The sequence below is a fragment of the Limanda limanda genome, chromosome 7 (genome assembly GCF_963576545.1).
Source record: "Limanda limanda chromosome 7, fLimLim1.1, whole genome shotgun sequence".
NCBI classification, from domain to species: Eukaryota; Metazoa; Chordata; class Actinopteri; order Pleuronectiformes; family Pleuronectidae; genus Limanda; species Limanda limanda.
This window is the reverse complement of record NC_083642.1, coordinates 15,567,663-15,696,053: the sequence shown is the minus strand read 5'-3', so window position 1 is coordinate 15,696,053 and position 128,391 is coordinate 15,567,663. Positions and strand designations below refer to the sequence as shown.

The window sequence follows — 128,391 nt, the reverse complement described above, 5'->3', positions numbered from 1 at the left end:
AGTATTTAACTAGTTAAATTATCCTACTTCTCCTTCAATAGTCGACCTAAATCACCCAGAAAGAAGCTAATTCAGAACCTTCGCAAACTTGGCCATAAAACGGCCGAGGCAGACGGAGGCTGTGTCCAGAGAAACGTATTCTCCCACCTCCAGGAAATACACTTTATTGACCATCTCTAATCTAATGTTAGCTTGTTTGAGCCTGCGCTGCTAAAGAGGATGAGAAGCAGCTAGCTCACGTTTGAGCACGATGTCTAGGGTTACCAAAATAAAACTCCGTGAGATAGAGCATTGTGGTTTCCATGGGCTTACGTGGCTCTAAATGAGAACTATAAAAGTTAAACGTGACCTTTAAATAAATGACAAATCTGTTTTAATGGCTGCTTTTTTATGTGTGTGTTGTCCACGTCATACTCATGCGTCGCCGCCCAACAGGTCCGCTCCAAAACACATTAGGGATCATTTATTTTTAGCACTGGCGTGTGTCCTCTGTACCGAGGCCTGGACCGATTGCTAAGGTGTGTGTGTGCGTGTGTGTAGATCGTGCGCACGGAGCAGCGGTAAAAAGGGTGAAGCAGCAGCGGTCTGTCCTTCATTAAAGCGGAGCAGAGGCATTCATCACCACGAAGGACCGAGCCTTCATAACCCGGACACACGCGCACACACGCACGCAAACACACGCAAACACACACACACACACATACACACACACACACACACACACACACACACACACACACACACACTCCTTCCACCATGTTGCTATACCAATCAGGTAGGCTAACATAAAGCCTTTTGTAGTTTTTGACATCTTCTAAATTAAATTTATTTTGAAAAAAGATCCAACCAAAGGGAAAAGGAGTAAGATAATTGTCACTCGTCCTATGAAGTCTTTCAACCACTTTCTACGGTGGCCGAGAGAGAGAGAGAGAGAGAGAGAGAGAGAGAGAGAGAGAGAAAGAGAGAGGGCACTGCAAATTAAGCAAACACAATAGAAAAAACATGTGCAAATTCAGAAAACATCTTCATAAATTTCATGACACATGCAAATACAGAAATGTTTCCAGGTGACCCAAAAAAGTGATGAACCTGCCTGTAGTTCATCGCTGGTTCCATCACCACCGACGAGTAGGAGACTTCAATAACCTGACTAGGGGTTAGGGGGTTTCTTTATATGCATGTGTATTCTTGATTTGCAAAATAAGGCAGCTCGTATCATGGCTTTATGAAAAAGTAAAGTGTGGTTTCAGTAATTGGTAATACATTTTTCACTAGTGCTTATTGACATATTAGCTGGGCAATAAAAATAAGACCAATAATTATAGCCATTTAATATTTATATTCTATAGCAATATAACAAGGATTCAATATATATATCAATGTGTATGTATTGTGCAAATACATGGAGGAGGTTTCTACCTCACATTTGTGAAATGTTTTGCTGTTTATGAAATTGTCTGTCTACAACAAAGAGTTTAAAACCGGAACCTTCACTCGGGAGCAGAAATCAGTCTTTAAACTGAAAAGAAATAATCATGTGACATTTATCGTGATAAATTATGATATTGACTGATATTGAAAATTACTATCTTGAAAACCTAACAGCCCTATCAGTAATTTCCCATTAATAACATTCATTATTGGATTGCCTTTTTGTGAAAACATCTTCAAATTCACCAAGGATGAACTCACCCAGCCATCAAGTCTGCACTTGAAATCCAAGTATGCAATTTATTAATGTTAGTCAATAATAAGGATTAAAGAGTTTCTCAATTTAATCCATCTGCAAAAGTTAGTCACTCACCTGTAAATAATTAAATTATTACAAGGAGATAATGATAATACCACAAATCTCCAGTTATAGACTTTGATAATCTCAAACTGGATTTTTGTCCACATTCCGTTCTGCCCTGTTCCAGAAGGTGACTGGTCAAATAGTCCAGTGAAAGAGTCTCCCTCATGTAATATAAAAAGAAAAAAGGGTAACGCTTCAAGAGGATTTTCCCCAGACCTCACAAATCATTGTTCTTATTAAAGGCTTAAATCCAATCTATAAAGAATTAGTAAATAACGTTGGCTATTAACCAGTAATTGAGTCATTTATTACAGCATATCAAAGGTGTATCGTCAGCAAGTGGTGTTTTTACTTCTGTCTTGGATTTAAACTAAGTGCTCCCAATTTCCGAAACTGCAGCAAGAGAGCAACACGCAACATGTGTTGCTGCAGCAAATCTTTTAGGATGAATCAAGCATAGAACATTTCCAATTTTTGATTAACAAAAGCTGCAGTGCTTGTCTTTGTTAGTTTGTCTTCATTGTCGAACATGAAGGTCTTTTGGTTTGAAGTTCACCGGGGGGTTAACTGAGTAGTTTAATATGTCACGATCTTTCCTGCGGGGAAAAATATTGCAATAGCTTTGACTTTGCAATGTTTTATGATCTTGCAGAGCTGTGTAGAAAAACAAAATCACACAGTAAAGTTCTAACCAAAACAATACCACTAACCATCTCTTTTTTCCCTAACGTGGGCCAGTGTAAGTCTTTGTCCCTTGTCTTCTGACAGATATGTACCCAGCTCATCTCATGTGTGTTGTGGCTGTGGATCCTGACTTGCTGCTCTCACTCACTGGGCTTCAGTGTGCTCCATGACGCCTGATGCGAGGTCAGACGGAGGACAGCAACACCACTTCCCACTTCCCTTCGAAACCTCAACCCCCTTTGCAACAGCAGAGCGACTTAGGCTTCCCAGAATGCACCTCTCCAGCCGGCCAACCCCAGGGTCAGCAGCTGCCAATCAAGTCCTCAGCTGGCTGTGCAGCTTCTGGACACGAACTGGAGGATGTGAGGGAGGCCTCAGAGAGGAGCCCTGGCTCTGCATATGGGATCATCTCTGTGCATTCATGGCGGCTAATTAAATTAGCCATCCTTCTCCTATTCTAATGCAAACCTCAGGTTGAATCGCTACCCTGTACGTGAGAGGAAAGACCTCAGGCCATGATAGTCAGACAAAGACAGGCAGCTTGTGTGACGTACAGAACACCAGTTCATTCTTGCGGACTCTGTCTATGTTGGTGTACATCTGGCAGGTCAATCTTAATAATGTCTTCTTCTACACACTGTTTTGGGATCACACTGGAAAAGGTCAGATCTTTGTTTACTCGCTCTACCCGCATGCCAGACGTTATTCACCAATAAAAACAAATCACCGAATCACCACAGTAACTTTTAATGTTCTAAAAGTTTACCTCATGAAGGCAGTTGTGTACACATGCAACCCTGGGTTTTAAGGGACGTTAAGTTGTGTGTGTAAGGACGTAAGGTGTATAACAGGGTGTGACAACGCCCTGCAGACTGACAGGCAGAGAGGATGTAGTGGAGGGGGGAGTGGAAGCAGCTCTTTAGCCCAAGGGCCGCAGGGTGCGTGGTGAGAGTGCAGGGTCACCTTTATCCACGCTGTCTGTGCCCAGAGCCAGGAGGCGGCGGGGGGAGACCTGGGACTCCCAACAGGCTGAACTGATTTCCTGTGCGGGGTCATGCCCAGGACAGGCTGGGAGGACAAGGGTTTAGGACCGCAGGGAGCATAGAGTGGAGCTGGTCATAGTATGGACAGCAAGTTGATATTTTCTGCCATTTTACTGCTTTTAAGTGCCGCTGCTTTCACAGCAAGCAGACAGAGATCGAATGCACACGTCTCTCGCTGAGGGAGGATTTAGCCGTAGTTCTCACATTATTTTTTAAAAGACAAATGCTTTGTTTTGCTTGATGTTGCAGATACTTGAATGTGTATATTTTATCCTGAAGGTTGGTGCATAAAGTCCCCCCCCCCAACCTCTACCACTACCCCATTTACCAGTGTAATGAAGCAAACCACAGCACACATGTCAACACAGACTCATTGGAGACTGTGACTCCTGAGCAAATAACATACCCGTAATGCTCTGCATCGTATGCTCTCTTCATGCAATATGCATATAAACACTTTTACCTGCAGCGGCTCCGAGATCATAGAACAGACGTTCTTCCTCTTGCCCACATTTCTGGAATGCATTTACTCAGCTGGGGTTTGTGAATTCAAGAGTGCTCGGCTGCCTCGGGCTACAGAGGACATGCTTGACACGAGATTTGAGGGACGTATCCGCACCCCCCCTCCCCCCCGTGTGTACATTCTAAAACATATACTCTCCCACTAACCGAATTATGAGGTTTTTAATGGTGATCAGCCAGACAGTGTGATAGATGCTGGCAACTACTCCCCAGGTTGAAGTTTACGGGGGACGGAGACGCTCAAGAGTGTGAGAAGGTAAAGAGTGGCACTGTGGTTGTGATTAACATGACAGCGTGATCTTTTCCAGCGACTGAGCTCTGCAGACCCAAACATGTTAATCTAAGTCATGTTACACATAAATGTCATTAGGCCTCATATCTGAGGTCACTAATCACTTTAAACCCAAAGCAGCTCTTCCTCTCCACATGAGCAGCCGTGTCATTACAATTGGTGACCAGATGGAGACTGGAATTTTCCTTTGGTCCATGACCACATTATGAGTGTCAGACAGCAGTGTTGTTATTGTTTATTAGAGTTTTATCTGCACATTGGTGTGTGATGCAGGTTGTCATTAGAATTCAATCTTGTTTCTTGTTGGTTTATTTACTTTTATTGTTCAGGAAGTTCTCGAAAAAAACTGAGTCGAGTATTCAGTTTAGCTGACTGGAGCCATCAATCACATGTCATGTAAGCTCAATATTTCTTGGTGCAGCCTTTTTTTCCCCTGGATGTATAACACTGAAGGGACACTTTGATATTTCAGAGCTGAAAATGGAATCAAATGAGGCTTATGAGGCCTCTCAGCCCAAATGCAGCCCATGTTTACAGACTTGTCCATCAGCTGAGCAGCGCGTGGCCTCAGGTATCCACGGAGATGGTGAGATGTCCCCAGAAGCATTGGTGCCGCCTCTGATTCTGGTAAGTGCACTGTGTTTAGATGAAGTTTGTCTAGATTGGAGATAAAGTATCAAAAGCCTCTTATATCTTACCAGTGAAACAAACTCTTTCTGAGCATATTCAGTTTGGAGCTATGTTGGAAAAAAATTAAGAACACACACAGTTTCAGTCAAAGCATACTTTTTTCCGCTTTCTTTTAAGGTTTTGCTATTTTTATATATCTGGAAGACTTTTACTAAAACAAATGTCAAGTGATTCAAGTATAGACCCATACAAATTTAATATAGCATTAATTAAAACTGTATTTTACTGCAAGCAGAGAAATATTATGTTTTTCTGAAGTATTGTTTTGCCCTTTCCATCATTTCTGGGAGACATTGAGTATTAAACAACACAACCACAGGAAATCAGCACCAAGGTTTAGAGCTGAAGGGAAGTGCAGCTGCTGCACGAGTCCAGCAGACACATCGATAATGTACGGAAACAAATTGATGCTTATCCATTTGATCTCTGTATTTGTGATAAACTACATGTTACCTATATTCTGATGATGAACCGACATGATCGAATACGTATTTGTATAAATTAATTAAGTAGTAAAAAAAAAAAATATATATATATATAATATATAAAATATATTGTTTATTTTTCTTAGATAATATCAATTATCTCAATTTTGATCTCTATATATTATTAAGATATAGTGAGAATTTGAACTATATCTTATTTAACATAAAGAGATCGAAATTGTCACCAGTGACTTTAGTATTTCAGTGAAATGCCGTCGCGTTCAAAATCCAAAGCGATCGAAAAAAACACTACCTCGAGTGGACAGTTAAATAAATGATATAGATTAATTTCCATATATTGTTCTTATGTTTTGTTAATGAGTTGTTAATATCTGATGATGGTGTTTGCGTGTCAATTTGTCTAAACCCTTATCCAGATTGTTGGACCTGTCAGGAAATGGTTTTCACCCGCGTTCTAATTAAATTACTCTCCTATATGTTTTTAATGAGACATTTTTAAAGAGCAATTTGTGTCGAACAACAGTAAACTGGTCGTTTTATAATGTGACATCTGGGCAAATAAAAATCTTCCCTTTTCGGGTTTTAGCTGTAAACGACCACTTAGTAAGCACGTATTTATCCGCAGTAGAAGAATGCATCGGTGATATAAGTCAAACACTTACTGTTTAAGAATAAGCGGGAAGAAAGTATCAGTTTCACAACGTATTAAAAGCGCATCAAAGAAAATATTGTTTTAAATGAAATAAACTAAATTCAGTGAATATTTACATAAAAAAGGAAAAATAAACAAATAACAAACTCTATCACCAGTGGCCTTCAGGAAAAAAAAATTTAGTCGGACATTGTGTGTTGTGTGTGTGTGTGTGTGTGTGTGTGTGTGTGTGTGTGTGTGTGTGTGTGTGTGTGTGTGTGTGTGTGTGTGTGTGTGTGTGTGCGTGTGTGAGAGTGTGCTTCTCCTGTCCTGCTTGATTTGCTGATTAGACCCATAATAACATATGAAATAGGAATTAAATGGTTAATTGGAGGAACATAAACCACACGTGATTGAATTTTTGGCGGATTATATCAGACTGCTGGATGCTGCAAACGGACACACACACGTACACACACACACACGTACACACACACATACACACACACACACACACACACACACACACACACACACACACACACACACACACACACACACACACACACACACACACACACACACACACACACGCACGCACGCACACACACACACACACACAGCCCCGGTTTCACGGGTCTTTGTTTCTGATCTGTTAAATCCCACCCACTTGACATGAACACAGACGAAGAAAAAAAAAAAGAAAAAACTCTTTCACTCCGGCGCCCACACTATCAGCTCCCAGTCTCTGTTGTCTATCCTGCCTGCTGGAGCTGGAAGATGGACACGGAGAGTTGTTTGCCTTTCTCTCCGCAGACCAGCAGGAGGACGCCCGAGCACTCCCCGGGACTGGAGCACGGCCGCGGCTCCGGCTCCTTCCTGCCCTGCGACGAGCTGCAGAAGCCCCCGCATCTGTCTCCTCACCCCCTGCCTCCTCACCGCCTCAGCCTGCGTGGGGACCTGTACGCCGCCGCCATGGGCCGGTTCGGGGATGGCGCGGCGGACTTTACGCACGGCGCGGCGCCCGGGAACCCGCCCGGCTCTCCGTCCAAACACAATAAGTTCATGGACAGTATAAACCAGGAGCAGAAGGGGACGGGGATCGGCGGCAAGTCGACGTTTTATGAAAATAACTCGGAAGGTAAGTTAGAGGTCCTTTACATTGTATTCCTCTAAATAGGAGAAGAAGCAAAGAGCAACTGGGCAATACAGAAGAGTAGTGGCAACAAGATCGAGATCGTTAAAAACTCAGGCCGACACAATAATGAACTTTGCTTTGTTTTTATAATTGTAAAAACTATTTGTCTTTGCTAGTAACACGCACAATTTATTGAGAACACACGGGAAATCAAAAGTATCAGGCTAATATTATTATTGTTATTATTATTAAAGAAGAATACAAGTTGGTTATCTTACGCCCAAATTTCTTTAGTGCTGCAGACCTTGACATTTTCAAAATAAAATAGTTTCACTATACTCAGCAAAAGCGGACGAATTTAATCACAAAATATGAGAATAAACATTTTTCTTTTTAAATGTCTGATTTAAATTGTAAGAAACTAACTTAAACACATCCCATGGATCATATTTAAAATTGTTATCAGTCGGCAATTTCTATCTTTTTTTTTTAATTAGGCGCTCTCTAACTAATAATTACACAAAAGTGTGACTTGAGTTTTACTGGATGCAAAGTTGCTTGTGATTAAAATGTCAACAAGTTTTCTTTAACTTGACAGTCCTTGATGTAAAGGGAGAGAGGTCAAAGGTCAGCCTGGCAGCAAGTTGGGTGTGTCATTAGGCTACTAGTTAGCTGTCAGCTTCTCTGGCTCAACATTTTGTGTATTTTCTCATCTCCTTCTCATTCAGTTGCTTCTCATTCACTTCATAAGCAAGATATTTGCTGTATGATGTCAAACAACAGGAAGGGAATTTGAGTTATAGCAGGCAGGCGTCCGCTCGAACTCTTTCGACGTACCAATGTCCATCTTGGGAAGTTAACTAACTGTTTCGGTTGTGTAGTAACTGTTGTGTATGTTGGTCTGAGGCCTGAAGAAATGATGAGGTCTTTCACTTTATTTATTGGTGTTGATGATTCGGCAAAGCAAAGCACATGAGCGCTGATAAGCAATGGTTGATTCATGTTCCTGCCAAAGACAGCCGGGAGACTTTCTCACAATTAGTTATGATAACAATGTCAACTGTTCTCTTTCAAAGTGGACTTTTATTATTTTTAATAAGAGAAGCATGTATGGTTTCAGCTTTCCTCTCTCTAGTCTGTGCACATGCACACACACGTACACACACACACACACACTTGAAAGGTCATTTTAATCTATTTTGCAATATAACTGCAAGTGATAGGGCTTTATATGTGCACGATGAAAGAATGTTTGTGTGCGTTTGTGCGTGTACGTGCATGTGTGTGTGTGTGTGTGTATCTTGAGTTGAGTTTGGGCTCTTTCACCTTCAAAAGTAAACGCGTCTTCCTGTTTTGTCTACGGTGGGAGGAAAGTTCAGTGATGGTGGGACAGGTCAACACATGAAAAACCCTTTGACCATTTTCACACCTTGAAGTTTTGCTTTGGTTTGCGTCTTTGTTTTTCACACACATTCTTGCAAATGTATAACAAAACTACACAATTCTAATAAATGTCTGAAACTTCATGAGGAATTAGTTTATTTTAATAATGCATACATATACTCTTGAAAGTACTCTTTTAACCAACAAGAAAATATTGATCCCGCTTTTTATCAATATAAGGGACCCATTAAGAATAATGCCTCAGCTGTGCTAGTACAAATGTCAGCGGGTTTGACATTCGAATGTCTATAATTTAATTCACAATATATTTACTAAATTACCACGTACGTTTTTTCCTGTGTTTTAATGTTCCCAAAAAACTATTTTCTTTTTGTCTTTTAATGTAGATAGCCACTGCGATATATCCCAGCCAATATGTATCCAATTCAACAATCTTCCTACGGCATTCATATTTTCTGATATAGATTAATGCTTTAAACACAAATAAATACAATTTCTCAATAAGAATAAAACACAATTTGCTTCACGATAACAATTTAAAGCGTTTTTTTCACCTCAGCAGCGTAAAAAAGGTTAAAAACCCATTAATCGACAGCAAGAGTCGGATATTGCTTCATTTTTTTATTATCTAGTTCATCTCATTTATTTGAATTTAAAATCAATGGACTTTTTGTAAACCGCAGGCGGAAGGGGAAGTGGTGTATTGCACAATTTTAAAACGGTAATGTAGAGAGCAAGAGGCCTAGAAGAGAAGCAGCTTAAATTTCTACCACGACTCCACGTAGGCAGAGCAGATGTGGCTGCTTGACAGGGTAAAAGCCACACAAGGTACTGCGGCTCCAGTTCGCAATTTTGATGGAGAATATTTCCAGCATGAACTGTGGTGTGAGGTTGGGTCTAATGGACATGAGGAAATTAATGTTGCAATGAAAAGTGCTCTCTGTTTGGGGCCCATATTGAAGGAGGAGAGTTGCAGAGTGGTGTCTTGGCTGCCCCTGGTGAGTGAGTGCCTGCAGATGGATAGAGAGTGATTTTGTTTGGGAGCTCAGGGTTAAACTTAATGAACATGGACAATAACATCCAAACAAAGGGGGGAGCAGCTCTTTCCATGCGGCGTTAACAGGAAGGAAAATAAGACTTTCACATTTCCTTTTACTGCTAAAAGTGAAGGTCAGAACGTATTTATGATGAAATCAAATCCTAATGCGCTTCATCATATAAATTTGTCATATTTTGTATATGCTGTATCCTAGCTGCCTTATTCTAATGTGAATGTTTGGACATGAAGATTGCGATAAGTTTCCCATAGATAAATTGACATGACTGTATGGAAATGAAATCAAACCTTGTTTTTGTACTTGTGTTGTGGGCTTAATTCCAGCCAACTCGCTGAGAGTTCAGTGTCTAAGTATGGCTCGTCTGGACTAATCCAATTAAAACACTGCTTGGCTGAATTAGGGCTGCCTGCGCTGATTGATGTTTGATGTGTGTTGATTTTCTCAGGCGTCTCACAGCTCAGCCTCCTTTGGCTGGATTTTGTTTGGGAATTAAATTTCGAAGGCATAAAGAAAACACATTAATGGGATTCAGCAATATACCTAAGGAATAGAATCTTCGATGTGAACATGTGTTTTATTTGATTTTGAAACGATGTGCAAAGTTACAATTTATGGGTCCTGAACCATATCTAGGAGAAAGTGCCCTGTTTAAGAATTAATATGAGAAAAAGGCAATAAAGCGATTTAATTTGACTCCAAGCACTGCCTTATACTGCAGAATGTTGTACGTCTCTTGTCATCGTATCCGTGAAGGTATCTTCTGGATGCTCTTATATCCTCATTTTTGATTTTATTTAAGTTGCCTCTAGGTATGAATATTATTCAGTGTTACCATGCGAAAGGCTGCTGATTTGTCTTTGGCGTTTCTCGTGGTCCTGTTAGGTCTCTGAGACCCTAAAATGATATATGAAAAAAACAAAAAACACATATTTTATTGAACCCTTTTTTCAACCAGTAAAGCCTCATCATCAACATATATGACATCAATATTTTTTTAAACAGATTGAACAAAGTATTTCACAGAGGATCAGATTGTTGTTGATGAATGCAAAATCATATGTAAAATCAGCACCCTAAAAATAATCAAAAGTTGCACCTAACAGCACATCAAACAATAAATTGACGTTGATTAAGTTACATTGAAAAAATTCTTGCATATGAATTCATATTTATTTTTGAAACATACCTAACTGTTTACCTTTTTGTGTGTCCGTTATGCCGCAGTCAGAGAGAAAGGAACTCCAAAAACCATGGGCTATCCTGGGATCGGCACAGACTGCTGCGGCAAGCTGAAGGAGCCGGGGGTCGGTTTACAGCAGGAGTCCATCGCTGACTCCATCGACTTATCAGGCAAGAACAAGAAGCGACGCAATCGCACCACGTTCAGCACTTTTCAGCTGGAAGAGCTGGAGAAAGTGTTTCAGAAGACACACTACCCGGACGTTTATGCCCGCGAACAGCTGGCCCTGAGGACCGAGCTCACTGAGGCTCGGGTTCAGGTATGTGCTATAATGCAACTACTTCATACTATGCAACTTTTCCTTTTATACCTACGAGCAGGATAGAGTTTGTGGCCTGAACGAGACATGTCATCTGAAAATTTCCTGTTATACAATTTCTTTGTATTTTAAAGGTTTGGTTCCAGAATCGTCGGGCTAAGTGGAGGAAACGGGAACGTTACGGGAAGATTCAAGAAGTCCGCAACCACTTTGCTGCTACATATGATATCTCTCTTCTCCCTCGCCATGATACATACCAGGTAGAGCTCACGTTACATGCATGTTGTAATGGTGGAAGCACATTACTGATCCTGCTATAAGAATGAGAGCAGTGCAAAATTGAGCAGTCTCAATCTGACTTCTCCTGATATTATACCTTGATAAGTTGTCATAGCAAAGTTTGAAGCATTGACACAATTATTTAATCAAATTACAAATCGGTTTTGTCCCTAATCTCTTCCCGTCCAGATGCAGGGCAACCTGTGGCCAGGGCCAGCTTCAGGAGGAGGCGGTGGTTCCGGTGCTGGTTGTGTCCTCGGACCTGACTCCATCCCCTCGTCCTGCATGAGTCCATACCCTCATCCCCACGGCAACCTGCAGGGCTTCATGGGTATGCCCACATCCCCCAGCCACCCACACCACCCCCACCACCACCACCACCACCACCACCCGTCTCACCATCCCGGCATCAATGGCCTCTACTCGCTCCACGGATTTCCTGGAGGCCTGGGGTCCCCCTCCATCGAAGGGCCTGAGACCGAATACAAGCCAACGGGCCTGGTGGCACTGCGGATGAAAGCCAAAGAGCCGGGTAGCATCCTCTCCTGGCCTACATGACCACAACTGTGCCAGCCCCCCATTATGCACTGACTGAGCCAAAGCATATTACATTCCTGACCCATGCACAGTCCCAGATGTACACACCCACTTCACCATATGACTTAAATATCTCCCCGTAACATTTATGTAAGCCAACATGGAGACTTTTCCCGATTCTGAATCTCCTGACAGAGGAATTTCATGAACACTGAGAGCATCTTGAGCCTCCTGCACGAAACTCAATGTATTAATATGAACTTGTTTCCAGGTTTAGTTAGAAATAATAATGCTGAGACCAAAGAGGAAAAAGTTATTTAAGCATGTAAAAAAATGTAATTACCCTATCAATCTATGTTTTTATGTCTGTTGTACTTCATAGTGTGCCCAGTAATAAAGTTCCCCATCTTTAAATCAACTGTCTTATTCAGTAGGAAAAAGTATTTTTTATTTAATGAAAACAATCAAAGTCTAAATTGTTTGGCCTTCACGTGAATCTTTTCGAAAACTTTAATCGTGAGAGCTTACCAAAAGTCTGTGTCACATTTTTTTTTAACAGGGAATGTGGTTGTGAGGCAAAAATGCTTTGCAGGCTGTGGTTGCCGTAAACACGTTTTCTGCTGTGCGGTGAGCCTCTTTGTGTTCAGGACGTGCACAGGGGCGACTCTACATGTGCAGCCTACTTGGCTTCACTTCAAGAGGCCTTCAGGTCTCACCTCATGTATCAGGAGCAAGTGGCAGGTTCGTTAATGAAAAGCTAACTGAGCGACCACACTTCAGTATCGATGATGAAGTGGAGAGCCTCCCACAGACGGCCGGCTTCATGTTGGGGCAGGCACGTCTCATTCACATCTGGTATCTGTGGTAAAACCCGACCAACTGAATAATGAGCTACACATCAATAGAAGGAGTTGGGGTTTCCATGGCTCAGAGCGTATTTTGTTCAGTAATATTAGTTGTCAGGTCATCCGCCTCCTTCTTTTATTTGTAAATATTTACGTATTAATGACTTGTTTCTAAAGAAGAAAATTACATAAATGTGTTTCTGGGGCACAATCTTTCCCGAAAGCATTCCTAATAATTGTTTTGAGACCATCTCCTTGTCGTGCTTTACCCCAAACAATTTACTTTATTGTCACGGAAAGTCTGAATTGTATGGTACCATCCCATCTGTTGTAAATTACTAAATACCAACATGTTCATGGCAGATGTAAAAACATTTCAATCAGTTTGAGATTGAAAATTAAACTTGAATTGAGAGGGGAAAAAAAGTGTTCCAGTGTTGGACAAAGCCCTCCCAAGCTCCACTTACTGCCCAGGAGTGTAGACGGCTTACAGGGGAATACACTGGCTCTCCTTCCCCTGTGCTTGCTTCACCATGACAGCCACGCTGGGGCGGATTAGCTGCCATTCCCGTACTCTGTGTCAGGATTTTGTGGGAGCCACTGACATGTGGTTCCAATAGAAGAATGCACAAACCCATCAGAAACACTTTCCACACCCACAGCTTCGAATTCCAGCCAGACCCTGGGAGACAGCAGCCCTCACTGCCTTTACATAGTCCCCCTGATTAAATCCCAGATTAAGTGGAGGAGATAAGAAGACCTGTCAGTAGGGATAAGGGATTGAGGAGATGGCCATCTTTAGGAAAGCTAAAGAAATAGCAGATGGTGGATCAGTGCTGTGTTATATATTTATTTTTTAGAGAAGGAGAAGGTTAATCAAATTGATCTGTCCATAAACACGAGGAAACGGCATCTTAGGAAATTTTAGACATTAACTTGTGAATACTGTCAGGACGGTTGTAATAGAGTAGCTCACAATACAATAATTGCAGTGTGGTTTATTCAACTGAGCAAAGACTCAAAGGGATAGTTCACCGAAAAGTTTTTATTCTCACCATTATGCCGATGGAGGGTTGGGTGAAGCGTTTTCAGGGGAAAACAGCATCACAGCCAAATCCAATACAATTGAAGTAACTGGTGACTCCTTCTTTAAGTTTAAACGTAACGAAAAACAACAGAAAGAAAACATAAAATGCCTCCATATGTTACTGAGGCATCATCCAAGCACCGACATTCAAATTTGATACTAACATCGTCATTTACACTGTGTTTTTAGCCTAAATGTCCCCTGTTATCTTCGTGCCCGGAGTCACGTTCACGTTCGTACACACACACACCGCACAAGCTCTCGCCTCTATGCTCTCGCCCAAGAGGCACGTGATGAAATCAGTGAGAACTCATGATAGCTGCAGTTAATACAGAGGTGTGGCGTTAGTTTTCTTAATCTGCACTGACTCAAAGACAGAATGTTATCTGTTAGAAACAAAAATAACAATAATAAATAAGCCACAACATTTAAACAGGTAACTAATGTTGCTGCAGTGTATATCTGTGGCTTGTTGGAAATAATTCATTCTGAATCATCAGTAAATGTAATCTATGTGAATTGTGGGTTTTTTAAGGTAAAGCTAGACCTGCACAGCAAAGGGCTAAAGTTGCATTGAAAAAAATTGCATTATTCTTGGAGCTGCATATGAATAACGCAAAGGTTGCTCAAATTTAACCAAACGAAATTGCGAGTTTAAGTGATGCTCTCTGCCCCTTGTCATGTCCAGTGGAGAAAACTTTATTTAACCTAAAAATACCTAATCCACAACATTCAAACAGGTAACTAGTGTTGTAACTGATGAGGGTGTATCTGTGGCCTGTTTGTAAAGACTTCATTCTGAACTGTCAGTACTATGAATTAAAACTTTTGTAGTTTTAATTATTCCCTCTATGCCTATGTGGCCAGACAACGTAAAAAAAAAGGCATCTATCAGCCACAGCATTAAAACCAGTTACCTGTTTTAATGCTGTGGCTGATTGGAGTAAATGAAAAAGTTGACTGTACGATGCCGGAGGCAGTCACTAACAAAGCATCACTGAATGTGTCAGGGTCAGAAGGTGAAGGCTCTCACTAGAGTCTGGAAGTTACTGTAGTCGCAGCCTCATTAATGGACTAAATAAAATATGATCTACTGCTCATTAAAAGCTATAAAGGTGTCTCCTGAATGGCCACTGCTCTGAGCTTTGAACTCAACAAGATTTATTGTAGACTCATATTGCAATTATTGTGACCGAGCAGTTCCTTGCATTTGAAGTGGCCAAACAGCATTACAAGGCTGTCTGCCACAGCAGCTCCATTCGGCAGTCCATCATCTCAGAAAAAGTGATGATTTGCATTAAACAGTAAAGTGTGCACAAAATATTTTTAAGGAATATCAATATGTGTCTTTCTGAGTCTCATTTTTTATACCATTTAGGCTGCAATATCATACCTTCTTTAACTATTGGTATTTTTGATATACTCTCGGCTCAGAGTGATTCCATCTACTCCACTTGCTTACAGAAGGTCATTGCATTCTCCTCGTTATTAGCTAGGTGTTAAATCTTGCTTAAAACAGCTCATATAGAAAAATAAAAATAAAAATCCTGGGACCCACGGATAAAATATGTTAATAGTCGCCATGCAGGAACAACGACATCACACCTCCGCATCATGTCTTATCTTACCTTAAATACACTGCAATGCACCAGGGTTTCTGTTTATTTCTGTATCTAGTGTACATGATCTGGCTGTAAACTTTTTGTTCAATCAATTGAAAGCTGGGCCTTGACCTGGAAAACAGAAGGGAAATTACTCCAGCAAAGACTAAACAGCCTATCAGGTAATTTATCAGTAAATCGTTATCAGGTAATTTTGTATTCCCACTCCAAAAAGGTCACGGCAATAAGAAATATTGTAGTTGAAAACATGTCCAATTAACCTTAATTGCTTGTCTAAGCTGAATTAGGTTTCTATTTAAAGACTGTTTATTACTGTTTAGACATTTATGATGGTTTGGCCTAGGACACAGATTACAGCAGGTTCATTAGCAGCCTGCTTTGTCCAGATGTCTATAGAGAGAAATTCCTTGTAACCATCTAAAGGCATTCTCAAGGATTACTTATAGCTTTATAAGCTACTGTACCTAAACTACTGTTCAGACACTGCCATCTTGTGGTATAAGATCACTTTGTGTTACTGAGATAGAAATGTTTCTCTGTCCCTCCCCATCATTGTTTTTTTAATGAGTTTAAGATTATGGTTAACCAAAGACATAGACAGAAAGGGAAAGGGAGGACAAAGAGACAAGATGGGAGGATTCGGAGATAGAGAGGAAAGTAATGGAACGAGAGGCAGCCACTTTAGAGTCTGCAGGGACAAAAGCGAGTACAGAATGTCATGTTTGCTATGGTTACCAAATCCAACAGATTCATGTTCAGAAAAACAATATCAAGTCTTCAACCAATTCCCAAATTCAGTTGGGCCCTGTTGTTACTAAGGCCCATGGGTCCACATGATGCTCATAACAACAACTTAACTCCTGCAACATTAAAACTTACATCAGCTACAATGAAGAACAGGCACATGTGGACATACAAAGGAGTTGAGCCCCGAAGCTTTTTTGTCCAGAAGTAAGGGCCCTTTTTCTTGGGTAAGTAGTTGTGTGTGTTATATGATTGTATTGACTGTATGTTTCAGTAATTTTATGTTAATTTACATTTTTTATTTTTCCTTTATCAATTCAATATTTTTCAGTAATTGGGAAGATTTTTCAAGACACTATTAGTTATTTCCTGATATATTTCTGGTAATTTTTCAGTACTTTTGACATTGACTCTGACACTCTTTGAGTTTTTTTTGGGAACTTGACTGATTCAAATATTTGATCTTTTCCAGTATTAAATGATTTTGGAATATTACTAAACAAACTTCCAGGCACAGAGTAAAGACGAACAAAATAAGAAAAAGATTAAAGCAAAAACTACGTTTTGTATAATACTTCGTCCTCCTCGTCACCTTGGTGATAAAATGAGAAAAGTAAACATTTATCTAAAGGTTCCATCCCCATCGGATGATTGACAGGCGCTTTAGAAGTTGTCCACCCACTTTTTAGCCAATCAGGGGCAAGGGGCGGGCCTTGACGCTAATCTTTACAAAATGGCGGCTGTTGTTGTTTTGCCGCAGGGTCAGTGAATAAATCCGCTTTTCTTTTCTTGAATTTTCTGCACTAAATTGCAGAAACAGCTCTAAAAACAACCCGGCGCCCGAGGGACCGGCTCCGCGACGACCGACATGAAAGGCAAAGAGCGGTCGCCCATTAAGAAGCGCTCCCGGGCCTTGGACGAGATCCGAGACCGGGGAGGAGGATGCCACCCGACCAGCAAGAAAATGGGGGCTCTCTCCGTTTCCAGTGGGAGTAATAATGGGAACAGCTCGACCAAAGGTGACGGCGGCGGCTCCGCGAGAAGGAGCCTGCTCGGCGAGAAGAGGGACCGGGACTTCGACAGCCACAGCCGGACTGGGAACAACCACAGCTGCCAGTCCGCGGCCGCCAGCTCCGTGGGTAAGAACCACAGCCTGAGCCTGCCGCTGGATTTAGCCCCGCCGAGGAGCACGTCGCGGGGGGAGCAGCGGGTCCAGCCGCCGGCCGTCGAGAGTGAGTACAAGACCCTGAAAATCAGCGACCTCGGCACCCAGCTGAGCGACGAGGACATCGAGGACGGGCTCTTCCACGAGTTCAAGAAATTCGGGGACGTGAGCGTGAAGATCAGCCGCAGCAACGACGAGCGGATCGCCTTCGTGAACTTCCGGAAGCCGGAGGACGCCCGGGCCGCGAAGCACGCCCGCGGCCGGCTGGTGCTGTACGACCGGCCGCTGAAGATCGAGGCGGTGTACATCAACCGGAGGAGGAGCCGCTCCCCGGTGGAGAGGGACCTGTACGGGGCGGCCCAGAGCCACAGGCACCTGCAGAGAGCCCTCTCGCCCACGGGGCTCGGGTACCGGGACTACCGGCTGCAGCAGCTGGCCCTGGGCCGGCTCCCCCCGCCGCCGCCGCCCCCTCTGCCCAGAGACCTGGAGCGGGACCGGGAGTTCGCCCTGTTCGAGGCCCGGGCGCGTCCGGCTTTCATCGCGGAGCGAGCAGCTTTCCGCGAGGAGGATTTTATCTCCCCCGAGGACGACCAAAGAGCCAACAGGACGTTGTTTTTAGGCAACCTGGACATCACGGTGACAGAGGCCGACCTGAGGAGAGCCTTCGACCGGTTCGGGGTGATCACAGAGGTGGACATTAAAAGACCCACACGGGGACAAACCAGCACGTATGGATTTCTGAAATTTGAGAACCTGGACATGGCTCACCGTGCTAAGCTCAGCATGTCTGGGAAAATAGTGGGCCGCAACCCCATCAAGATAGGCTATGGGAAAGCAACTCCCACCACCCGCCTGTGGGTGGGTGGGCTTGGACCCTGGGTTCCCCTGGCTGCTCTGGCGAGGGAGTTTGATCGCTTTGGCACTATAAGGACCATTGACTACAGGAAGGGGGACACCTGGGCCTACATTCAGTATGAAAGTTTGGACGCTGCACAGGCGGCATGCACACACATGAGGGGCTTCCCGTTGGGGGGTCCCGAGAGAAGACTGAGAGTGGACTTTGCTGACACTGAACATCGTTACCAGCAGCAGTTCCTGCAGCCGCTCCCTATCCCACCTTTTGACATGGTGGCGGAGTCATTTGTCCACCGTGCCACACCTGAACCGCTGAGGGTCAGGGAACGGACTCCACCGCCGCTTCACTTTAGGGAGAGAGAACTCTTTCCAGGAGCTGAGTGGCCCAACCCAACTATTCGTGAGCGAGTACGCGCCTCACCCTTCGAGCCTCTGGATCACCTGGAGCGTGAGCGCCGGGCACGGGAGCCCTGGTCTCTGGAGCGAGAGCTGCAGGGACGGGAACCTGTTCGCAAACGGCGTGTAATGGAGGACGGCCGTCACGTAGACCACTCCCCTGACAGCACTGATAGGACAGTAAGGCGAAGGCGTGCTTCTCCAGATGGCAGTCCTGGAGGTAGCAGCAGAGATGGAGGCCGCTTCAGTGACTCCGAGCGCCCTGTGCGGGGAGAAAGACCCTCCCCAGTACGAGAACGCCACACCAGCCTGGAGAGAGGTGGTGCTGAACGGAGACTAAAAAACCAGAGTCTCTCTGACAAGGCACCGTTAAGCAGCAGTGTTTCAGCAGTTGGAGAGCGAAAGCGCAAAGCAGGTGACGGTGGCAAAGGGCCGGCTAAGAGAGAACGTTCTGACACCAGCTCCAAGGGAGGCCAGCTGTCCAAGTCGGACGGCACCAGACTCAGTTTGGCCTGGCAGGGCATGCTGCTGCTGAAGAACAGCAACTTTCCAGCCAACATGCACCTGCTGGAGGGCGACCACAACGTAGCCAGTGACCTGCTCGCCGACACCACAGTGGGGAGGCAGGTGAGCGAGCTAAAGATCACCCAGCGTCTCCGCCTGGACCAGCCCAAGCTGGACGAGGTGTCCCGACGCATCAAGGTGGCCGGCCCCGACGGCTACGCCATTCTACTGGCAGTTCCCGGCACCACAGAGGATCCATCTTCGTCCGACCCCGCGGTCTCAACCCAGCGGCCGCTTCGGAACCTGGTTTCCTACCTCAACCAAAAACAAGCAGCAGGAGTCATCAGCCTGCCCGTGGGGGGGAGCAGAGATAAAGACAACACAGGGGTTCTTCATGCTTTCCCTCCCTGTGAATTCTCTCAGCAGTTCCTGGATTCCTCTGCTAAAGCTCTGGCTAAAAGTGAAGAGGACTATCTGGTCATGATTGTGGTGCGTGGAGCATCTTAAAAAAATCTGAACACACTAAGTTCAAGTCATGTAAAAAAAAAAAAAAAGATCTGCTGTATGTCAGTAACTATTGCATGCTGTGTGTTCTGCATTATGGGGTGCACTAGTATGGTTCTTGAGTGTTTGTATGTAGCCATGTAATCCACTAAAGGGGAGAAACTGTGCCCTACAAAACTAAGAGGTTGTTTGGTTTTGAAATTATTTTTAAAAGGGTGTATGAGAGAACTGCTCACTAAGTCAGAAACCATTCAGTCAGAATACTGTAAAACACAAGGAGCATTTGAGGAGTCAATTTCGATGAAATTTAACAAGACTCAGATTATATAGAAAACTTGGTTAATTTGCAGGTTTAATATCTCAGCTATCCAGATATATCCTGAGAAAATGTTTGATAAATTAGAAATAGGAGTGGACACAAAAACACCTCTACGACAGTTAAACCACAAATGATGAATTGAGTGGAATCCAGTGTAAACAAAAGCTACCAATGACAAGCTTAACAAAGTTCTTGGACTAATATAAGTATATAAAGACAAATATTGTCTTTACCGGTGTTGCTCTGTCTACCTCCTAAACAGGTACTTACACAAGGAGTAATTCGAAGATATTATTTTAAAGCTATTTCTACTACATTCATGTTTTGATTGATGGATACAAAGGTGAGCATGACAATTTTGAAATCAGGGTTTTCAGTGAAGGTTTAATGAATTATTTTGTACTGAAGCTACAAAGAAACGGCCCTGTTAACATTTTGTTGGTTTAAACATGTTGCACAGCTCTTCTTCAGTGCACCACGCTCCACAGACCAAAGGTTTCTGGCTGTCATGCCTTCATCAGTTAACCATCGTGATGAAGGCATGACAGCTTGAAAATATGGTAAAAGGAGAGTGGTGTGCAGAAGAAGTGCTTTTTGGTTAAATTTCAATGGGCTTGAATTGAAGCTCACTCGGTCCCTGTGTTTTCAAAGAAAAAAAAATATTCTGAAGCTCACCAGATGCATTTCAGTTACCTACATTGTTATCTGTGTTTGAAAAAAAATTGTCAAGGTTCATTGGTTTGGATCCGAGTGTATTTTATTGTGTTCCTCAGTACTGGAACACTAAATTGCAAGATAGACAATGAACTCGGTGTGTGTCCCGTCCACGGGTAAAACCAAATCATCCTGTCAACTCTGTGGAATGCTGACTACTAACAGATGTGAGTTTTGCCCAGGGAACAGCCCGTAATTCAATACGCATAGCATAGTAAAGCAAATACTAACATTTTTCTCATATTTTCTACTTAATATTTTATTTCGTGCATCCCTACCTTAGGAATGGTTGTGTAATGTTATCTATGGAAAAAAAACTACAGTAGTAATGGATAAAAAGCTTAGAGAAGTTTGTGTTGATATTTGACAGTCTGTTTCACTTTTTGCTCTGAACCCAGTAAGTTCTCCAAGAATAATAATAATCAATATAATGAAATTGTTGGTAACAAGTAACAAATGCCTGCCATTTTGTCAGTAAGATGGTTTGTGTCATTTTTAAGTTTTTGCAGTAACTTGACAGTTAACATTGGAATTTTAATTTTAGAGGTCTAAATTTATATATTTTACTCATGACTGCTAACATGTTCCAAAGGCATACTTCCCGTATTATCTTTTGCCATTGTATGTTTAGCCTGCAATAGTTATCCACTCTGATTTATAATTTGCTGAGTTTGGTTTAACATGTATTGAAAACATTGATGTGTGGGAAAGTTGTTGTGTGTCAACGTCACACCCACTGCGACGCTGGACTCCAGAGGAGACGAGTGCAGAGCTGAAAGCCTCTGCGGAGAAGGCCACATTGTGTTTGTGAGTCCTCGCTGACGAGGCAGCTTTTAAGTTGTGTAGCCCATCTGCACCTGTGATGACTTCTGTTAAAAATGGAAAAATTGAGCAATGTACACTTTGATGTCATGGGAAAGGAAAATCCATAGAGCCCACGCGAAGCTGTTCACATACCTGAAAAGTGCGGTTGGGCACTCAATGTGACCGATTATCAATAAATTGTTCATTTGAAGGGAAACATGTTTCTTCGATGGAAGTCAATTGAAGAAACACACCATGCCTTATTGTGTTTCGAAGGAGTTGTCACTTGCAATTGTGTTTCTGCACACGCGAAGGGAGACAATTTGCAATTTGTTTAGCAACACCGACGAGAGACCCCTGTTTCGTGTGAGGATCGCTGTTTGCTTACATGCCAGTTCTCAGCTGCTAAGGTGCCTGACATAAATTACTCCCCCATGACCACGTATTATACCCTCAACTGTTCCTGTTGGCACGTCAACACCTGATCAGGATGGAGGAGCATCCCTTGTTTACAGCCAGAGTCAAGTCTGCAGCGTGAAGCAGAGGCAGACAGCGGTGCAGCTCGGGAGGAGAGGGCCGGAGTCAACAGCAGCACGTGCCAGCATCCTGTTCCTCCCTGCTCTTTACTCTAAAGGTTCCATGTGCATTGTTCCTGGTGGTGCATAGGAGCTGAGGAAGAAATCTCATCACCTGCCGTCACACGCTCCACTTGGGAGACTGGGTGACACCGCTCTGAAATGTGCATAGCGTCTCCGGTTCAAGCTGTGTCACCGCAGAGGCCGAGCTGAACCGAACCGCTGGGCTGACCTGTCTTTCGTTATGTTTTTCTTTTCCCAGTTATGATTTGATTCGACTTATTGTTTGGCTCAGGGAGGAGGATGGGCCCAACCTCAGCTAGGAATATTGTTTGACCCCATCTTCACGTGTTCTCCTCTGATTGAACGCTCTCCGAGGAGATGAGTGAACAAATGGTTGCTGCGCTGAAGCTGCACTCTTGTCACCTGAGGTCCGCTGCAGCCTGGAAACAGAACACGCACAGGCCAGGTTGTTTACCTTTTTTTGACACCGCTGGAAGGAACCCACTCTGCGGACCCCACCCTTCCCTGAATTCATCTAGGAGACCTTTTTTTATTTTGTCCTTTTCTTAGTGTAAGGCCACTTTTATACAGGAAAGAAAATTCTCCATTCCCTGCCATCCATTTTGAGTCATGAATGAAAACAATTGAGGTGTTCTGTGCCAAGAAGGACCCCTCTCTTCACCAGAGAAACATTGCCATCTTGAGGACCACGGAGCACCTGCTTCCCTCTCTCACAGTCATCTCCCTGATACATCTCACTCGTGCACACCAGACACCCAGGACAGAGCTGGTATCACTGTACGACTGCAGTGTAGAAGGGGCACAATGGTGAGTAAGAGAACAAGTGCTGCTCGCCAGGTCTGTGTCGGTGGCGTAGGCAGCAGTGGTAAGTACAATGTGTCAACACCACATGTTTTACAACGACAAATGCAAAATGGCACTCTGGTTTCAATCCAAAGTCATTACCGGGGTTATTTGCCTCTGATGGCAGCTGGCATATGTCCGGGACCAGAGATAATAGGATCATTTACTGCCCACAGTAACAGGCATTGTGCTGTTTTTATTACTGAAAGAATGATAGATGTACCAGGACAATCAACTCCTTAATAATATCCTCTTGCAGATGTGTTCATTATCAAATTGCTGGTTTAGAAAAAGAATGAAGTACTTTAAAGGGAAAGAAAGTTAAAGAGTTTTTAAATTTAGAAAACTGCAGCTGTATGTTCTCGATTAGATCCAGGTAAGAAAATGCTGCTCATTTGGTTGCAGCCTAATTAGACCTATAAATGTAGACCTCACCTTTCACTTTGTTGAAGATTTATTATGTCACTGATGGAGACAAAACAGCCAGTAACTAGAGGCAAGGTTATCAGGATGTGGTGTGAGGACATTTGGTTTTATGTTCAGTTGTAAAGACTTGATTTTTTTTGTAAAAGAGCAAAGAATCCACCTCAAGTTCCTCTTTTCAAACTCACAATTATCATCATCGTTAAACAACTCCTGGTCCTGCACAAATTTACGAATGATGCTGAAGGGTTGTTATCATTAGCAGTAAGATTAGTGTAGTTTAAAGGTTCAGTGTGTAGAATTTAGAGAAATCTTGTGGTGAAGTTGCATGGTGCAGCTGAATACCCCTCACCCTACCCTTCCCAACATGAAGGAGAACCTGTGGTAGCTTTCAGTTGTCATAAAAACTCAAAAGGTGTTTAGTTTGTCCAGTCTGGGCTACTGTAAAAAACATGGTGGCCTCCATAAAGCGGACTTGCTCCCGATGTAAATATAAAGTAATTAAATATAAAAGGTCCATTTTAGGGTAAAGAAAACAACAATTCATACAATTTAGGTTAAAAACACACTAGTGAAAACATCAATAGGATTATTTTATATTCAATTTCTGCCAATAAATCCCTTTTACCTTAATCTGACACACTGGGCCTTTTAAAGAGTTCGAATAACAGAAGAAAATGGCTTCTTGTAAAGAATAATGTTTTGCATTTCGAGTCTACAGGCCACATATTTTAACCTCAACATGAAATGGGTAATGTTAACATGCGATTCACAGACCCCAGGAGAAAGCATCAAATACGACCAGCTACCATTCAAAATATACCCTGTAAAAATGAACATTATGAATATTTGATCACTACTGACTGCCACCATGTCACAGATAATTATATATACATATATATTTTTACTCAATTTGGTCTGACTCAATCAAATGCTAGTGGACCAGTGTTACGTTGCTTGGTGAGGTGTTAAATACAGAGATAGGCTACAGACAAATTAAGCATCTATCATTTCACAGGTTAGTTAGTCTCTGGTTAGTTGTCTTTATACAAAGGGGTTCAAAAGAAAGGAGCTTTTTTTTAAAGGAAATTTTAAATTACTAAATATTGATGGAATCAAAATCTTAACACAGTCCATGAAGTTCTATTCTGGTTGTACTCAGTGTCTTTACTTTTTCAAATGATAAATTTCACATATTAATCTCTCCAAAAATGTCACATTATAATTTTGTGCCAGTGTTAGTAAGACAGTACGATTTTGGTTATTAGCATTGTACAACTTTCTCAGTTCAGAACATCTCATGTTATTACCACAGCCAAGGAGATTAGGTTTTCACCACAGCCTGTATGTTTGTTTGTAAAAAAGATGACACAAATAACAGAACGGATTATCACAAAACTTGGTGTAAGTATGCAGTATATATCAGGGTAGAACTCCTTAAATATTGGTGCAGATCCAGATCAGGGTCCAGATCTAGGACTTGTTTTAACTTTCTTTAGCATTGTGGGAGAGGGCATTGGTTTTCAAAATTTTCACTGACTTCCCATGGAATAATGCATGGATCAGGCACATTTAGGTAATTGATATCTATGAGCGTTTGACATTTGATGCAGCTTGACTGAATTTAAAGGAAATGAAGGCCTTGGCGGAGGCTTGCGCTCATACTGAGGGCCATTCTAGTTTTGACTTGCGCATTAATGTGAGAAAGATCATCTGATTCACTGGTGGGAAAAATAAAGCTACAGAAGTCATAAGTAGGATATCACAATGATGTTCATCATCTGCACTGCAGTTTGCTGTAGTATGAACAAGTTAGAGGGATGTTGTTACAGTGCCAATCAGAATATAAATTTAACTTTGTAATAACAACATTTTTTACTGGTTATTAAATTATAAAACAATCAACTCATCACACTGTTTACTTCTGTTGACATTAAAACCTATTTGTGTCGCCCATACAGAACTCCACTGGATGATCGCTGCATCTGATAAACACACCATCAGGTCTCATCTCCTGTAAGTAACCCTGCTTTGATTAATGAAATTAAATAACAAAGTGTTTCTCATATTATTAAGCTGATATTTTCTGAGTATTAATTGTAACAAGCCTTTGCTGGGTCCGAGATAAAAATGAATGCCATAATATTCGCAAATAATCTTGTTTATTATTATGTTGTAATAATGTGTCAATAAAAATATTAAATCCATTGTAACTTGTGTGTTTTTTGCATTGAGATAAATTGCTCTGGTATCAGTGCATTTATTACTTTGAGTCGTCTTAATGAACAAAAAACAGACTGAGTTAGGCGTCAGTTTATTAGAGCTGAGTGTGCACTGTTACATGGTTTGGAAAATTATATCTATGATTGGTTAAGCATATTTTCTAAACTCAGTTTGCAAATCCAGTAGTAAAGAGTTGTAAAAAAACAGTGCTTCATCCATGAATGCATCCGCTGCAACGAGAACATCCAACATCATTGAACAGAACTAACTTCCTTACCAGGGAGGTTTGAGACATTACCAAAGAGCTATAGAAAGTAGAAAGATACAGTTCCTTAACATACCCAGATAACTAACAAGTAAAGTAATTCCAAACGGAATCTACCTTTTAAAGCATCAAATACATTTCATAAAAGATTTATTAAGGTACAAAATATACAGAGGCCCTAAATCCTGATAGCATACTGGTGGTGAATGCAACCCGTGAGGCTGAAGAGCTTTTGTGCATGACTGTCGTTATTGAAACAATACAAAGAGCCTTGCTCAGTATTGTGAAAGTGAGTTGAGGGGGAATAACTTGGTACTAATTGACACAGCATTCTTTGAGTAGATGCATTCCTCTGCCATAAGAGGGCAGCATAACAAAACACATGGCCATCTCTGGATTCTGGGCCATCCATAATCAAGACTGGGAAAATACATGCATAATGGATGGTCATAGTGGTCTAAATTATACACGCTGTCCAAACTCATCACTCATAATGAGCTTCAAGTTGTAGATAGGTTTCTAATGTCTTTGGCTGACATCACAGGAAGTTAATAAAGATACAGCACAGTACCCTGTAAGGCAAACCGGTGAAAAACAAGGAATCCCCTGAAAAAACAAAAACCTTTACTATATATATATATAAAAAAAAGATTCAACAACCAATAGACTCCCATGTATAAACAAAATGAAATAATATAATATGTTGCATTGCCATTAATTGGCCGCCTGCAGGCACTGTAAAGGCTGGGCAACAGTCAGTGTGGTGGGCCCTTGCATTTTTACGGGCGACATTGGCAAAACATCTTTATAACACAGTTGGTCAGAGATTTACAGACAAAAAGTTGATCAAATTACACTTTATCACACAGAAGCCCCGGCTGTTCAGCGGACAACAGCTCCATCAGCTCTCTCTGTGATTGGTATGTTCAGGAACATTAAAAGAGCCTAGAATCTTTGCCTAGGTTAGAAGGACTGTGCGTGTAGGCGGGGGGTCAAAAGAAAACCCTGCTCAGGGTGCGTTTGCATAGAACAACTCACAGGCGACGACGAGCAGGGCGTGAGTGTTTTCTTAACAGCAGGTATTACCACATACCATTTTAAATGCATATTATTATCACTGGCCCACAAAAGCAGCAGTTTCTAGTTGCAGCATTTCAAAAGGCCATCACTGAGGTTTTAATTTTATATCAACATTTCTGAGGGAAATTAAGTGAGCTCATCTGTGTAGAAAATTGCCAATGCAATGAGTGTAAACAGGTTAAAAAGGTGTTAAATGTGGCATGAGGAGCTGAAGGGTTGGTTGAGGAACTGAAAGCAGCGCAGGTGTCCGCAGCAGAGTTTGCCAAGGAGGTTATGTTCTCACCCCTGTCCGCTGGTGTTTTGTTTGATTTGAAGATTAAACAAAGACAACTGAGCAGTTTTGCATGAAACTTGGTGGAAAGATATGGTATCACTCAGGGAAGCCATTTAATTTTGGGTCAGATTTTTTTGTCCAACATGTCAGCACGGACTCCGAAGGTAGCTGAGCTTTCAGTTCATGGGTGAGAGATAAAAGTCAGTTTATATTACGGGGGTTTGAAGGGGTTGAAGGGTTAAAATGTTACGTTACAGATTTTCTGAATTGTTAATTTTTTTGTACTGAAACCTCCTCTCCAATTATCAATTGTAAATACAAACACAAAAATGCAAGCTCCACTCACAAAACGTTTGACTTGTCTTGCAAAATCAAACATTTGATTCAAAACTATTTTTATCTTTACCCAGAACCAAACACTGCCATCAAAAAACAAAGAAAGCCAGCTCGACTCAGCAATAATTACAAACTACACAAATAAATGCAAAACACTGCACTCTGAACGTATCTGTACTGAAATTACATAAAAATATTTATTGTTGGATATCTGAACATCCCTGCCAACTAAGTCATTGGTTTGATAAAGTTGTTTTTCCAGTTCACAGTTTTGTTTAGAGAACAGGGTGTAGTGTTTTGGCAATTCAGAAAAACTGTAAAGCCCTTTCCCTTGGGTGCACAGATCAGCGTCACCAGCCATTAGAGTTTCAAAAAATCTCCTAAAAAAAGAATAAAACTTCAACTTCCAGTAAAACTGTAAAAGGTATGAAAGAGCTGAAGGTATGAATGAGTATGTAGGGGTTGTGAGATATACAAAAAATGCCAAGTCTGAATCTCAATGTGAAATGAACTGCCCAATAAGTGTTTGCCATACAATCTACTCTTGTTCTGTATGAAGCAAATTACACATTGTGTCTTTAGAGGCAGGCTGTAATTAAGTTGTTGTTCAGTATCTCAACTGTCTGAGAGTAAAAGGTCAGAGGGAACGTCATGCGGCATTATCACAACTGGGCCCCAAAGTGCATATCAGTGAGTGAAGGTTTACAGACACAGGTAAAGGCTTTCAGGGAGATCAGATGAAAAGCCTCCCTGTGTGGATATGTGCTTGCATTAATGTGATCGCAGAAAAATTAAATGAAAACAGGAAGTCAAGCCAAACTGCATAGCTTAGTTTCCAGCTATGATATGTTTCTGCAAAGCTGTTGTATTAGAAAAACAGATCATGTTTCAGTAAGTCGTGGTTGCTTGGTTGCTAACATGCTGGCTGTGGTCTCTAGGGGGTCGTTCTCGGTTGGGATGCATACACATCTGATAATATAAAGATATATGTAATATTTTGCAGTTTTACAGTAAAATTTTGGCATTTTAAAAGTTCAACACAATAATCTAATAATGTCCATACGACCGTACTCTCTTAAAAATCATGCTACTGTGGTCATATTCCCCTCCCCCCCAGCCTATGTAACTCTCTTGCAGACATTAAGAGTCACTTAGGTTCCAACTTTAAGTTGCAGTCCATGGTCCAAGGTTTGCAGGCCCACTGCAAGGCTCTCCCTGGGTGTCCTTCTTACACAACGCCGTTCTGCAGGCGCTCCATGGTGAAGCAGCCATTTGTCTTGCAGCTGCTTTCTGCCGTCTTGGCCAGGGCCAGTTTCTTCTTGTCCTTCCAGCGCTGAGCCAGCGGCTCCAAGAACAGGGAGAGGGAGGAGATCAGGTAGCAGAGCCCGGCCAGGTAGAAAGAACAGTCGTAACTGTGAGTGTAGTCGTAAAGGAACCCTGCAAAACACCAACAACACAGAATCACTTCAAGAGCCTGTCTCTTCATCAATACATGACTATACCTGTACGTAATGTAGAGACACGTGCTGAGGTGGTGCTTTCACACTGTGTCTAGTTTGTCTGAGTATTCTTATTAGAGAAAAAATACATGCATCTACACAGCTAATGTGGCCTCAGACGTGTTGTTGTAAAAAACTAAATTCCAACTCAATGGAAGGATCAACCACACACTCAAATCTGGGCAAAAGGTTTTCTACTGATTGACAAGATCTACCAATTGGAAATTATGAATGTTTTTGCACAGATTTGAGTGTGTGGTTGCTCTATTCATAGAATAGGACATTATCATGTCAAATTTAAGTTTAGCTTTGACTGTTTGGAAAATATATGTTTTGACCTTTGACCACAAATCCGTTATCTGCTCATCTTTGAGCTGGAGAGAATGTTCCCCTTCAGGCGATCATTGTTTTTTATAGACGAGTCATTTTCAAACATTTCCACATCGCAGTGTGGCCTCAATCAGAGCTAACGCACAGTGTGTGTCCAACTAAGGCCAATTAAAGAGGCTCCATCATGTGATGAAGTGAGGTGTTTCATCTCTCATCTCGTGGCCACGTTTTATCTCGACTTATCACCAATGATCTTTCCCACACGTAATAATTTGTGACCACATAAAATTCCCCCTGAAATGTCACAAGACAGGCCCTGTAGCCCATTATTAAGTAAATAAAAAAAAAAACCTTAACATTTACAACTGCATTAGCAACAAATCAAAAAGATATTTCAGATGATGTTAAAGATTACGTAAGATATTTTCCACGCCTTGCATAACAATTATTCGCATTAATCCTTCATAACAGCTTCATAAAAGTAACCATTACCATTAGAAACCATTAGTTGCATTATATTATATGCATTTATTTTGTCTTTATGTTTCTTATTGGACCTGTTTTTTTCATTCTTCACGTTACAGATAGTGAGGGCTTACCTGTTTGGCACGCAAGTGACAGTCTACATAACTTCATTCCAGTGTTCTTATCTGTTTTCTTTAACGATGAGTCATGTTTACATTTAATTTCTAACAGGTGAATTGTGAGGTGCAAACGAAAAGCAGGCGCGGCAGCTGCTGGTCAAACAGTTGACACGGGAGGAACTGGTCAACAGGGACTTTATCACAACCTGTGGCCCGAAGGCACAACCACACTTTACCCAAAACCAGTTTCTTACTTGAACAGCAGGGATTGTAAACAGAGCCTCATGCTATTTCCGTTTCACCTTAAAGGGGGTCATTAGTCAAATTTACATCACGAAACACCCATACAGGGACCATGTCAATAGTCCCCCCCGCCACTACACTTTAACTGGGGCCAAATGTTAACAACAAGGGGCAGAGGAGTTGTTTTTTCCTGGAAATACCTCAAACAACCACAGAAAGCTCTTTGCAAAAGTTTCACTGCTCCATATAATGAAGTTAAAAAGTGGTTCCTCTCATGTGTTGACCAGATGATCGGTGTTGCTGGTATTTTCTGAGCTGACCTAGAAAAGACATTGTCCATTAGCCGAAATATGCAACAACCTGATCGGACAAAAACACACTGTAACAAAAAACTGATGTCAGATTAGAAACAGCTCTGTGCGACTAACAAGGACAATCTGCAATCACTTAAACAGAGTGACTCATACCATGCCATGAGCACATGATTCGCCCGTAGGCTGCGTGAAATCTGATCCGGCAACCCCCAAAGTCCAAGTCTGCATTGAGGGCTGGACTACAGGCTGTCCTCCGGTGCATTTCAGTTTCACACTCCTTAGAATCTTGAATGCTCATATAGGCAGGCAAACACCCACTTAGAAGCAGTCGAGGGATTCAAAAGGGCCCATGAAAATGAGCTGCACAACATGCGATAAAGGGTTTTCCTTAAGCTGGGCTCTTCAGACCCATCCCCGATCCCTCCACTAGCTTACTGCTTGTTTGAAGCTATGACACCTGTGTACAAGCCTCTCACTCTCACTCTGTGCTTTTGGCTCCGATCCCGTGCACATGCAGTGCACACGTGTAGCAAGTGTTTGTTATTGTGTACGCACGTGTAAAAAAGTGGTTTAACACATGTACAAATCCGGAAGGTTTTCAACGGCACGGTCCACTCACCGGATAAAGGAGGCCCCGTGAGGCAGCCCAGACCGACGAAGAACATGGAGAAGCCCATAGAGTTGTTGAGTTTCTCTGCCCCCACGAGATCCACCTGAAGAGCAAAACAACACGTGTTACGATTGTACTTACTCTAACTGCCAATAGTGAGTGTTTTGTTTATTGGATCTCTGCACAACTCACATATGCTTCATATTACTATGACAATACTGTAAGAACATTTTTCCAAAGCATGTATTGATTTGAAATAAATACTGATAGGCTGGTCAATAAAACGCTAGCACAAAAGCATTTTGTAAGCACAGTGAGGAGGTGATACACATGATTGATCTATTTCAGGTTTTGTTGTTTGTCGTTCCCTGCTCATAAAGAAGAGTTGAAGACTCAAAGAGTTAAAAGAAATAATAATGGCACATTCATCATGAGAATTATCGATGTCGGAAAACCTGTTCAGTAACTCAGATCTATTATTTGTCTCAAGCAGAAAGATAATAATCTGTTTGGGTGTGACAGCATTTTCCAGGAATTGGCGATGCACATTGGCCTTAGGGTGATCCTTTAGTTAGCCGTTGGATTTACGGTGTATACTGTTGATGCACAGGTCTGTCCACACACATACGTCGTTAAAGAACGTCTGAAATAACATTACAACAGTCACTACTTGCTTTAGTTCAAACTAGATGACATAGCATTATGTGATGACAGCATGTTTTATGATGTACATGACTAAACTTGACTTAACTTAATACATTTAATACATTATTTGCTCCACTGCTGAGGCGTTTCTTCTCACCCTACAGTTTAAATTACAGCTTCTTGTAGTAGCAAGTAGCAGTAAACACTGCTGTGGCACTTTGACAGTGAGGTTATTACTACCTGTACTAATTTGAGTTGGATATTGTAAAGCTGTAACCACAAAAATAGTTCACTATAGGAAATAGTGTGTGTGTGTGTGTGTGTGTGTGTGTGTGTGTGTGTGTGTGTGTGTGTGTGTGTGTGTGTGTGTGTGTGTGTGTGTGTGTGTGTGTGTGTGTGTGTGTGTGTGTGTGTGTGCGTGTGTTTTTTTTTTTAAGGCTAAAGACTTGGTTTTAAGTTTCAAGTTAGAAATAGTTTAAGATGGAAATAAGGCTAAGGGCTGAGGTTAGGCATTTGTGATGGTTCAAGCTTTGGGTAAGGGCCAATATGAGTGACCTCAAAAAGATGGAGGTATGTGTGTGAGTTGAGTATGTGAGGTGAGTGTGTGTGTGTGTAATCATGGCAAAATGCAGTCATGCCGTGGTGGGAGGACCTACTGTAATGGATTTTGAATACTTTGTGTTAATGTGTATCACGATATCAAAACCCAGATCCAAATGAAGTCCCAGTTTGAAGATGGGTGTGGATAAACCCAATAATGCAGTAATGACTACTGAGCACTGGCTCAGGACATGAACATGTTGTCGGTGTGATCCCATCCCAAGATGGCCTCCAGTCACCTTTCTCATCTCTTTGGCCCTGAGGCCCGTCTTGGCCTTTGAGACAACACCACTGCCAAATGAAGTCACACCACATATGTTCTCATGTTTTGGTTTTCAGGTGTGATGTGATCTCAAGACACTGGATACTCGCTGACCTAATGCGTTGTTCCACCCATAACGGCAGCTGAGGAATATCACTGATCAACTGCCTCAGCTTTTCTTTTTCAGTACGTGACACAATGATGTGATGATGTAATTTCACCTTTACTTGGTACAAAAGTTCCCCTCACACAAATAGACGTTACTGCGAATTCACCCCATTTAATAGTCTGATATGGTCTAATTCTGGAAGGTCTCGCAGGGTAAATAATCTACCCTCTGATAATAGAGAGAGTGACGCTGATGGTATCCTGTGAAAAGTCAAGTGATATAGAGAGAGCTCTGTTTGAGAACCACGTATTCACAGAATCTTAACTCTAACTGCCCTGTGACCATGACAATGGCTAAAGATTAGCTGACACTTCTTTGAATTAATCAGTGAAAGTTTGGCAACAGTTTATTTCATATTTCTATCCTGAAAAAAGTACAATACTGGTCAAAGATTTTAGAACACTCTCAGTGCTTCTGAAATTAAAAAAGGGAAAAAAAATTAACAATGAATGATATTAAATAGTAATAAAATCTTGAGACAAATTTGATCAAAATTGTTTTGCACATCCAGCATCTGAACACATGCTGTTCGGTTCATCTAAAACCCGCTCGCTGGGGTTTAAGTTGTAAATTAACTGTAATTTAATTTTTTTTAATTTTTACCATGGGCAGTTTACTGTTGACTTTTGTAACAGTGTAACTGGCAAACACCAGTAACGTTTGCTGAGAAAAAGGACGTATTTAGTCAAAAACGAATCAGCTGTGTTTGGTTTGTAAGGAGTTGTTGATTTAAGAAAATGTATTTTAAAGAACAGCTTCATTCAAACTTAAGTAAAAATATATTTCTTTTCATTCTTAGCCATGATGTGATATTTCATCACTTTGGTCCAGACAGAGGAAACCTTTTTTCACTGATAGCATTGAAATTCTTATGTTCTTTTTTAAATGGTATAGTCTATCCCAATGATTGTGGCGATTCCTTGACTTGGCTTTGAATAAACTGTCTCAACATCTATTGGATGCAATTCTATACAATTTCGTGCAGAAATTCATTATCTCCAGAGAATGTCTTGTATTCACATGTGTGATCCTCTGAATTGAAGACATCCCCTTCTGTGTGTTTAGTGCTAATTGTCAACTTCTTGCATGCTAATGGTGAGCACGGTTGGCATCATACATACTTTACGTGAGCTGCTAGCATGTCTGCAGACTACAGTCTTGTTTTTGCATCGGTTATTATTATTATTATTTCCACTTCATCATGTTGTATTGTTGCATGTTCAGTTTAAACAGATCTGAATACAAGAAAACAACTCCACTAACGATGAATCTAAAATTAACCTTGAGGACAAACCAACTGAACACGATCTTCATTTAACCGACAATGTTCTCGGTTAATTCCAAGAAGCCCTCACATGAATTTCATTAATTATTTTTCATCACTTGTAGGAAATTATGGATCATGTAACCTGTTACAAAGCATTTAGGGCAAGGACTAAAGAAAAAAAATTTAATAAAGGGGTTAATCTATGGAAAGATCTTGACAAAGACACTTGATAAATAATCATATTATTAATTAATCAAGTAATAATATTGGGTTTATGCACTTGTGTTAGAGATGGTAATAGTAAAGCTATAGTTATTATCCTGACAGCGAAAAGTGTGTTAAAGTTTGGATGAGCTGGAGGAAAGTGCTATGTGTGATGATCAGTTTTAGCCTTCACCTTTACAGACAATTTATTTTTGTTATTATTTCATGCAAAACAAACTTGGCCCATAAATCCACCTATCTATTTTCTATTACTGCTTAAAAATTACAACCCTGGTGAACTATAGTAACAGAGGTTGATTGAAGTGAGAACAAATGCACGACACTGCTTGGATAAGACGGCCTCCTTACTAGAACAGGCAGCAGCAGCGCCATGTAGCCGCCACAGAAGATGGCAAAGAAGATGGCGTAGACCATGAGCAGGATGTAGGTGTTTGCGAGTGGCGACAGCAGGTTGACTATGCCACAGAGGATCAGGTAGGCTTTGTGGTAGTGGTATTTATGAAACAGGTTCTTGTCTGTCACCCAGCCTGAGGCTAGCTGGGCGATGGTCTCTGTGATACCTGCAACAAGAAGCAAACAGGTGAGGGGGATGGGCGGGTGGAGTGAAGACATGTTTGTATGAGATGTGTGTACATTTATATATATTTATAGAGGAATTTATAATGCAGCTTGAACACAATTAGAGGAAAGTTACTTGGAAATTGGAAGAAAAAATGGTTAAATCCAAAATTAGAAATGTATATTCACGTCACGCACTGAATCGTATGTTACAGCAAACCAATGGAGGAGTCAAAGGTCAACATCTCCGAGGACAACAGGTCAATTGTTTGAATCACGGGAGGTTAAGAATGAATCACATTTCTTCTGTATTGACCTTATTATGAAGAGTTCAGAATATCTATATTATATGAACTGTTACATAACTGTTCCTGGTCTCTCTCTCTTACTTCTCTCCCCTCTTTTCCACCCACCTCTCCTCTCTCCCCCACTTTTATCTTCTCACTCCAACCCGGTTGAGAGACATTTAGATAATGTCTGCTGGGATTTGGCTCTATACAAATACAATTGATAATTTCTTATCAAAATCTGTTTCACGGATGACGAAAGAATGGAATAGTTGTTTAATTTTACTGCTTTTAAATTGCATTTTTGGAATTTTTGGGGAAAAACAAGATGGTTTATTTGTTAAATCAAGTTATCGATGCAGCTACCCTGGCTTCTTTCTTTTTATTTTTCCTTTCTCTCAATAATGGTGTCCTGCATAACCTCTACACAAGCTCCCTGGAAGAGCAGCGGTGATACTGAGTGATCCTGCTGGAGTTTCTTAAAAGGAAGGAAAGAGAGACGGGGGGAAAACATTCACCACAATAAAATATTCAGGTAGTAACAGGAAGCTGCTGTTTGGAAAGAGCTCCTCTCTTCTCCTTTCGAAAACCGGATCCAGTCCAGTCCAGAAACCAGAGTGATTTACAGTTATTTAAAAACCTAGCTACTGTTTAGACTTAGTGAGGCAGATGCACATTTATCTGTTCATCTGTCAAACACATGACCTGATGGTGGGTGTGTGTAGTTTCAATTCACCTGAGATAATCTGTGAAAGATCAACACAGGGAGCTCTGAGCATACTGTCTAAGTGTAGTGTCTTTAAAATAATTCACCCTATAGTCTGCTTTATAAAAACAAAGGAGGGACTAGGTGTGGGTATACGTTGGCTGTGGGTGTGTGTAATGGTAGGGCAAAGAAAGAATGTGATGCAGTCTGTAACAAATGGGCGTAGATGTAATTAATATCTTGCACCAAGTCCAGACGAGTCCCTGTCGTCCCAGGTCTGGGAAACGAAAAAGCTGCCGTACCAGAAGAAGGAGAAGCAACAACATATTTGTATGTTAACATCTGTACAACACCGACAAGTGCCGGCTCAGCTACATTCCAGCGCCTCCTGATTGATTGTATGCTCCGTGCAGGTGCAGTATGATGACTGGCCAAATATGTGCTGCTCAGAGCTGAGGTCAACTGGAACGCGATAGGCGATGCAGAAACTGCAGTGGTGTATTGACCCGTCACAAGAATAGCTACAAGCAGGCTGCGCTAAGACACTGATCAATGAAACAAACTGGTTCTGTGCAGATCAGAGTTACCCATCCTCTCTCTCAGCCTCTGCTGCAGCACAACTGCAAACTGAGCTCCAACCCGATGCAAAAGAAACTACTGAGCTTTCATGCAGCACTGACGTGAACGTACTAAGTTAAGGATGCATATTAACATGTCATCTTACATTCATCAACACGTGGATGTTAATAAAAGATCAGGTACATCTTCAATCTTTGAGGCTCTGACTGAAACCCGAATGAATGGACGGTGAAAAGTCCCGTCAGTGAACCCCTCGGCTTTCCTTACATAACAGAATCGTGAGCGTCCCTCTCCTCCGAGGTTAGAGAGATGACATGATGCAGCTGTGCTATGTTTGTGTGTCCTCCTCTGGCGACCCAAAGACAATGTCCCGGGGTGTCCCCTGCTTGCGTACAGATGAGCCGTGAGTATGTTTGTGTGTCTTAGGCTCAGCAGGTCGGCCCAGGCCTGCAGCTGTTCGTGTTCAAACACAGCACAATGCAGGGTAGATGTGGCCTCTCCAAGTAGCAGCTGAAGCTGAGTGCACTGGGGACGTGGTCACTTTTGTCCAGTTCTCTCTGTAGTTCTAGCAGGTATGGGTGTATTAGCTGTCACGTCTTTATGCTAATGTCGTGTTTGTCTATTCCTTGTGGGCCCCATCTCACAATGCAAATCAACGTAATTTGCAACGTGAGTGTGAATTTCAGTCGTACATTTTCTCATCCGAACAGCAGATCAAGTAGAGACCCTTGTGTTTCTTTCATTACTTCCTGTTTTAGGGTTAGGGTTTGTCTCCACTCCCCCAGAGAACACTGTCTGTCCTGATCGAGTCTCATTTGTTCATTGTAGGACCACGGTGTGTCTGGCGTTAAGGCCACTAGTTCCTTATCTGGTTTCGCATGTATGATCAGATTTTCAGTTTTTTCGGACTGCCTTGTGTTTGAGATGTGATTTTGGTCTTTGAGTCTGCTTGTGCCTATTTCTTATACAGGGAGAATTTCAACAAATGGGAGCTGCATTCCCTCGAATTCAAAGCAGGACATTTCATCAATAGATTAAAGCAGCGGCTCATAAAAGGAATATTGGTTCCTCCAGCTTCTCTGAGGTTGTTGTTGGCTCGTCTTGCCTCCTCTTTTGTACGTATTGCCGCCTCAGTGCTCCTCTGAAAAGGATCGGCCACTTTAGAACGGGACATGAACAACATTGAGAGCCCCTGTTGTCACCACGCCAACAACTTTACTCGGTAAGCTGTTGCTTAGCGACTTCAGTTAGCTCCAGTGACGGTGGCTGAGAGTTGACGAACAGACCCGACCCGGATGATAGTGGCCTCCCTCGTTCATCCCAGTCAATGGGCCCCTATGACGAGCGCTGGGCCCGGGGGAAGAGGCACAGTGGGACACTGGGATGTGGGCTTTGTGGTGCGGGTGGCACCCCGTCTCCCTTGCTCTGTCTCTCATTACAGAGCACATGACCAGACAATGTGACAGAAAAAACGTGTTGCTCGCTGCTCGCTGGCACGAATCCTCATCTTGGTAAACCAACAGCCCATCAGATAGTGTTTGTTTACAGATCCAAAGATGAGATTCCATAGAAACTGGTCTAAAACCTGTTAATTTAGTGTAATTTTAGACAGCCATATGATTTGACCCCAATCATAGTTTGGTCTCGATCTATTAATGCTTCAATCCCAGCTGCCATTCTCGTGAAAGACATATTGTTTTCTTGAGGCCTCTGTCTTTTTTCTCCACTTTCTCTTGCAGCAGTGGTGCTCAGCTGCTGTTTCTTCTGCGCTGACAAATGTAACACTGTATTTTCCAGGAAGTCTACATAACATACATGGATATAAAACGCCTACAGAGCAGAGGTAGGGTTATGTGATGTGAAAAATTTAACCAAAATAAATAATTTCAGAACTTCCCCCTTCAATGTGACCTATAACCAAAAGCAACATGGGGAATATAAAATAGAGTAAACTTGTTGCATAAGGGTGTTACAATGAAGGATGTGGCTGTGATCAGAATCAACCAATCACATTCTTATTCATGTTCAACAGTAGTTTGTATTCCTGCAATCAATTAAAATGACTGATAAACCTCGGAATAAATAAATAAAATAAGATTTTCTGAGCTGTGCAAAAACTATCCTGCACAAGGAGCCTGAAAGATGAAAGAGATCAAACTGTGACTCAGCAGTGACATCCCTCCAAAATGGATAACAAGAGAACTGGTCAGTGAGGTTTTAGCCATTAGACCTAAACCCTAACACTAAAGAAGCAACAGCAATTAAAAAATAACGAAGCCTAGAACCGGGCATGGACAGGACTCAGACACAGGAGGAGCAATTGGTGGTGGTTGCTTCCTACATGTGACATCTCCATCTCCAGGAGACACATATCTGGGCTATAAAAAGACATGTCATGCTAACTTTAAAAATATTCTGTCTCTCAAAACCACATGAAAAAACGTATTGTCTGATAAGAGGTGAAAACCAAATTTCCACCAGAGAGAAACAGCACAGTGTTTGATACTAATCACCAAATGGTTCCATTGGAAATGCCCATCTCAAGTAAATGCAGCATAAAATGACAATTCCCGAGGGTGAAACATAAAACAGAGTGTAGTGTGTCAGTGTTACTATAAATGTTAACAGGTACTATCACGGTGTCAGCATCATGCTTTTCTTGTGTCAGAGTCGGGGTTGAAAATAGCTCCCAAAACCGGTGTGTAATCCTGAAGATAACCTGAAGAAAAGTGGCTAAATAAAGTCAAGTCAAGATGTGCCAAGCTGATAAACGGGAACATACAACAAGGAGATTGTGCAAATGTTTTAATTTCTATTTAGTTTTACCCTTTTACCCCAAGTAAGATTACGCAAAACAGACGGATTACCATGACATTTAGTGGAAGGATGCGGTATCGGTCAGGGAAGATCTTATTACATTTTGGTGCCGATGTGGATCAAGCGGCAGATCCAGTTTTTTTTCTTTACTTTACTTAACATTGTGAGAGAGGGCGTTTTGCATCCATTTCTGTGATTTCCCAGCAAAAACAACAGAAAGAAACCATAAATGCCTCCATACTGCTCCTGTAGTGTTATCCAAGTGTCTGTAAGCCCTGGCATTCACATTTGACTCGAAACAAGGTCATTTACAACGTGTCTTTTGAGTAGATAACGAGCTAATTTTAATTTTTCTGTGAACTATCCCTTTAAGAAAACAATCAGATGCAACTTTACATTTAAAAGATGCTGTGTGAAAAAAAACTCCTTGTTTAGAATCACAATCACATCTCTCGCACCATCAACTTCATTACATCTTCAGACCTGGGATCACAAATGTGTCTCGTACCTTGTGAAAGTCACATCTAACAGGTAATACTCTCTCTGTCTGCTGAGTACCGAGTACTGAAGGAGAGATTACAAAACAGAAGCCTGTAACTTATGAATGCTCGACCCCATCTGGAGCTTTTCAATTATTCACAAAGCCTGACCAAGCACTTATAAAGAATTACACGTGCACATGTGGCGTGTGGTCAACATGTTAATGCTGTTTTCTGTTCATATGGAGTGGCCTCATCAATGGCGTACTGCTGAACCCACGCACCCTGGCCAGTGGACCAAAGTTCAGCTTTTATGTAAGCACATTCATTACATAAGACTGCAGAGACTGAGCAGCTCACAAATAATTAATGCCTAGAAGTTGACTAGGGATTTTTTTTTTTGGGATCACCATTTAAACCTGGACCTCCTGCCTCACAGTCTCTGTGAAATTCCAGCTGGAAGCCACAGTCGGAAAAGATCACACGGCAACCGTCAGTCAGTTCATTAAGAGTGCTGTTGTTTGACTGTGATCTTTATCCAGTTCTCAGACATGTGTAAGTGGCGTCTTATCTAATAGACATTGATCTGACAGCTTGCGTGATGAGACCTTCATAAGGTCATAATTAAAAAATTACGCACGTTTAAAAAGTATGAAGCGGTAAGACAAATATGAAAAGTTGCAGTGAACACAGCAGCAGTTGTTACACGTGAACTCCAGATAATGTGCAAATCAATTTGTCTAGACATTTTCCTGACTTTATCTTTCACATCTGAAGAACGCAGCAGGAGATTGTCCTGGTCCGTCGCGTTAAAACAACAGGAAAATGTCCAGAGTGTTCAGGTTAAGGGGGGTATTTCTTTCGTTTTGTGTCTGTCACATGTTAGTAACATCATCATCATCATCATGCCCACTCACTCACTCTCCATAAAATATCAATCTCCACTCTCACACAGGCTCACTCTCTTTTTACCAGGGGGCTGATGACAAGAATATCCACAGAGACTGACTCAGACATTTGTGTTCTCACATAAGAAGTCCAGTGAATGTCTGAAAACAGCTCTACAGAGGTAACAAGGGATGAAAGTCTTGTGAAATGGGTGCTTCTATTAGATAATAGAATAATTCAAAATGTTTTAATTAGGGAGGGGAGGTTAAAGAGGGGATTTCTGGTAGAATTTCTATTATAAATATGGTGACACGCTTTACTGATCCATCACAAAACAATCATCTGTGTGTGTGAAAACACAGTTTGTGTATTTATATATGATGGATTGTCTTGAGTTCAAAAAATATTTCATTCTTTCGGGTAATCTGCTGAATGGAGTTTTGTTTTTAGACTCTTGTTCTTGTACACATTCCACTAAAGAGATTCAACTTATTTGCGAAATATTGATTTGAGCTGTTTCTGCTTTTCTAATTTGTTCTATACTACGAGAAGCAGCTCTGCTAGTAAATATGATAGTGTTTTAAATCAGATCATGTAACCTTCATCAAGAGATCGAATAGACTTCTAACACACTATTCCTTTCAGGTGGATAATAACAGCACAGTACAAACGTTTCACCGATGTGTCTCACCTGCCACAGAGATGATAAATGAAGCATCCATGGCATCGATGCCCAGGGTTCTGGCTCGGGCAGCCAGGTGGAAATAAGGGATGAAGTAGGCCAGCTGGCTGAAGACCACGGACCAAGTGTAGATGCAAAAAAACGGGTCCTTTAGCAGCGAAAAATCCAGTACTTTGGTTTGTACGACCGCCACCTCGCTGGGTGTGCAGTCAGGCGAGGGAAGTCCAACAATGGTGGACCCATTCATGCCGCCATTGTGCTCGGCTGAGCTGTCCGGAGTGGTGAGTTTACACTGAACCGAGTCATGGTAAGGCTCGTGGCCATTTACACCACTGAGGACCAGGCTTGTCAGTTCAGGTTCCACTGACTGGTCCTCGGGTCCCTGAGTACATTGGCCCCCCAGGTTCTCAGTGTCCGTGTGAGGGGGAGGAAGGGAAGGATTTGAGTCTGATTTGGCGATGCCATTGGATAAGTGAGAAGAGCCGTTCGAGCAGCTCTTGGTGTATCCCTTCTCTAAGGAGCTCTTGAGGGAAACAGCAGGGCTCTTTTGCTCGGGGGAAGAGGTAACATTTGGTACAGAAGGCTTTACATTGAGTGGTCGCAGAAGCATCCCAGAGGCCACCAGGTTCAGCATTAGACCTCCAAGAATCAGCATCGCCCCTGTGGAACAAAAATAAAACTGAACCTTCCACAAAAGATGCTAAGAAAACTCTGCTTGCTAAATTAGAAGATGTGTGCTGCCTACCTTGCCAGGCATATAGGTCCAGGAGCAGCTGAGTAAATGGGGCAAGGGCAAAGGTCAAACCCATCCCAGAACGTCCAATGGCATACGCTGTTGCTAGCCTCTTTCGAAAGTACAGAGCTGTGACCACTGAGAAGGCCTGGTATAGTAGTGCGAAACCCATCCCTAAGAGAAAAGAACGTGTCAGTGATCGGAATCTGAGCAGTCAAGAGAGAGTCGCTCAGACACAATGACCTTAAATCAGTAGTTGTCAAACTTTTCCTATCGTGACCCACTTCCGAAGTCACACAAACAATACATAGGTCATAATGATAGGGGAAACAACAAATAAAGAAATTCCAACTTGAATTTAACTTGTTTATTTACCTTCCTAGCCACCATTGCATTGGCTGTATGCCCCCACCCTCCAGTTTGAGAACCACTGACTTAAATAACTGTCCTCATGCAGAGGAGGGCCGTAGTTCAGGAAAACATTTTAGTTTAAATCTCATTTCTACTCACCAACTACCACTCCCATGCTGACGTAGAGGAACACCACGCTGTTTGCGTAAATGCTCATGATGAAGCCTCCGCTGACCAGCAACGCCCCAGTGATGGAGGTCGTCCGGGTTCCAAACTTGGCACACGCCACAGAGGCCATGGGTGCTGCAAAACACGCAGAGGAGGAAGCAAAAAACCTCAGGATCTAAAAATACTGCTTGTTTTCTGCTGTTCAATCCTTAAGAGTAAACATGCATGCAGAGGAAAACAGAGTTCAAATGATATATATACATTCAGATTGAATCTCGTCTTTCTACACTAAAAGCAGATACAGAGGAGAGAAAATTCAATCAAATGAGCTACATAGATATTGCAGATTCAAACCTCCAGACAGCCGCATGCTTGACATGATGGAACCAATCCAGCTGATGCTCTCTGACGAGCCGCCAAAGTCGTCTTGGAAAGCCACAAAGAAGATCCCAAAGCTCTTCAGTGTTCCCATCACTAGGACATTTACCTGATTGCACACATGGAAATAAAGATCATTATTAGCTGAGTCTGTCTCGGACGTAGATGAGCTTTTCTCTATTATGTTGTTATTTCAGGCTTTGTGCTCAAACTCTGCATAACACACATGGGCAAAAACATGTCAGTGTTATCAACAAGTGGCACAAGTACTGCAGTACTAGTTGGGACCTGTACAATGTTAATGGATTAAATATTTCCTCTTAAGAGAATCTTCTATTTGAATTCAACCATGAGGGTACAAACCCAGACCAACAAGAATCAAGGAAGTACAATTTGCTTCAGAAAAGCCAAACTACAATTTTTTTTATCCAAGGTGTAGTGAGATGTGCCTTTAGTCTGGGGCAGACTATTTATTGATTTTCTGCTTTCCTGATGTCGATGGGGAGCTGGTTCTACCATTTAGGAGCAAGGACCGCAAACAGTCGTGATTTCGTTGAGTGGTTAGCTCGCAGTGAGGTCGCAGCAAGCCGATTGGCAGAAGCAGAGCGGAGTGGACAGGCTGGGGTGTAATGTTTGACCATGTTCTGGATGTAGACTGGACCCGATCCGGTTTCAGAACGGTACACAGTGAAGTACTGGTGTTTTGAAACGGGAATGGAGGAGCGGAGAAGTGTGAGATGATCAGGAACCGGTTGTTGCAGTAATGTTGGCAGTTAGGGAGGGTTGACTGTCGAGAGTCACACCCAGGCTCCTAACAGTCTGGGTGGAGGCTCTCACAGAGTGGTTAATGGTAATTGCCAGCAGGCAAGTTACATTTTATCTTAACAGGCTGCTTGGCTAATCCAGGGAACATCCAAACAATGGAGCGATCCGCGCCAAGCATAACTGTTTATTACATTTTGTGCAATAAATGGGTAAAATCATGACAGTGTTCCTGACTGAATTGACGTTATTACACTGGATAAGCCACCATATCATACAATTTAGGCGGACATACCAGGAAGCAATGCAGCACCACCATCCAGCCCCAACCTCCATCTGGAGGGTCCTCGTATTGGATCTCTTTATCCTTCTCCTTTTTTGAGGCGTCCTTCCGGAACAGGTTCATGGCTGCCTTGATTTAACTAGAGGGAAAAAAAGGGAAAATATAAATTATTATCAGGTCAGGCTGAATAATACCAAGCATCCACAATCACATGGTAACATGGATATAAATACAAATGGTGCAGCATTTTAAGGTCATGTTCAAGATTCATTGAAAAATAAATCAAAATGAGCTCGGGCCCGAGCAACTGCATTTTGAGCGTTGCATGGATTTTGCACACTGCGGCAAGGATAAACGCTTCCTGAGTCTGTCACGTATTGTCGATCCTTGCCTGCTAATGCTCATTACGGTCAACACTATCAATTGCACATCACACTGTGAAAATATTATGTAAATTGAATGATAGTTGTAAAACAAAGCTTATTTCCTGTTACCAAAAGGTGGCGCCATCCGTATTATTAAATACAGACTAACAGATCTGTTCAAGTAGGAGCTCTGATGTAGTGTGAGCAATTTCGTACCAATGATAACTTCATTTTCACACTGATCAGTAGGTGGCGCTATGACCCTGAGGAAATATTGAACCATAGAGCTGTTCAGGCTTGGACTCCTATCATGAGACAGAAGTTTGGTGGTGATTGGACAAAGGGAGAGAGAGAGAGGTCCCCTTTGCAGGACATCAAAGATTCCTATGATCTATGAGCACTGGCACTGCAGGAGTGGAGTTGTTTGTTTACGGCTCAGCATCAAAGGATTCATGGTCCATGTATGTCCGAGATACAGAACCTCATGTTTTGATGAAATGTGATCAAACTTTGACGCCACGCCATTTTGTGACAAAAAAAACCTATCTTTGAGTTTTTATCTTCATCAAGTTTAGTTGACACTCATCTCAATTTGAAGTTGATCTGATGTAAGCCCTGGTACAAGTACCTCGAGGTAAAAATGTGGAATATGGCATGAATGGCCACTAAATGCAGAATGAAGGGCTTTCTGTTGCGTTTTTCAAAATGCACATCACACTTTGTTGTTTGTCTGGTCGTGATACACCTGTGTATCAATGTGAATGCTTTCCAGGGGGCTTGGAGGGCGCCGTTCAGCCATTTTTCCACGCCCATTTAAAATTACTCCAGAATACATACATTTTCACCACTTTCTAATTTTCTACAATTTTGTTAAAGAATTTCAGCATGTTAAAGCTCTCACAAAGCCAATTCATTTTCCTATTTCAATAGTCTCCTATTGTTCGGTGCGCGGGCCCTAAAAATAACAATGATATATTCACATAGTTACTCAAATGAATTTCACAATTGAATCCACAAGTTATAGCTTTTTACATTTTAAAGAAAAATATGAAGCAAGAGTTTTCTTTCTTATAAAAACCTCAACTACTTTCAAAATGAACCACTGATATTATATTTATTTTTCTTCATGCAACCACCTAGAAACCTGCATGACATAAAATCGATTAAATCCATTTCATCCATTCAAAATATGATATGTGACATCAAATTGCTGCTTTGAGGGTAACGAAAGACGACAGTTTTATTGTATTAACTTGAAAAGGCACTGAGCTGTGAAACTGCTCAGTTACAGTGTTGCTTCCCCACAGGACTGTGTCTCAGCAGTGTTTACATTAAGCGTGACTTTGTCTGAGCAAGGGCTATATTTAAAATCCCTGTCAGCATGTCACAGCATGCATGAATTTGCTTTGCTTTGATAATGTCTCGTGATGATTTACTCTGTGAATGGAAAACTCTGGGGCTTTTCCAGGAGGCGGTTGAACAAAGTTTATCTGGAAACTTAGCAGAGTAAAACCACAAAACCCTCAGTTATTCACACTCAGTTAACAGAAGCAGTGTTTGAACAACTTGAAAGAACACAGTTGAAAAACAAGACCGACCTGCTCAAACGTACACTGCTGTTTTCCGTCAGAATTAGTATTTTAATTATTTCGGATAAGAGGACTTGAAGCCCTGTGGCTTTTTTTTTTCTTCTCATGCTGTCACAGCAAAACCTTTATCATGCATATATGATGTAAGAGTTGGTGGTTGTAATGCAGCAATGTGCTAAAAAAGCCTGGGATGAAAACTGGTAGGGATGTAGGGACGTAAACAAGGATGTACAGAATGCACATTTATAATTTCTCCAAAATTAGCAACTATATGGATGGAAATGCATCCCACACATTCACAAATATAAATGGTTCTAATGGGAAAGAGAAGAAACCCTTTCTTAGGAGACCTTAAAGTAAATCAATTTTATATTTGCAAGGTGACATTAATGTTGAAATCTTAATAAGGAGGCTATAAAGTGCATTTAAAAACATTGAAACAAACAGGTTATTTAAATGTGTGTTCACACTTGTGGTCTGTAGGATAGGATGTTTGTATTGTGTAATGGGAGCAGAGGGTCAATTCAGTGCATTAATATTACCATATATTTTTGGTGAGCATAATGTTCTGCCACGCGTTTGTGTGTGTATGTGTGTGTGTGTGTGTGTGTGTGTGTGTGTGTGTGTGTGTGTGTGTGTGTGTGTACAGTACATGTGTAATTTATGAAAGTAAGACTTAAGCCCCAAGTCTGCGGCTTAGTGAAATGAACCTGTTCTCCTGTTGAGACGCGAGTCAGGAGCTATGTTTCTGCAGCTTGCACCCCCGAGCAGGCAGAGTGTGACCTTGAATCACAGCGAGCCCTTCTTGTAACATGTTTCCATCGGATCCTCCCCCTGTCCTGAATTCATTTTTTTTTATCTCAGGTAACAACTCCCTTTGCAACAACTTATCATTCATATGTACTGATACTTTGCTCTCAGTCTTATTTGCACTGTACCCCTCAGACATTCGCAAATAATAAGAACATCTTTCTTAGAGTTGGTCGAGATTAGTCAGCAATACAAAGCAGTACAAAACATACATAAGAAACACATAGTGCCATCTGTCATAATTCAAATTAATCCGATTAGCTGTTTATTACATAATAAGGTCAGGTGAGTTTGCTTTATGTGTGCTGCAGCTGGCACTCCAGCCTAAGGGCCAGGTCACACATCCGCCAATGCAAAAGGAATTTCGTGGGTCAAAGTTCAGACAAGTTGAACTCCACATGAAGCCACACTACGATTTCCTTTTCCACGGAATGAAAATGTTTTAGTCGCCTCCTCGCTCGTAGAGATTGGAAGTGAACAGGAAGCAAAGGTTTGCCGCTGATACATTCACGTGACCGGGGCCTTTACTCCGAACTCGTCACATATGGTGAGGACCCCTTGGCATAGCACACTCTGTCTTCTTATCACTTTTATTGTTTTAAAACACACTACAGTCTTTCCCTAATTTTTAAGTGTGTATGGGGATCGTAGGAGTTTCTCATCAGCCTGAATCCCACTTTCACCCCTGGGTATGATAATGTGCCAACATGTCCTGAGTTAACATGCTTTTAAAGATAATAAATCGCTGCGTGACTGGTCTCTAACTGTTCTCAGGTCTGCATGCGTCACCAAGTAATTAAATTGAAACGTCTGTTAAAAACAGTCTTTCCTAACCATTTCGTAAACATGTGGAGAATGGATAATAAAACCTCGCCTCAGATGCCGAAAGTCACCTTGAACACAGTAGGAGCAGGGGGCATAATAAACCAGTGTTTATAACTAGTCTATTGTGGCCTTCCCCACTAACTCAGTCTGACTTAGACCTGCATAAGAAGCCGTGACCAAATTAGAGAGCAGAGAGCGGATTAAAAAGGGGAATGAATTGGGCCAGTGTACTGCGGGGGAAATATTTCGCCCATGTGCTGTTCAGAAGTTGTCCCCAGAGTGTGCTTTAGTGCCTGTTTGTGAACGTGCCGGGTTGTGCGGGTTTGCACCGTCTTACTGCCCACGTCCAGCAGGACATATGGATTGAACGTTCTCCGGATTATGTCTCTATTTGACCTATATTCTATTTATAGGGATACACTTTTACAAACGTGTTTCCTGCATGAGGAAAGCCTCACAACAAACAATGAGACACCACTCAGATCTTCTGAAAGTCTGATTCATCAGTTTAAGGGAGGACTGAGTGGGTGCACGTAAAAAGGCACGCAGCAGGGCCAGTAAAAACTTTATGGATTTTTGATGATCCATTGCCTCCAATGGTTCAGGTTTGTCATTGGACAAATTCTGCTAAGAAGCTCCCCCCTGACCCGTGGCATATGACAATTACACTACAACTCACTTCATCTTTTGGTCTAAGAATGATTAGACCTATGCATAACAGAATTGGGTATAATAATATATTTAATTAATAGAAATTGTTCCATAAATTCTCAAGATAAGTGGATATTAACATTTCCCTAAATAAGATATCATAGAATGTAGAAAAGAAACACTGAGCTTTGGCTTTAATTGGTAAAGGCTAACTGTCCGGTGTCTCCTTAAACCTGAGCATAGGTCCTGTAAATATAGGGATAAATATTGATTTTATCAGCTGCATCTGGCTCATTCAAACCGGCTCTTAAACTAATCCTTTGACAGACGGATGTCAGAGTGATTTTCTCTTGATCTTCACATCTCAACAGTAGAAGGAAGACCAGAAGATTTGGCTCCAGCTCGACAGATAACGTTTCTTTCAGTCAGAATGAAGCTGAAAACCACAAGTTTTAAAACTAGATTTAAAGTATCCCTCATTTATACACACATAGAAATGCTTAGAGCTAAACCATTTACTATGTAAAAAAATTTAGTTAAATACAGCTATCGTTTTATTTGCTGTAATATCTAAGCAGATAAAATCATGTGTGGATCGAAAAAAAATCAACTGTCAAAAGTATATTTCCTATTAAATTCCATTTTTGTCATTTAAATTAGAAGGAATAACCAAACCTTCATATATAATCTGTCTATAAAAATAAAAATTCCATCATCACCCCCATCAGACACTTAATTTATATTTGTCTGCCATGTACAAAGAATAAAACAGTGGAACATTAAAAAAAACATTGTATTACACAAGTATCTTGTAATCCCATAATGCATTGGGATCACGTTGTGGATCCAAAAGTTTAGACAACACTGCACTACACAACATTACACCTCATGCATGATGATTCATTAGTGTATGAAATCTAAATTTACTGCTTATTACACGAAAAAACTACCGTCCATTAAATAGGGAGAAGTGAATGAGCGATTTAAGACACATCCCCAGAAAAATTTACTTTTGCTTACGATAAGCTGCCGTCACCGAGGGAATGTAAGGAATGCAGAAGTTCACTCTCTTTGCCCGGATCGCCACACCCTCCCTTCCATCCTTCTACCAGTCGACAGATTTGTTAACCATATATGTATATTACATTTTAATGGTAAGAAAATAATTCTGTTTTACAGCATATGCTTATTAGTTTATAACATTCATCACAAACATAGAAGAAGCTGTTGAGTTTGTCTCTAAATGTTCTGGGAGTGACCGTGGTTTTTGATCTTCGAATTTTTGTAATGGAACCAGTTTGTTATGTTACAATCATTGATTATTTATTTGTGTTAATTTTTTTATTTATTTTTTATTACACAAGTCGGCGAGAACAACAAGACACAGAACAGTGGAACTGACTGTATAAGAGTTTCACTCTACTTGCATATAAGCAATATCTTCAGTATGCATGGTTGAAAGGAGAGACAGCCAGATAAAATAATGCCGGTCACATGGTTGACAGCCAAACCTCCAACATTAAATATTAAACTATAAGTATAACATGTAGAATAACTATGTTAACATAAAGTTAAGACAGTTATGCATTCATGTTAAACATTATTAGCCTGTGCGTTCTTGAATAAAGTCCCGGGTTTTGTGAAGTCAAGCTGACTTCGACCTTTGACCTTCGACAACCAAATTAGTCCATCCTGTGTTCATGAGATTATTTCTTCCAAATTTTGAGAAACTCCCTAAAAGCACTCATATTATTGAAAAAATTTAACAATAGGAAGAACAGGAAACAAAATAACAGCTTCCCCGGGGTGTGTGAGGCTAAAATCTGCTAAACAGAAACTATACAGCAGAAAACTAGAGCCCTAGTCTCTGATATAAGACCAATGATAAACAGATTCCATTGTGAAATAATGAAAGACAACGTTTTTCACTTATTCTCAGAGCATGGTATCACTGCTTCGCTTTGTTTTCGGGGTAATCTAATGTTGACTTCATTCTGCACAGAAGAGTTTCATTCACAGCATAAAGTATCTTGGAGAAGCCAGAACAGCACTGTTGGAGAATTTGTATTTTCCCTGTTTTTAAATATTAACAGGAGAAATAAACACGCTAAAAAAGACGCCTTGAAACTTGATGAATATAAAAAAAAGGCCTGCCAATGCGTGCACACAAGGTTTAATTGCCATTAAGACTCTGCCACATCATCTGAGTGGCAAAAATATGCTGAATATTTTCTGCTAAATGTCCTTCATAGTGAGGCTGCAGCCTCGTCTCTCTGGCGACCAGTCATTGAAACTATTGGCACAAAGTTTTGGATATCAGGGTCATCATGTTATGGATTTAGCCGCCAATACATCGCAGACATCGTTCTTCCCTCTTACAAGAAATGCAAAGACTGTTTATCTAAAGTAAACATTTGCATTTGTTGTCTCTGCACAATAAAAAGTTATTGCCATTCAAGGGATTTTTTTTTATCGACAAAATATTTCAGTTTCAGATAGTTGACCTACTTCGTAAGGCAGCAGTCATGCTGATTCTTCAGCTGCTCTGAGTGACCTTATATAAGTTTTATTTTGTTTAAGACTTTGAAGAATTCTTTTGCGCTTCATTCCCTCTGCAAATAGAGAAGTTAATGAAGAACTGTGCCTCTCGCTATTTTTTTTGCGAAGAGTATTTGTTGATGATATTGATTGTTAACCGTGATATTTGGGGTAGAACTCTGCTTCAGTCAGTGTCAGATTATATCCTATCTCCTCATGAGTGTGTGCTGAGATAGTTGCTGACTGACCAACCACCCCCACCATTTTTAACCAATGAGAGTTTGCATTTCACCTTTTAAATATACACCATTACTCAATTGACTCTGAAAAAACATTTTCCTGAAGTGAATTGTGTGCTCAAGGATCTTGTGGGTCCAGTCGTTGAGAAGTGGCCCATTGAGCCATTTTCATCCTGGTTTACTTACTTCTGTTGACATTCACCTTCCTTATATCAGAAACGACTATGAATAATAGAGGTTCTGTTTTCCTTGATGAAGACAAACCCTAGACTGTACTGTATGTGGTACAGAGTCTGCGCCCTAGGGATCGGGGGATGAGCCACGGTAGCAAGGCCCCATCGATACATGCGCTCGACCAATCACAAGCCAGTCTCAGCTGTCAATCATGAAGTACCACCCCATTTTTATAGCATCAAATAATTAATTAAAACCAAACTTGGCAGAAAAATGAACAGTTGAACAAATGTCAGTGGGATTTGAAATACCTGAAATCATCTTTGAGAAAAAATCATTTAACTTGCACTTTGACCTATTAATTTTGTCAATGTCCCATCCATTAACATTGAGGAGCCTGGATATAGACCTATATTGCAGCCAGGCACCAGGTGGCAATCGGCTTCACTTTTGAGGAGCTGTCATGTCGTTCATCTTTATACACAGTCTGTATGGTGATCATCTTATACAAAACAGTTTCAGGTGAACTATTCCTCAAAGCTGCACATTCTCAGCAAAAAAAGAGTTAATCTTAGAGTTAGCATAATGTATGTTGCTCCAGCAGGATATAGAATTAGAATAGCATTGGGAGCTAATTCAAATGTTAAGGAAAGGAATTAAATAGATCATTTTGATTGAATCAGCTTGTGTGGTTACCTGTTATACGGGTTTGTTCCTGTGCCTGCAGGCTGCAGAGGTGAAGAATAAAGTCAGAACTCCTATTCTCTGAGTGTCATCTTCAGGTTGGCTGCATCAAGATTAGCTTAGCACCTGCAAGAAGAAGAGTGCAATGAATAACTGAAATACCTCACTTATAATTGCTGGCATTGTCACAGTTTATTGCGTGTTTCTGTGTCCCCATTGCTTCTTAAACTGGTATGTCACATACCTCCAGTAAACTAATTCAAGTTGCACCAAATTGGGCACACTAATGGAAATTAGTTCCCTGAATATGTTTATTGGGATCTGCTATAAAATGTAAATACCCCAACCCATCAAAAAAAATGTATGGACATCGGTTCAGGTTATGAGCGATAATTAAAATTGTAAATGAAACGACCTGTTGACATATTTAATGAACAAATGCAGACGTCAGAGAATCCAGCCTGTGCACTGGGATGCAGAAATAATGCTACAGTCAGCAGAATGACTCAACACGTGCAGCACAGAGACAGAGAGTCGCACTCTTCTTCCTCACACTCTCTTTTCATTTACTATGATAACCGTGACAAGCAGAGCTAATGACTAAACATGCTCGTCTGTGACGGAAAGTCAACAAGAAGCTCAGCTGGGCACACGCCAGGTAACCATCGTCTCGTGAACCTGTCAGAGTGACTGTCAGAGCCCAGCTTGCTGCACTCTGATGCAGCGAACATGTGGAAACAGGTGAAGCACTTGAACCAAACCCCTTTTCAAATGTAAACAAATCATAAACTGTATATTGTAATCATGATTTAGTCAAGGTGGTAAAAGTATAGACACTAATCGAGCCCTTTGAGCCCTTTGCTTTGTTTTAATTTGGGCCACTGCAGAAAGGAAGGTTTAACACACATAAGTTGATCCAGGTTGTGATAGCTGCACTGAATATCAGCTCAGGGTGACCCGTCACACACACAGACACATCTGGTGGATTGTTAAAAAGATAGCTATCAAATAGCCCATTCTCAAGCTCCTCCAATCTATATATATTTTCTTAATAATAGGAAGTTAAATCAATTGCCCGGTTTATTTTTGCAGCCGACTTCAACGCTCTTGCCCCAACATTAGAGGGAAAGCGGTTGGTCCAGAAGGCAGGACAACACCCCCATCTTCCACAGCTGTGCATTAGGAAACCTCGCCGCCCTGCTCCTCAGGTTTAGAGTGTCAACATGTTTGTACTACTGTGACACTTCCTGTTTTAGTTAGTGTCCCTTTGTCAACAAGCACTGGCTATAGAATAGTTAGTTGTTTGACTGCATGCCATTGCTTTAAAAGAACCTGTCAAAGAGAGCAGCAAATGACAGCTCACTAAATACACACTTCAGCTGGAAGGCAAGAGTTGACAGAACATCTGCACATTGCACAGACATGCTTCAAGGTAAAAAAAAAAAAAGACAAACACACAATTCAGTAAGACAGCGTCATTCTTTGAATGGGCCGCCCACAATGGCTCACAGTAAAAGAAAGAAGACAATCAAGCTTACTGAGAGAGGATCTGTGAAAAAGCAATGTAGCTCAAACAGTCCCACCTCCAAAATTCTAAATTAGCAGGAAAACAAACTTGAAGACAGCAGCTGAATATGAACTGAATTAGCAGGAGAGAAACGTGAAGCAACACGAAGTCTGACCTGAAATAGCTGAACAGGTTAAAATGCCTTTCCGAACTGAAAATCCTATGAGCTCAAATCTATGAGTTGCAGAGTTAAAGTTGGAGTCTGCACATAAAGGTCAGAGTCTTATCCGTGTTCAAGGAAAACAAGTGAAACGCAGAATCGACAATTGGGAGATGAGCCTGAGAGCAAACTGTGAGTGGAAAGTGTTCAGCAAAATAAACAATTGGGAATCTTCAAGTTGAAATTCACTTAAAGATTAAAGTCTGATTAAAGCCAACCTCAGCATTCACTCCCATGCATCTCCCTCTGCTGTCTTACAGTTGTGGAATGACAGCATTTTTATAAACTCCCATTAGCTTGCAGACAAATATATGTTCCACTCACGGTGATGACTGGACATAAAAAAAATGTAAAAGCCCATTCAGAATCTCTACCTGATCATCAGAGATGAACAAGTGTTAACTCACATTGCTTCTTTCTGAAAAGCGTCGCTGGGCTCAGAAGAGTTGCCTATTGTCAAAGTAAAAAGGTTAATGATCATTTACGAAACAGGAAACTATCGTGATCTTTCACGTGTTACCAAACCTCAATTAATAAAAGGCTCTTAAACGATTATGCATTAATAACTGAAATATTTTTCACTGGGAGATTTCTTCTCAAACTGGATCAGCATTTTCACATTTCTGACAGAAAATACCAGTGTTTTTTTCCAAGTAACTTTTTCTTGCAATTTTCTCCTGCATCGTCTGCCTGTCTGCCTGTTTCCTCCGAGATGACTTAAGCCTCACATCTACATTTTGTTCTAGGAAAAATCCAGACATCAGTCATGAGGAATTGTGGGATTACAGGCTTTTAAATGCAGAGTGTTCAGCTGAGAGCTTTTTGGCTTAGTCCACACAACACCTTATGACTGTGAAGAGAAAACAGAGAGCTCTTACTGTGGCGGGCTGTGAGCCAGAGGTGATCTGCTCTTCACTCAGGCCTGTTGCATCGCAGCCCCTCACTCAACTCCAGTCAACTGCTGCTGGGGGGGCGAGAAGGGGGTCGTTCAGTGAGAATGGGAGAAAATCAGCGGAGAATTTTAAACAAGATGTCATCTAGCTGCCATCGGGACAATAATTGAGCCACAAACCTGCGCAATGTGGGAGGGGGTGGGCAGAGAACAACAAACAATTTTTTGGCAGAGAAAAGTTTTGCGGGGAAAAATAGTTCACCATTCAATTAAATTGTAAATATAAATTCTTAGTTCCATTATCTTAGATTCTAGGCTGTATCTACATATCTGGACTGTTTAATTTTTTCCATTAGTTGAAAGCAAATAAAGATGAAAAATTAAAAAAAAACATAGACATATATGTGGATAAAATTGGGAAAGTTACCTGAATTCTCCTTCTGCCCTCGACTCGCTTCTGTCCCCAGAATTCAATTAGTTTAATTTGGTGCGTAATTTGGGGGCTTCTGGCTCCGGTGTGGTGCGTCCCAGAAATGCGTGCGCGTCGCCGGTGATGGACTTTTTGGCAGAGAGGAGCTGCTGCAGGACCTTTCCCTCCGAGGACGGCCGTGCCATAACTTTGCCTCTATACTAGCGGGCCCCTCTGGAGTTGCATCTTACATCTCAGCCTCAACACCGCTGGGCTGAGCCGAGGAGCCGCAGGAAGGCAAAGGAGCTTTCACTGAGGAGAACCACGTGACTGATGAGAAGCAATGACCCTCGTCTGCGGGCTCAGGAGGGGGGAGAGAGAGAGAGAGAGAGAGAAAGAGAGAGAGAGAGAGATAGAGATATAAGAGAGCTCTGCGGTCTAACCATCAAGTGCCACCGCAGACGTCCCTCTGGTGCGCCACCGGGATGCGCTGTGCTGTCAGCCTCTGCGGTTTGAAGCAGTGTGTATGTGTGTGTGAGCTGAGGAGGGCAGGAGGCAGAGTGCTGACAAACCCACTCTCATCTCAATATACCTGCAGTCAGAAGAGGTGCTGCCCCTTTCCTTGTCCGCACACGCTCCCATGCAGTCAACAAATGCGACATTTCAGTCATGCATTGCTTCATGGCTGCATCAATGATTGCAAACTGTAAATCCTGTCTTTTCAGGTTAAGGATGAATGATGCACAGCTGCCAAAGAACATGTCTGGTTAACCGTGAAACACTGAGCAAAGGATAACATAATAAATACTTAACAAAGAAGAGGACAGCACAGTCAAGTTAAACTTTATTAAGAGTCGTTAATCTCTGCATGACTGACTTGGACTGAAGGATGTGCACGCACACATCACATCGTGACCTGTTCCGCTAACAACATCAATTAAATAGTATTACCACCAGATTGGTGTGTGTTCATTTTAAAGAAAAGCATAATACAGGTAATTCACGCTCCAGTTTTCAGTGGCTGTTAGAACATTAGTAAACACTCTGGTTTGAATACAGCAAACACAGCAGATCAATGAGGAACTTCTCTTTCTCAGAGCTCATTCAGATGTTTGTTTGTTTGTTTGTTAACATGTACATTTCTTTACAATAATCCCGCTCTGTGGGCACCGCCGTCTTTAAGATGCTATCTTGTGAACCGCTACTGTGATGGTCCCATGACTCCTCACCAGAATGTTTCTGCAGAAAAAACAGAACAAAAAGTTAATATATGGTAGGATTAGTGTGAATGTAAATGATTTGAACATTAGCCTTTAATTTATTATAAAGATCAAACCACCACTGACACAACTTAATAGTTGAGTAACGTTTAATGGTATTTTATCACTAATAATCAGAATAGATTAAAGCCACCAGCTGAGACTTAATGTCTGACCTGATCATTTATTTTAATTCATATTGATACTCATTGATCTACACCTAGTAGAATACATCAATATAAGGTTGAAGGTTTAGTATGACTTCTTACTCATTATCATTTGTTTTTAAGTATTAAGTATTGTTGAAGTCACTCATACAAGTGCAGCAGATGATGTTTTTACAGCATCCAGAGGGTGGCAGCATAACCACACAAATGAGAAAACACTCCTGTGCCAAGACTTTCCAGCAGAGGCGTTCAATCTTTGATTCTGCATAATTTTCAGCGACTTCTTCCAGATTTACAGAGCTCGACAGGAATTCATCAAAACCGCCAAAGAAAAAAAATTGTAGATTCATGGAAACTGAGAAAAAGGAGACCAGGTCCAATAACAGACAGAAGGTGGTGTCAGTGCTCACCCTGACTCAGACTCCAGGCACACAGTCGGAGCGTCTGTTGGGTCTCTGGAGAGAGCTGCAGCCTGTTTGGCCAGAACTGACACAACACCGCCATGTTCATCAGACAGCGAGCCGCGGCCTGACGATTGGGAAATTTAAAGGAATGTCAGATGGCAATACTGAAGACACATCAATCCTTAACATTTTTTAATTAACTTCACCATGCCAAGCTACAATTACTGTCTCACATTACACGCTGCATTTAACACTTGAGAAGTCAAATCAACATTTTTTTCCTGACATAAAACCGACCAGATCTTACCTCTCTGGGTTTCTACATTTAAGTTTAACTGAGAAATAGTGTCTATCCTAGTGGTAGAGTGATTTTCAGTTTAATGGCTGCAGTGATCTGGTTATTAGGTGTATTTACTTTTGATAAGTTAGTCATGCAGGACAAATGAAGTGTTGTGCTGCTCGATGAGTGAACTTGATGTTTTGAGACTCGTGAAAGCTTCAACAAAAGTGTGAGCATTACATAAAATGATCTATACTGCTTTTCCAATATCTCAAATACTATTTATACTAACGATAACTCACGGTTGTATAAAGAAACATAATCAGTCAGTTGTTTGTGTTATTAATGTGTAGAACACAAGTAGTAGAACATAAATAAGTACATTTACTCACTTACTCTTCTACCTTTCACTTCTACTTTGTAGCAATTCAGTGGTAAATATTGTGTATTTTCCACATCTACATTTATTGATTTTAGATACAAGTTTCTTTACAGATTTAGATGACACAACTATACTCCACAAATTTAGTATGACGAATAATTTTAGATTAAGTTCAGACTTTAAGGATTACTTAAATCAAATAAGATAATATAAATTATTCTGAAATGAGACATCCTGCAGTTTTACTTCAACCATTAACAGTTTTAAGTAAAACATAAAGATTGTCCTTGAAGAGTTGCAGGGGGACTCTGGCAAAAAGGGGTATCATCTATTTTCAATATATCTTCATCCTAATGACTGACTGACCACGCTTCAAGTACTTCCTGCAATAAAACATTTAAGAGCAAAAATCTTGTCGAATGTGGGTCTGTGGTTTAGATTGTGCAGTTGAAGCAGAAAGTTTGAGAACAACTTGATGAGGAGGCAGGTCCAGGATATTTTAGGACAAATTGTATATTTTTCCTATCAGAGCTGGACAAGCATGTGCAGGATTAATTGGCCTCAGCAGAGTTATGCCCTCTACCAAGGGTCTTTTCAAAGCATTTTATTATGTTTTAAATTTTTCTCTTGAATCTCAAATTTCTGTTGACTTGATTTCTGCTTTATCATTGCACTTCCTGTTCCTTTATTTGCATATTCTTCTATTGCTAATCGATGTGCAGTGACTGTAAAGCATGTATTGTCAGCACCAGTCGTTTTAATATGTGCATATGCATTTACTATATCTGAAGCTTGGACTGGGCAGTAAAACTTTATCACATTATAATTTTAATCAATAGTAATATATCAAAAGATCAACATACATATATTATATCCAACATATATGGATATAAGGATTTATCTAAATATTTTTAACATTTAAAAGAAATGTGACATTTATAGTGCTAAGAGGTGATATCGACTGACCAACATTCATGATGCTTATATCATTTTTGTGGAGTATTACTTGTACACGAGTAAATATATAATATAAGTAAAATATCTAAGTAATCATCCACCAAAGTAAAAAGTGTTTATACTTTTGGTTGATTTGACAGCAGGCAACACGGTTTCTCTAAACTCAGCTGACTTGTGATTTGACTCGTTCGGTCAGACGTCAGCTTGGTGTGAAGACATTTCAGAACTCTCACAGAACAAGTGTCTAACTCAGTGTTAACTTACAGCCCAGGTTGTGTCCTTGTTGGTCCGTGCAGAGCACACCGACAACTGCAGGGTTCTTCATGCTGCCACAACCACACAGACAGACACACAACACAACACAACACAGCACACAAAACAAGGAGAGAAAAGTCGTAATTAACATCCAAACATCTCACACACGACCTCACACACAGGCTGGTGTTCACTTACGTATCATCCAGGTGCTGCTCCAGGGTCGACTCCATCATTAACACAGGCAGAAACTTCAGAAACAAACAAGTTCCGACAACAGATTTATTGTTGTGGCTGACTTCCTCACAGCTTCCGGATCCAGGCAGGTGACCGTCACGTGGTCTACGGGTCCCTACGAAGAGCAAACGGCACTGACCGCGATTCCAAGAGAGTTTACAGTTTTTCTCAATTGGTTTGGCTCATTTCACGAAACAGAAATGACATTCTCAAAACTACACGTGCAAACCTCCAAACCACTGGGCACTTGTTCACAACAGATTGGAAGATCTCATTCCTTTAATCAAATTGCAATTGTATTAGCACAGCCTTACACATGACAAGCACAATTTTCATATGATTTAGGACACCTTGCAAACGGTTAGGTACAATTGCCTTCAGTTAGCCCAATAACCAATTGAATATATCTTGTTGGTCTAAACTGAATGTTGCTTCTCAGTCAAGTGGTTGTTCTCTGCAGAACATGTTGGCATAATTTCATTGTTTACATCATCACCTGCACAATAGTTCACTCCTCTGTCAATATCTTTCAGGCACATAATACCATGAAAAACATCATGATATATACTGTAATATGGATCTCTTGGATCATCGGCTTAATTTTCAGGTGCAACTAGAACTTTACTAATCAAGGGGGAGTTTCACACATCCGATCACCATCACACAGTAAGTTTAGTTAGCTGACAGGTGCTATCCAGGAGTATAAATGCTTCCATCAAATATCTAGAGCTTGGCCAAGTTCAGTACAATTTATGAACATGGAAGCACCTGGCCAGGGAAACGACCAAGGGCAACTGCCTGCTTGAGAAAGAGGAGGAAGAAGAAGAGGAAGAGGAGCAAGGGTGTGTGGTGGTGGAGAAGGGGGAAGAGGCAGAGGAGGACAAAGACAACAATTTGTGCCAGATGAAATTCTGGCTACACTTGTGGACCATGTGGTCAACCATGGCCTCACAATGGCAGAGGCAGGTAGTTCAGCCTAATGTGCTACGCTCTACAGTGTCCTCTATCATCCAAACATTCCGCAGGGAAAACAGGTATGTGGTCAGTCAACTATGGAATTATTGATGGTAGAGTTAACTGTAGTATTCAAATTTATTGAAATAAAGTCAAAGTAAACAAGTAAATACAAATGGTAATACTGTCTATTCCCACACATTTTTCATTGTGTGGGACAATGTAAGCTTCCACCGTGGCCCGCTCATCAGGCGTGGTTCACTGCCCATCCAAGAATGCTGTTGGTGCTCTTATCACCTTACTCCCCATTCCTCAATCCTATCGAGGAGTTTTTATCTGCATGGAGGCAGAGGGTCTATGAGCATCAGGCTCAAAACCAGAGGTCCCTTCTCCAGGCAATGGATGCTGCTTGTGGTGATGTCACAGCAGAGCAGTGTCAGGGATGGTTACAGCATGCACGCAGATTCTTCCCCCATTGCATAGCAAGGGAGAACATCAGATGTGAGGTTGATGAAAATCTGTGGCCAGACAGACATGAGCACGAGGATGAGCAGGAGAGTGAGGATGAAAACTAGTGAAACCCTAGCTTTACTTTAGTTTCTTACTCTATGTGTTGTTAGTGTAGGCTATACCTAATTTTAGTTTTGATGTGCTTATTGTCCCACAGTATATTGTGCTGTACACATTTTCTGTTACTGTAACCACGATGTATGGCAATTACTGTAACAATTTCCATGGCTGTATGACTGCAATAAAGTATTTTATGTGAAACCTTGAATTAATCTTTTTTCTGTTTACAAATAGTATTCTGGAAAGAAAACATCTACTGAAACCATTCAGTGTCAAAGGACTGAGCCAAGATTGAAATGTGCACATGAAGGATATGTCTATGGTCCACTGCCATACTGACAAAACATCTAAACATTTTGACCTGTAGTGTTTAAACAATGCCATAGGGACTTTTCATTTTGGGGTCACTGACTATTTGTATGAGAAAAGGATTTAGTTTTGACTGATGAGTTGTCTGTATTGGGAGAGATATGACCTTTTGCAGGTGTGCCATGGAGTTTTGCTGAACCATCCAGGTTATTTTGGCAAATGTATTTAAACCTTGGAGAATGTCCTTTTTCCCCTGAGAGATGAGCCACAGCAATCGAGAAGGAACTTTTCATTTTGGGGGCACTGACTATTTATGTGAGAAAATGATTTGGTTTTGAAGCTTGAGTTAACTGTTTTGGGTAAGATATGACCTTTTGAAGGTGATCCATGTAGTTGTGCTGAACCATATAGGCAGTGTTGGGGAGTAACGGAATACATGTAACGGCGTTACGTATTTAGAATACAAATTATGAGTAACTGTATTCCGTTACAGTTACAAATTAAATAGATGGTATTCAGAATACAGTTACATTGTTGAAATCAGTGGATTACATGACGGTACTTCTCGAGTTTATTCACTCTCTCGTAAATCCACCGGCGGCAAAGGCCCCAGGAAGCAGCTGGAGACCAGGGCTGCCGTAAGAGCGCCCGGGCCCCCGGCGGCGTGAAGAAGCCTCACCGCTACCGGCTCGGGACCGTTACAGGCCCCGGGACCGAGGCTCTGAGAGAGTTCCGTCGCTACCAGAAATCTACGGAGCTGCTGATCCGCAAGCTGCCCTTCCAGCACCTGGTGAGAGAAGATCGACCTGCGCTTCCAGAGCTCCGCTGTCATGGCTCTGCAGGAGACCAGCGAGGCACGCCGGGTTCACACCGGACGCTGAAGCGCCGGGCAGCGCTAATAATATCACCCGTTGACCCAGTAGTATAAAAGCATATAGTCACTTGTTGCTCCAACATTAACTGCAACAGCGTCCCAATTTAATTTCATCCATCTTCAAGAACTTCTCCGCTGTTCTCTCCGTTCAATGTCGGGTGTCGAGCGTAAATTACGTATTCTCCGCCGCCCCCCCTCTCTTTTTATCTTTATGACTGCTTGTGTGTCTGTAGTGGATGGGCAGAGGGGGGCATTTAATAATGTGATCGGTAAAATTGGTAAAATTAAAACTCCAGGACAACAGAAGGGGAATACAAACTATGGGATGCATACTTTATCATTTATATCATATAAAATGTCTCGACGCCGAAACGATCGTAGCACGGCGCGAGGCAGCCTTGGCGCAGGGGGGGGGGTCCTTCAGCCTCCGGTGGGGCCGGCACAGAGGTGGGAGTGGATGGGAGCCGGACATCCAGCTGGCCCGCCGCATCGGCGGAGAGAGAGTTTAAACTGCTGCTGCTCCACTGACTATAACAACGCGGCAATCATACACTTAAAAAATGCAATACAAACCGGAAGTATTCCAAGTATTCAGAATACGTTACTCAGATTAGTTAATGTAATGGAATACGTTACAGATTACATTTTTGGGCATGTACTCTGTATTCTGTAACGGAATACGTTTTGAAAGTATCCTTCCCAACACTGCATATAGGCTATTTTGCCAATTGCACTTAGTGCTCTGAGAATGTCATTTCTGTTTCGTGAAATGAGCCAAACCAATTGAGAAAAACTGTAAACAAAACGGAGCAAAAAGGAGACGCTAGATAGATAGATAGATAGATAGATAGATAGATAGATAGATAGATAGATAGATAGATAGATAGATAGATAGATAGATAGATAGATAGATAGATAGATAGATAGATAGATAGATAGATAGATAGATAGATAGATAGATAGCAGAGATGTGGACTCGAGTCACATGACTTGGACTCGAGTCAGACTCGAGTCATGAATTTGATGACTTTAGACTCGACTTGACAAAATGTAAAGAGACTTGCAACTCGACTTGGACTTGGACATCAATGACTCGTGACTTCACTTGGACTTGAGCCTTTTGACTTGATAAGACTTGCCCCTTTCCCCAAAACCCAAAGATTAAAAAGTATGTTATTAAGGAACGCTCTGTATCTTTCATTCTGTATGTGTCCGTCAGGGGTGTAAAGTAACGAAAGGCAAGGCAATTCTCACTGCAGTGGTAGATGCTGCATAGAGTGGATGACGTTCCCTAACGTGCACATTCAACATATGAAAACTGATCGTAAAGTTCACTGTTCGTGAAAAATATGCGCGACAGGCACAACACTGCACATGGATCCACTGCGGAGGGGCTGCAGACCCCTGGCTACGGCGAAAGAGCGATTTGCTTACTGCTCTGCCGTTAAAGAGTGCGACGTCAAAACATTAGTTATAATATTAGATCCGCTTCGCATTTTCTCCTCCCGGTCCCGCGCCTGTTAAAGGCCGGCGCATGCTTCTGCGTCGTCAGGGGCCCGCAGGCACGCAGCTGTAACGCAGGACTCGTTCTCATTCATGGTTCTCCAACCGTTGCGCGTGTTGCCATGCAATTCCCCGCCAGAACACTAGGCGCAGTAATGTTTTTTGTCGAAGTCGGCTCTTCTTCGTGTGTTGCACGAAGAAGAGCGATTTATTTACATCGCCACGGCGGCTCCTCAGAGCCTTTTTCTGGCGGAAAAATCCGCCGGTTAGTGACGGGTTATACTAGTGGACATAGTGTCGGATCTCTTCTGCCAAGTGCTCTTCTATCTGGTCCATATTCGTTCTTCTAAATCCTCCGTGGTTTCGGGCATGAACCGGAAATGCGACTCCGGAAATGATGTAGTCAGCAGACCAATCACAGCCCTCGCGGCCGGGTGACGCTTGCGGGGCTTTGCCGTCTAGTTAGAAAAATTGACCGACGCACGTAAGGACGTAGGAAGGGCCGTGAGGGGCCCGGAAGGGCTCCTGCGTCTCCGTTCCCGTGAAAACGCAGAAGCATGCGCCGGCCTTAAGCCTCCGCGCCGCACCGGTGGAGCGCACCATACAGAGAATCACTGCGCTACACAGGGGCGGCCCTAGCATATTTAGGGCTCTATGCAAGAGCCCCCCCCCTCAACAAAAAAAAGTTGAAAAACGGAATTGCAACTTTCAGACGGTATTTTGCCCTGTAAGACTGCATTTCATTTCAAATAAACACAACAATGATCGCAACGACATGGTGCAAGCCTTCGTTTTAGACAGATAATATGAACGTGTTTACCGTTCAAATTCATTATTTGTCATTAAGTTGCGTTTAGTTCAACGTTCTCATAAAAATGTTCAATGAACGCGTTCTTTTGAACTCGTTCATGGACAACACTGCCTGAAACTCAATAGCCTACTGGCCGCCTGCGGGTGACTCTTCAGCTGTGCCTGATTGCTGTTCACTGCAAAGTGAACCAGGATGAGCTCTACTCACCTTGAAAATCAGCTGCTGCTCAAACTCAAAACGTTTGTAGACTAGTGCTCTAAAGGTGGACCAAAGTTTAACCAAAAGTTTAGATATACAGTGGGACAGCGGCATTTTAACTTTTTATTTTAGCTGTCATGTGGTTCATGTCTTGACATGTCCTCCCAAAAGTTCTTAAATGTTGTGTTGACATGTTAAATGTTTAATGTTTGACATGTTTAATGTCATTGCACTTAAATAACTGTTTTTGGATTGGATTTATGAGCCGTTGTCCTTTTTTGCACTGCATAGGAGCGGCCCCCGCAAGTGCAATTTCAATTGCACTTGTTTTAATAAATAAATACAGATTTTAAAAGCATACATGATCTGTGTAAATATATTATTACTCTGTGATCAAAAGGACTTGAAAGGACTCGAAACTCAAACTGCAGGACTTGGACTTGACTTGAGACTTGTCAGTCTTGACTTTGGACTTGACTCGGGACTTGCCTGTCTTGACTTGGGACTTGACTCGGAACTTGAGGGCAAAGACTTGAGACTTACTTGGGACTTGCAAAAAAATGACTTGGTCCCACCTCTGATAGATAGATAGATAGATAGATAGATAGATAGATAGATAGATAGATAGATAGATAGATAGATAGATAGATAGATAGATAGATAGATAGATAGATAGATAGATAGATAGATAGATAGATAGATAGATAGATAGATAGATAGATAGATAGATAGATAGATAGATAGATAGATGGATAGATAGATAGATAGATAGATAGATAGATAGATAGATAGATAGATAGATAGATAGATAGATAGACGGACGGACGGACGGACGGACGGACGGACGGACGGATGGACAGTCAGACAGATAGACAGACAGACAGACAGATAGCAGTGGTGTATAAAGTACTTGAAAGCCATACTTGAGTAAAAGTACAGATATCTTACTTGAAAGTGACTCCGGTAAAAGTACCCGTCAGAAAATGACTTGAGTAAAAGTCTTAGAGTTGCTCATATTAAATGTACTTAAGTATCAAAAGTATCTGGTGTTGAAATGTACTTAAGTATCAAAAGTACAAGGACCAAAATTAAAAATGCTAAGTGCTTTTTATAGTAGACCTATACAGACACAAAACAACCCAAAATTGTTCTCTTCAGGATTTATTTCAACTGACTGAAAAATTATAACAACACTATATATATAATGTACAATTTTACAAATTTTGAACCCGAGATGCTGAGGTTAAAATAGTATTGGACAAGTGCATCTGAACTTCTAGAGACAACAAAGAATCAACACAACAGAATAAACAAGTGACTCTTGAGTCTACCTAAGTACTATTAGACCTGCCACTAATAGACTTCCACTAATAGACCAAATTAACCTTTTGTGTCTATTAGCTGTATTTTGTAACTGCCTGTATACCTGCCCGCCAGCTTGTCCACGCATCTACATGTAAGCCTGTTTATTTATCATGAGACTATTTTCAATGAATGGGCCTGCGTTTGTTTCCAGCAGGGTGACAATACACCTGTAGGGTATCTTGCCTGTAGGGATGACAAAGTGAAGACACAACCCTGCTTGAAGTTGTACACATTAGCCAGTTTGTACAATACAGACTCAACAGATTCTAAGTTGTGTTTAGTCAGCACAAAGGGCAACTAAGGATTGGAATTGGCAATATATAGATATATAATATCTTTGCAAAAATTATATTGGCATTATAGTGAGTGGAAAACTGGGCCTGATTACCCAGGGTTCCATTTGGCAAGGTCCATTAAAAAACCTGAATTGTGTGCGTGAATGTGCAGTAGTCCACGACAGTGTTTGTTTTTGGTTGTGTTGGCTGAAAGTTGTTTTTGCGTTTGCTTATATAATTGGTTGTGTTGTTTGTTTTTCCATCTCGTCTTGTTTTAAATCTGTTTGTTTTGTTTACTACGTGTAGACCCGGCCAACCAATGATAGTCTATTTGCCAACAGTTTTTGTTTAAACCAACTACTTCCAATATTTTCTTTAAGAAAAGTTAACCACTTGCTGCTTCGAGCTATGTATTTATGTGCAGATGTTGACACAAATTAATTTGCCTGAATAATAATCCTTACAATTTCAATAGGGCCGCACGTCTGTCAGTGCCTGTCAGTCCTCGGGCCCTAATAATAAAGACTGAACCGAGCTCCTGCAGGAGCGAGAGAGCGAGAGAGAGGTGCGCCGTGTGTAAAGGTGCACGTTGCGCCAACCTCCGCTGCTCAAGTAACGAGCCAGTTTTGAGAATGTAAGATGTAGAAAGTACAGATATTTGTCCTCCAATGTAGCGAGTAAAAGTTAAAAGTCGTCAGGAAAATAAATACTCAAGTAAAGTACAGATATGTGAAAAATCTACTTAAGTACAGTGACGAAGTATTTCTACTTTGTTACTTCCCACCACTGATAGATAGATAGATAGATAGATAGATAGATAGATAGATAGATAGATAGATAGATAGATAGATAGATAGATAGATAGATAGATAGATAGATAGATAGATAGATAGATAGATAGATAGATAGATAGATAGATAGATAGATAGATAGATAGATAGATAGATAGATAGATAGATAGATAGATAGATAGATAGATAGATAGATAGATAGATAGATAGATAGATAGATAGATAGATAGATAGATAGATAGATAGATAGATAGATAGATAGATAGATAGATAGATAGATAGATAGATAGATAGATAGATAGATAGATAGATAGATAGATAGATAGATAGATAGATAGATAGATAGATAGATAGATAGATAGATAGATAGATAGATAGATAGATAGATAGATAGATAGATAGATAGATAGATAGATAGATAGAAGTACACTCAGGTCTTTTCACTAAGAAATGTAATCATGCCTAGAAGCAAAAACAAGCATTTGTCGCCACCATCCAATCATAACAATGTAATTCAGAAACAATTCAGCATGACAAACTATTTAAACTTTGACAAATGCAATAAACATTTTGCCAATGAATTTTCTTTATTGTTCATAAAGTATGGTGTTAATACAATGAGTATACATCAGAGAACTTTTACGATGTGTTTCAGAACTGGTTTTATTTCAAAGTGGGCTGCAGGCCAGCACCAGTTGGCTCACGTCCCTGCATGATTTCTGCTGCCTGTCCCAAGACAGTGAAGCTTCACCGCTCCTGCTGACGGGGCAGAAAAGGCTGAATGTAATTATGTGGCCACTGCATTGGAGGAATCCATCACCTGTGCAGCAGCAGGGTAATGTCCCATTGACTAACTCATGGGGTATGCAGCCCCCTCCTCTCTAATTCTTCTCTCTCTTCCTCCCCTCTTCTCACACTCATATTTCTTTCCCCACTGCTTTAATCAGCAGAGCCCGGCCGCCTCCGCTGACAGCCTGCTGCCTATCACTGTCCGAGCATGCACGTAGGCAAACACACACACGCAGGGGCAGGTTTACGCATATGGCAAGATACCTTTTTCACACACAAACACACTCACACACACACACACACACACACAAACAAAATGAATATTTTATCCTGTATGAAAGCAGGTTGCCATAAACACTAAATAAACACCCATAACTTTTTACATACGGCCACCCCCACAGTAAATCTGCAGATGAGACAAACCCAACCTCAAATACAAATCAGACTCAGAGTCGATGTATCATCATCCTGCCATACCCTGTCTTATGGCTTCCATAAGTCAGATATATCGAGACTCATTGTTCATGTTTTGTTTTCAATTTAGTGACAATATGACTTCATAAGTAATGTCAGAGAGCTGTAAAGGCAGGTTTTCCAAATATTAAAACTTTATTAGTGCTATTTATTGGTTTTCTAATGAAATAAATGTAAAATAATGGATTCATTTTAGACCTGGAAACTAACCAAGTTTTCTTTAACTCAAAACGACCCCATCTGGCATCATTTGGGCAGAAAAGTAACACATTTTAATGTTCACATTAATTCATACGATATGCACTAAAAGCATCTTTAACATCATACACCCTACAGAAGTTATGAATAGCTTATGTGACAAAGCAGACTAGTGTGTGGCCTCAGATGATTTATTCTCTCAGTGTGGAATAACAGGTGATACAGCTCAGGGTGACAACAGCTGTACATGGCCGTACTGGCACACATATACTTTAATAGAATAAGGAATATCACTTTCCAGCATATAAAGGTATTATTTGCAGCCTGGTCCATGAGTCAGGCTGTGATAATTTCAGTAAACTTGATAAATGGCTGCAATGTTAAATTCTGTTCTTCTTTTTTCTGCCCCAGATTGAGAAATACCTCAGGGTTTCCATTTTTTCACAAACAGATGTCAGATTCATTTTACTTGCACATCAATGCCATCAGTTGTGAGGTAGGTTTCCATATAATATGTGTCGGCTTGAAATATTAGAGTCATGGAAACTTCACAGCATGTAAAAGGCAAATAATAAACAAGTAGAGAGGGCCAGGGTGACCATCCATCAGCCATCATCCGGAGGAGCAGGATGACGAAGCATCTGAGGAGACAGACAGGGAGGGCGTGGGGAGATCTCAGACATGGGGGGGGGGGGTTCGGAGTTGGGTAAAGAGAGGGAGAGAGTCTGGCTCCCCCACCCCACCTCTGAGGAGTTCTGGAAAGCTTCATGACTGACTGGAGAGTCGTGGATCCAGAGTGAGGTGGAGGAGAGTGTCTAACAGCAGCTGTTGTCCAGTGTTGCGAGAGCCCAGTTCTCCTGTTGCTGTCATGGGATTCACGGCCGTGCTGCTGTCCCTCCTCCTGGTGTCTCTGAGCTGGTCCAGAGCAGCCATCATCACAGGGGTGAGTCACTAATTACTCTGATGACTAATCTAATTAATTTAATCATCCCCTTCTATAATTGTTTTTCTGTCTTTTCTGTGAAGTTGAATATGATACTGTTTTTTTACACTGAAATTTAAATATTATTTACTTGTGTAATAATGGCTTTTAACTAACAATTATCTTCATTATTGGATAGTCTGATCATTATTTTTACATGTAATCAAATAATCAAGTTATTGAGTAACATGTAAATAGTCAGACATGATGGTTTCATGACATGACAGGTTTCCTGCCCCTCAGACGATGTCTTCACATTGCTTGTTTTGTCAGACCAACAATTTAAAACCCACAGATATTACATTTTTGACAATATAAACCAGAGAAGTCTTTACATTTGTGAAGCAGGTGCTGAGAAATGCATTGAGCACATGTTCAATCAGTGATTGTGTTGGAAAATTGATTAACTGTTTCAGTCTACGAAATTGGATGTCATGTATCTACACCAAAAAAAATCCACGATGACTTTAAATAAAACATTTTACTATCGATTATCTCATATTTTCAGATGAGCATAAACGTTATTGTAATGCAAACGGAACAGCTCACTTTGGTGAAGGATTTTGTCAAATCTGGTTACGCATGACTGATGAGAGACCACATCCTCCTCCGCTTCGAGTTCACTGGACAACGAGGGGACATTATCTCAGTCCTCTGATTGATATTCATTTGTAAATGGGTTAGGGAAATGACAGGCAATAAATAAAATGGCTTTCAGTGTACTAACATGAGAGGCCATGTCTCACTGGCTTTAGAAAGAGCACGTCTCTCTGCCTCTTTTATTATTCTCTGTCCGTACCTGTGCAACATTGTCTGTCTCTGTCTGTGCTGCAGGCCTGTGATAGAGATGTGCAGTGTGGGTTTGGTCTGTGCTGTGCCGTCAGTCTGTGGCTGAGAGGTCTGAGGATATGCGTCCCGAGAGGTGTTGAGGGGGACGATTGCCATCCCTTCAGCCACAAGGTGGGGAGAAATGTTGTGTTACTAATCCGAACAGATTCACATACACACACATAATATGGCAAGCCGATTGTGCATTCACACACACACACACACACACACACACACACACACACACACACACACAGAGGACATTACATTGACTGACGTCGATTTTCTGGAGACCTTAACCACAATTACTACTATCTTAACCCTGGACCTGAAGTTAATCAGAATCTAAACCTAACCATGACCTTAAAACATGCCTTCACCTCACAATTTCACCATTTGCATCATGGGGACTTGCTTTTTATCGCCATTAGGAAAACAAGTCCAAATAATGTAACTGTGAAAGCTGAATTACACACACACACACACACACACACACACACACACACACACACACACACACACACACACACACACACACACACACACACACACACACACACACACACACACACGCAGTCGTGTCTCCATGACTTCAGAGGACATTACATTGACTGACGTCGATTTTCTGGAGACCTTAACCACAATTACTACTATCTTAACCCTGGACCTGAAGTTAATCAGAATCTAAACCTAACCATGACCTTAAAACATGCCTTCACCTCACAATTTCACCATTTGCATCATGGGGACTTGCTTTTTATCGCCATTAGGAAAACAAGTCCAAATAATGTAACTGTGAAAGCTGAATTACACACACACACACACACACACACACACACACACACACACACACACACACACACACACACACACACACACACACACACACACACACACTTGATCTCTGTGTAAGTGGAAACTCACATGATATCAAGTGCTGGCAGGTTGAGTGGAGCTTTAGACAAAGCTGCTGATAAATGCAGAGACTATTGATCCACTCCACAGTAATCAGTGCCATACATCACACTGATCCGCTGGCGACGGCAACAGTTAGTTCTGCTAGCACCACATCCATCTGTGAATTCAGACGCTTAAAGGGCCACATTTTAAAACCTGAAGCTCCACCTGTCACTTGGCGAAGGATTTAAACTGTCAGATTACTTTCTTTTCCCCCACTTCCAGGTGCCGTATCCGGGGAAAAGACAACACCACACCTGCCCCTGTCTCCCCCACCTGGTGTGCACCAGATACGCTGAGAGCAAGTATAGATGTACTGACGACTTCAAAAACATGGACTATTAATGGACGGCCAAACATTCAGATGAAGAGAGAAGCAGAAAGAACATCTCAGAATGAAGATCTGAACAGGCGGAGGATCAAAAACATATATTTTATCTTCACTGGCTGTAATTCCTAATTTGTGTAATCTATGCACTTAATATATAGTTTGTATATTCTATTACTGCACACAACAAACACAGGAAAAGAGACGTCAAGGCAACTAACAAGAGCCACAGTCGATTTCAGACACGTTTTCCTCAATAAAAACAGGAAAATTTAACATTTGCTGTTTAGTGTTCATGCTCATCCTGTGTTCATTCATCAGAAGAGTAATGTATAGATATAATTGTCAATAAAGGTACAAACACAACATTGTCATGTAACGTGGAGTACGTGTGGATGTTTTTTTTCCATGTTGCTTGATTAAAGATAACTTGTGTAATGGGATGGAGAAAACAAGTGCGGCTTTAATCGTAGACTGATTATGATGAAGGTCATAATGTGCTTTGACTTCCACCAGCAGACTCATGACCTTGCTATATGACCACACTGATGACCAAAGGCATCTGACACGGGCCAAACATTTGATTAGCGCACATGTTCGTCACAGGGTATTTCTAGCAGAGGTTTCCATTTGTCTTCGTTGAAATAATTGACATTGTTGAGAGAACATAAAGAGCTCCAAAGCGCTTAAAGCTCTAAATCAAAAGAGTAACTATTAATCCTGTTATGTAAACTGTGTGAAATGTTCTGTACAAGATGGTTTGAGTTAAACTTTTTCAGATGATGCAATTATTTCAAGTGAATACATTTTATATAAAGTGAAAAAGATATGATAAATCTTCATGATCATCATTATTCTTGCTCATACATTAGGTAATGTATGAACTTTACCAAAAAACGTCTGGGAAATACTTAACTTGAGTATATAGGTTCAGTAGTGAATACTTCACTATTGTGCTACATCTCAGAGGGAAATGTTACTTTTACAAAATTACATGCAGTTTTCAGTTAGTTTTACAAACTATATAAAAAACCTATGATGAGCTCATCAAATATTATGTGCTTTAAATTGATCTTCTCACATAAAGTTAAACGAAAGCTCCTTCTCTGTATTTACTTTTTGCATGTTTTTTTATTTTACTTAATAACTTGAAACTTTATTAGAGGACATAATTTGATTCATTTTTTGGGGGGTCATTTTACTGTCAATATTTTAAACCTATTTTATGAAACCAAATGCCACCCAAGACTATAGACCCAATATAAATATTTTAAAAATAAGTAAATTATGTAAAGCAAACATATTATGAAATAATCTAAAAAAACTACAAAGCATTTTGTAATTCTTGCTCACACCACGAGTCACTCCTCTGTGTCTTTGTTTTGTGTATTGTTGTTATCAGATAAACCTTGCACAAGTCAACACAGCTCACACCTTTGGAAACCTGTGGAAATATTTCATATCAGTGTAAAAAAAAAGCTGCAGAGATCAAATCTCCTGAGCAACATATCAACACATTAAGTTCACACTGCAAACACTGACCTGCCCTTCATTAGATAGTAACAGTCAGTTGTTTGTCACGTTTCTTTCAGCAATTTAGTTTTTCTACACATTTCCCCCCCAGTGTTTTCATGATGTGGAGATATCCCTGAACATACACGTATTACATAAACAACATGCAAGCTCCACATTTCCAAGTTTTACAATGTTTTCCTATTTTCTGTTTGTTTAATGGGATATTTGCTAGTAGATAAGAAGCTATTAATCACCATATCATATAGCTCTAATCTCCAGCTGATAGAGTTAGGAGAAAAGGACATTTTGGAAACAACCTTGACGAGTTGTATATAAGGGCTGAACTCTGCCACTGAAACTTCACTCCTCGAAGTCTAACGGCAAAGAAACCAACATGATGAAGTGGCTCGTCGTTCTCTCAGCCCTCGTGGCTTTCTCCGAGTGCCTCGTCAGGTAAGTCTGACCTGGCTGCTTGAAAAAGCAGCCTGCACTTTCTTTCCTCTGACATTTCACACCTGAATGGGCTGCGAGTGTCACAAGACAATCTCTTCATCTGGTTTTCCTCAGGGAAACTCTAAAGGCCATCGTGCTCCATCTTGTTTTCAGTGTTCGCGCCTTTCAAACTTGAACAAAGTAGAGGGTAGAGCTTATTGTCTAACGTGTCCAGCTGTAAAGTGCTGGACATCGGTGAGTTTTGCTGATTCTTTATTCACTTTGTTTGCAGGACCCCCCTGATCAAGGGAAAGACTGCCAGGGAAGACCTGCAGGAGAAAGGACTGTGGGAAGAGTACAGGAAAGAGCACCCATACAACCCAATGGCCAAGTTCATCCAGACTGGAACTGAGTCCATGACTAATGATGCTGACGTAAGAAATAGCAGATTTGATTAATTTCACTTTTTCTGCCAGTCCCCCTATGACTGAAGGACATCAACACGATTGTGTATCACACTCTAAAGGCAGTTAACATCACGTCCTGACTATATTTTCCTGGTCATGTGTCTTCTCTTGTCCCTCTAGTTGTCCTACTATGGTGTGATCTCCATCGGCAGCCCTCCTCAGTCCTTCAGCGTCATCTTTGACACGGGCTCCTCCAACCTGTGGATCCCCTCAGTCTACTGCTCCAGCCAGGCCTGCGGTGAGTTACAACTGAGACTGCAACTGCAGCCCATGCTGTTGTTCAAGTATTCTCCTTCTGTGTGTTAGAATTAGTAAATAATGCTTCCAATTTCCTGAATTAAAAATATATATCTAAAATCATGGACTTTGAGGCACTCCTGCTTCACACGTCTTTATTCTTCCTTTAATTTCACCACTTTTCTTACACAGCACTGGGTATATGTAAATAGTAACTCTACTTTGACTAGATCAATTGAAATGATAAAAAAATGAATGCGTCATTCACCACTGGTTTTATGGTCTGTAACAGTTTATGAAGTCTGTGACTCACTACATCACTAGAAAGGGTCCAAGTTGCTTGCAAACTTTGAAAAAGCAGTTGTTCCTCTGCAGAGAACCACAAGAAATTCATCCCCCAGCAGTCCTCCACCTACAAATGGTTGGGCCAGCCTCTGTCCATCCAGTACGGCACTGGCAGCATGACTGGATATCTCGTCAGTGACACTGTTCAGGTAAACAAATATTCGGGAACAGAATGCACTGAACATTAAGACCTGGTCTTATCCGATGTGACTGACAGCTGTGTTCTATTTCCAGGTGGGCGGCATCTCTATTGCCAATCAGGTGTTTGGAATCAGCCAGACAGAGGCTGCCTTCATGGCCAACATGAAGGCTGATGGCATCCTGGGTCTGGCCTTCCAGAGCATCGCCTCGGACAACGTCGTGCCCGTCTTCGATAACATGATCAAGCAGAACCTCGTGTCCCAGCCCCTGTTCTCCGTCTACCTGAGCAGGTGCTTAAACAGGACGGAAATCTTCTGTGTGTGAGTTTGTGACTAGAAATGTAATGCATTTATTCACGTTTGTTTTTTAAATTCCTCAGCAATGATCAGCAGGGCAGTGAGGTGGTCTTCGGTGGTTCCGATCCCAACCACTACACTGGTCAAATCAGCTGGATCCCCCTGACCTCTGCCACCTACTGGCAGATCAAGATGGACAGGTAGGAGGAAATCAGTGACACAGAGCAAAGTGGTTGATTTCCCTTATCACATGCAAAGGTGGATTGCTCTGTCTTGACTGTAATTCACCTTCTGCTGTTCCTTCTCACAGTGTTACCATCAACGGACAGACCGTGGCCTGCTCCGGAGGCTGCCAGGCCATCATCGACACCGGCACCTCCCTGATCGTTGGCCCAAATAGTGACATCAGCAACATGAATTCCTGGGTTGGAGCCTCAACCAACCAGTATGGAGAGGTGAGTCACACCATGACACCACACCATCGACAGAGATTTTCCCTTTTTTTCTGAACCCACAGTAAACACACATGTAGCGCTCTGACGTCAGCACTCTCTAATAAAAACAATTAAGCAGAACCTTGACTGCTTGCATCAGCTGGAAAACTGTAAAATAGCAATAAATAAAACTTGTTCTGCTGCACGGTCTCTTCAACTCTGCGTGTGATGTTCTTCTCCCAGGCTACAGTGAACTGCCAGAACATCCAGAGCATGCCTGATGTCACCTTCACTCTCGATGGAAAGGCCTTTACCGTCCCCGCATCTGCCTACGTCTCTCAGGTCAGTTGAACGCTGGCTGCAACAGAAAACTTTTCAACCGTATGATGACGATTGATGGAATAACTTGTTGTTTTTTCTTCCATCTCACCACAGAGCAACTATGGTTGCAGCACTGGCTTTGGTCAGGGTGGCTCTAACCTCTGGATCCTGGGAGACGTCTTCATCAGGGAGTACTACGCCGTCTTTGATGCCCCGTCCAAGTACATTGGTCTGGCCAAGTCTGTGTAATCAGATGAGACACCTGATGGATTGACTGTAAATGTGTCAGGACATGAATGAGCAGGAGAAGTGGAAATTATAGATATTAATAAAAAAATTAAGCAACAACATCTTTCTGTGTGCTTTCCTCTGTTTCCATGGTGACAAACCCAAAGCTCACATTTGAGTCCTGAAAAAAACATTTGAAATCTTCGTTCATCGGAGGTTTGTGGTACAGTGTTGCTCCGAAATGTCACAGGAATAAGAATTAGTTCAGTCTGCTCACTCCCCAGAGAAACCAGATCTTATATTGATGAAAGAAACATGACTGACACCATGTTTTTGTGAAAAGAATATTTAATCGTCAGAATACCAGAGGGCAAGGTTGGGCTATAATCTAGAAGAAGCTGACGAGACCAAACAGAGTTGTGAGAAGAGATAAGATGTCACAAGCTAACAACGGTCTTTGACCATGAAGATTTAAAAAGTATCAAACCTCAAGGAATCCACACAAACCTTTTGCGCTATTATCATGAGAGATCATTTCTTTAATCCCATTATCATTTCATTTTTTAGGCCTTCAATAATTTACACAAAAGCTCCTGTTGTATACATTTAAAGATGTAGATCAGAGGTTTAAAATGTACATACACAAAAGTGACAAAGAGACAAATAAAGCTGCAGAGTCCAAGATATCTCGTCCATTTTTGCAGTTACAAGCTCCAAAAGTGCTGGTGGACCCCTTGTTCTCCATTCATGAAGGGGTCAGGGGGATTATATAAAAAACAAACAAACAGTGATGTGTATAGAATCAGCTCCAAGTTAAAATCAGAGACTTTCCCCTGAATTCACTGGTGGATTGCCAGCGTGGAGTACTCCACCGTCTCAGCATCCAGGGCTGCCGCTCGTGTTTTGAGAATCCTCAGGTTTGAGTACAGCTCTTTGGACTTCTGATGAGCTTTGAAGTTCACTGTTGTGTAGACAACGCCACTCATTTCCTGCAGGAGACAAACTTAGTCAAGAGACGGTGCCGTGTAGAGGAAGAAATCCTCTCATAAAGACATGTGACCATGGGTCACCAGAGGCGGCATGTTCCCTGTTTAGCACCTACCGTTACATCTTGCTTCTGTGACTCACACAGAGTTTCTCCACATTTGTCTGCAACTGAAAACAACACAACTGAAAACAACACGTTCATATATATATATATATATATATATATATATATATATATATATATATATATATATATATATATGATAGATATCTTTTTTTTTTTACAGAATTCACTGAATCAATGAAAGTTTTAAAGAAACCGACCTGGCTGTTTAGGTTTTGCCTTCACTCTGCAGCAAACTACACCCATAACCAAAGTGATCACAATCATCACTGTAATTGACACAATGACCAATAGGGGCAGGCCAAAACTCCAGGACATGCTGTAAGGGGGAAACAGACATTCAGATGAAATACTATTTTTCTTGGTATGAAAAGTGTGAAAACACTTTACAGCCAGCATGAAACAGGAAATGAGTTAATCCACCTGGGGCTGTCTGCGATGTCCTGTGAGAGGACGGGCCCGGTGGATTCTGGTCGGCGTGATGTGGAGGTTCTGAGGGTTTTGATGGTTGTTGTAAGGGGAGGCTGAGACGAACTGTGGGGAATTGAGGATTCTGCAAAATGCAAGAACATCATATAAGATAGAGAAGCAGAGTTTTAATCCTTTACAGAGAGGTGAGAGGGGAACAATAAAATACACCTTTGCAAACAAACATTTATCTTGCGAAGCTGTTTCACTGTATTATTGGGCACACTGGAAGGTTTTGTATAAGACACATAGTTATCATCACAAAAATGAAAATTGTAAGAAAAACTTATCCTACCTGTGACCTCGAAAAACTTGTCGATATAGATGTGGAATGGTGTTTCCAGCACATAGCATCTGTAGTTTCCTGCATCCTCTAACCTAACGTTCGATATTTTGAACTTGATCCAGCCATCCCCCTCTGTTTTGGTCACTCTTCCTCTCAGCAGCTCGTAGGTGTACCCTCTGCTGTCCAGCAGCGGGAAACAACCGCCAGGGTAGAATTTGCAGCAGGACTTGAAGTAACTGTTGTAAACTGAAGGGAAGTCGAGTCTCAGCAGAATGGGTTCGTACTCCTTGATCCTCTCCTGCCCGTTGAGATGAGAGAAATCTGGAAAACAAACATCTCTTTTCAATATGTCACTTAACACACTGCAAAGTGCAAACATTGGCATTATAATTATTTCTTACCTAATAAAAGAAGAAAGACGAAGGAAAACTTCATCTTCAGTGCAATTATCACGTCTCAGCACGGTTTGACATTATTTTTTAGAGGATCCGAAGCTCCTCCTCAGCAGGGGAAGATGAGGAAGTGGTTATTTCATCAGGTCAGGGACTGGCATGTGTCCTTACTGGCTTCCTGTCAAATTCAGAATTTAGTTTAAGAATCTATTGATGGTTTTTAAGATTTTGTTTATTTGGTTGAACAGTTACACTTTTATCATCCATCCCGAGGTCCCAACATTATCATTATCGCTGGAGTTGAGTTTAAGCTATTGTGCATTCTCAAATAGTTATGAAGAATGACTTTCAATTGTTTTTTGTATTTCTTCAGTTTTATTAACATTTTACATTTTATTTTCGTAATTAAGCCTGTGGAGTTCTTTGGTCAGCTGTGTGTTGCTTTAAACGTGCAACATGTGTTGCAGAACATTTCTGACACGTTTCATAAAAGCAAAACACATGCACACATATTTTTTTAACCTTAAAATAGCAGCTTCGAAATGAGTTGAAATAGGTAGAATGGTTCCTCTTTCAATCCCATAACTCACCCTGGTCGTTTATTCTTGCTCAATGTAACTTTAGTGAGGGGTTCGATTTCCTGTGAGAAGTGTGGAACTGACTGATTGTTGCAATTGTATTTTGACAAAATCCGGTGCAGCGGGTTGGAGGGAGCTGAAGCTGAACTGTAGATCATTTAAAAACTTTTGCATTTATCTCCAGAGGCAAGGAAACTTTTGACATATAAAAAATCCTTAACAGAGTTTTTGTTATAGCGGCAGCTCTAATAGGGAGCTGGGGATCATGGGTAAATATCCACAGTTTAGTTGTGTTCCAGTTCCGTGAGTGGGATAGTCAAAGCTCCAATGAACAGATTGATGTTTTTCCCCAAATGAAAACCACTTAATTGCTCAGACACAAAGCCTAACAGAATTTAATCAACACATTTGGCTGCAGAGGGGGCTGTTGCTCAGTAGAGGTTACATAGAGTTGCTTAATATAAAGTAAACGACTAAGTATGTTTTAACTGTAAAGAACATTTTGGATGTTGTATATTTTAGTTGTTATGTGTTTATTTGTGTTGGTTATGATTGAATTGCATTTGATGAAATTGCATCATCTACTGTTCTATTGCAAAATGCTGCACATGCATTTTCCGTTAGCCCAACATGTCGTAATAGAAAACCCCAAAGCGTGTTGCATAATGACTGAAGAGGTGAATAAACTGATCCTGAAAAAAAAGTTTCCCAGCCGAGTGATTGAAGTTGAATAACTTTTTAAATGTCTGCTGAAGTAATTCGGTATATACAAATACATAGGAATAGATATAAGAAATCAATAAAGTAAGCTCTAAGTATTTATGGATACAGAGAATATACACAAAGTGATTTATTTGGTGTCAGCTTTTAGCTTATTAAACACTTCATATTCACTCATTCAAAACAAATCGCTCTTTACAGAACAGAGGTTGTGGCATTCTAGCAATCAACAGGTCTTATTACAGATAAACAATAAACGCTCCCCTTTTCATTTTCTCAATCTGAAAACTAAAATGTTCATTTGGATACTCTGTATATTTCCAAACACACGATATAAGCTGTTTCATTTTCTTTGATAACATTGTCTTGCAAATCGAAGCAGTTGAGGCACATAAACACAAATACATTTTTATAATTACAATCCCGCTCCTAAATGCACAGCCACTATGATTAAGTTAGAAGCGCTGGGTGCAATAATCTGAATTTACAAAAAGCTGTTGATCTTACTAAACAGTGCAAACACCCCCGAGCAGATGAGACCGTGGAGGACACGATGCTTTAGTTCACAGCCAGCTGGATGCATAAATAAGTTGAGGTCACTGCACGGTACTTGTCAGCTCATAGTGGTTTGTATTGGTCCTGGGCGATGCAGGTTTGAGTCCCAGTAGTTTTAAGAAGCCGTCTATCCATCAGTGAAGGTGATGACATCACAGTGGATGCCCTGCTGCTGCAGCTGTTCCAGCTGTTCAGGTGTAGCTTCAGTGTAGACCGTCTGAGTCTGCGCCATCTCTGCCTCTGCCACTGTTACAGGAACAAAGATGATCCATTTAGTGTGATATGGTGTCTGGTGCCATTGTTGCTATTAGTTTTCATAAAGGTGATTTCATACTTCATGTTATCGTTAATCCCATTGGTAAACAAGATCATGAGCTGGTTGCCCACAGCAACCCATCTGTTGTTGCTCATTATCTATGAATGGTGATCATCCACACAGCATTAAACACTGTTGATAACCAGATTGTTCCCAGTCATTTTAGTAAAATTTGTAAATCCACCTACATTAAATAGCTGTGTTATTGTCTCCTTGACTGTGCATCAATTAATTGACAGCAAGATTTTAAATTCAAATTTATGAAAATAGTCGAAACGATATTTAGTATTTAATTTGAGTCTAAAATCTAAACTGATTTATTTGTATTTTATAGATTATGATTAGAGCCCGAAGGATAAATCATTTAGGTGATAAAAATCGGTCAATATGAGCTTTTCACATCGGTATTTATATTTGATTTATAATCACTTCAGATATGTGTCGAGAGGAAGAATTACATTTTACAGACTAGACAATACAGGACATTTGTTAATTTTAAATATCTATATATTTGGTTGTATTTATATTTAGTTTTTATAGATATTTATAATAACATTTACAATTAAAGTTAGATTGTAAAATATCAAAGCTCAATGACTTCTTCAATCTTAAGAAACATTGGCAATTTTATATATATGATCCTATATATCAGTATTAAAAATGTTTACTGTCTAATGTCGGCCCCAAAAAATATATATTGCTTTATGGATTTGTGATGAGCCATTTCCTGCAGGACACAAACTTAGTCAAGAGACGGTGCCGTGTAGAGGAAGAAATCTTCTCATAAAGACAAGTGACCATGAGTCACCAGAGGCGGCATGTTCCCTGTTTAGCACCTACCGTTGCATCTTGCTTCTGTGACTCACACAGAGTTTCTCCACATTTGTCTCGGAGAAAAACAACTCGTTCATATATATATATATTTTTTTTTAAATTTTTTTACTGGATTATTAAAACAATGAACGTTTCAAGGAAACCGACCTGGCTGTTCAGGTTTTGCCTTCTTTCTGTAGCAAACTACACCCATAATAACCAAAGTGATCACAATCATCACTGTAATGGACACAACGACCAATAGGGGCAGGCCAAAACTCCAGGGCATGCTGTGAGGGGGACACAGAAATTCAGATGAAATATTATTCTTCTTAAGTAGGAAAACACTATACAATCAGCATGAAACAGGAAATGAGGTAATCCACCTGGGACTGTCGGCGTTGCTGATGGTTTTGATGGTTGTTGTCAGGGGAGGCTGAGACGAACTGTGGGGAATTGAGGATTCTGTAAAATGCAAGAACATCATATAAGATGAGAAGAGGAGTTGTAATCCTTTACAAAGAGGTGAGAGGGGAACAATAAAATACACCTTTGTTAAAAAAAACATTTATCTTCCAAAGCTGTTTCACTGCATTATTGGGCACACTGGAAGGTTTTGTATAAGACACTTTGTAACATCACAAAAATGCAAATTGAAGGAATACTTATCCTACCTGTGAACACGAGAAACATGTAGATGAAAATTATGTCTGGTTTTTCCAGCAGAGAGCATCTGTAGTATCCTGCATCCTCTAACGTAACGTTTAATATTTTGAACTCGATCCAGCCGTCCCCCTCTGTTTTGGTCACTCTTCCTCTCAGCAGCTCGTAGGTGTACCCGGTGCTGTCCAGCAGCGGGAAACAAATCCTTTTGTTTTCGAGTTTGCAGCAGGACTTGATGTCACTGTTGTAAACTGAAGGGAATTTGAGTCTTAGCAGAATGGCTTCAAACTCCTTGATCCTCTCTTGCCCATTGAGATGAGGGAAATCTGGGAAACAAACATATCATATCAATGTCACTTAACACACTGCAAAGTGCAAAAATTGTAAATATATTTATTTCATACCTAATAAAAGAAGCAAGATAAAGGAAAACTTCATCTTCACTGCCATTATCAAGTCGCAGCACGGTTTGACATCATTTTTGGAGGATCTGAATCTCCTCCTCACCAGGGGGAAGATGAGGAACTCATATATTTATGATGATTCACTTTCAATTATTTGTGTATTAATCAGTTTTATTTAAATTTTTAACCTAAAAATAGCAGGTACAAAATTTGTTGAAATAGGGAGTATGGTTCCTCTTTATTTCCCATAACTCACCCTGGTCGTCTATTCTTGCTCAATGTTACTTTAAAGAGGGGGCACGATTTCCTGTGAGAAGTGTGGAACTGACTGATTGTCGCAAAAGTATTTTGACAGAATCAGCTGCAGCGGGTTGGAGGGAGCTGAAGCTGAACTGTAGATCATTTCAAAACTATTGCATTTATCTCCAGTATTCAGCAAGGAAACTTTTCACATATGAAGAATTCTTAACAGAGTATTTGTTATAACGTGTTGCATAATGACTTAAGAGGTGAATAAACTGATCCTGAAAAAAAGTTTCTCAGCCGAGTGATTGTGGTTGAATAACTTTTTAAATGTCTGCTGCAGTAATTCAGTATATACAAATACATAGGATTAGATATAAGAAATCAATAAAGTAAGCTCTGAGTATTTATGTATACAGAGAATATACACAAAGTGATTTATTTGGTGTCAGCTTTTAGCTTATTAAACACTTCATATTCACTCATCCAAAGCAAATCGCTCTTTACAGAACAAAAGACAAATGTAAAAGGTATGTACATGTTCATATCCAGTAAACATGAGGTTGTGGCATTCTAGCAATCAACATGTCTTATTACAGATCAAAAATAAACGCTCCCCTTTCCATTTTCTCCATCTGAAAAAACTAAAATGTTAATTTGGATACTGTGTATATTTCCAAACACACGATATAAGCTGTTTCATTTTCCTTGATAACATTGTCTTGCAAATCGAAGCAGTTGAGGCACATAAACACAAATATATTTTCATAATTACAATCCCGCTCCTAAATGCTATGATTAACTTAGAAGAGCTAGGCGCAATAATCTGAATTTACAAAAAGCTGTTGATCTTAATAAACAGTGCAAACACCCCCGAGCAGATGAGACCGTGGAGGACACGATGCTTTAGTTCACAGCCAGCTGGATGCATAAATAAGTTGAAGTCACTGCACGGTACTTGTCAGCTCATAGTGGTTTGTATTGGTCCTGGGCGACGCAGGTTTGAGTCCCAATAGTTTTAAGAAGCCGTCTATCCATCAGTGAAGGTGATGACATCATAGTGTTACCATCAATGGACAGACCGTGGCCTGGATCCTCGGAGACGTCTTCATCAGGGAGTACTACGCCGTCTTTGATGCCCCGTCCAAGTACCCTGGTCTGGCCAAGTCTGTGTAATCAGATGAGACACCTGATGGATTGCCTGTAAATGTATCAGGACATGACTGAGCAGGAGACAAAGTGTAAATTCTAGATGTGTATATGTTGCATTTGCAATAAAAAGATTAATGCAAAAACATATTTTTGTGAGCTTTCCTCTGTATCCATTGTGACGAAAGCAAAGCTCACATTTGAGTCCTGAAAAAAACATTTAAAATCTTTGGTCATCGGAGGTTTGTGGTACAGTGTTGCTCAGCAATGTTACAGGAATAAGAATAAGTTCAGTCTGCTTACTCCCCAGAGAAACCAGATCTTATATTGATGAAAGAAACATGACTGACACCATGCTTTTATGTAAAGAAAATTTAATTGAGCGGCAGAATAACAGAGCGGAAGGTTGGGGTATAATCTAGAAGAAGCTGACGAGACCAAACAGTGTTGTGAGAAGAGATAAGATGTCACAAGCTAACAATGGTATTTGACCATGAAGATTTCAAAAGTATCAAACCTCAAGGAATCCACACAAACCTTTTGCCCTATTATCATGAGAGATAATTTATTTAATCCCATTATCATTTCATTTGTTAGGCCTTCAATCATTTACACAAAAGCTTATGTTGTATACATTTAAAGATGTAGATCAGAGGTTTAACATGTACATACACAAAGTGACAAAGAGACAAAGAGACAAAAAGACAAATTGAGCTGCAGAGTTCCAGATATCTCGTCCATTGTGCAGTTCAAGCTCCAAAAGTGCTGTTGGACCCCTCATTCTCCATTCATGAAGGGGGCAGGGGAATATGTAAAAAACAGACAAACAGTGATGTGTATAGAATCAGCCCCAAGTTAAAATCAGAGACTTTCCCCTGAATTCACTGGTGGATTGCCAACTAGAGTACTCCACCGTCTCAGCATCCAGGGCTGCCGCTCGTGTTTTGGAATCCTCAGCTTTGCTGTGTGGATTTGTAATGAGCCATTTCCTGCAGGAGACAAACTTAATCAAGAGATGGTGCCGTGTATAAGGACAAGTGCCCATGCGTCACACGAGGCGGCATGTTCCCTGTTTAGCACCTACCGTTGCATCTTCCTTCTGTGACTCACAAAGAGTTTCTCCACATTTGTCTGCAAAAAAAAACAACTCGTTCATATATATATAAATATATATATAATATATAGTTTTTTTACTGAATCACTGAAACAATGAACGTTTTAAGGAAACCGACCTGGCTGTTCACGTTTTGCCTTCACTCTGCAGCAAACTACACACATAACCAAAGTGATCACAATCGTCACTGTAAAGGACACAACGGCCAATAGGGGCAGGCCAAAACGCCAGGGCATTCTGTGAGGGGGACACAGAAATTCAGATGAAATATTATTCTTCTTAAGTAGGAGAACACTATACATCCAACATGAAACAGGAAATGAGTTAATCCACCTGGGACTGTCGGCATTGCTGATGGTTTTGATGGTTGTTGTCAGGGGAGGCTGAGACGAACTGTGGGGAATTGAGGATTCTGTAAAATGCAAGAACATCATATAAGATGAGAAGCAGAGTTTAAGTCCTTTACAAAGAGGTGAGAGGGGAACAATAAAATACACCTTTGCTAAAAAAAAACATTTATCTTGCAAAGCAGTTACACTGTATTATTGGGCACACTGGAAGCTTTTGTATAAGACACTTTGTAACATCACAAAAATGCAAATTGTTGGAATACTTATCCTACCTGTGACCTCGAAAAACTTGTCAATGAAAATGTGGTCTTGGATTCCCCGCACAGAGCATCTGTAGTATCCTGCATCCTCGAACCTAACGTTTGATATTTTGAACTCGATCCAGCCGTCCCCCTCAGTTTTGGTCACTCTTCCTCTCAGCAGCTCGTAGATGTACCCTGTGCTGTCCAGCAACGGGTAACAAAGCCTTTCATTTTCGAGTTTGCAGCAGAACTTGATGTTACTGTTGTAAGCTGAAGGGAAATCGAGTCTTAGCAGAATGGCTTCAAACTCCTTGATCCTCTCCTGCCCGTTGAGATGAGGGAAATCTGGGGAACAAACATATCATATCAATGTCACTTAACACACTGCAAAGAGCAAACAATTTTTATATAATTATTTCATACCTAATAAAAGAAGCAAGATAAAGGAAAACTTCATCTTCACTGCCATTATCAAGTCTCAGCACGGTTTGACATCATTTTTAGAGGATCTGAAGCTCCTCCTCAGCAGGGGAAGATAAGGAACTCATATATTTATGATGATTAACTTTCAATTGCTTTTTGTATTAATCATTAATTTAAATTTTGTAACCTTAAAATAGCAGGTAGAAAATTTGTTGAAATAGGGAGAATGGTTCCTCTTTCATTCCCATAACTCACCCTGGTTGTCTATTCTTGCTTAATGTAAATTTAAAGAGGGGGTTTGATTGCTTGTGAGAAGTGTGGAACTGACTGACTTGTCGCAAATGTATTTTGACAGAATCAGCTGCAGTGGGTTGGAGGGAGCTGAAGCTGAACTGTAGATCATTTCAAAACTATTGCATTTATCTCCAGTATTCAGCAAGGAATTTTTTCACATATGAAGAATTCTTAACAAAGTATTTGTTATAACATGTTGCATAATGACTTAAGAGGTGAATAAACTGATCCTGAAAAAAAAGTTTCTCAGCCGAGTGATTGTGGTTGAATAACTTTTTAAATGTCTGCTGCAGTAATTCAGTATATACAAAAACATAGGAATAGATATAAGAATTCAATAAAGTAAGCTCTGAGTATTTATGGATACAGAGAATATACACAAAGTGATTTATTTGGTGTCAGCTTTTAGCTTATTAAACACTTCATATTCACTCATCCAAAACAAATCGCTCTTTACAGAACAAAAGACAAATGTAAAAGGTATGTACATGTTCATATCCAGTTAATATGAAATTGTGGCATTCTAGCAATCAACATGTCTTATTACAGATCAAAAATAAACGCTCCACTTTCCATTTTCTCCATCTGAAAAAACTAAAATGTTCATTTGGATACTCTGTATATTTCCAAACACACGATATAAGCCGTTTCATTTTCTTTGATAACATTGTCTTGCAAATCGAAGCAGTTGAGGCACATAAACACAAATACATTTTTATAATTACAATCCCGCTCCTAAATGCACAGCCCCTATGATTAAGTTAGAAGCGCTGGGTGCAATAATCTGAATTTACAAAAAGCTGTTGATTTTACTAAACAGTGCAAACACCCCCGAGCAGATGAGACCGTGGAGGACACGATGCTTTAGTTCACAGCCAGCTGGATGCATAAATAAGTTGAGGTCACTGCACGGTACTTGTCAGCTCATAGTGGTTTGTATTGGTCCTGGGCGACGCAGGTTTGAGTCCCAGTAGTTTTAAGAAGCCGTCTATTCATCAGTGAAGGTGATGACATCATAGTGGATGCCCTGCTGCTGCAGCTGTTCCAGCTGTTCAGGTGTAGCTTCAGTGTAGACCGTCTGAGTCTGTGCCATCTCTGCCTCTGCCACTGTTACAGGAACAAAGATGATCCATTTAGTATGATTTGTTGTCTGCAATTGTTGCTATTAGTTTTCATAAAGGTGATTTCATACTTCATGTTATGTTAAGCCTATTGGTAAAAAAGATCATGAGCTGATTGCCTACAGCAACCCATCTGTTGTTGCTCATTATCTATGAATGGTGATCATCCAAACAGCATCAAAACCAGATTGTTCCCATTGCATCAGCAGCAAGTTTTTTAATTCAAATTTATGAAAATAGTCGAAACATATTTAGTATTTAATCTGAGTGTAAAATCTAAACCGATTAATCATATAGGTGATAAAAATGAGAAATGAAAATAGAGAGCCGACCTGTGACAGCAGATTGGGCCGCGGCCTCTAAGTCTTCAGCATTCACCATCTGTTGCTCTGAGCTGATGGGCAAATACTGGATCTGACCGTCATGACTCACGGCGATCTGAACACATAAACAATATGGAGCAATGAACTTCTGTCCAAACAACAAACTGTTACTGTGTAGAGCATTTCAGATGATGCTCCTCACCTGCTGCTCCTGCAGAAAGGTCCCGTCGTGCTCATACTGGATGATCTGTCCATCTGGCATCTGAGGAACAGTTAGAGATCAGTAAGCGTCACCTAGACACACAGCATTTAATAAGATCATCATCACTTGGAGGAACTAAAAGCAGCAGTGGTTAGACTGACCTGGATGTGGTTACCGTCAGATACTACTACATACTCCTGAGGGATCAAATGCGGAACTCCATCTTGTGAGATGATATACTGGACCTGAAACAGGACGTGAAACGAGAAACGTGAGCTGAAAGTGGAACTGGAAAGTTCTTCTGATATATTTATTTAACTTTCCTTTTTGTCCTGTACATAAGAACAGGAAGTGGTAGAATCTAACCTCTGTGACCTGGTTGTCTCCTGTCATCAGGTGCTGAACTGTCTGTCCATCTATGGTGGTTATCTGCTGAATGTATGTGCCCTCCTCCTGCAAAATGCATACATGAATGATTTTAGTTATAAAGTCAGGACTATCAATTTACTGCATGCAAAAAAAAGTTTCAAAGAATTGTATGAATTTACAAATAAGTAGGGAACGTACCTGGTCTGACAGCGTCTGTTCTTGAGATACAATGATGTGCTCCTGTCCCAAGGCCTGCAGCCGCTCTGGACTAATGACAGTCTGATTTGCCTGCAGGGCTGTTGCAGATGTAGACACGCACACACACACAGGTTAACAGTTTTGTGTCTTCTGTTATATAGATCAGATGTGAACCTTAATACTACATGCATTGGGGTTCCTTCATTTATATATATATATATATATATATATGTATATATATAGGGTTCCTTACACTGCAGCGTGGCTAAAGCCTCCTCGTCACTGTTGACTATGATGGTTTGTTGAGATGAGTCGCTACGTGTCTTGCGCGTATGATGATCCTGATTGTGGAGCCGCTCCATGTGAAACTTCAGATGGCCATTACGGTTAAACCTGAGGTATTGGAGACAAAAAATAGATATTACTTACATGAACAACTTTTCCTGACCACAAGGAGTTTATGCTGTTTACTAAACACATGTTTTGCGTCGACTCAAATTCCTTCTGACCTTTGCCCGCAGAGTTTGCAGGAAAAGGGTTTCTCGTTGGTGTGGGTCATCGTGTGTCGACGCAGGTCCTTCTTGTTCTTGGAGGCAAAGCTGCAGTTTGGACACTTGTGGGGACGTAAGTAGGAGTGCAGCTCCATGTGATCCTAAAATAAAGCAGGATATCAATCACTGTCAGAAAAGTCGAGGTCCAAATAACAGAATTGCCTTTGAATTCACACTTCTGAAAAATACAAAAAAATGTCTGACATACAGCGGGTAGAAAAGGTATTGAACACGTTACCATTTTTCTCAGTAAATATGTTTCTAAAGGTGCTATTGACATGACATTTTCACCAGATGTTGGTAACAACCCAAGTAATCCATACATACAGAAAACCAACAAAATAAGTTCAGAAATTAAGTTCTGTGTAATAAAATGGAATGACACAGGGATGTTTTGAACACATGAAGAAAGGGAGATGCAAAAAGGCATGGAAACCTAAGACACCAGCGGATATCTATCAGTAGTTAGAAAGCAATCCTGCCCCCTTGCAAATAAATAACAGCTGGTTTAGTGCAAACTGATGGCCTATGAAAAGGTGTCTCATTACCAAGGTGTCACACAGGATACATCTCATGATGGGTAAAAGCAAAGAGCTCTCTTAAGACCATCGCAACCTTATTGTTGCAAAACATACTGATGGTATTGGCTACAGAAGATTTCTAAACTTCTGAATGTTCCAGTGAGCAATGTTGCGGCCATAATCCGGAAGAGGAAAGTACATAATTTCACCATAAACCGGCCACGACCGGGTTCTCCTCGCAAGACTTCTGACAGAGGAGTGAAAATAATTATCAGAAGAGTTGTCCAAAGCCAAGGAGCACTTGTGGAGAGCTTCAGAAAGACCTGGAATTTGCAGGTACAATTGTTTCAAAGAAAATAATAAGTAATGCACTCAACCGCCGTGGCCTGTTGAAATCTGCTGCCACTTACCAGGATGATGAACACGAAACGAGGGTGGGCATTTCAGCAAGACAATGATCCCAAACACACAGCCAAGGAAACTCTCAATTGGTTTCAGAGAAAGAAAATAAAGCTGTTACAGTGGCCCAGACAATCACCTGACTCTATGGAAAGAACTAAAGATCACAGTTCATAGAAGAGGCCCACAGAACATTCACGATTTGAAGACTGTTTGTGTGGAAGAATGGGCCAAAAGCACACCTGAGCAATGCAGGTGACTAGTTGCTCCATACAGGAGGCGTCTTGAAGCTGTCATTACCAACAAAGGCTTTTATTACCCGGGTAGAGATTCTCTTTGTCTTGTCTTTTACACTAATAAAACGTAATTTGATGAGCTGGAAAAATATTGATATTACTGTGCCCCGTGGAAAATCTTATAAAGATTTATGACTTTTGCAATGAAATTCAAGAGGCACATGGATTGCACACCAAATGGGATCAAAACATCTTCTTCATATAGGTCAGATGTGTGTGTTGGGTTGAGTAACAGATGCCAGCATGATGACGTGATGACTCGCATACCAAGGTGCTGCATAACTTTGAGAGACACACCTTAACCTCAGGCCAGGAGGAGGAAGTGAAGTCACAGTCAGGACACTTGAACGTGTTGGGATCTATGTGCGCCCTCTTGTGGTTCTCCATGTCAGAGCGTCCATGGAAAGACTCCATACAGATTCGGCAGGAGAACCTCTTGGAGCCGAAATTGGGAGAGCTCGACGCAGTGGGAGAGGCTGGAGCTTCACTGCTCAGCTGACAGAAACAAAATAAAACATAGTCAAAGAATAGGAATACAGACGAGTACATCACTATTTCCACAAAATGTAATATTACAGTGGATACTTACCTCTACTTGTTGCAACACGCCATCAGGCAACGATGAAGTGAGATAGAACTTTTCACTTTTTGTGCTCTCTGATCCAGAGACATCTAAATTCTGAGATGGACTGCTCTCATCATTACTGCAAAAACAGCAAAATTACAGATTGTTGAGACATTAAAGAGTCCTTTTACAATTAATCTTCTGTCATGTGACAATGATTCTCTATGTTACACCACATTTCTCATAATCAATGAAAGTGAGACTGTGCGTTATGTTACCTGTATCCAGGGCTGTGGATTTCTTCATCAGCCTGCTCCACCACATTGAAGTCGCCACCGCTTTCGTAGGCTTCTATCGCGATCTGGGTGAGCTCTCCCGTTTCAGAGGTGGTGGCCTCGTAGGCCTCCTGTAGCACCGTGTCACCGTTCTCAGACACATGGAAGGTCATGACCTTCTGAGTCTGGCCCGGTTCTGTGGTCACTGTGCTCCAAGTGCCCTTCTCCAAAGCTTTACCTTCTGACTTGAGCACAGCCACCTGAGAAGCACAATAAGGACATCTTTAATCTTTATTTTGTTTCAAAATGACAGCACACTTTGTGTAGAAAACTCGCTTCTTTTAATGCAAACAGAGATTTTTCAACCAGCACCAACCTGTAATGCGTTTCCAGCCAGTTCACGTGCGTTGCTCATGTTCAGCAGCAGGTCCAGGGCATTCTGAGCAGATAGTTCACTGGATTCAGCTGAGGAGTGGATGGAGACAAAGTCAGCAAAGCGACATAATAGACCAGAAATATGAAAACATTCTCATATGGAATATTCACTGACCTTGTTCATAAATAATGGTGGTGTTTCCCATTGCATCCTGGGACACAGAGGCATTTTCAATACCGTGCATGGCTTGTAGTGTCACCGAATCCACTGCAACCTAACGAATCGGAGAGCAAGAAGTATGATCTCCCAATGCCACAACATGAGAATAAATTAAAGAATGAAATAAAACAGAAATCAGAAATCTGACTCACAATAGTGCTCTGTAAAACCCCCTGCGTGTCGTCATTTTGTTGTTTGAGATCCTCTATCTGCTGGAGGGTGAAGAAGGGTCTGCGTCGTCTCCTCACAGGCTCCTCAGGGTGAGCCGAAGACCACTCCTCAAACGCCTCAGGATGGCGACACTGAACATGTAGACGCAGGTTCTTCCTATGCTTGGTCGTGAAGTGACACATTTCGCAGGAGAAAGGCTTCTCTCCTGTAGAGATTATAAACACAAAATGAAGAGGTACCATCAATCCATGAGGATGTAAATAGAACTGGTTTAAAGAAACCTCATGAAAGTGTCTCTGATCACTGACCTGTGTGTTTGATGGCTAGATGGGAGACCAGGAACTCCTCTTTAGAAGAGGTGTATTTACAGTAGTCACACTTGAAGGGCCTGTCGTTGGTGTGGGACAGCTGATGGTTGAGCAGCAGCTTCTTGTTGTCACAACTGTAGTCGCAAAACTCACACTTGAACCTGGGACATGAACATAAACAAGTTATTCATTATGATATCTCATCACACTAACATCAAAGTCAACGACTTATTCTAGCCCAGAATTTCTAACCACAAGACATGCAAACTGGTAAATGAAAAAGGGGAGAAAATATTGTTTGCAGTACTGACTTGCTGTCTCCGAGACTCTGGATGTGGGTCAGTAGGTGCATTTTGAATGTGTACCTCTTCTTGAAGGATTTACCGCACTGAAAGACAGACAGGCATCTTCAACAAGATATTTCAAAACTTCACAGTAGGACAATTTATCAGTTTAATTTCCAGTATCCCAGTAACACACAAAATGAATCTACTGGGCAGCAGATCATGCATTCATACAATGTTGCCTCAAAATCATGATAACAGTTGATGTTTTTAAGAATCATTTCATAGGAAATCCTTAATTACTTCAATCCAACATTGAAATTATTTAAATTTAGTTTCTCACGGAAAAACATGTGATAATGTTTTTTGCCACTCTGCCAAGCACAGGGATTGTTGGTAATCAATTAAAGGTCCAGTGTGTAAGATTTAGGTGATAGGGATCTGTTGACAGAAATTTAACATAAAAAATAATCCTATTGATGTTTTTACGAGTGCGTTTCATCTAAATTGTACAATTTGAGGGGTATTCAGCTGCAACTTGCAACTTCCCCACTAGATGGCCCTAAATTCTACACACTGCATCTTTAATGCCATAATATATTTTTCTAAAATATTAGTATTTCATATATATTTATTTATAAATGAATTGAATTATCTTTTTGTCTGACCTTGTCACACATGTGTGGTTTCTCTGCGCAGTGGGTTTTCATATGCTGGGTCAATCTCTTTTGCATGGGATAAACCCTGTGACACACAGGGCAGGGGAACTCTGACACCTTCGGTACCTGCGTGAATCAGCACATATAATCACACAGTGAGTTTATCATAAATAGAATTTAACCACCAATTATATATGGGAAACTTGATGTTTCTTACCAACTCTGTCTTTCTCTTCCTGTATAAAGAAAAGAAAATAGTAACAACATATGAAAATCTGTAATCAACAGTTATTCATTTAATAACTTGCTGTACATGCTGTCCGAGTTTCTTACTTGTCTTTGTTATGGACTGCTGCGTGGCGAAGTACATCTTTCCTGTAGACACTTGTGTAATCACACTCCTCACACTTAAAAGGCTTGATACCCTCATGATTAAACATGTGTTCCTGTAAAACAGTTCCCGATAATTATAAAACACAATGGAAACGTGCACGTAAACTGAGGTTAACCTGAGTGCGGTGCAGTTGAATTGCGACTAACCTTGAGCGAGGACCAGCGCTTGCAGCGATAGTTGCACTGGAGACACTTAAACAGCTCTGGGTCATTGCCCTCGTGAGAATCCACATGGAAACGCAAATCTTCCTGAGTGAGGAAGCGCGAGCCACAGATCCAGCAGTTGTGAGGTCTCAGAAGAGGTTTGAGGGATTTATAGTAACGACTGAAAGATAATGGCGGGACAGAAATTAGCATGGCGAAAGTTCTGTGGTACTTTTACAACAAAACTTCAAAAAAAAGTTACCTACTTTCGATTTAGGTACTTCTTATATTTCTTGCGAAGGAAGCGCTTGGAGGGTCGACCCCTTTTCCTCTGGAAGAACTCCTCCTCTGGCTGAGAGTTGGATGAAGGGTCTTTGTTCTCAGAGTCAGATTGGCTTATTGTGGCCTCAGCAGGGTCCCCATCAATCACGATCGCAGAACCACTGCCTAACCCGGAAGAGCTTGCCTCTTCAGAAACACTAGCATCAGCGCTAACCCTGGGCTTCTTAGCAACACTTTCCGAATCTGTAACAAACATATGAGAAGGAATGAAGAAAACAAATCTAGAGGGTAAGTTGGCTATTTTAGGTTCCCTTTGCAGTGATAGGCTGGTTTTTGTTTTGCTTGGTAAAATTTGCGAACCAACCTTTGCTGTTGTAGCCGTCTTCTAACGAGCTGTACTTCCTCGGACGACCAACCTTACGTCGAGGACGACTGTGAGAGGAGGAGGAAATAGGGGGAGTGGGCTTTTTCAGTAGGGCAGGTGGTCTTTCTTTGCAGTCCTCCTCTGTTGGGCTGTAGTCACTATCCTCTGCATATAAACAGAAGAGCAGGAACAGTGAATATTACTCTTATATTGTAGCTGTTTCACTGACTTTAAAAAATAATCCATTTCTCTATGATCTGATTTGGGGTTCAACAAAAATCTTCCAGTCTGACCTTCAGGATCGTCAATAGCACCAGAATCCACAACATCATCGTCTTCTTCCTCGGCCTGGCGAGGCTCCGCAGCATTCACCTTAGCTGCCTTTCGTTCCTCAGCTTCCTCCCTCTCTGCCTGACGACGGGCCAATGTCTCACTTTTAGGAGGTCGTCCACGTTTACGTTTCTTTGGCACGTTCCCTGAACAACCAACATTTCATGAATAAGAAAATAATTCACGACTTACAAGCAAAGTAAAGTTTCACTTTGATACATAATCAGCTACCTCACCTGCAGGTTTAAAGTGTTTGTCTCTCATGTGATTAATGAGTGTGTCTTTGGAAACACTCTTGTATGGACACATCTTACACTTGAACTGCTGTACAATCACTACTTCCATCATCTCCTCCAGCTCAGCCAGGTTTGGTGCTCTGTCCCCTGGGACTTCTGCTACTGTTGATGTCTCCATCTCCCTGACCAGCTCAGCTTCCCTCTGAGGCCCCTGGGAGCCCTGCGGCTCCTCTTGGCTGGGTGAGCACTGCTGAGCCGGCTCAGGCTCTGGAATTGAGTTATACGTCCCACTGCTGCTGATATAGGTCCCAGACTGGCTCTCACTGCTCTCCAGGGCCTCAGGAAGCTCGCCTGAGCCGGCTGTGTCTGCCAGAGGATGGTCTGATGAAGAGCTGTCATCGGCATAGAGTGAGGCCTCAGCTCCATTGCTGCTCTCCATGTAACAGGAGTGCTCCGGCTGCTGTCGGGAGTGCTGTGGCTGATCCGGATCCTGGTTCTGATCGTCATCTTCATCATCGTCCCCAGCTTGGTACTGAGAGCAACCCGGCTGCTCAGAGTCTGCAGCTGCAATACATTCTGCGCCATACTCCGCCCCATACTGACGACATATCAGGGAGCGGTGGTCTGCACTACTGTCGATGTAACTGCGTGAATGATGAGGCTGCTCTCCATCGTCCTCTGCACACTCAAGATACCCAGCACTGCACTCTACCACATAGTGACCTCGGCTGGTAGCGTTCGAGTCAGCACCGCTGCATTCCACGTATCCAGGCAGGTCCTGGTCGCTGTTATCCCCACTGTAGTCAGGGAAGCCTGAATGGGAGCGTGTCTGGTCTGGTTCCTCGCCTGAACACTCCACATAGGAAGATGAGGACTCCCCTGTCTGGTCTGGGCCATCTGCACTGCAGTCCATGTACTGGGAGGGGTGGGAGTGCTGGGGCTGGTCAGGCTGACTGCTGCTGCTGTCCTCTGGGTAACCCGAGTGTCCAGGCTGATCATCGGGTTGGTCGAGGTTGCCCTGCAGGTCCCCCTGGTCCACACAGGTGGATGTGGGACCTTCAGCGAGAGCTTCTATGGCTATACGATTGGACTGGGCTGAAGATGACGTATGAGCTACCATGGGAGCACCTATGGTGGAAAATACAAACAGATGGATTGTACATCGTTGACTTAAAAGGATTCCAATATTTTCATTCTGAGGCTTACTTACGTGTCATCACACTAAGTGGAATTTAAATAGCTTTTAAAAGTCAAAACTCACTTATTAAAGGATTCAAATAAAGTAGGTGCGTTATATTCTTATTAAGTACCATGGGAATATTAAATTAGTTATTTGCTGTGTGAATAAATGCTGTATGCATGTGGTGGTCATATTTTTTGTGGGGGTCATTAACTTTCAATGTTTTGATGTTTTGAAAGGGGCTGAAGTATAAATGGGTCAGAAGTAATATTGGCACACTTACCGTCATCTGGTCCTTGTACTATCAGATACTGGGTTGTTTCTGCAGCCCCATCTTCTGCACTGGTCACAGATATACAACCTGATAGAGAAGCAGAACAGTACAGTACAGTGTGAGTAGAATTACAAGGCTTGAAGTTGCTCAACCTTAAACACAATAGATATAAAAGTAACAGCTTAGATACCATTCATGATGTCAGGCCCAATGGTGGACTCTATGATTTTGTCAATGGCAGACCCCAGGTCTGACGAGGTAGAAGCAGTTGAGTCAGAAACCATCATGGCTCCTTCAGACACAGCGCTGGAGTGGACGAACACTTGGGCTGACCCAGACACCAGCACTGACTGGGTCACCGTGGAGACACTGGACACGCTGGTGGACTGGGCCACTGAGGAGGAGTCGGGGAGGTGGACTGATGAAACTCTGACATCTGTACTGGAGCTGGTTTCTGGGATGAACACCTTGAGAGGGAAGGAGCGAGACCATGATGTGTTACAATATCTAAATAAAACACAACTGCCATATTGTTGGTTTTATTCTGGCTTGAATATATCACGGTTTTTTTACAGGCGTTTTTGCAAAGCTTACCACAACTCCCTCTGAGCTCTGTCCCACATGGCAGTCCGACTCTGGGGCCTGTGTATGAGAGGCAGCAGCATCACTGCTGTCTGCCGACATGGCCTCGGATGACTCCACCCCCATGCCGCTTTCGGATGGCTCCTCCATCCCAGAGGGGCCGGCATCACTGCTGCTCTCCACCTCATTCTCCTCTGAATCCATGACTATCTACAATAATTTGACATGAACACAACACATTTTTAATGTGCACCACACTTACTGCCCGCCTTGAGCAGCATTACTGCAAGTTCATTGTGTTAAAATGTACACAACTCATGTTTAACTCCTCGGTCACTTGCCCTTAAGAACATTGGTATCAAAAGTAATTGCACAACTTAAGATATTCTAAAATCTTTGCTGGTGTTTCGCTGGATAACAGAAAATATAGAATGACTTCCAAAACAAATCTTAAAAGTGTTGGGACAGAAACAGAAACACTTTGTCCAACTTGCTCAACTGTGAAAAATGAATAATGTTGAACAAGGTAACTTAGTAGCCTTGCTATAGAACATAATAGGTAACACCTTGGTGTTGTTGTACAGTGTGTGTCGCTATGTGTTACTAATTCTGACAGATGCTCATCCAACTGGATATTAACTCTTCAGTTTTTCTGTAATACCTCACTTTCCCAGTTTCTAAGGTCACAGTTTAGTTTGTGTCACCGTGATTCGTTTAAGAGGATTATATTGTAACAGTCATGAGTTTGTAGGAAAGAAGTTACAAAGAGCAGTTGAAAACATATGGAAATAAAGTTACAGTCCACAGGCAGAAGCTGAAAACTACATTTAATTAGGTGCACTTGAACAGATTTGATGTGGGGATCTTTTGTATGAAGTGATGCTTATGAACCACTGCATTAAGTGCCTGTTAATGCAGGTGAATTACACATTACTTTGATATGTATGAAGAATGTATAGATATCAAAGGGGAATAACAAAGTTTCACTTTTTTTGTAGGACGTTATTAGTTTTATCTGGTTGAACCAAACAAAAACTACCATATGGTTGTATATTCCAGCCTGTTGTGTATGACATGACAAACATGGGACATATTTATGATATATAAAGTGCAATGTCTTTTAATATATATCCATACATAAAAAGACATTGCACTTTTAGCTCAACACAGCTCTATTGTGTTATTGTTTGGTGCATGTTTGTCATTGCAGATCTGTATTTTATTATTTTCTCTTAACTAAAAACAAATTGCCTTCTGAATTATTAAAGTTGTACTGTATAAGAAACTTGAGTTATTTTTCTGCCACATAGGATGTTTGGGCTGTAATGAAATGTTTGGCTGTTCCCCCACTTGCACATCATTAATACACAGTTTACACCATTTTTTCCCAATTTGTTTCACAATACTGTGCATTGTTTTGATATCCGGCATTAACAAGAAACATACACATTCTGTTATTATTGTATATTAGATCATTTTATTGATGCCTGATCCAATGCAAGGATATTGTTTGTCATCCATCACTTAATGGGAAGGTGTTTATTCCAGATAACTTATACACGAGCACCGCTGCTACTCCACACATTAACCGACTGAAGGGACTGGTTTGTTTCCCTTCACGGACGTTAAGGTGGTGGGCAATAAACCTCAATGTTCTATGGACCATATTTACCCGCGATTGTACACGGAAAAACGACATCTTTGTGCCTCAGAGCCTCAATGTCATCGGAGACTAGCGCTAGCTCCCCGTACAGCAGGGCAGCTAACGCTAGCACGTAGCTGGCAGACCTGCTTTGTTTTCCTGCCTCTGTCGTGTTCTGCGAGGCTTTAAAACACTCGCACGACATTTGCCCCTCGAGCCCGGAGGGTTTGAACGTCGGAATGAAATGTGAAAAGTGAAGGCTGCGTCACAGATGTGAAGTGTTCGACACACATCGGCTGAAGCAGCCTCGGGAGTGATTGACGTGCGCTAGCTTGAGTTTTTTAAAACCGGGCCTAGCTGCCCTTAACCCTGCCTGCACCGCGTCGCCATTTTCCGCCAGGCAGCCGCTTTTCCACTCAGGCATTCGGAGAGCTCTACTGGGGACCTCGAGGGCCTGAGCCGCCGCAGACCGTCCCGATTCTCTCCCTGAAGAGAATGAAAACCTTCCCTCCGCAAGCCACCTCCATCTCCTCGCCTTTTCCTTACCGTGTGTTGTCGAGCAGGTCGCTGTCCTTCGCTGCAGAGGCGCCAAACACGACACAAATTACTAACCGATAATTGTTGCCTCTTTCTAGTCGGGCGCCATGAGGATCTCCTTGCTTCCTGTCCCTGCAACCGGATCTTATTTATTATTTTTTGTTTAAACCCGACCTGTCGTCTTATTGAACAGTCATAAATTCACTCGTTTTAATTTGATATATTCTGCGCTATTTTGGCCGTCGCGTGTTGATCCAAATATTCAGTAATTGAGATGTTAATAAACACTCGGTGGACTATTGTTTCTAGAGGAAGGCACATTACGCAATTGGGTGCGGAGTAATATGTGTCCGCCTATGTCAATAGAGAGGTTTTGTTTATACCGGTTTAAACTTTGAATAAGTTTAAAACTCATTAAAATGCATGAACCGTGCTGGTTGTGTGTATTTAAGTCAAATTAATCGTAGGGAAATATATTAATATATATATAAAATGTATGTTCAATAGAAGAACAAGGGGGAAAAGGGAAATAACAATAAGTTTTGCTGGACATTATAGGCATATACAGTATAAGTCAGTATAAGAAGTTTACACGTGCTTTCTGCAGCTCAACCACACACCGTGCTGTTGTTTATGTCGTTTTAATTGTAGACTTTTATATTTTTTTATATAGAGTTTATACCTGTGATAATTTGCCTCTTGCAGGAATTTTCACCCAGCAGCTTATAACAGGTTGAATAGCTGTTATTGTGTTATTGTTTGGTGTATGTTTATTAGTCCACATCTGTATTCTGTTATTTACCCAAATTAAAATCAAATTGCCTTCGTGATTAAAACAGTTGTTTTTGATTTGGAAACTTGAGTTATTTTGATGACAGATTTTTGGGTTTAAATTTTCCAATTAAACATGAATTTTGGCACAAATTCCCAATACTTTGTCCTGTTTTGATATCAAGTATTTACAAGAAATATTCAAGTGTACAAATTCTTATTAATATCTGACACAATGAAATTACATTGTGAATCACAGTCTGCATTATCTTTTCTCAGTAATGTGAGCGTGTGGTTTCAAAATGTACTTTTGGGTGTGATAGAAATTTAAAAAGATCTATATGCTACTGTGAAAAAGTGAGACAGGAGACAATGTTATAGCAAGTTTCCAAGAAATGTTTATTGCATTTAAAGTTAAAACTTTTAATACAAACCACATCAGTTACATAAATAATTTCAGTGAAGGAGACATTTATTGTCTTCCAGTGCAAATAATTGGCTCTGAAGCCATCTTGAGAAAAACACAAATAGAATTATACAAAACAAATAAGCTTTAGGACACAAAAATAAAAGATATTACTATAAATATCAAAATAATCTAATACTGTGGAGAGTCTGAACCCGTCAGACACAAAGAAATTGTTTGGGATCTGATCCAAACATCTTTTGAGGATAGTTAAATTGTGGTTATTGGTCTCAGACTTTAGGCTACTATAACATTATGAGTTCACAGATAATCTGACTGAGGGGGAGTCAGTGTCAAAGATCACAATTTTCTTTCCTGTATTGGGCCTTCGACTGATTGTTGGGCCAGTGCTGTCTGTTTTACTACCAACAGCAATCATGGTCAATTATTTACATCCCAGAAAGCACATACATCAAACAACAGGCGCTACACACAAATACTGCATCACATTCTGCCTGACACCCGATTTTGAGCTCATTCCTGTGGGTTCATCTGCTCAGTATTGATATCCTGCAGAATCAGAGCACTTGAGGAGGTCATATTTCACGTAGCCAACACGGTCCACCTGTCTGCGGGAGTTCATACGCCAGTAGAAGCGATCCCGGCAAAAGTAGATGTGACCTAAAGTAGAAACAATGGAAAACAAATAAATTGCAAAATTCACATATGTGCATATATCTACCGTTACAGTAATGTGATTTGGGTTATTTAGAGTAAACAAAGGTTTGAAATTGACAGATCTATTTACTTTTGTACTGGAATACGTCATGAGCGTCACTGGGGACGCCACCGAAGACGACATCTGTGAACCTGGGGTACCCTTTGTCGATTTTCTGGGCCTTGACGTCAAGCCTGCGTTGATAAGACACAAAACCATCCCAGAAAATGTCACTAAAACTGTCAAAAACAAACAGTCGCTCTCCTCTTAAAGCACAGACTTTAACAATGTCGTAAAATTGTTATGTGTTAACAGTAAGTTTGACTGAACAACCACAGTGGGGGTGGGGTTTAACTGCCCCATTAAAAAAACAAATAAGATGCTAAGAATAGAAGAAATGGTTGAATTTGAGCCAAACACCTTTCAGCAACAACATTCTTCCCAAGCGTAAAAAAAATTACTCGAAGGCACAAGTTCAACTCACCTCCAGAAGTTCTCCCCACTGAAGAGCAGCACTTTGCCCTTCCCTCTCTGCAGCGCTCCCTCCACCTTCTGAACGCTGCTGGGGAGACCGAGCTTCTCAATGCTGCGTGGCCCCAGAACACTCTCCCCTGTGTACACCCAGAATCTGTTCCCTACATAGATAGAAAAAAAATGACAGCGTGAAGCTCTGCACTTCTGTTTTTGTTTTTTAGTGCATGGTACTTTTATATCAACACTTTATAAAGCTTCTTTACCTGAGAAGAAGTACATCTTCTTGGTCAGTGGGTCCTGGAAAGCAGAGTCAATGACAGCTGGCAGTGCTGGCCACTCCTTAGAAAGAGAAAACGGTCCCTTGACTGCTCCATCACCACTGCTGGGCATCTTCCAGTAATTTCTGTCGATTAGTAGATCAAATCAAGACATCCATCAATGCTGCCAGCTTGTTGTCATTTATACTTCTCTTTTAGAAAAAGACTGATTTGCTCACCCGTTCTCAAAAAAGTGTAGTTCTTCATCAATTGCAGTGATGGTGTCAAATTTGGTCAACTGGCAAGCATCTCTGGTTGGGTCCACAGGTTGAGGTGTGGTGGTGGGTCCAGTCGGTTTAGGCTCTGGGTGGGGGGGAGTGGTGGGGGAGTTGGGCTGAGGAGGGGTGGGATCTGGGCCTGTTCCGCCCCCTAAAAACAGAGATGGTAGAGAAGAGTTTAATGATTGAGAGTGATTTTTCTTTTTTTTTTAGTTTTCCAGGAAGCCTGTTGTAACCTCACCGTAGAGATACTGAATGCCTTCAATGTCATCTTTGTTCAGGGAGAAGTTTTCCACATAGCTGTACATGGGGTACATGAGAGCCTCTCTAATGTTGGAGTGATCCAGGCCGAGAGCATGACCAAACTCATGGGCTGCCACCAGGAACAGACTGTATCCTGTTCCACACACAGTACGGACATTTCATGAGTCATGAACGTAAACACACAGCCACATCACTTTGTCCATTCTGCACACTTTGTCTTATATTTATGTTTACTCACCCTGGTCAGGACAAAAACCCCATTTTATGTCCTCGTCAAAGTTGTCAGTGGTACTGCACCACAACTTGCCATCTCCTCGTCCCTCACTGGTGCAGGAGTCATACTCTTTTCCCAGGAAGACAAAGGGGAAGTGGCAGGGCTCTCCCTCTGAATTGCCACCAGATACAGCGGTGTCTAACATGACAACAGAGAACAGTCAGAACACAATCTGCTGTGGCTGAACTCCACACTGTTTACGTGTTGTGGTTCCTGTCACTCACCACGACTGGGACAGAATCCATACTTCTGGTCTTTGTCAAAGTTGCCTGTGGTGGCACACCAGCGGTAACCATCACTGCGGCCCTCTGTGGTGCATTTGTCAAACTCCTGGTCCAGAAAGATGAAGGGGAAGACACACTCAGCTCCGTCTGAGTTACCTCCAATTGTGTAGAGAACTGTAAGGAGTAGAATTGGGGGCAAAGATGAGCGGGCGAAGCGAGTCCACATGTCACAAAAGCAAATGCCCTTATCAAGGTGACCTATGATTGCCCTAGAAGAATAAACTTACGTTCACTTGGACAGAAGCCGTATTTCTTGTCTCTGCTGAAATCAGCTGTAGTGGCGCACCATGGGAGGTTGTCTGAGCGGCCATCAGTGGTGCAGGTGGTGTAGGACTTTCCCTCGAAAATGTATGGGAAGTGGCACATGGCACCTTCCGCATTCCCGTAGCGTGTCTTCACAGCTTAGTTGAGTAAATTAAACATATTAATTTAATGCATGTATGATATGGACACCAGAGGGAGACATCTACACATGTATTGTTCAGGGGAGTAGTATCTTTTGCTATGCATTGCCAATTACCTGGTCCTTTACCCAGGGTCCAGTTCTCATCATCATCAAAGTGAGCGTCTCCCTGGATCCCCTCCCCAGGGGGATAAGCATGAGCCAGAAGGCCATCCTTACCATCGAATGGGTATGGGTCTCCATGGTCTGAATAGAAAATGAAATCATACATCAATCCTTGATTTAGCTCCTAAATAACATTTCAAATACGTAACCTCAGTGTGTACAAAACAACGGAAATGGCCACCCTACACGAACATACCTGCTTTACCAAACGAAATCATGATGTCAGCTGTTCCGTCAAAGAGGCGTGTAAAAGTTAGAGGGGTCACATCACTCCACACCTTGAAGGCTCTGTGAAAGGCATCATCAATCAGGGAGCTCTCCATGTCTGGAGAATAATTAAGGATTCTGTGAAGAGAGAGCAGAATGACAATGAGACCTCTGGATACCCTTCATATGTTGTCCCCTGCTTACAGAGCAGCTCTAGCGTTAGAATGTATTAAAAGCTTGTGTTGAAATTGTCTTTCTCTCTACTCACCTATAAGTGACGTCATTGTGGTCCCATTTGAGGTCTCCCTCAAAGGTTTGGTAGTTGGCCACATCGGGAACCCCACAGCGAGGCCGCTTCATGGCCTCGAGGGTGGACTTATCCAGCTCTCCACTCTCTTCCAGCCCCATCTGCCTCTGCATCCTCTTCAGAGCCTTGGAGGTGGACACCATCGACTGGAAGCCACTGCGGTGCACGCTCTCCAAGTAGCCAAACCTCTGCAGATAAGTCTGAAGGAGAAAATGACAATCAAGGTCAGCGGGTCCAGGTAGACGATTATATCACATGAGAAACAGGGTGGAGTGGGCCCTTAAGAAGTTTTTTGTGACACTCTCATTTCGCTTAAATTGAGTAGAAAATATATTCTCTTTAATTTATATAATAACGATCATTTCTCATCAGTAAATTACCTCCCTGGCACAGCTTTATTGCATTCTGTTTTGGGGATTCTAGTCTATTAAGACAAAATGAACCATCTGCTACTCACATCTGCCAAATCCGAATCAGTCTTGTTTTTGAGGATGTCTCCTGGGAAGATGACGCTGACAGTCTTGAGGGGAAGGCTCCATCCGTCCTGGATGCTTATCCCCAAAACTAAACACACAGCTAAAGCGCAGCATCTCATGATGAGAGCTACTTTGGATTGCTGAAAAAATGTGAGAAAACAAACTAAAAGAGCCCCGCAGGGAGCAAGTGCTCAGTCAGCCAAATGAAATGAAAAAGCCCCTTGAAGATCGGTGTCTTTGGCTTTCCTCCTCTTGGTTTTGACCGGTGGCTCCTGCTGTTGTCTCTCTGGTTTGTGCCCTTAGTTGTGGACCTTGTATTTATGCAGGGTAACTTCTTAGTCACATGTCCTTGTCCCCGCCTACTACCAATCTCAAACCTCCCACTTACATCTTGACAAACTGTCTAGTTACATGGACGTGGGGAAATTCCAAAATATCCACATTTAGCTTTACTAAACAGGTATTGAGTGGTTAACTAATCATTCTTTTTTAGGTCGATTTCAAGCTCAAGGGGCGTGGTGTTGGGTAAACAGTAGTGGTGGTGGATAGGACCAATTATGGCAAAATACTATAAGTTAATGCATGCCTGAAAAACCCACACAAATCATGCGCTTAATGACAAAAAACTTCAGAAGCTTTTAAAGTTTCAGTTTTCTTAGGAGCTTACATAATTAAAACAGGGGAAAAAAATAGATTTGGGAAATAACCTAAAGGTTCTAAACACATTGTGCAGATGCTCAGTGTCGATTGTTGATGTTATCTTTCAATTCATGGGAGAAGCTGTCATGCACATGTATTTGTATTTCTACCTGAGTACAACGCACTCATCATGGGATCTGGCCAGACACTTCTGTTATTTCTATGCTTAAAGTAGTGATATGGTTCCACTTTTTTTTTCATAAATAGAAATTTCCTCTTAATCTAAAGTTGGATTCTGAATAAAATGAGGATAAGTCAAAAGGGGCTCAGTTGCTTTTTTGTTTTCAAAGATGACAAATTACTGAGGTGTTGAAGCCTTTAGATTTGATTGTTTGCAGTGTTACAGTGTTGTTGTTTCTGGCCAGATTCTTTGGAACTATATCCTTCATCATCACCTTATGCTGTTGCTGATGCAACACATCCACTGGCACCATAACCACTAATGAATGCAATACATTGCATTTGTAACCACGCCTATGTCATTTGGTAATGATTTACCAATGTTTCTGTATTTTTCTCAAAAAGAGGACCTGTATTTTTCGTGAGAAATATCTGCTGCATAACAACTTGTGCCATGGATAAAAAACCTCAAACCTCAAACAATGATATATACATATATTTTTATTCTAAAGAACAAATTGAGTGTTTGTTAGTCTTTGGTCTTGAGATTGCCTGCTATGTGCAGTCGTGGGTGCATGTTGGGTAGAGGCTGATATTTGAGAATCAAGGTGTTGTGGGCTTGGATGTGTCTCAGTCAGCACATCATGAGTCACTCTGCTCCCACATGAGTGGCCACAGCTGCAGATGAGGGGCTGCCTTCCAGTGCATTTTCAGATGCAGCTAAATACACAGTTATTTTCAGCTGATAAGTCATAAGAGAGGGTGTTTCCTGTCCAATCCCCCAATAACATTTTTACAAATCAGACAATTGGTTGCAATTAAAACCAGACTTGAACTAAATTAAGCTCCTGTGTTGTGTGTGTGTGTGTGTGTGTGTGTGTGTGTGTGTGTGTGTGTGTGTGTAATTGTATTACGAGTAAGTTTCTATTGTATGCTGCTTTGTTATTATCATTTTTGCTTTGCCACGGTGCTGCATATTATCCCTTTTTAAATGTAAAGCACCTTGAATTTCTTTGAATTTCCTTTCATGGTAAATTAAATCTATTAATGTTCTTATGAGGAGACTGCGTGTTGTTCTTGCGGTTTGATGAGGTGGTGCATCCTTCCTCATTCTTGAATGCTTGGTTCCTGATGTGGTTGACACCTCACACATATTGGAACAATCACACCCCATTTGCTAACCCATTGTTGACGTGTTTAAGAGATGTGGTCATAAATTCTTTTTAAACTGTGTGAAATCAGCATATGTCTACATCGATTTCATTTGTCCTTATATGTTCTCAGTCCTGATGACACACGTCCGCAGTTTTAATGATGACACTCAAGATAGGTTGTAAATCTTTTATTTCCTATATTTACCTCTGAGTTTATTTTCTAGTTTGCAGGATTCTGCAAAAACTACACAACAGATTTCCATGAAATTCTGTGCAGGGTTGAGGCATGACCCAAAGAACAAGCCTTTGAATTTTGGCGTGAATCAAAAATAAGACATGTTAAGGAGACAGATATTTACGAATGTGTGAAATTTGGTGCAGATCCAAATAAATATCCGGATATAGTGAATTTAAATATGGTTTTAAAAGTGGACGGTTTGCCCTTGGTGGTATGGGCTCTCAAGGTGCCATTCTAGTTTGTAATGCTTTTAATGCCATTACTGATTCTTAATTTATATGCACATTATTTATATGATATTCTCAACAACAAACCCAACACATCGTTCCTGGAAATGTTAATTCTGCATTGAACTGAAAAATATGAATTGATTTCAGTGGTATAGAAATGAATACATTTAAAAACATATATAAGATATAAGATATAAGACAGATACACACAGAGAATGCCAGGTACAGCGTAGTTGAATTTAACACATACACAGTCTGTGAAACATGTTTTGTTCAGCTGAGTTATGTTTCATTCAGACTAAATTTGGTCTATGCAGCCTCAAATAGAACGCTCAACAACAGCCCACTTCCATTTGACGCAAGGTTATTTCTTTTTATGTGTCTCATGGCAGATCCCTGGGCCTCCTTTGAAAACATCTGCCACTAATTTCACATGGCGTCAAAGCCTTAATGAATATGGCTCTGTGTATTTTAACAAATGCCACATTTCACTCGGTTTCACCACTCTGCTCTCAAAAAGACGGCTGGCAGGGACGCTCGAAAAAATAAAAATTTTTTGGCATGACCTTCTTCCCCAAATTTCCCCTCAGTGGCAGTGCTGGCGGTTGGCACACGCCACGGAGCTGTATGGGGGGGGGCAAACTGCGTCACCACAGAACTGGATAATATCATCGTAGAGGAGCGAGACCCTCACTGCTTACAAGGCGGGATCTTTATGATGAGGTTAACCGTGTAACAACAGAGCCGTGTAATGTTGAAAAGGTTTTCCTGGGGCTGTTAAAACACACAGAGAGGCTGAATACGACAAAACACTGAATGAATTTTGGCATTTTAAGGTCAGTAATTGCTCAGGGTGAAAACTCTGATGATGCGTGAAGCGTAGTCGTGTATTCGCATGGAAATTCGATGTATTTCATGCTCTGATTTGAAGTAGCTGGCCTGGATCTTTCTGTTTACAGTTGAGCACTGCACAGACAGTTTTGCAACTAGGTCCTTAATTGTGACATGCCCTGTTTAGTTTCAAGCTGCCTTGTTAAAGCAATCTGTTTACGTCTTATGGTATGTTTCTAGCAGGCAGTTATAAATGCAAAAATCACTTCCTGTCTGCGGCAGTTGATGTGGCTCCCTGGCCGTCTTTCCCGTTCAGCTGAGTTGAGTTTTACGACGACTGGTTTGCTGACTTTGTGGTGGGACACAGCGACTGTGCAACTCGCAGGACCATCACAGCGTTTGATGTGGAGGCCGCGTTACCCCATCACCAGGTACTTTACCCAGCCCTGCTGAGTCTGCTGTGCCTTTGCAGTTATTCTGGGAAGAGCTTTGTTTTTATACCCCACTAACCTCTCACAACAGTTTATCTTGGCTCTGCAGGGAGTTCGCCTCTGTGTTTCCTTTGTTTTATTTTCGGTCACTCTGTGTTCTCGACTTCATTTTTCACGATGACAATGAAACTATAAACAGCAATGAACAGCATGTCTAATGTACTGCCTCTGAATATTTGTAACCCCTTTCTAATTAGTCAGGATACTAAGCATGCTTGTGGCTGACACTGATACAAACACAAACAAAACAAATGACACAACCAAAACAGAAACTGATCAAAACAGGCAATGGCCAGGGAGGAAACCATATTGCGGCCTCTACAGCCCTCAAGTGTCACTCATATAACAGCTTGTCTGCAGTGACTCATAAGTCAGCATGATAAATGCGACAGATATAATTCCATGAACACACTGTAAAGTTGTGTACAGTCATCTGAACGGGATCGTAGGAGCACAAGAGGCCAGTGATTTGACTCATGTCTCCCCGGGGCTACAGACAGGAGTGTTACTTCTGCTTCACAAAACACTTTATCAAAGTCTACAGCATTAGTCACCTTTGGGAATATTTCTCTCTCCCTGTGTTTAACCACTTAAGGACTATGAAAGGAATCTAACAAACATACAATGTAAATATTTTTCAACACTCTTAGACATGACTCTCAGATACCGAACGTGTAATAATAGTGATAATGACACTCTTCATATTTGTGCTGTGTCATCCTATGTCACAGCCAGCCCTGGCTGAGCAACATAAAATACAAGGTTAGCTTAAAGTAGGTCATTCCAAGTGAACTTCTCTTACTGTGTGAAAACGGAATACAATAAAACAAAAAGTAGATCGTAATGTCTCAATCTGATGAAACCTTCATCTGGTTCACATTAGCAGATGACTACTTCTCTCGATCTGATGTGGTAGAGTCAAGTTCCAGCTCACTGCTGCAGATCATAGCAACGTTCAACATCAGCTTGATCAAAGCTGTTCAAAAAACGCATGTCATATAACCCATTTCTGCTTATCGCTGTTTTCTTTCCCTCCACTCTGGCCCTGATTCTTTGGTGGAAACCACAGACCAAAATGTAAACTTCCTCTGCTTCCACTCAGGTACTCTACAGGATTGGGACACAAACTGATGAGTGAAGCAGGATATGACAGGACAGCCTTTAACCACAGGGATGCACGTAGACTAATGTTTTGCAATGACTTGGTATATGTATATAAATATACATAAATAAACTGACACACACACATACGTATGTACACGTCTATATACATCTATAAACTAATATATAAATATATATATATATACACACACACACATCTACACATCTGTATATATATTTATGAAAGAGAAACAGATAGATAGCCTCACAAAGAAAGAAGAGAGAATGAAACACAACAAAGATTCCCATGCCAGAGGCCGGTCAGGGACACTGTGGTACATCGTCGGCGCCTTAACCCCGAGGCCACCCGAGGGAGTTATAATTTTAAATGATGCTGCTGACAATTTGTATGACCTCGTGTAATGATATAATATCAGTAACAAGCAGCAGGCGGTTTTGGCCAAAAGCCGAGCGAGAGGGTAGAGTACGCCTGCCGAGGCGTGGGCTGCCCCTGCTGAACAAGTCCAGGCAGGCAGTGTTGTGTTGACTTTAGGGACCGCCATCTTCACCACCACTGTTAAAAGCTCATGACTGGCAGTCATAAGCAGTAGCCTCGATGGGCGTTCCATTCTCTGCCATCCAAATCGCAGCCACAGTGTGTCACTCCCTGAGCCACATTGTGAGCTCTGATTTCATCTAATATTATTATATTCCCATCTCACGTCACATGAAGCAAAGCCTCCATAACTTTTTTTAAAGAGTAGTTTTTAAAATCCTCTAGGAAAACAGAGAGCCTGTAAAGTAAAACAAATAATGTGCTGTGCTAAGTTAACGTTGTGTGAGCTGTCATATAAACAGAGTGAGTAATAAGGAGGTCATGTAAGTTACGCTCCATTCAACAGATTTTTAAAAACAATCTGTCAGAAAATGGGAAGAGGTTGGGAATTTACCCTTGTTGACAAAGGACAAGCAGCTGATAGCATGCGGGAAGTGAGTCAGGCTCAGCACTTCAGCTGCCCATGCACACTCTGGCTCAGACTTGTTGAGGCAGGCACTTATTTCTCCCTCTGATGTGTTTGCTCAAAGTTCCCACATGTGGGGTTGCCGAGGTTTGAACTCGCACGGCCTTAAATAAATGCAGCATTTTTCCCTCCGGGACAACGACGTGGATTGTAACGTACAAACTGTCATTTTCCTGCAATAGAGAAAAACAACTTGTACCTTGACATTACTCCTGGTTGTTTTGTTGGAGGTTGTAAAGCTGCTAACGTCACTGCAGCTGATAGCAATAAATCCAGCAGAACACCTTCCCAGGCATTTAGCATTTTTACCTTAAGTTACCTGTTTGAAATGCCAGAGGAGAGAAGCAATAAATAAAAAATCCAAACTGCTTTCACCGTCTTTTTATCCTGTACGTCATTCTGAAGTTCATCAGCGGGTCCCTGTGACAGCATGTGGGAGATATTGACGTGGGAACATTTTCGGGATAATACTTTTGAGATCTTTTTGAAATAATCAACAACTTCAGCCAGCGGTTTGCTGCTTACAAATCTACAATTATAAAATAAAAAGTTGTTAGTGATAAAAAGTAGACGATAAACTGTCTGGTCACTTCTACTGTGCAGCCCTTGAAGTGCAGATTCTTGTTTTGGTGTTTGCTTTGCTGAACAGTATGAAACAGGCCAGTTTAAGCATGTGGTCCAACTGAACAACACTGGCTTCACAGTCTGTCTGAGCACAGTGGATGTCAATTAAAATGTGAAACAGTGTTTTTTACTTCTATATCCATTCCAAGATCTCATTGTAGATATGTCTCTGGGTTATGATTAGTTTTTTTCTCAAGGAGCTAAGCAGGTCTTTGGAAGTGCCATCAGACGATTTTGAATAAAAGCCTTCGGATACTGAACTGGTCACCAGGACCCGTGGGAGAAGCTTAATGAAGGAACCAGATGTGACCTTCTTCCCCTTCATCACACACAGAGCCAGATACACAGTCCTCCTGGCCCTGCTCAGTTTGACTCAGAGGAGCAAAAATCATCTTTACCAGCAGGGGGCCCTCTCTCACAAGGACAGTCACTGGTGACAGAAATACAGGCTCTGGTACAGGGAATTAGTGTGAGGGTGAAAATGTAGCATCAAGCTTTGACAGCCACATACTGTATGTGGAAAATCTCTCTTTGACCCGAGGGTGTTAATTATGCAGCAAACAAAGCAGGAAACATCGCTGCTCGATTTGTTACATAAAAACGTCCTTTTCAATGAAATAATTTGAACCTTTTATTCCAAATTGTCTTCGTCAGGGTATATGCAGGAGGAAATGTTTCCATATTATAACCTTTCTTCAAGGCTGTGCGTTCAAAATGCCTCCTGAGGCAGACATTGGATTTAAGACGTGATTGATGTTGTTCTAAAAGCCTGTTTGGTGAATGACTGATTGCTTGGGTATATTTGTTTTCTTTGTTCGCCCCGATGCCATTACATCGAAGGGTATTCACACATGCTGCGATCCGTCATTCCTTATTTTTGGTTTGTAGAAGACAATTAATCAGAGAGCTTCAGCGCTTTTAGATTATATTCACAAGGAGGACTGATGACATTAATCCAATAATGCTTATCTAAAACACGTTGCATATTATCACGTCTTCATCGGCCCTGTTCAGTTGTTACAGCATGGATGCAAATTTCCCATCTGCTGTAAATTAGCATCCACTCGTTTTCTTTAGGTTTTCAGTTGCAGATTCTCATTAGTGACGATGCCAAACGGATGGTCCCACACAAACACAGATGCTCTCTCAGCACAATCGCTCGGTTTTCATGAATGATTGCTTTTCTGGGAAATCACACGGAAGAACGCCAGCAGTCAACCGTATACATGATGGCGGATGTTTCTCCGCGTTATCTTGCGTAACACCATCATACTGTAAATGCTGATGTGACTTAATCCAAGACAGATGTTGTGGTGGTGCATAAACTGTTCTGACAAGGGGCCTTGTTTCCAGTTGTGCAGCAGCAACGGGGGCACGACAACTTTGCTTATTCATGATGCCGGATCAAAGGCCAGGTAGATCAAAGTGCTCCTCCATTTTTGATAAGAAAAAAACCTTCACTGGGACATAAATATCATTCCTTGCATTTTCCCCTCAGCCTGCCCCCGGTGAAGGAACAGATAGTCGTTGGGGAATTGAAACGTTTTTGTCTGTCAGAGCTTCGGCTAATGTACAGAGCAAAGTATTGACCTGAAACATGGTTGATATTGATCCAAATAGGAGTCTTTCACCAACGGAGAAAAGGGCAGGCGTGGCGGTCATTTGCATTTTTGTTATAACAACCCTTTGATGTTAAATTTACCTTAGGTCCAAACCACATGATTACCAAAATACATTTTTCTTGTGAAATTCCTTTGCAAACCAAACACATGCAAATAAACTCTGACATCTTCACTCTGATCACAACAGGCCAGTGCTGTGGGCTCCGCTCCTCCCTTCAGGATCTGCGGACAATAGCCGCGTTAGCCCCAAGGACAGTAGGTTACCACAGGGAAAGGTCACCTCTGCTATATTAGAAATACAAAGCAGTGGTATTTCCTTTCCTCATTTATTCGTAGTTCTTATCTTTAGTTTCCTTCATCCTGATATTGGGTCCTGCCCTGAAACTTAACATCTTTGCATCCAGTAAACTGAGCCAACATGATGAGAATAACCTCACAGACTGAATATGTAAAACATTCCAGCAGTTGAACCAGACTATTGATTTGCATTTCTTTCTGGTCAGTGTAACATTGCATAAAAGTGCATTCATGCTCAGTTTTTATGGATTCTTGACAAGCTATATTTGAAAGAGGTTACAGAAATGAATAAATTGACAGCTTGACTTAGATTACGTGCTCTCTCCAGGAAAATCTTACGTTGCCAGATATTAAAGGAATTCACACACAGAGGAGAGAAATGGGCTGTCAGAGCTGTGACAACTCTCGACTGTTATCCAAGAGCCGCTTTCTGCATTATTGCACCGTGGTAATGAGAATTCTGACAGCGCTGCTGAGCTGCAACAAGGTGCCAATACAAAGTAGAGATATCCGGGGGCCTTATGTGTTGATTACTGTGGGAAAATTATAATTCAGGAGGTGCTTTCTTGTCAAGAGGAGTGAATGGGTAGAAAATATGACTGATATAGTGTTCTGTTTAAAAAAAAAACACCTGAATTGATGGACCACGTAGGAGGGTGTTTGTATGAATGAGTGTATCATCTATTTGCAGACAGGAAGTGGTTTTGTAGGAGGGAAAGACTGAACAGCATTTATCTTTAGACCTGCATTTACTTTCTCGTTTATTCACCTGTTCTGTTGAGGACAGCAGAAATAAGCTGTAAACAATGACATGATATCACCTTGTAAGTTAGTATGTTAAAACTGTTTCCAAACAGACATAGAAACATCAGTTCTCATTTTGGAGGCATAATCATGGGCACCTGAAGAATATAAGTCCAATGTTCTCAAATTTCATCACCAGCCAGAAACAAAATACCTAGACTGCAAAATGCACCCTGGCATGCAGACTATAGGCAAATTGTTAAGAATTACCACTTAACCGCAACTTCTACACATCTACTTCTGGCTGAGGGACCGTCTGTCTGTCTGTCTCTACAAGTAATGTCAAATAAAGCAACAAACCAAAGCAATGCAGACCTCAATCGACCCCTTTAGTGAGATTAACTGACAACATAAAGTAATTGTTCTTATGAAATTAGTGCACTGAGAATTTGTCTTCCAGAAGTTTTTGTATAACACATTGGTTTCTCCGTTATATTGTTGTGAGAAACACAACAGCGTCAGGTTAAGGACCTTTTTGTTAAATTGAAATAAATACATGTCTCGTGCTGAAAATCAGCTGAGACTTTTTTTGTGTTAAACAAGACTGTGCTGTGCCTTAAACCATACAAAGTTTAATAAAGTTGTAGTCATTGCGAGCAGTTACAGTGCAAGATTGGCAAATAAATACTTGACATCAACAAATAACTTGACATTCTGTATCTACATTTTTACCAGACCAAATGACAACATTTTGTAACCAGGATGTTTATAGAAAACATAATCCAACAAGAATGGCATTCAGTAGAGTGGATATCTCCACCAAGGCCCAGCGGTCGCCTTAAATTCAACTGAGCCTCACCAACTTCCACACACTCATTGATATCAGTCCCCACAGTGGGACTGACATGTAAGATCCATGTATCACTTCCCCCCTGAAATGGTGAAAATGTTGAAAGAAGCCCTATGTCACAATCTTAAAAAAAAGCGAAAAATGTCCACACTAAATTGAATGTGTTCTTCTCTGACCCATACCACATCATCTCACAAAGTTTTGTAGAAATTCGTTCAGTTTTTTGTGTGTAATCTTGCTTACAAACAAACAAATCAACCAACAAACAAACCGACAGGGGTGAAAACATAACCTCTTTGGCAGAAGTAATCAGCATTACGTTTCTTAGCCCTGCGATTCGCTGGAGACCTGTCCAGGGTTTACCCCGCCTTTCCCCAATGTTAGCTGTGATTGGCTCTAGCTCCCCACGAGACCCCCAAAGAATAAATGGTAAAGATAATGGATGCATGGACTACATTTCTTTCACATATTTACTGGCAGACAGGTTTGGATTGTGTGCTCAGTCCTAACGTTTGCACCACAAGTCATTCATCAAGCTCAGAAAAAAAAAAAAAAACAGTGAAACAAATTTGTATTTTCCACTGTCCTATGGGGATGAACATTGTAAAGGTCACCTAGAAAAATAATTAGCTATAGAAAGCACATGATTATCATACATTTATTCATCCACTGTTTACCTCACATCTGTGATATGTACAGTCTACCTGGCCTGTATGATTTGTAGACAGGTGGTGCGGGTTGAATTAAGGTTTCAGTTGACACCGTCACATCGGTCGTCAAAATGTTTCCTGCTCGTCCCTGACAGAAAGATGTTCGTCAAGACAGCGAGAGAAAAAGTCTTACATAAGAGATTGTCACCCACTTAGGAGAACATCAGTGAAACCAGAGCTCGGAGGCTTCACAAGAGACACAACAAAATGACTTTACATTCTTACACAGTCTTTTCTTTCCATGTCAGCGACACTGACCATAGTTTAATCTCTACACGCTCCAGTTTGGCTGTATGCAAAAAAAGTTGAGCTTGTAGGGTTGTAAAGATACTCACAATCTTCAGGTTATCCTTTCTAGTCCCGTCCCTCTAATGAAATACTGAATAAGGCCATGGAAGCCACTGTCTCTGTGGTCAGTTGTGATAAGGTTATCATCAGTCCACGTGGGGGGGAACAGAAAAAACACAAGCAACAAAAAGCCTGATCATAGCACCAGCTGGCAAGGAGGCTGGATAAACAGGGGCTGTAAGTGCATCTGGTCTCTCTCCCCTGTGACTTGCGTTCGTCTTGCAGACACGAGTTTCCTGCACGCAGCTTCTAAAAGGTTAGAACCTCCCCGTCCCTCCAGCTGTTTGTTTCTTATCCCTGGCCACCTCCGTTTTAATGGATCCTTGCTGCTGGGTGACTGAAGGTCTCCGCTCCAGTGGGGAAGAGTTATGGGAGTAAAAAACATGCCTCGTTGCAGAGATATATATCCCATAGTGCTACTTGCTCTGCCACTGTTGTGCTATTAAGACCCTGAAGAAGTGATGAGCATTCACAGCTGTGATGCCAGAGTCTCCTATTTACATTATTATTACATTCATGTTCTTCAGCCACTGTCAGTTGAAACACACACACACACAGTAGTACAGTAGTAAGATGACCTGCTCCACAATGTTCATTCTACAGCAAGTTCTGATAATCTGATACTGAGCAACCACAATAACTTACATTGCACGTTTTTGTAATGTTCACACCAAGCTGTTTCACCAAAAGGAACCAAACTGTTAAAGCTTAATATCTTCAGTCTGTTACTAAGATAGACGCTGTCACTGTCAATACAACTTCCATTATTGCGAGGTTTATAAATACCCTTTTTGCCTTGTTTTTCTTTTTCTCACCAAGCCTTCAGTAAATCCTCTTCTGCTGAGATAAAGATACATGACCTTGCTGTATTTATTATCCAAGTCGTTTCAGTCACTTCATCGTAGCGCTTCAGACTCTCCCACTAGATTACATTCAGGTGAGGAGCGAGCCAATGCATGTGTACTGATCATTACTTTTTCAGCCCAGTAAATCCGTTCCATCCCTTGGCTTAGACTGTGTTCTGCTCCAGTGAGGCCGGATGCTCTTTAGGCTTCTGCAGTGGTTCGGGCCTCTGGTTCTGCTGCGGCTGCTCAGGTGGAGACTGCAGCTGTGGTGGTGGATCAGACTTAGGGACTTCCTTCTTGGGTGGCAGGGCATGCAGTGGCTCTGAATTGGGCATCTCCTTCCTGTCGCTGGGCTGAATCTCCAGAGCTGGCGTGTCCTTGCAGCAGAAGTACTGGTGCCAGATTTTCCGGAAGGCTGTGCGGAACTTCTTGATGCGAAAAGCGTAGATGATTGGGTTGACAGCGGAGTTGCCGTGGGTGAGCAGGATGGCGACGTAGATGACGGATATGGGCTTCTTGCAGTCAGGGCAGAAGAGTGTGATGCAGTTGATGATGTGGAGGGGGAGCCAGCTGACAGCAAAGAGAAAAAGGACCAGGGCCAGGGATTTAGCAAGATTCAGCTCCTTGTCGTAGTACTTGTTGGGGTCAGTGTGGCTGGTGGTGAACTTCTTTCTGTTGAGTTGCTTGTGGATCATGTAGAAGATCTCTGCATAGATAACCAGCATGAGGAGGAGCGGCGGCAGCACCCAGCCGAAGAAGTTAAAATACACCATGTAGTCCATGCTGATGACATTTTCAAACTGGCAGGTGATAATGAGGTTGGAGCTGTTGAGGCCGTCCTGCTGGAGGCGCCTCAGGTTGTTCCAGCCCAACATTGGTGTGAAGCCCACGATGAAAGCCACCGTCCAGCAAACAACCACCGCCAGCCCTGCTCGCCGAGGGGTCACCACCTGCTTGTACCTGCAGGAGCAAACAACACAGCCTCATGTCAGCACTTTCTCTAACAGCACTCAGGGGGAGAGCGAGCTTTCTTTTCTGCCTCGATTTTCATTTTTTGGCAGTTTCCTTGTATTGACAAAAATCAAGACTTAAAGGAAAGAGCTATCATATTAGAGCAGAAACCCCTGGACTCCCTCCACAAAGCTTCTTGCAGGATATTTCCGCTTCAACAAGCCAGCCTCTGGAAACCCTTGTCAGTACCTTACCCTTTTCAGCTCTGCTGGGTTTCATACTTCTTTCGTTCAGAGGAAAACTGGAATATAGTTGGTAAAAGTCAATATCATCTACTAATTTACTACAGCAGCATGAAAAATACAAAAAAAAAAAAAAAAATAGAAGCTGCAGTGTTTGGCATGCTACAACCGACTTGCATTGTTAACAGTGTTTATGGATACTAAGCAGGGGGGAGACGAAGGTCCAAGATGAAGAGACACTTAAATCTTATCACCGCATGTGACCGATGAATGACACAGAGGGAGACTCAGCCCTATACTTGCCTACAGCCAGAGAGGAAAACGGTTATCTGATCCGGCACGTTTGGAAAGTGTGAAACAATTAATTCCTCTTATATAGTGAATAGGATAGTGAATGGTTGATATGTTGTAATGGGAAACATTAGCAATGATAACCTCAGCCTTGTTTAAGTATAGCTTGAGGAAAAGGCTGTCATAGGTTCTGTGTGCTGGAATATAGTATCGATTAGTGATGCATGTGTTAAGTTGTGTCTACGTCTGAAGATCGTTATTCACACTGAGCCTGGAGACCGGCCTGCTCGGAAAAAGATCAGATAATGATCTAACAGAGACTACGGAAAAAAAGAAAGAAAGAGGAATGTTAGTGCTTCGTGAACTGAGAAGCTGATGTTTGATTTGAATAACATGTGCAAGGCATCGTTGTCGTAGGGATGAAGCAGGGGCGGCTCCTGGCATAGGCGAAGTAGGCGGTTGCCTAGGGCGCAAAATGCCGAGAGGGCGGCACAAGGGACTGATTTATCATGACGTGACACATGCAATATAAACCAAAACATTCACATCACAACATCATCTTCTAAACCCGGGGACGCACCGGAGATAGAAGCGCAGCGAGGCGCCACGAAAGCTGTCCGCTTCCTTTCCGCGCCCATGTTAAATAATTGGGCTGTTCGCACCGGCAGCGTCGTGCCGGGAAGCTGCGGGCAGCGCCGCGGCCGGCTCGCGATCTGCAGCGATGGTTCCGGGGTCTGTTCTATTTTTTTCGCTCGCTGCGAGCAAATCGGGCCGGAAAACACACTGAAAATTGATATATTTCAAACGATCTATCATGTCACTACAGATATGATGTCGGAAATGGCAACACAGTTGTAAGTGCTGTTGTGGCGATCTCAGGGTATTCTGCCGTGACTTTAATCCAGGACACCGGCAGAGTTGTTTTCTCAAACATACTTTAAGGGCCGCCGTCATTTGCGATCTCGGGCAGCTGATCTTTTTCTTAAACAGACCTGCTGGATTCACCTGGTTTGATGACAAATGGGTCCGACAAATACCGTGCTGGTTTGTGGTCAGCGAAAAAGTGACGTGACCGAGACGAGCGTCTTGACATGCATAAAGCATGAGTCATAACGCAGAGGATCCGGTAATTTTTCAAAATAAAACGGTTTTATTTTGAAAAACTACCGAATACTAGATAAAACAGAAAACATGTAAAATGTTTATTCTTTCTGTGCGGCCCGGTACCAAATGACCCACAAATGGGCCTGTTGCCCTGTTGATTACAATAAATAGGTCTAAAAAATATATGTATTGTGTTTGACTGTTCAGTACTGTTCATATTCATTACATTTAAAAAGCAGACATAAAGGTAACTTAAAAGTTACTTTCCCTAGTAACTAATTACTTTTGATATACAGTAACTGGTGGGGTAAATCAATTACTTTTAAAAGAAGTGACTAGTAAATGTAACTAATTACTAATTTTCAGTAACTTGCCAAACACTGCTTAATCCACACATTTGTCAGTTGTGTCTAAACAGACAGAAACACACAAGCACATACTCTCTTGTGTGTGTGTGTGGGGAGGCGTGTTAGACTGTGGTAAGAGTTGAAGATGAGTCAAAAAAGGATTAAATTATCAGGTGCACGATTCAGAAAGCGCAGCAAAGTAGGGGAGGAGAAGAAAGAACAATATAGAGGTAGAATCACCCCAATTCATCATTAATGTTTATTTTTGTCGACATATGCTGTCAGTACAGCTGATTTCAGACTTTTTATATTTTTATTATATATTTTTATTATTTTTTATAGCTTACAATTTTGTCTGCCTGTGTGTGCATCTGTATACAGTCCAAAAGTTCTTGGGGATGCATGACAATTTGCGTGTGTATGTTGGGGGGGGCGCCATTCTGAAACCCCGCCTAGGGCGCCAACATTGCCAGGGCCGGCCCTGGGATGAAGCTTGTTATGACAGACAATATATATGCACTAAGGTGTTTTATACAAATGAGACTAAAAAGCTCAAATGCATGATATAAGTGCTATCATGAACCTTGAAGAGCTTCTGGTGTCTTAGACATGAGATTAAAGTCTGAGGCCATCACAGACAATGTTCCCAGACAATATATTCCCTCTCTTCTACACGCTTATCTGTGGAGCCTTTCAGCTCCACTGCTCAGCCTTTTGTTTCCGCCTGGCATGAGAAACCACCGCTGGTGCTGTGCATCAGATACAGAAAGCGTAGACTGAACAGCGTTGACAACAAACCTGAATCTCTTCTTTTGTTTCCTAAAGAGACAACAGAAGAGATTCGTGTGAATACAACATCCCTCCGAAACCCCAAAATGTTCTAAATCTGTCACTATTGTCCTGTTCCACACATATTAGAGATCCTGGGGAGGGAGGCACTAATCAGAGCTGTTAGGTGATCAGCCATGTTCTGGTTAGCTGTCATGTCAGCACTGGTGAGTCAGATATATGTGCACGTAAAGGGACTGGCATCCTGTGAAGTGATACAAGACCCATGAGGGAAGCAATGCCAACAGCACAGGAGCTGTGTATGACTTCTGCTGTGTGTGTGTGTGTGTGTGTGTGTGTGTGTGTGTGTGTGTGTGTGTGTGTGTGTGTGTGTGAGTGTGTGTGAGTGTGTGTGTGTGTGTGTGTGTGTGTGAGAGAGAGAGAGAGAGAGGGAGAGAGAGAGAGAGAGAGAAGGCTAAATTCGCTTGAAAATAAAATAATCATAATCATAATCATAATCAAACATCATCATCATCATCATCATCAGGATCATCTTTTCATGTGGAACATCCATGTCTCTCCACATAATGTGCATGTGCTGTGAAACCCCCATATTACCTGGTCGGGATCTTGACCCTGAGATAGCGGTCAATTGCAATGGCCAGGAGGGCGAGGATTGAACTTTGCGTCAGCACCAGCACCGTGCACGCCACGAGCAGGCAGCTGTAAAAGTGAGTCTGAAGTCCGATGCTGATGGTGAGTGCCAGGGGGATGACGAGGGCGCCCACCGCAATATCCGCCAGAGCCAGGGAGACGATGAAGCAAAACGTGTTATCTCGCAGCGACTTGTTAATTTTCACCGCCCAGACCACCATCACGTTCCCGATCACAGACGCGACCGCGATCACCACCTCCATCCCGATGTAGAAGGGTGGTGCTCCGGGCATCCTCGCAAAAGCACCTCTGTCCTTAATGATGAGAATACGGTGGATTTCAGTGAAGCCAACTGTGCGCTTTTGTGCGTAAAACTGTTTTCCCAACGAGGTGTGCGTCCATCACTTCGGTTATAAGTTGCAGGGGGAAGAATCCAGTAAGTGGTTTACAACGGAGTAAAAGCGTGAAGAAGCAGCACATCGAGGATGAAGGCTATTTCCTTTGCAGCAGGTGTTGAGGTCTGCGGGCTGCTGTGCTGTGCGTCGCTCCTGCTTCTCTGCGCCCTGCGTGCGCCTCCGCTTGGCCAAGTGCACCTGCCCGTCCCATGCGCTCCGGCACATACAGTGGAGGGCTTTGTCTTCAGCTGCGGTGTGATTCAAAAACAAATCTGCTCTCTAGCCAAGCAAATGAGATATAGTGGGAAAAAAGGCACAGTTGCAGCTCCATGCACGCACAGGCAGGCAGGCAGGCGGGTACTCCCTCCTTCTCTCTCCCCCTCGTAGCGATCTCCGTAAGAACAATGATGCAGTTGCGTACAATAGCAGTTAGGCGATTTTTCTCCTCTTTTTGTTCGTTCCCTTCAGATTTGCTGTCTGTGGAACATAAAGACCTCCTCACTGATCCTGTTCCCACTCGATATTTATCTATTTGCTGTGGTGGTGGTGGGCGCCACAGCCTCATGTTCGGTGCAGAAATATAAATGGTGCCGCTGGAGCCTTCTGCGGGACCGTCCCAAGGAAGTCAGGTGCAGAGTTCATCCACCTACTGCCACTTGTTTTCTCGCCTTACTCCCACGCCCTTGTATATGTTTGTGAACCTTGCTCACCATTGTTCAGATAAGAGGCCGGGAAGAACAATAACACAGATAAAGGTTTTACAAATGGCAGCAATCATTGTGGCATAGTTACTGAGTGACAAAGAAATTAGTCAACAGTGTTGCAATTGATTTAACAATTCAAAGCCCACATGTTTTTCTGACTTAACCAATAACCAATTCAAAACACCTATAAGAGAAGAAAAAGAGATATTCAGGTGATTCTAAATATATCTTCAGAGACCTCCACTCATAGCTTGAAGCCTCCAAACTAATGGGAAATCTACAGCAAGGCTTGGAAACCTCACAAGGGATATAGACTTATTGATCAGCCAGGTCTGTGAAAAGGACATTCCTGCCTGCTTCTGACTCTGAACATTCTGGAACAGGACACCAGTGACACAATAAGTCATCCTGTCACTCACTGAAAAACCACTACTTCAATGTGAAGGAGATGATCTAATATTCAAGCAATTCCTGTGTTCACAAGAACATACCTAACATGCCTTCCTGTTTACACTGGCACGAGCATGCCCAGTGTATGCGAGTGGTCACGTGATAGCTGAGCGTGTTATGGTCGAGGATTAAAACTGATACAGACCCAATATGCCTTTTTCAAATGAAAACAATAAAGCCTTAAACAGCCAAGTACTGAAAACATACAAGAGAAAACAACAGCACTGGTGTCTTGGGCTTTTGTCCTCTGGGGTTCAAAGGTCAACAGCAGGCAGCAGAGTGAGGTCTGACCATGGCATGGATCTCTGTTTTCACATCCAGGCGGGAATAACTGCTGGATGTGAGGGGGACCCAGGTGGTACATGACTGTGTTTGCTCACTGTTACTCATCTAAGATGCAGGAAAGAGGAAGTCAAGAGTATCTGCTGAGCGTCTGCATGTGATTCAGAGTGAGACAAAGACAAATGGCCGAAGTAGGGTAATACTGTTGTCGTGAGTTCACACCTGCAGGCACTGTGATGGACGGCCAACAGTTAGCAGAAGCTCCAGTGATGACAGCTTCCATCTGTGGCCAGCGCCACGGTCGGAGGCATTAGCGTGAGGCATGAGGTCTGCCAGCAGGCACAGTGGGAGGAAGCAGCCATATGGTCTTGTTGCAGTGATTGGCACAAGACCCGCTTTTGACATTTTAATGAACATATCATTGTTTAGGCATAACACATGAGAAATCGGTCATTATGGAGCAAATGCTGTGAGATAACAAGCATGGGCTGAAAAAAGAGAGATTGTTTAATGTTTTCACCTTAAATTAGGAATCATTCTTCATGACAGCCACTGTTATATTGAGAGTCGCACAGGGTTCTGGAAAGAGTATTACTCCATCATCTCGGACTGTTGTTTTCTCAATGTGTTCTTTTAGCAGCTTAGAGACTCGGAGCCGGGAGCACGGTCATGCTCTACACGGGGAGAAGCCAATACCTCATGATGCTGTTTGTGCTTGTCAGTGCAACCGGACAATGTGAAAGAAGTAAAACTATCCTAAAGTAACTTCATCCCAGCAAGGTTTGAATTTCAACCACCCTGAAGTTCTTCTTAGGCAGACAATTCATGTACAATAGCTGCCCTGTTCACAGAGCCTGGAGATAAGGAAATGCTTCACTAAATGTTTGTCAGATTTTGCCACTTGGGGCCATTGAGGCCAGTGAAGTGCAGTGTGCATTAGTTTTATGAGACAGATTCTACAGTTCAGTGCTCTTTTCCCGACTGAGCCCAGAATCAAAGATATCTCAGCAACTATACAAATCCACAATTTATGTGTGGCCTTCAAAAAAACACTACCAGAGTTTTTGATGTGAAAAAAGACGCTGTTAGGTTATAGGTTAACTAGCTCTTAACAAAACCTCTTCATTGAACCTAAATCATCCAGGAAGATGACATGACTTGTAACGCACATCAACCTTAGTACACTGACAATTTATACGAAGGCCTCTGCTGCCTGGACAGAGAAACCAAGCACTGAGCCAGGTCCGTATTCAAATAAGAAAAGATCACATAGCGTACTCCTCCCCAGTGTCTTCTCTGCTGAACTGGCTTGAAGAACAATATTGCTCAGCCATTAGAAAAAAAGCCCCACAGATGAACATCAGTGTTGTTCTCAGTGGACGGATGAACCAGACGGCAGCAACGTTGTCAAAACTGACATAGGCTTGGGACCTCGTCCTATTAGCCAGGACTCCTTCCAGGAAAACAGTTTAAACATTTCAAATTAGACTGGAGACACTGAGGAATAAAGGTGCAGCGTTATTACACGGGACACTGGAGGGGGAAAAAACCACACAAGATGGATAGCCCTGGCTCCGTTGTTTAGAAAACCTTCCATGAAAATCTCAGATAGGGGGGAATGAGAGAGCACTCAAGCTTTCATGTATTCCCTGGACAATCCAACAAGCACCCTGATAGCTGCTAAACTAATACAGCTGCTGGGAATTTGTGGCCCTTTGTAATTTATATGGAGACTGGCTCAAAAGAAAAAAGAAAAAAAACACGATGACTGCATGGAAAGACACATTACTCATTTCATTCCAGGACAAATAATATTTTTATATTTTCTTCGATATCATCCAGACTCACAAGAATAATAAATACATATTGCTAATGTGAGGATAAAACAACCGTATACCGAGGAAAGTAATATTTTCCATCCGTGTGGGCACATGTTGGTGTTAGAGCCCCTCTCAGCGCTGCCAGCTGGCCGCTCCACATCGTCTCACCTGCTCATGGCTCATAACGGGTCTGGGAAATTAAGCACTTCACTCTCTTGAAGCTTGAAGGTGAAAATTTAAAATGTCAACAGCTAGTTGTCATTCTGAAGAGACAGTCTGCCTTTTCTTTGAGCTCCAGGAGGTTACCTCTTCCTGAGGTGGCTGGCAATGACAATTCTGTGTCCATGGAGCCGAGAGGAGCACTTGGTATGCGTTGCCAAGCAAGGATATTATTCTACCCCATCCTGATGAAAACGCCTGCTGTGTATATAAGCTCATAGATGTTCACTTGCATGAAAGTGCACTGCACTTTAGTTTGAGTTAGTTTCAGGGATTGAAGATATGGTCATCCTCCAAAAGAGGCCACAGGCAGCTAGTTAGCTTAGCATAGCAGTGGACGGGGGGAAACAGCTAGCCTGGTGACATAATCCACTGACCAGGATTACTCAAAAACGACTGAACTGATTTCCGTGAGACTTAGTGAAGGTGGGGGTTATGACCCATGCAGGATCATATTGATGTTTAGGGTCTAGGTATCGATGAGTATGAATCTAGTGCATTTAGATGTGGTTTTATCTGGGTTTATGCTTTTTTCAGCCACTATATGGTAACAAATAGGGCCAGAAACTGGAAACTACCCCTAATATGTAGCTGAGAAACATAATGTGGCCTTAGCTAAGTTGTTTCAAGGAAAATGTTGGGCCTTGGCAGAGGTATGTGCTACACTGAGTGCTATCCTAGTTCATACTGAAACCAAAGACTTTATTATTTAGAATACACATCCACCCATTCACACACAAACTAATACAGAACGACACTTTCTCTATCACACACCATACAATGTCGGCAAAGCCATCGAGGGCATTATGGGGTTCGATATCTGGGATTGAATCACCAACCTTCTGGCCCGATACGGTCCCTTAATTGCTAGGGGTTTGTATGACTTCAAACCAATGTTTTAATCTTCTCATTTACATTTTTCAGAGTATCCCTTTAACAATATCTGTCCTGTAAGATATTTTCATGTGATAGAAGTTTAGCATGCAATATATTTGTCTGTATTTTATGTCTGCACTTATTCAGGTATGTTGCTTAAAGATTATTTGTTCTCCTTCTGAAGGTTTCCTCAGTTTGACCTATAAGGGGACTCCCGAGTGTGTTTCCTTCCCTGTGTGCTAAAATGTGAAGAAGAGAGCGACTCCAACTGAAACCCAAACCCAAGCTCCCTCATGCAGCTCTGTGGGGAGGGCGTCTCTACGTCATCCAACTCTTTGCCCCAAATAAGATTACGGTGCATAAAATACTGAACCTCTGAAACGTTCCTCTGTATCTCCCACGGCACCGCTCTACATCAGTCTGCACACAGAAAAACAGACGGCAGAGTGTCGCTTTCTGATTCTCTAAAAGTTAAATGTGTAACACTGCCATACCTTAGATGTTGAGATGTTCAATATTAAGTGAGCATTGCACTGAGCTTCGGCTCCCACAGATGATTTTACTGTAGCCTACAAACCTTTCACAGATTTGCATACAGAGCTATATATAATTATGTATTGCTATGTGCTTTTTTTCACATCACTTAAATTTGCTCCCGTCTGCCGGGTACAGCTGAGGCTAACCATGTAGAGAAGATTTATGATTAGCTTCAGTTTCTCCTGATGGCTCTGCCCATATCGAAAGGGGTCTGGATAATGAGGAGGAATGTTTAATGTCTTTTCCCAACATGTGCTCCTGTTACTGCTGCATAACAATAATTGGAAGCACTTTAACACCAGCATGTACAGTAACATACCGCCCATGATCACAGCTTAGAGATGAAATATTGATGCTTTATGTTATATCAGCCGTTGATTGCTATTTTATAATTTGTCAACAAAGATGGTAATTAGGGGGAGAACACTGTGTAATGGCATAGGGGCTGCATAAACAAGTCTCAAAATACAATTAGATCACTTTGAAATCATAAGAAGCGAGAGGAATAAAGTAGACCTGAATAATTGTAGCTTTCAAAACACAAGTCAGCGTTTCCCTTTGAAATCAGACTCTTGTTTTGCGCTTCAACAGCAGTGAACTCGCTCTCTGAGCAGAATATGGAGGCAGCACAAAGGAAACTGGTGGAGTTCCAGCGAAAGAGAGGGATAATATAATTAGTTTTAGGAGTAAGAGAGATGCATCAGTTAGGATCAGATAGACGAGAGAGCAGATGAAAGGAAATGAAGGGAGAGGTGGAAAAATGTGTGGCTTAATGACAAAACTCAGAATCTAATCTATTTTCAGAGGTGTGGTCAATCCAATCACAGGACTTCCTGTGCCCTCTTGAGCTTATCTGCTCCTGATGTGTCTTTAAAGTCACGGCCGTTGTCTGCCCACTTTGCTGCGATGTTACTTTAAAAAGACTCTTTGCAAAACTGGGTCCTGAGGAGCCAAAAGAAAACTGGGTCAAACGTGTAGTTTTGGTTCTCTGTGATGCTCCAGCTCCTCTTTCATGTTGGGTCAGTGACTTTAGATGTTGTCAGGATCCAGTAGTGTAAAAGACAGGATCAATAATAAGGTCTAATTCTAGAACAGAGTACATCAAGAGGCTTTACTATTCAGTATGCAGTCTGTGTACTCTAGACTGTTTGAATTGTGGACGGTTGTTCCCGTTGCTCTAATGCAAAACAAAATTGGGCTGGGACCATGGATTGGTCCAGGTCTATCATGCACAACAGTCTGGCTGCCACTAATCAGACGCTGACAGACGATGGGGAATGATGCATCATACGCAAACATATTCTCGTTGCTGCTGATTAATCCCCTAAATTATTCTGATTTGAGTGCCTCTGTGTTTGTCTGATTGTCTCCAGCTTGTTTCGTGCATGATAAAGTGGATGTCGTTGACTTGATTTGGACCAAAAATCCTCCCCTTCATTGCTGTGATCTATTGCTTTCCAAAAACTGCGCTGATTGGCCAAATAAGTGTTTGTTTTTTTAGCTTTTGCAAAGACATTTTGAATAAAGTCTGTGACCCTCTGTGTAGCGTTTCCATTAGGTTTCCATTTTTACAGTGTACATTATCAATACAAAAACCCCAATTGAGATCTATTGATTTGTTGACCACTTGGCCTCAAAAGATTTGACCATTCCCGAATAACTATTGCCTCCAGCTATACTGACTATAGAAATCATAGGATTTCCGTTTCTTTCAGATTGAGAGCAGGATCTATTGATTTCACATTCAGATTTTGTATTGCTTTCACTCAAAACCCAGAGCTGGAACTCAAACAGCCGCTGCTTGTTCTAAGATTTACTCTGTTATTTGGACAGATTTCCTTCGCTTAAGCTTCAGCTCTTCTCCTCGTGCTCACGCTGCTTCAGTGCTCTTGGATTATTATTATGTGTGCGCTTGGATTTGTTAGTCATAATTCTTCATTGCCAGGTGTAGTGTTGACAAAGGAAATTGCCCCTCCCTTGTTGTGGCCGCGTTAGCTTTACATGAAGAGTCCCTTTAGCTCCTCTAACCGCATCCATGCCGTTTTATTTACACAGCTATCACACTAGCAAAAATGAAAGAGCGGAGGAGAAATCCGAGAACAGATGTTTCAACGTGACAAGCTGGAGCGCAGGAAATCTGTCCAAGCAAGGGCACAGTTAGATCACAAGCAGTGCAAATCTAAGCACAAGCAGGGGCTATTTAAATGTAAGTGCAGGGTTTTGAGTGAAAGCGTTACAAAAAAACTGAACATGAAATAAATGAGCCCTGCTCTCAAACTGAAAGATCTTTCCTAAATAAAGACAGGAAAAAAACAAAAGGATTACTCTTCCATGGCTTCTTGGGTGGAAATTATTTAGAGTCTCTCTTTACTGCATCTGTCACACATCTGTACATGAGGAAGATGTGTCGCCCTTTCTCCTTAAAACAACCTCCCCCCCTCTTAACAACCCTCGGGGGGATTTGCTGGTGTGTATAAGACCAGCCTCAAGACCAACATCGGCACCGCTGACAGAATTCACGAGGCAGGATACTTTTGCTTCACTGAATGTGTGCTGCCTTCCCACTGCATGCCAACCTGCATGGTTCACTGCAGCACTTTTCCTCTTCACCACCTCTCAGTCATAAGAATCCTCTGAGTTATGAGGGTCCTCTGAGGCTTTTGATACATCCAACACATGGGATTAACACTGTGGGCACAACATCATCTTCTTACGTATTCAGCCTCCAGCAGTGACACATCTCAATGAATAAGACATTGTGTTTTGTGCAAGACGCAGTCTGCCTGCCTCGTTTTTCTACTTCTACTCTCCCAATAAAAACAAGAAAGAAATAACATAGCTGCATGGTTAGATTGGTTGTTATTGGTCACACTAAATGATTTCCAAAATTTCACCTCAGCTTGACACAAATGTAGCCACTCCAGAACGCAATATTCTCTTTGGTCTCTCCATTAAAATTGAACTGCCTGGGGGAGAGAGAATATTACAATCTGCAATATTTGAAAACAAACAACCACTTGAGTCAGAAAGGAGGAAAAAAAGGCTTTTCTTCCTTGTCAGATTTATACAGCATGTGCATGTCCACCTCCTTAACGCTCCCTGTAAGAGACATTG

The 128,391-nt window shown here is 41.6% G+C and overlaps 10 protein-coding genes across 10 annotated transcripts; 4 read left to right on the top strand and 6 right to left on the bottom strand.

Annotated features, from left to right (window-relative positions):
- Positions 1-6,778: 6,778 nt before the first annotated feature.
- alx3 (ALX homeobox 3) lies at positions 6,779-12,039 on the top strand. Its single transcript, XM_061075570.1, has 4 exons — positions 6,779-7,244; positions 10,928-11,202; positions 11,337-11,462; positions 11,671-12,039. Exons 1-4 carry the CDS (start codon positions 6,779-6,781, stop codon positions 12,037-12,039), a joined length of 1,236 nt encoding a protein of 411 aa, XP_060931553.1.
- A 5,022-nt stretch (positions 12,040-17,061) lies between these two features.
- rbm15 (RNA binding motif protein 15) lies at positions 17,062-21,788 on the top strand. The gene has a single exon (XM_061075250.1). The coding sequence runs from the start codon at positions 17,185-17,187 to the stop codon at positions 19,741-19,743; it is 2,559 nt and encodes an 852-aa protein (XP_060931233.1). The 5' UTR covers positions 17,062-17,184; the 3' UTR covers positions 19,744-21,788.
- Positions 21,789-28,848: 7,060 nt separating this feature from the next.
- On the bottom strand, positions 28,849-44,165 carry slc16a4 (solute carrier family 16 member 4). The gene is made up of 8 exons (XM_061075523.1): positions 44,052-44,165; positions 42,971-43,103; positions 42,608-42,751; positions 42,110-42,271; positions 41,374-42,024; positions 34,717-34,928; positions 31,210-31,303; positions 28,849-29,057 (listed from the first exon to the last, which is right to left on the bottom strand). Exons 1-8 carry the CDS (start codon positions 44,160-44,162, stop codon positions 28,849-28,851), a joined length of 1,716 nt encoding a protein of 571 aa, XP_060931506.1. The 5' UTR covers positions 44,163-44,165.
- An 11,604-nt stretch (positions 44,166-55,769) lies between these two features.
- Positions 55,770-58,965, bottom strand: lamtor5 (late endosomal/lysosomal adaptor, MAPK and MTOR activator 5). The gene is made up of 4 exons (XM_061074969.1): positions 58,845-58,965; positions 58,656-58,717; positions 56,779-56,896; positions 55,770-56,181 (listed from the first exon to the last, which is right to left on the bottom strand). The coding sequence occupies exons 1-4, from the start codon at positions 58,880-58,882 to the stop codon at positions 56,121-56,123; spliced, it is 279 nt and encodes a 92-aa protein (XP_060930952.1). The 5' UTR covers positions 58,883-58,965; the 3' UTR covers positions 55,770-56,120.
- A 9,891-nt stretch (positions 58,966-68,856) lies between these two features.
- Positions 68,857-71,106, top strand: prok1 (prokineticin 1). The gene is made up of 3 exons (XM_061075541.1): positions 68,857-68,937; positions 69,811-69,936; positions 70,987-71,106. The coding sequence occupies exons 1-3, from the start codon at positions 68,863-68,865 to the stop codon at positions 71,104-71,106; spliced, it is 321 nt and encodes a 106-aa protein (XP_060931524.1). The 5' UTR covers positions 68,857-68,862.
- A 1,847-nt stretch (positions 71,107-72,953) lies between these two features.
- LOC133005377 (pepsin A-like) lies at positions 72,954-75,526 on the top strand. Its single transcript, XM_061075040.1, has 9 exons — positions 72,954-73,057; positions 73,329-73,470; positions 73,624-73,741; positions 74,116-74,234; positions 74,320-74,516; positions 74,606-74,722; positions 74,833-74,977; positions 75,200-75,298; positions 75,392-75,526. Exons 1-9 carry the CDS (start codon positions 72,999-73,001, stop codon positions 75,524-75,526), a joined length of 1,131 nt encoding a protein of 376 aa, XP_060931023.1. The 5' UTR covers positions 72,954-72,998.
- Positions 75,527-79,238: 3,712 nt separating this feature from the next.
- On the bottom strand, positions 79,239-81,875 carry znf335 (zinc finger protein 335). The gene is made up of 5 exons (XM_061073942.1): positions 81,812-81,875; positions 81,419-81,733; positions 81,131-81,209; positions 80,913-81,034; positions 79,239-79,861 (listed from the first exon to the last, which is right to left on the bottom strand). The coding sequence occupies exons 1-5, from the start codon at positions 81,855-81,857 to the stop codon at positions 79,743-79,745; spliced, it is 681 nt and encodes a 226-aa protein (XP_060929925.1). The 5' UTR covers positions 81,858-81,875; the 3' UTR covers positions 79,239-79,742.
- A 1,718-nt stretch (positions 81,876-83,593) lies between these two features.
- LOC133004484 (uncharacterized) lies at positions 83,594-85,387 on the bottom strand. Its single transcript, XM_061073943.1, has 6 exons — positions 85,333-85,387; positions 84,940-85,254; positions 84,651-84,729; positions 84,436-84,554; positions 84,288-84,334; positions 83,594-84,192 (listed from the first exon to the last, which is right to left on the bottom strand). Exons 1-6 carry the CDS (start codon positions 85,376-85,378, stop codon positions 84,157-84,159), a joined length of 642 nt encoding a protein of 213 aa, XP_060929926.1. The 5' UTR covers positions 85,379-85,387; the 3' UTR covers positions 83,594-84,156.
- Positions 85,388-100,160: 14,773 nt separating this feature from the next.
- On the bottom strand, positions 100,161-103,830 carry mmp9 (matrix metallopeptidase 9). Its single transcript, XM_061074618.1, has 13 exons — positions 103,693-103,830; positions 103,197-103,435; positions 102,918-103,066; positions 102,674-102,802; positions 102,381-102,554; positions 102,094-102,267; positions 101,834-102,007; positions 101,573-101,728; positions 101,293-101,482; positions 101,060-101,199; positions 100,807-100,957; positions 100,413-100,516; positions 100,161-100,285 (listed from the first exon to the last, which is right to left on the bottom strand). Exons 1-13 carry the CDS (start codon positions 103,828-103,830, stop codon positions 100,161-100,163), a joined length of 2,043 nt encoding a protein of 680 aa, XP_060930601.1.
- An 11,971-nt stretch (positions 103,831-115,801) lies between these two features.
- Positions 115,802-120,287, bottom strand: adora1b (adenosine A1 receptor b). The gene is made up of 2 exons (XM_061074616.1): positions 119,959-120,287; positions 115,802-116,597 (listed from the first exon to the last, which is right to left on the bottom strand). Exons 1-2 carry the CDS (start codon positions 120,285-120,287, stop codon positions 115,802-115,804), a joined length of 1,125 nt encoding a protein of 374 aa, XP_060930599.1.
- Between the last annotated feature and the right edge of the window lie 8,104 nt (positions 120,288-128,391).

What these genes read in the sequence shown, in the direction of transcription:
- LOC133005377 (XM_061075040.1), top strand. Translation starts at nt 72,999, where the DNA reads ATGATGAAGTGGCTCGTCGTTCTCTCAGCCCTCGTGGCTTTCTCCGAG. An exon ending in TTCTCCGAGTGCCTCGTCAG is followed by an intron (nt 73,058 to 73,328) that starts GTAAGTCTGACC and finishes CTTTGTTTGCAG; the next exon opens with GACCCCCCTGATCAAGGGAA. An exon ending in TGGCAGATCAAGATGGACAG is followed by an intron (nt 74,723 to 74,832) that starts GTAGGAGGAAAT and finishes TCCTTCTCACAG; the next exon opens with TGTTACCATCAACGGACAGA.
- prok1 (XM_061075541.1), top strand. Translation starts at nt 68,863, where the DNA reads ATGGGATTCACGGCCGTGCTGCTGTCCCTCCTCCTGGTGTCTCTGAGC. An exon ending in GAGCAGCCATCATCACAGGG is followed by an intron (nt 68,938 to 69,810) that starts GTGAGTCACTAA and finishes TCTGTGCTGCAG; the next exon opens with GCCTGTGATAGAGATGTGCA. An exon ending in GCCATCCCTTCAGCCACAAG is followed by an intron (nt 69,937 to 70,986) that starts GTGGGGAGAAAT and finishes CCCCACTTCCAG; the next exon opens with GTGCCGTATCCGGGGAAAAG.
- mmp9 (XM_061074618.1), bottom strand. Translation starts at nt 103,830, where the DNA reads ATGAGATGCTGCGCTTTAGCTGTGTGTTTAGTTTTGGGGATAAGCATC. An exon ending in CTGATTCGGATTTGGCAGAT is followed by an intron (nt 103,436 to 103,692) that starts GTGAGTAGCAGA and finishes TTTCTCCTTCAG; the next exon opens with ACTTATCTGCAGAGGTTTGG. An exon ending in GACCCTGGGTAAAGGACCAG is followed by an intron (nt 102,555 to 102,673) that starts GTAATTGGCAAT and finishes TACTCAACTAAG; the next exon opens with CTGTGAAGACACGCTACGGG.
- rbm15 (XM_061075250.1), top strand. Translation starts at nt 17,185, where the DNA reads ATGAAAGGCAAAGAGCGGTCGCCCATTAAGAAGCGCTCCCGGGCCTTG.
- alx3 (XM_061075570.1), top strand. Translation starts at nt 6,779, where the DNA reads ATGAACACAGACGAAGAAAAAAAAAAAGAAAAAACTCTTTCACTCCGG. An exon ending in TTATGAAAATAACTCGGAAG is followed by an intron (nt 7,245 to 10,927) that starts GTAAGTTAGAGG and finishes GTTATGCCGCAG; the next exon opens with TCAGAGAGAAAGGAACTCCA. An exon ending in TCACTGAGGCTCGGGTTCAG is followed by an intron (nt 11,203 to 11,336) that starts GTATGTGCTATA and finishes TGTATTTTAAAG; the next exon opens with GTTTGGTTCCAGAATCGTCG.
- lamtor5 (XM_061074969.1), bottom strand. Translation starts at nt 58,882, where the DNA reads ATGATGGAGTCGACCCTGGAGCAGCACCTGGATGATAC. An exon ending in GAGCAGCACCTGGATGATAC is followed by an intron (nt 58,718 to 58,844) that starts GTAAGTGAACAC and finishes TGGTTGTGGCAG; the next exon opens with CATGAAGAACCCTGCAGTTG. An exon ending in ACAAGGACACAACCTGGGCT is followed by an intron (nt 56,897 to 58,655) that starts GTAAGTTAACAC and finishes CCCAATCGTCAG; the next exon opens with GCCGCGGCTCGCTGTCTGAT.
- slc16a4 (XM_061075523.1), bottom strand. Translation starts at nt 44,162, where the DNA reads ATGAACCTGTTCCGGAAGGACGCCTCAAAAAAGGAGAAGGATAAAGAG. An exon ending in TGGTGCTGCATTGCTTCCTG is followed by an intron (nt 43,104 to 44,051) that starts GTATGTCCGCCT and finishes GTGTGCAATCAG; the next exon opens with GTAAATGTCCTAGTGATGGG. An exon ending in GGACCTATATGCCTGGCAAG is followed by an intron (nt 42,025 to 42,109) that starts GTAGGCAGCACA and finishes TTTGTTCCACAG; the next exon opens with GGGCGATGCTGATTCTTGGA.
- znf335 (XM_061073942.1), bottom strand. Translation starts at nt 81,857, where the DNA reads ATGGCAGTGAAGATGAAGTTTTCCTTTATCTTGCTTCTTTTATTAG. An exon ending in CATGTTTCTCGTGTTCACAG is followed by an intron (nt 81,210 to 81,418) that starts GTAGGATAAGTA and finishes TGCATTTTACAG; the next exon opens with AATCCTCAATTCCCCACAGT. An exon ending in AGCAACGCCGACAGTCCCAG is followed by an intron (nt 81,035 to 81,130) that starts GTGGATTACCTC and finishes TCCCCCTCACAG; the next exon opens with CATGCCCTGGAGTTTTGGCC.
- LOC133004484 (XM_061073943.1), bottom strand. Translation starts at nt 85,378, where the DNA reads ATGGCAGTGAAGATGAAGTTTTCCTTTATCTTGCTTCTTTTATTAG. An exon ending in GGCAAAACGTGAACAGCCAG is followed by an intron (nt 84,335 to 84,435) that starts GTCGGTTTCCTT and finishes TTTTTTTTGCAG; the next exon opens with ACAAATGTGGAGAAACTCTT. An exon ending in CACAGAAGGAAGATGCAACG is followed by an intron (nt 84,193 to 84,287) that starts GTAGGTGCTAAA and finishes TGTCTCCTGCAG; the next exon opens with GAAATGGCTCATTACAAATC.
- adora1b (XM_061074616.1), bottom strand. Translation starts at nt 120,287, where the DNA reads ATGCCCGGAGCACCACCCTTCTACATCGGGATGGAGGTGGTGATCGCG. An exon ending in AGGGTCAAGATCCCGACCAG is followed by an intron (nt 116,598 to 119,958) that starts GTAATATGGGGG and finishes TTGCTCCTGCAG; the next exon opens with GTACAAGCAGGTGGTGACCC.